The sequence below is a fragment of the Pinus tabuliformis genome, chromosome J (genome assembly GCF_031772625.1).
Source record: "Pinus tabuliformis cultivar Carrire ecotype Pingquan chromosome J, CPIR1, whole genome shotgun sequence".
Lineage (NCBI taxonomy): Eukaryota > Viridiplantae > Streptophyta > Pinopsida > Pinales > Pinaceae > Pinus > Pinus tabuliformis.
Genome location: NC_142295.1, coordinates 1,112,112,108 through 1,112,256,286, shown reverse-complemented (window position 1 = coordinate 1,112,256,286; position 144,179 = coordinate 1,112,112,108). Strand labels below are relative to the sequence as shown.

Genomic DNA, 144,179 nt, shown 5'->3' with positions numbered 1-144,179 from the left:
ACAAATTCTCAAAATCTTTCCTCAGCAACTGTAGTTTTGCTGTCTTCACTTTCTCCATGCCAAGCTTGATAGGCTGTCTTGAGAGTTTGCCATGCTTCTTTGGATGTCTTAGCTGCTGCTATCCTTGGAAACACACTCTGGTCCACTGCTTGATACAAAAATACAAGGGCTTTTGAATCCTTCTTCCTATTGCTCTTCAACAGATCCTTCTCTGCCTTAGTTAATCTATTAAACTGATTTTCATCTGTTGGTTCTTCAAAACCATCTTCAACTAGTTCCCATAAATCTTGTGAGGCAAACATGGCTCTCATGGTTATAGCCCAATAGTCATAGTTTTTCCCATTAAACTGTGGGAGCTGGGTATTAAAAATACCTATGCTAGTGCTGGAGCCAGCCATTCCTTGCATTCTCAGCTATGCTTCAAATATTTGACTCTGTTTTTTTTTTAAATAACTGACTGTTTCTTCAGCAGCAACACAAAAAAAACTTGAGAGATACCTTGGATTCTTTTGCTTGAGACTTCACTTTGCTGGAGAGGATTTACTGCTGCAACAAAAGGAACCTTCCTTCAGCTTCTTTACACCTTCAAAGAGCCTGGATCTGCTCCGATACCATGTTGGAAATTTCTGGTAATTTCAAACACAAAATTAACTAAACACAGAGACAATGCTTTGTTTTTCTCCTCAGGATCTTTTGCACAGGGAAGCAAATAAAATTTCTGAGCTAAGCAGAGTTTCTCAACCAAAATAAACTTATATTAATTCATAAACTACCTGATACAATTTTCTTCCTCTCTCTCAGAGGGATTCACCAAATTTTTTTTACCAAAAGAAAAATTACTCTGCCTCTTTTAAAAATAATTTTACACTGCTGTGTAAAATCTTCATTCACTGTTGTGTGAAAAACTTTTACTTTTGCTGCTGTAAAATGAGAAAATTTTACTTTGGTTTACTGCTCTAAAATAAATTCTTTCACATTCACTCCTATGTGAAATTCTTCATTACATTCGAAATGCTGGGATTTCACATTTCATATTCAAATAAAAAAAAAAATCATTGCAATCCTATTTGTTTCAACAAACAACCACAAGCACCTGTAAAGAAATCCCAAAAATTTTATTTGCTGCCGCAAATCTTTTTTTTTCTTCCACATTGATGTGCTCCTCTGGTTTGTTATTCACTGCAGCAAACCCCTTTCTTGCATCCCGTGTGCATAATAAAAGGTCAACACTACAAAACTATATCGCATACATTTTTATGTGTTAACAACAAAAAAAAATATAATATTACATGCCGTATGAAAAACTTAAATTCTTTACCTAAGACTATGACACACTCATTAATTGCATTAAAGTTAAAACCATTCGGTAAAACCAAAAAAGGTTCAGGCAAGTTGAAGAAGATCTTGGTCCTTTGACTTGATCGGACGAATTTCGCAAACTTAAGCCACACAACTCAAATGATGTTTAATGGCCGGGGGATTGGTGGTTTTAGGATCGTACACAGGACGTGTGTCACTTGGTCGAGGTGTTCGGAGGCCCTCTGACAAATACAGATCTTTGCGAATGGTGGTGCGGGGAAGATACCGGTGGTTTTGATGACGCGCAGGTGAAATTAAAACTTCAACAATATTCGCGGTGCCTTGATGGTACCATTTTCGACGGTTTGAAGATGGGATTTCTGTCACACAGCGTGGGGTTGCTGCAGTACAACAGTTAGGATGGACAGCTCAGGGGTGCTCGGGTACTATCTGTGCTTTTAAACAATAACCGGTTTTTGGAAGAAACTTTGAGGGTAATCAGAACCATGATGAGAGATGTGGTGGAGAGGTTGATCGAAATGTTGAATTTCAAGGGCGATCAGGAATGGGAGACTCGAAAAGCGGCTGAAGACATAATCTCCGAATTGATAAACAAAAACCAGCCGCCATCGCTGGTTCAATGGAATCTATACCATCTTTACTCTTCTCTACGGAGGACCCAAGTCGGGAAGACTTTAAGCCTGTTTCTATGGGGCTGACCATACTAAAAAAGTTGGCAGAAGATTGCTCCAACTGTGCTAAAATTGGAAGTAGCAGAGAGCTACTTCCTAAAATTATTGCACTGACAGACATAAAACACAACGCTTTGGAAATCGAGATGGCAGAGCTCACTCTGGAGCCCGTGGAAAAGCTAGCATGTACTACCGGACCTGAGGAAAAGGATCCGGGAGATAGTATTCACCATAAACAATCTCAGAGGTGTTCTTCAGTGTGAGTTCACCATAAGCAATCTCAAAGACGTTCTTCGGTACACACAATTGAACTCTTGTCTACAAATCCCGACGATAAACACTCTGACAAGTCTTGCTCGTGAACATGAGGGCCGTCAGAGCATCGGCGCTACTGGAAAAGTTCTGGATAATCTCTTCTCTCTCTTTTTCAGGGAGATACATAATAATAACAATGAAACAGAGGAACTTGTCAAGAAGGTAGAAGAAGCTTTGGATTTTCTTTCACTCGAGAATAAACACAACTGTGAAATAATGATGAGTATTAAGGTGGATGGTCACCCCAATTTAATCGCAGGTATGATCTCCGTTCTGTACGATACTATGTGGGGTATTCATGTACCAAGAATTCTTAGAAATCTACTCACACACGCAGAGGCAGGTGACGTTAAACCAAATGAAATCAGTGCACTTATAGAGCAGGTAGAAGATTGTATTCAATTCTTTGCCTTTAGTTTGAAAATTAAAGTGTCCCATTGCAGTTCGATCTGAAACAAATTCATCTGATCATTTAACTTCTTTGTGATGTGTTTTCACGTTCCAAAGTTTGTGAGGGAGAGATATTCCTGCCTTCCCCATGAATAGGAAGCAGCCAGAAGACAGGGGGAGGAACATTCATGGGAGCCTCTGGAAGTAGCGATAGGATTGGCTACTCAGTTCTTCAACTTTATGACCAAATCAAATCCCCATTTCGAGTTCGAAGAATCAAGTGGTGTCTCAACAACATGGTTGATTTATAAAACAGTGGAGGCTTTCCAGAGTCACCCATATCCGTTGAAGATAGTTCCAAATATCAGGCGATACAACATCGAGCTTTTGATCATTCTTATGGAGAAGGACAAAGCTGCATTAGAGCCGAGATCAGACTTGGTGAAAGCTTTGGAGGCAGCTTTGGAGAGAATCATGAAGACAACATCGGACTGGGAATGTTACAACACCTTCTCGGGTAGTGTGGGGTTGAGTAGGCGCAGCCAGTCTATTTGGTCCCTCGCAGTGTCAGCCTTGGTTTTGCTTCGTATAGAATTTATAAATGTTGAAGTCTGGCCAGTCAGATTCAGTAATAAAGGAGAGAAATATGTAAAATATGGATACTGTTGTGTTGTTAAGATATTTTTTCAATGACAATTTTTTAGTTTAAAAATTGTTGGATCTCATAAATTTTATATAGACCCGTGATGTAATTATGTGATCTAAAACATAGAAAAAAATATTTGTACATCTTTGTTTTAATTATAAAAATAGCTATGTCAATAAAATAAATTGGTTTATTAATGATATTGTCCTGGTTTAATCTATAAATTATAGATTTATACTATCGAGTAACGCGGTGCTTGCTCGCATTAGAAGAAGGTGGGGCACATTCATGTTTCAATGTCTAAGCACTTACTAAGCTGCTAGTAGAATGGGTACTAAATCCGTCTTTTTTGGTTACGCTTGGTGAGGCAGAAAGTTATTTGAGCAACTCTTGCTTTCGGAGGTGGGTAGAAAAAATCGGGGTGGCGGGAACATCCTTATCTTTAGTTATTGGTGAAAGACAGGATTTGTTAGTTGATTCACCAATTATTATGGCCCATGGAAAATAGCGATTATGCGGGTTAGGGGTAATGGAGCAGTTTAACAAGGCGGAGGAACTGCTCAGTTTCTGTCGCCACTTAGAAAAACATCTAGCTCTCCAGCCATCGGCAATTCCTCCGCCCTTCGCCACCTACCACGAGCTCTGCTATCTTTCCGCATTAAAGTCGTGATATGATATGGTCTGACAGAATAAAAACATTCAGCTCCTGCTGTCAGCAATTCCTTCGCCCTTTGCCACCCACCATGAGCTCCGCCACCTTTCTGCATTAAAGTCATGATATGATCTGGTCTGACAGAATTTCTTGATTTTTTCCAGATTCTTACTGGGGAGAGTTAATGAAAAAATGAATGTGGGGTGGTTGGCTTGACTTCCAAACTAGACAAAGAATTCAAACCAGATGCAAAATCGGCCGCGCCAGAACTCCTCGACTTCCCATTGTGCCAGAGCTCCTCGGCTTCCTACCTCTGCCTCGTTAGACTACTCCCTTATTTTACTGGAAGTGCTGGAGTCCTTAGAATAGGAGGATCACTAATGCCGTCCCTAAATCCATGGAGGGAGGCTTCAACTTCACTGGTGAAGGACTAGTGGGTTCATTGGGTTCTCACTCGATACGAGAGGCATCAGACCTAGAGATTTCAACAACTCTATTTCCAATTAGTCCTGGCGTTATTAGTAGCAACGATAGCCTCTATATGCAGGGGGTGCTAGGAGGGCCAAGGTTGTTGTTCACTATCAAAGAAGAGACTAAAGAAGATATGGAGAACAAAGAATCTATGGGTGAAGTTAAGATTGCGTCCTCTGTTTCAGAGCAAGGATGGAAAAATAACAATGCCCTGTTTGCTTTAAGCTTCCTTCTAAGAACAATACGCGGGAACGTTATTATCAACTACAGAAGCAATGGCGGGACCTATATTTAATTGGATTGTTGCCGCAGCAACACAGGGTGCAAGAATCTGGTTGCTATTGGAAGCCCGCTTCCTCATCTCCTCAACCAATGAACTTGTTAGAATTTCTTTCCTAATGATTTTCATGCGGTTGTTCCCCTAGTTCGACACCTGGTCGATTCGCTTCCCTCTCATCCCCTAGATCTTCCCCATGGCAAAGTAATCATACATTCTCAGCTTCCACAAAAAATGAATCTCTGAGGCAAAGCATCTATGTTGTTACTTCAAATCCCATCTATGATATTGATAAAATGCCTTCATTACCTACTACATTAGGCACTGTTGTTTCATCCCCCTATGGGCACGATACTCCCCCCTTAACGCCCATGAGGGCCCCTTTATCTGCGTATTCAATTCCACTCTCCATCTCTGCAATGAACAACATTTATTCCCTAGCAAGTCCTGTTGTGAATAGTGACTCCTGGTCTTCCAAACGCAGTTCTGCTTCCCTACAATCATCTTTTCCTTCGTCCCCAATGGTGCGAATTGTCAGCTCTCTGTATCTTATGATGTTGTTGGGTATTCCCTGCAATGCAGAGAGGGTTTTCCATTAGCTTCATCTGGTTCACCATGGCATCCCTATTATTGGCAGCTTCATGTTGCAAGATAGGGAAATGTAGCGTTTGGTGGCAATCAAATCCTTGAGAAATGTGCCATTAGATATTCCATGAGTTGAAATCAATGTGCAAGACATTCAGATGATGACAGAAAGTGATGAATGACTATTTCCTTTGTAATTAAACTAGTTCAGTGGTTGAAGTTCTCAAAATAATTGAGTGTATTGTTTTGTTTTTTCCTCTTGCAGATGAAGTTCAATTGGGTTAACTTCAACATTGGTGTTAAGCCCAAATGGTTCAAGCCTCAAGGCAACTAGATAACGATATGAGTTTTACTTTAATAATCATTGGATAATGGGTTTCAGAGATGAGCTGAAACTACTTCAGAGATGAAATGAGTATCCTGAAGTAACATGCTGAAACTGCTTACAGAGATAAATTGAAAGTGTCTTGAAGATAGATTTTAAACTGCTTTTATTTAATTAAAAGCTTGCTTTTCTTATACATAGAATAGTCCAAACTCCAAAAGGAATGGAAATCTATACCTTCACCCACATATATGTTATATGTTCCGAAAGGAATGGAAATCTATACCTCCACCCATATATATGTTATATATGTGGTAAGGCTATGTTTTTACAATATAATACATAAGTTGTAATTGTTTCAAGAGATAAGTTGAAATTGCTTTCAGAGATAAAACTGAAAGTGTCCTGAAATAAGATGCTGAAATTTCTTTTAGAGATTAATTGAAATTGTCTTGAAGTAAGATTTCAAACTGCTTTTATTTAATTAAAAGCTTGTTTTTCTAAATAGTCCAAACTCCAAAAACATATAAAAACATATAGTGGGAGTGGAAGTCTGTACCCATATATATATGTTATACATGTGGTGAGGCTTTGTTTTTACAATGTAATGCATCTTTATTTATGTCAAGGTAAAAAAAATGCTACTACAACACTAGCTCCACTAATATAGACTTTTGATCTAGTAAAAAAATGGTACATGTTATTTTGTTTTACAGAAGAAAGTGCTTCCTTCAACACTTATATAATTCATGTCCCAACATGAATGGGCAAGTATGAGAAAATGTTTGCCATCGACGCTGCATTCTTTCCTTTAATCACGAACTTGAAGCATTTTCTTTGGCTACAGGTTTCACTAGTATGACAAAAAAAAAATTATAGTAAGTTTCCTTGGTTTCACTGATGATTTGTGTCCAATATGTGGTGGAAGATTAAAGATATTGTAATGCAAAACTGTATTTGTTCTTTGAGAACTAATCATAAATTGTCTTTTTCCGTTGAGAATTAATCATCTCATTACTTCTAATGCGTGTAAGGTTACCCCTGCTTTTATTACAAGCAACTTTCAGTTCTGTCCAATATGAGCTGGAAGATTAAAGATATTGTAATGAAAAACTACCTTTTTAATTTTAGAACTAATCATAAACTGTCTTTGTCCTTTGAGAACTAGTAATCTCATTACTTCTAGTGCTTGAAAGGTTACCCTGCTTTTATTACAAGCAACTTTATTATTTAACTACCATTCCAAATGGTAACAGTTTTAAATTCATTTTGAGGAGTATTTTGTCAAAGGGTTTTGCAAACACATTTTTTAATGGTTTTTTAAAGAAATATGCCTCTTTAATCTGCACTACACTATAGAGGGAGGGTTCTTATACTTTTGAGTGCAGTAAAGAAGGAGGGTTCTTGTGCTTTTGAGTGAGTATATGTGTGTAATCTGTAGTACAGTAAAGAGGGAGGGTTCTTGTGCTTTTGAGAGAGAGTATCTCTGTAATCTGTAGTGCAGTAAAGAGGATTTTACATATCTTTATGATCTGCAGTGCATTAAAGAGGGTTTTGATTCACTGCAATACTTTGGAGTTTGTTTTGAAAGAACCCCTTTTAGTGAATTTTCTTGGGCTTATTTATCTATCAAGGTCAGGCATTCAAGATTAAGTTTGGTCTGATTTCTTTATTGTATACCGCAGACTAGCAAACTCTTCTATAAATAATCTCTCAATGCAAACAAAGGAAATAAAGTTTGGAAAATATCCAAATTTCCAACACAACCTCCGGCATAATCTCTCAAAGAAAACAAAGGAAATAAAGTTTGGACATTCCTCCTGCTAAGAGGAAGAGACCGTGTATTTCATGAAGCTTGGTCATTTCAGTCCAGGGATAATAACTCTCGGGTGTTTAGCCCAAATCAACAATACCTGTAACAAACCAACAATACCCGTAACAAACATATTTTTTTGATCTCAGATTTTTGTGATCCATAATGATGTTTGAGATTCTCTTTCAAATAAATCACATTGAATAATTTTATGGGAAACGTTTTGAACCTACCAATGAGGTTCATTTTCAGGAGCAAGGTGAAATGAACAGATCAATTAGTATGATTAAATAGTGACTAGATGCATCAAGTTCCAGAATTAGCCGTTATGAAAAATTATTATTTAATAAAACTAACCTTAATGGCTAGTTTTTAGTCAAGAGATTATATCAAAAATGTCCAGGTAAGTCCGGGTAAGAGATTAGTTTTTAGGCTATTAATGTCATTAATCAGATTACGGATGATGACACAACCAATTTGGTTGGACTTTTCCTAACATTTACCTTTTACAGTTTCCAAGGTGAATTCTATGAGCAAACATGTGGTGTCACCATGGGTTCTCTGCTCTCTCATGTGGTTGCCAACTTATTCATGGAGGATTTTGATACCACATTTGATCAATTTCAGTGCAAACTCTATAAAAGATTTCTTGATTACGCTTGTGTTGTCTGACCCCATGGTCATCAAAAATTGGATTGGTTTTTTTCTCATATTAATTCTCAATCTGACTCCATCAAATTAGAATAATTAAATAATTCTCAATAATTAAATAATTCTACTAGCCACTCTGCACTAGAAACAGAAACAGGGAAAAAATAAGGAAAAATAAGAAGCTGGTATTTCTCAAGTGAAGGTAATTAGAATTCCTTTGACGAAAACAAAATCTGCTTTAGGCGAAGGCGACTCAAAACTTGTTTGCAGGTAGATTCAACATGTATGGTAAACAAAAATTATAAATATGGCTATGTTCTATGCGAAGGTCTTGGAAAACTTTTATGAGATTCAAAAATAATGATATCTGGGCTTTGCAAATGAGATAACTGTTGAAGCTAATGAAACATGTTCTAGTTCTACATTGACAACTAATAAGGTTGTTGAATTTCTAGCATAAGCTATTTCATCATCATATGAACCTATGTCAAAGCTCTTGTTTTGAACCCCATCAAAGTGCTCTAATTCTTGGATAAATTGTAAACAAGACTGCATGGAAATGTTTGCATGAAACTCTTGATTTAGTTCCAATTGCAGTGTGGCATCGAAACATAAGGAGAGTTGGGTGTCATAAGTCCACCATAATTAGACTGATAGAGAGATTCTATTATCTGCTGAAAGGGGTTTTGCTCATTGATGGAAAAGATATCAAGAGCTTTAATTTGAGGTCTCTAAGACAACACATAGCTCTTGTAGGGTAGGAGCCAACTCCATTTGTAGATAGCATCAAAGATTCCAAAATTTCATAGTCTCCTAGCATTCTTGACATTCTACAGGATTCCAGTTTGATAGCAACAATAATTAGAGTGGTTGATGGACCCATGGACTTAATAGTGAGTAGTGAATTCAGAGGCCATGGAACTAGATTAGTTGTCAATGAATGGAGACGAGCCTCTCAAATATTTGATTCTAGCCATGAAGTGCAGGGCACAATAGACTATTAGTGGAAGTATTCTTCTTATAGCAATAATTCATAAAATAGATCAGTTGGCAAATTGATACTAGTGACATGTTGGATACTTTGGAGAAGGAATTGGGATTTTTTCCTAACAATGTTGCCTATTATCATGGATTGCACTTATAGACTTGTATGTTAAGCTTGAAGGAAGCTATGATGGTATCGGTCCATAGAGCCTATTAGCATCAATTGCCAATGTTATGAGACATCGGTTACCCAATTCCTCAAGCAAATAGCTTGAAACTAGTTTTTGGATAACCTTATAGAAGTTGCTCTCCTCCATCTACCAAGCCATGATGGAAGAGGGCCTAGACTATGCACTAAATGAAAAATGTGGTACCTAAAAAAGAAGATTAGCCTCAACAATAAAACTCAAAATTGACTCTAGAACTAAGAAATCATCATGGAGTAGCACAGAAACTAAATTGAATGACAAATATAGTAACTACAATTTACAACTGGCAATTGTAGCTGGAATCCACCCATTTAATCCATGACTTATATAGTCATTAGATACAAAAGGTGGTGCAAATGGTCCATGCTCTCTACAAATGATCCTTCAAGGTTCTTATTTAGAGGTCAAGTTTCATCGGAAAATTAAGGTTTCCAATTTTTACTAGTATTTCATCATTGAATAAGTTTGATCCTTTCCATTCCCAATTCTTTTTGGCAACAATTTTGATTGTGCGTTATCAGTCATATCCAAAGTGATTAAATTGGTAAGATGGACAAGTTCTGCCTGGAAAAATTCAGAGAAGAAAGTTTCACTGGCATAGATGTACTATCAATTTTATCAAATTCCCCAACTAGGGAGGGATTGTTTCCAGAAATTGTAGTGGAATTGATGTCAAGATACTTTAACATTTCAAGAGTTTTGAGGTTAAAATGAATCCCACTAGATAATGAGTTACCACTTAAAAATAATTTTGACGGGTTATCAAGATGGTCTACCTGCAATGGTAGACTTCCAGTGAAACAATCTTCATTCAACACTAAAGTTGTTAAACTTTTCGGAGTGTTAGGGGGCAGCACAATACAGAGATCACTACTTTTCAAGTCTAGATGTTCAAATTTTTGGATACCCCAGAGTTGTGAAGGAACGTCTCTTCATGCTTGACATCATGTGGACACAAAATATTATAATTCAACCTCTGTCTCATCGCCTACAAAACATGAAATTATTATCTAGGCTCAGTTCTAAAATTGATTTCACTATTCTAATGACATACGAAGATGACAACAAATAGCATGGGAACTCAAGACCAGTTGACTTTGCCAATGTGTTGGAGGTTTCCCAGCCTTTTGAAGAGACTGTAACTATTAATCTTCGCCCTCGTGATGATTATTCTAGCTTCTAAGTATGTATAACATTCCAATAAATCACATGGATGTATCTTGGTGAAGTTGGTAACTGCTTCAAACTGTTAGTTATATCAATATGTGAGGGTACTGGAGAGATGTCTTTGGGCTTGAACACCATTGAGGTACAAGAGAATCTTGAGGTTCATATGAACAAATTGATGAAAATCATCAATAGAGGATAATGTAGAACCTTTTCTTATAAGGGACGTTATAATTGTTGGAATACATTTTCCAAAGAAATGAAGAAAGTGGGAAGTGATTAACCATCATCTCCATGATGGAGATCTTGTTTTGATTAACCATCCTCCAAATTTTGATGGGGAGTGTGCATCCATGTTTTTCTCCCAAATCTTGAAATTCTAAAGTTGTGTGGATCTACAAAGGATTAGTCCTCAATGTGGAAAAACAATCATAACATTGAGTGTTGATATTTCACTTGCTGCCAAGCTTCTATTTGGAAAACCCCATTGAATCAGAAATCAATGTATATTTCTGGAACCCTTCCTGAACCAACAATCATTAAAATATAGAGTGGAGGATCATTTTGGATAGTTAAACAACTTCTTTATATGGCTTTACCTCCAAAATTTGACTGTGAAAAAAACAATTTTTTTTGTAAGCAATTGTAGAGTTATCTTATTGGAATTTTCAATGCAACTGTAAAATGCATAGGCCCAAAAGCAATAGTGAAGTTCTTGAATTCAATTGCACATTTTCTGATTGAATTTTTTATCCTTGGATTATTTTAGTGCAAACATGGATGCTTTGGTTCTTGCTCATTACGTTTCTTAGGAAACATATACATGGAATAACTAAGAAATGACTTAGCATATGAGAGGAGGAAGATATGATCCTATAGTAGATCAGTTGCATCCATTTGGGTGAAAGAAAGCATGTCATATTATCAAAATTTTCAAACAATAGAGAGAAATTGTGAAGAGAGGTATAATCCCTGTGGTATTTTTAATTGTAAATTGATCAATGGTATTTGTGAGTGAATAGAAGCTAGGAATTAGAGTTGTTCTCAAATGTAACACAAGGAAAAGGACTGCTACCATTAGGTGCCAATATCCGGACGTTGGGCAATAAAAGTTGGAAATTATCTATAAATCTTTACAGTTATATACCAAACGCAATCTCCAAAGGATCAACAGAGAATATAAGTTTGTTAAAGGGGAGGTGGCTTCCTTTGCAAGCAAGCGTGGACTGGTCTAGCATTATGCCTACAATTCCTAAAGGAGTATCACAACGAGGGATTTGATGAAGGCTTGGAAAGTTTGCTGAAATGGAGGTTTATGGAAATTTAGTGTGAAAGTGAAAGATTTGTTATTGAGCTTGAGTTATGACAAGTTAGTGTGAAAGTGAAAGATTTATCATTAAGCCTATAGGCTTATTCTACTGCCGAGTGTTGGAGGAGATGTGTAAGGAAACTCACTATAAAAAAAATTGTGTCATACTAGTAAAACCTATAGCCAGAGAAAATGCTTCAAGTTCTTGATTAAAGGAAAGAATGCAGCTTCAATGTTAAACATTTTCTTATAATTTCCCATTCATGTTGGGACATGAATAATATAAGTGTTGAAGGAAACACTTTCTTCTGTAAAACAAAATAATATGTACCAATTTTTTTCTAGAGCAAAAGTCTCTATTATTAGAGCTAGTGTTTGTTATAGACATATTTGGGCACTGCAACCCCAATCTCATATGTCCATAAACCAAGGGTTTCTAAGCCCCTAAAAGTGTTGTCTCATACCATAAAGGAACAAGGTTAGTTGATTACATCATCTCCCAAAAGTTCTCCCTGAAAAACTACTCAGAACTGGGCAAAGCTGTACCATACAGACTGCTCAGTGCTAAGGGTGCGATGCATCTCACCTGCTACATGCAAAAAGTGCGATGCATACTAAAAAGACATTTTGTAGGGTGCGATGAGCGAGAGCAAACAAATGGCAGAGGCAGTTGGCTAGGTGGAAACCCATAGAATCTTCTAGAAACTGCCCATTTGACACTTGCCTCTCTGAATTCACCCAAGGATGAGTAAGAGATCATGAAATCACCAAGTGGAACCAAGAACTATCAAAGAAATGACACTAATCAAAATCCCAGAAGCTGACTCACCCACCTGCAAATATCTATATATGCATCCCTCATCCTAGAGATCCAAAGGCTAGAATTTTGTATTTTGTAAGGAAGTGTTGTTGGTTTCTCTGTGCAACATTGTATTGTTGGGTGATCTAGATTTTCATGAGGTGAAGAGAGCTTTCATGCTGGGAGGATGGCGCTGGATCAGAAAGCTTGGTTGTAATTCTCTCTTCCACTACTTCTATCAATAAATCTATTTGATTTTTCCTCCATATTCTTGTATATTTCTGAATCTTGTATTGATATATGAATTTGTATGGTTAATATAAATCTAATCCTATTTTGTTTATGGTTATATATCTCTATGCTTTGATGGTACTATGCTGCTTTGACTTTACAGGTGTTCTTTGAAGCGGGACAAGTAAGGAAGGAGTGGCGAAGCCCTATCAAAGGAGGGAGGAAGCAAGCAAGGAGCCAAGCGAAAGATTGAGGTTGGTACTCTTTGCTTCTCTCTCATCTATCTCTCATAAAGGAAAACACAAGTAACTTTAGTTTGTTTGTTTCTAAGATAGCTACCCATCTTAGTGGGACTAACAGCTCTAAATGGACACTAGTTTTCTCGATAACAAAACGGCGACTCCACTAGGGAGCGAATAGATAGTTTTTTTGTTTGTTTCTATTTGTTTACTTTATAAACTACAGACGGACCCTGAAGTTAAGCCAGCTAGCCTTCGAACTGCATTTCCTATGCAAGTGCAAAGTAGATCAACACTGGTTCAGTCAATCTCCAAGTTTTTTATGAACTGAAAAATTGACGCAAACATCCTAAGTGCCCTGGTGGTAGCTGAGATAACCTCATTGGATCAGCCCCTGTACTTTGTGTTTACTGTCTATCATTAGCTCAACCTAAATCCCCGAACTTAGCTGCAAACTGTGAGTGAAAACCAAGATCAGTATCGTCCCTGGACCATCGCACTATCTCTCATTGGAATTCTGGATGAATCGCACCTCCGGTGTGCTGTAGGTGAGATGCATCCCTATTTCCCTGTGTTACAGGTGCGATGATTGAGTGAGACTATTTCTGCCTCCTGATTTTGGTTTTTTCTTCATTGTCTTCAGCTTTATTCAGTGGTTTTGCTGTCCATGATCAGTATATCAGTGTTGAAACTCTCTTCTTTTGCATTATTCAGCCTCCATTGATAAAGAATTGTGAATGTTTTTATGTATTTTTCATCATTTACAGTTCTCCTTTGCAAACAATAGCTTAATCGAACTGTTGTCTTTTGATTTGAAAGTGTCGCAAGTGTCGTTTTCAGTCAAAGAAAAGAGTGTCCTAAAGTCTTCCTCTTTTAGATAGTCGATTCCACTTTTGCCATTGTATTTGATTTGAATCATCAATCCTTTGAAGTGTCGAAAGCAGTTTTCAAATCAAAATTGAAAGCATCGTCTTAATCTTCCTTTCATTTTTGAAAAGAAATTGTTGAAGTGTCGCTTTGAGAAAAGATAGTTCAGATCTGTACTTAGTTTTCTTTTTGTCATTCTCACATTAAGGAAACTGAAAAACAAATACATGCACGTGCATTTGCATTTAGACTACATGTGGAAATTGATTTAGGACAGTGCATCTTAGTGTGTGCTCTCTGCTCTATGTTGAAAGAATTTTACTTCTCTTTCCTTGGTAGCTAGGATTTTCATTGCAAAAAGAAACTAAACGATTGTTTATCATCTTAGATTTCATATTTAGGAATTGTATATCTACATCACGTGGTGAACCTTAAAGGAAAAATTATTAAGAAAGATCAACTATAAAATAAACCTCAATGAACATAAAAATTCTTTGGAACCTAACGCACAACATCTAGAAGTCTAGGTTAGAGACGTATTTCGGTGTCGTAAAGCCTGGTAACTATCATTTTCATCGTAGGTTGGGTGATTCCTCCTCTTTGATACGACAAGTGCCAGTACAGACTTGTGCTCCCACGTACCGTCGAGTATATATTGGGATACCACAATAGGCTATATCCTTTATCCTTAGGAAGCCGTGTTTGCCGCCCTGTCGATCGCAATGCACTGAACACAGCATTCGGGAAGATTGACTGCCGTACCTTAAAAAGTATTATGCAGTTTTGCGATTGGTTTGGTAATCCCTCTGTCTAGATTTCCAGAGTAGTCACTTTCATTCCTTTTCATACTCCTTAAAAGAAAAGGTCCATCTGAGCACTTGTTACTTCAGGCTCATTAAATCGAAGGTGACTAGAGTCATCTTTAGCTTTTTCTCGACTCTTAAAAATTGAAAAGGCAAGTTGTGTCAAAGCATCATAAAATTCATTTAATTCGGAATCACATTTTCCCTTTTTTATTTTGAGTTGATCAAGTAATCCGCAATCGTGGAAGAAAGTCAATCAAAACCCTGTCGTTCACAGAGACTAACGAGTCAACCATCTTTGACTCTGGAAACGAAACCATTCCCGGGCCAAGCAATCTCATGTTTAACTGGGTCAAAGCCTCCTGGTTTATTTGAAACTTGTGTTTCAACATCCTCAGAGACTCCAATTACTCCAACTATTTCTGGTATCCCTGCCTCTATAGAAGAAGTTCCGCAGTTACAAGAGGACATTAGAACTTATCCTAGTGTAATGGTAAACACTTCCATTCCTGAACTAGCTCCATCTAGGGCTGATTCGGAAGGTGTCACCCCTCCAACATCTGTCGATGCAGAGTCTGTACCTTCTTCGGCACCAGAAATATTTTACGGACTTGATGGTCTACCTCTTCCACCTGGACTGATTGCTATAGAAGAGATTGTGGAGCATCTTCCATCCAGTACCCCGTTTCATTTTGGAATTGGGATCCACCTATATCCTTCTACTACAAAAGTTAATCATCCTTCATCGCAAGTGCCTGTAGAATCACTAAGAAGTCTTTTGGATAAACTTGATATGTCTGAAAAACCATCGACATCTAGGACTGTGTCCTCTGACACAACAGTAGCAAAACCTCCTGTTGCTACTCCGATAATGTTCGCTAGTATACCATCTGTCCCAACTAGTTCTCAACCACTAGATGGAGTCCACTTAGGGACTATTTCGATAGTATGGTGTATTCCTATTTGTTCATCCAGAACCTTATCTGGAATCTCTTATGTTGAGTCTCAGCAAATTGATCCTTCGCAACAATATCAATTTGGCCAGTCTAGTCTCCAAAGGCCAATTTTCCCTTTGAACACTAGATTGCTGCCAGATGGGGGTTAGTATGTTTTTTCAATGTTCCCTCTGGGAGAACAACCATATGAGAGTTCACAACAGAATTTGGGTCAGGCTGGAATCACATCCAATGGTTGGGTACCAATACTGCCTCAACAACGAAGAGTTGTCTATTATATACAACCAAATCAACCTGTGTCGAATATTCCCACTACATTGGCTATTGTGACGGTGTCGCAAGTACAAGCGCTGCCCATTTTATGTCAACCTCCAGTCTCTCAGGTCGTAATACAACAGCCACTCGTCTCCGCGACTCAATCACAACCGCCGCTTAATGGATCCTTAACTGAAGCAACTCAGGCTCAAACAGGTACTATAACGCCTCATCTTGGTCAAATATATAGTATTGGGCAAGAGCAAATGGTTTCATAGCCATGGCTGGAGCAATATCAACAACTGCAATTCCAGCAAGCTTACCAAGGACCTGAGCAACAAAGCTTTGTAGGTAATGGGCAGCCGTATATTCAAAATGGTTACCAACAATCATATTATAATGGTTATACCCACGGCTTAGGCGATCCCATCTTATCCTGGGTGTGCTTCACCAAACCTGAATCAATAGTTGCCTTTCGTACCAACTTTAGAATTACTAGATCTGTATCGCCTAACAAATGAACCAATTGCTTACGCCCCTTGGTGGCCAGCGATTCCTCATAAACTTCTATCAAATATTCCTAAATTCATTGGAAATCTGGGTGAAGATCCATCGAATCATGTGATGATCTTTCATCTATGGTGTTTGTCCAACACTCTCAATGATGATTCGATTAGGCTTCACCTTTTTCAGCGAACATTAACTGCTCTCACAACAAAATGGTACATTGAATTGCCTAGAGCTTCATTCGATAACTTTAGTGCCCTCACCACCACCGTTTTAACCCATTTTCAGTTACCCATAAGGTACAAAACAGGAACGAAGCTTCTTACCAATTTTAAGCAGACGACAGCCACTCACATTGTTATAGACATTTTTGTGCCTTTCAGCTCCAAGCATGAAATGTCCATAAACCAAGGGCTCCTAAGTCCCTAAAAGTGTTTTTCTGACCCCTAAAGGAACAAGGTCAACAAATTACAGCTTCTCCCAGAAGTTCTCCACCAGAAACTGCTCAGAATAAGTCAAAACAGGATCATTTCAGCTGCTCCACTAGCTAAGTGCGTTGCATAGCACCTAAATCCACTGGCTAGGTGCATTGCAACGCACCTAAATGCACTATGAGGGCACGTTGAGCGGGAAATGACAAATGGCAGTGTCATTCCGCGAGGTGGAGAGACAATGGAAGCTTCCAGAATCTTCTCCTATGACACTTGCCTCACTGAATTCGACCGAGGATGAGTAAGAGGCCTTCAGTCTCCAAGTGGAAGCAAGAACTGACAGAGAGAAGCCACTAATCAAATCACAAGCTGACTCATCCTCCTTGCATACATCTATATATGGATACCTCATCCCAGAGATCGAGAGGCTGGAATTTTGAACATTGTAAGGAATTGCTGTTGGTTTTGAGATAAACATCAGAGAATTGGGTGATCTATGCTTTGTTGGGGGTGAAGAGGGGCTTCTTTTCTAGGAGGTTGATGCTGGGTCAGGAATCATCGGTTGTAACTCCTCCTGGATCTTCTTGTATATCAATAAAAACTATTTTAGTTTCTCCTCCATGCTTTTGTATCATTGATGCTTGTTACATTTGTATGGTTAACTTAAATATGATCCTAAGTTATTTATGAATATAAATCCATGTCTTTGTATAGTTTTCTTCTTCTGTGATCTTATAGGTACTTGGTGAAGCTGGGCAAGTAAGGGAGTAGGTAGCTGGAAGCTGTCAAAGAGGAGAGAGATTGGATCAAAGGACTAGCGCAAGACACAGGTTGGTTCTTCTTATTCCTCTTTATTTATAGTTCATAAAGGAAATACAAAAGTAGTTTTCTCTGTTTGTTTCTAAGGCAGCTGTCACACCTTAGTGGGATAGAGCAGTTCTAAATAGACACTTTTCCCGGTAACAAAATGGCGACTCCACTAGGGAGAATGTCTAATTAGTTTGTTTATGTATCTCTTGTTGTTTGTTTCATAAACTTATAAGTAGCAATCGAACTGCATTTGCCATAACAAATGCAAAGTAGACATCTGCTGCTTCAATCCATTCACTGGATCTGTTTATGATTTGAACAGCTAATTCATAGACTATCTGATTGCCCTTGTGATAGCTCTTAGACCCTCCTTAGATCTACCCCTGATTGTGCATTACTGATTGCTTTTACTCAGCCAAAAACCAAAGAATAAACTGCAAACTGTGACCCAGAACCCGAATAGAATTCTCGTTTCTGCCCCAGCGCAGGCACTGTGAAGAGGTTCTGCATTTCAACGCACTTCCCGAAAGGGCAACCTGCGCTGCAATGCAGTTTCTCTGTGTTACAGGTGCGCTGATCAGCCTAGCCCTGTGCAGCTGAGGTTCTTGTGCTTCATTCTTTCCAGTTTTGTCTCTGAATTTTGCAGCCTGTGATCAGTATATGACTGTTTCAAACCCCTTTTTCTTACTGATATTCCGCCTCATTTGTACAAAAGAACTGTAGATGTTTTTGTGTGTTTGTTGAGTCGTTTACAGTTTTCCATTGCAAAAGTAAAATAATCGTGTTGTCGTCCTTTGATTTAGATCTGTCGCAAGTGTCGATTTTGATCATAGGAGAAAGTTTATTTGCTGTTGATGGTCGATTATGCTTTTACTATTTCCTTTGGTTTGAATTTGTGACTTTCTAGTGTCAAAACAAGTATTTATTTCAAAATCATAAAGTGTCGTAATCATCTCTACCTTTTGATTTCAAAAAGAAACTTGTTTGTGTTTGTCGCTTGAAAGCAAATTCAGATTTGTACATCAACTTTCTTTTTAGCATCAATACTAAGAAAGTGAAAAAAAATACATGCATGTGCATTTGCATATAGACAGTCTGTTTGGCTTGATTTAGGAAAGTGCATTTACAGTGTGCTTTTTGCTCTTTGCGAAAAGATTGTGTCTTTCTTTTCCCCTAGTAGCTAGGATTTTCATTGCTGAAAAGAGATAAAAGTTTGTTTATCATCTTTAGATTGCATTTTAGGAATTACATCTACATCTCGTGGTGAACCCAAAAGGAAAACTTCATAACAAAGATCAACTTAAAATAAATTCAATGAATCTAACAATGCTTTGGAACTTAACGCACAACATTTAGAGGTCTAGGCTAGAGACGTATTCCGGCATCGTAAAGCCTGGTAACTGTTGTCCTCACTGATGGTTGGGTGATTCCTCCACTTTGAGATGATAAGTTCCAGTATGGACTTGTGCTCCCACACACCGTCGAGTATATTTTGGGAGACCCCTATAGGCTTAAATCCTTTATCCATAGGAAGCCGTGTCGGCTGCCCTACTGATCGCAATGCACTGAACACAGCATTCGGGAAGATTGACTGCCGTACCATAAAAAGTATTCTGCAGTTTTGCGATTGGTTTGGTACTCCCTCTACCTAGACCTCCAGAGCAGTCCCTTTCGTTCCTTTTCAGACTCTTTAACGGAAAAGGTCCATTTGAGCACCTGTCACTTCAGGCTCATTAAAAATCGAAGGAGACTAGAGTCATCTTTTGTTTTTTCTCGAATCTTAAAAATAATTGAAAAAACAAGTTGTGTCAAAGCGTATAAAAATTTATTTTAAACGGAATATTCATACCCCTTTCCTACGTTGATCTTGGGTTGAGAAAATGGAGTCTGCCAACCAAGGAATTCCCCTTGGTGGAAATCCTAGTCCCTTCTCCTCTTGGGGAGATGTTGGTGCACCCCATATGGCCACATTGTCGCTTCCAGGGCTGACAATTGGTTTGCCAGTATGGCTCTTCTCAACCTCTGTCGTTCAGAACACCACTATTCCTGAACAATCGAATCAGCAATTAGACGAGTCCAGAGTTGCCCACCAGCCTTCTACTTCCTCTAATTGTTCCTCTCCTCCTTCCTCTTCGCTTGATGGGGCTGGTAAAGCCAAAGGTCAAGTTCCTAAGGAGAAGAAGGAAAAGAAGAAGAAAGAGAAAAGAAGAAGGAGCCAAAGGCGAATGGGGGAAAATGAGTGTCGTCTAACGAAAATCCACACACTGCACCGACCAGGCCTAAATCGCCATGTGTCATTTGCAAAGGAGACCACTTTCACAGATATTGTCCTTGCATCCCTCGGATATTAAGGGACTGGTCTCCTCGTTTGCACAACCCGGTGTCGTCAACCTCTAATGATCATGTTGAAAGCACACTGTCAACTAGTGAAAGTGAAGCCCCAGGACAAAAAGGGAAATGTAGATTTCCTTGTAAACTATGCGAAGGCAATCATGTCGTCCACCGTTGTCCCTTCTTAGACGAAGCTAAAAGAGTTTTGGATGATCATCCGGTTTCACCGTTACGACTTCCTCCTGGATATAAAAAACTCTTGCCGAGTCCGTCATTAGTTGAAAATTCGGCTGGCCCGCTCAGGTGGTCGGCTGAAGCACCTATCATTGAAGATAAACCATCTGGATCCATACCAGACGAAAGTCAAAAGGTCGAGGCGGCAGTTGACCCGGTCTTGCCTTCAGAGGTTTTATCTTCAGATGATACAGTCACTGAAGAGAACAAGGATGACACCGTCCAAATTCTCTTCATAAACATAGACTCCAACGAACATGGGGGCAATTTACCTGTTCCTTTACCGCAGGAAGGAAGTTCATCAGAGCCGCACCCGACCGTCTATTTGGTCCCACCTCCAAGCAACCTAGTTGTCTCCTTCGACTGGAATCAACTAGGCAGACCCCGTTTACCAGCAAGCATACCATTCCGAATTATCGTTCAAATATATAGAATGGTTATGGCTGGTACCATCATAGATGAGGGGGCTTCTGTGAGTATCCTTTCCTCAACTGCTTGGAAAGCACTTGGTTCGCCATCGCTTTTGCCTGAGATGAGAAATCTGATGGGCTTTGATAAAGGAACCAGTCGACCTTTAGGGATCCTTCCCGATGTGCCCATAACATTGAGAAGGAAGAGAATTTGCATGAATGTAATGGTAGTTCAAGCACCCCTGGATTACAATCTACTCCTTGGACGAGACTATATTTATTGCATGGGAGCGATTGTCTCCTCACTCTTTAGAGTAATGTGTTTTCCACACGAAGGAAGAGTGGTCAAGCTCGTGGACCAGCTTTCATTTCCCGGATCACGCATAGCAAATAGTCATATACCATCCCTAAATGGTCTTTTCACCCAAGAAATGTCTCAATCTCCAGTCCGTCCTCCCGATGAGCGCGAGTAATTCGGAGGGATATGACTGAAACCTAGGGGGCATGCATCTTGGTCTGCTTCAGCAGGAAAACTTCGGGTATAGGGTAGGTTTCTGCGGGAGAATATGACTAGTCTGTACCCCGTCTGTGATTGGAAGAGAGGGTTATTCTGGAACAAAATTCTCTTGTCAAAGTTATGTGAGTTGGCGGCAATCGTCGCTCACCTTTGTTTATCTCGGTAGACATCGCAAGAGGTGTGTTTTGTTTGCGCTGTGAATAGAACAATCTTTGGGTAACCTGAAAGAGGTATACCCTTCCTGATAAAACAAATGTTTTGTCAGCTCGAAAAGAGGGTGACCTTGAAACTCTGTTTTATACCTGGGGGCATGCAAACCTTTTGGAGTGCAAACAAAGAGCGATCATTTATCTGTTTTTTGGATTGGCCGTTTCCTAACTTGCATAAAGAAAGGATGTGGGGCAAAACTCTAAAAATTACCATTTTATATGGGACATTCTTATCATACGACTAGATTAATCGAGCAGTGTTACCGCGAGGTTCAAGCTCGTTAAAAAATAAACCCGGACCGAGAAAATGTTTCCACCCGCGTTTAAGCTCGTTAAAAAATGAACTATTCCCTGGTAAATAACCACCGTGAATGTAGTACTTCAACCATTAAAGCCTTGGTCGTGTTTGCACCGTCACCTCCACTTTTTCATTGGCCAATCATTCACCTCCATTTGATTGTTTATGATGAAAATGAAATTAACTCAAACAATATGTAAAGCACACATAAAAACCCAGACACAAAATATGGCGGAAAAAGGCTGAAGCCTCATGCTTCTCTCTCATTACACATTACAAAAATAATTGAATATAGTGTTACAAATAAATAGATGAGAGACAGTGTTCTCAAGATAGTGCGTGCTATCTTAGACACCTTTGGTTGAGATAATTTCTCCTTTGGTTGAGATAATTTCTCACCAGACACACACCAATATAGGAGTTACCTAAACTAACTCCTATCTTAGAGGAACAACCCAAGAGTTAGGCACAAATTCCTAACTTGGAATATCTAATTAATTAATTTATTTTTGGATTTATTATTGTTTTATGAGAGAGTCTAACAGTTTACCCATTTTGAGGAACAACTGCGAAGAGTGATTTCACTAGCCATCCTTGTGACACTGCCGTGATTGGAAAATTCCAAACCTTACCTGGAATCAGCTGCTACCCATTTTATCACTCGTTCCTCAAAAGACGAGTCTTCTTTAAGCTCTTTTCAACTGACTCGTAAAATATGAAAAGATTGCCGAGTCCTTGGCCTTCCAGCTCATTAAAGGGACAAGAAGTGCTATCCCTACTCTAGATTTTAATCTTTTTGGACCTGAGGGATTATTGCACAAAAAGATCGAGCTCTTGTTTTGTTCGGCTCGTTAAAGCTATCGAAAATTCATCCCTTCTGTATTGTTTTATACTTTTTCGGACTTAAGGGATTAGATGATGAAAAAGGAATTTTGGAGTTACCTTTACGTACCTTTTCAGACTCTCTAAAAATGAAAAGGACCGAGTTATCTTTGTCGTTAAACTCGTTAAAAAGGTTAATAGCGACAAACTTGTCTTTAGACGAGAACGAGTTTCACTATCGCTAGGCTCGTTAAAACATAGCGATGGGTTTGCCCGAAGGGCAAATTATAGAACAAGCATATGTTATCCTCCTCAAGCTTGACAAAAATAAAGAGGTACTGGTCAGCAATGACTGGGGAAAAATTGGGGAGAAAACTCAAAGAATCTTTATTGGTAGCAAGTCGCTCTTGAACATGACACTTCCGCTCCGTGTCCAAGTCGTGTTGGGTTGTTTCATTCACCGGTCACATCGCCATGGTCACACCATACCATCCACATTTGGGGTTAATGCTACCAATCCATCACATCAGTGTCGCCAACATGTTCAAGAGAAGTCATCCAGAAAGGCCACCTGTGTCCCACCCACTACCATACATTATATTCCATTCTTTTCATGACCGCCACCCTGAACCGTATATCATCAGATCGTTTTCACCTCCATCAAAATCATTTGCTCCGTTCCATGTCATTGATGTGGGATTCATTAAGGCCCTCCTATGACGGATCACTTCTTGTCGACATCAGCTCATTATCCAAGAAGTTGGTCTAGGAACACCCCATTCAGTACTTTGAAGCTTGCATGCCTCAATGGCAAGTTTCTCACTTTCGGCGACAGGTTTACATCAATGACCTTCGACCGAAAGATTTTGCGTGGTGTTCGACGCCAATTCCTTTATTCACACCACGTGAATTGTACTGCAGTACCTTGAGGATCATTATCATTATCGGTGATTCCTCTCGCGCTTGTTAACAATTTACATCATTGACTGGTAATCAAGCGATGTCTTTCCATGTTCGACTCCAAAACATTTCTCACATGGATCGAGTTGTACTTCGAGTGAAGATCGGAAAAGATTGAAGACCCCGGATCTAGTTTCATCCATCCGGGCTGCGATATATATTCAAGAAAATAAAGACATTGAAATGTACAGCATTGCAGCACAGATAATCATCCTACCAAAAGGATGATGGCTCTATCAGAATCATCAGTCTACCATCAGACAGTTGTCTGTCCTATGTACATGAAAATGAATTTATAAAGCTGAGCATGGGAATGCCCGCCTCAGCTAGATCATGAAAAAGGTATGAAGATAATGTATTGCATTGTATCTTATTACAGGTCTCCTCCTAGCATTGAAAGAACTTCGGATCCTCATAATAAAGCATTTCACCTGATTAACGGCCTCATACTTTAGGGGGCAACTGTTATAGACATTTTTGTGCCTTGCAGCTCCAAGCATGAAATGTCCATAAACCAAGGGCTCCTATGTCCCTAAAAGTGTTGTTCTGACCCCTAAAGGAACAAGGTCAACAAATTACAGCTTCTCCCAGAAGTTCTCCACCAGAAACTGCTCAGAATAAGTCAAAACAGGATCATTTCAGCTGCTCCACTAGCTAAGTGTGTTTCATAGCACCTAAATCCACTGGCTAGGTGCGTTGCAACGCACCTAAATGCACTATCAAGGTGTGTTGAGCGGGAAATGACAAATGGCAATGTCATTCCGCAAGGTGGAGAGATAATGGAAGCTTCCAGAATCTTCTCCTATGACACTTGCCTCACTGAATTCGACCAAGGATGAGTAAGAGACCTTCAGTCTCCAAGTGGAAGCAAGAACTGACAGAGAGAAGCCACTAATCAAATCACAAGCTGACTCATCCTCCTTGCATACATCTATATATGGATCCCTCATCCCAGAGACCCAGAGGCTGGAATTTTGAACATTGTAAGGAATTGTTGTTGGTTTTGAGATAAACATCAGAGAATTGGGTGATCTATGCTTTGTTGGGGGTGAAGAGGGGCTTCTTTGCTGGGAGGTTGATGCTGGGTCAGGAATCATCGGTTGTAACTCCTCCTGGATCTTCTTGTATATCAATAAAAACTATTTTAGTTTCTCCTCCATGCTTTTGTATCATTGATGCTTGTTACATTTTTATGGTTAACTTAAATCTGATCCTAAGTTATTTATGAATATAAATCCATGCCTTTGTATAGTTTTCTTCTCCTGTGATCTTACAGGTACTTGGTGAAGCTGGGCAAGTAAGGGAGCAGGTAGTTGGAAGCTGTCAAAGAGGAGAGAGATTGGATCAAAGGACTAGCGCAAGACACAGGTTGGTTCTTCCTATTCCTCTTTATTTATAGTTCATAAAGGAAATACAAAAGTAGTTTTCTCTATTTTTTTCTAAGGTAGCTGTCACACCTTAGTGGGATAGAGCAGTTCTAAATAGACACTTTTCCTAGTAACACACATATTTGATCATATTCATGAGTGGTGGCATCGTCGTCGAATGGTAAAGAAATATGTTCCTGATCAGTTGTTAGCTGAATGGCTTATTAAGTCATTATTACCTTCTATCACAGAATATGTGGCCAAGGGAGGAGTTGTCACTAAAGAGCAAGTCATTGCTCGTGCACAATATCTGGACTTGGCTTATACTCAGTATGGCACGCTCTATGACAAAATTCCTGATGCTCCTAGACTCGAGTTTTCCATTCCTCCTCCTCCTAAATCAAACAGGGACTCTCATGCCGGCGATGTTGTGATTGGCACCTCAAGTACGCAAACCGCTAAGGCCCCATCTGGTAAAACCCTTACAGTGTCTAGTAAAAAGGCAAATGACAAACTTCATGTCTCGGAGTTTAATGCCGTGTCAATCGACAAAGGCAAAGAACCGAAGCAACCAAGGGTCAAGAAGAAAGGGAAAAGAAAAAAGAAGAAACATGATTATTCGTCTCTTGAAAAATCTTCTTAAAACCCTTCTGGGCAAAAGAAACCTAGTCATCCATGTTTTATATGTAATGAGGACCATTAGACGAAAGATTGTCCGCATAAAGTTGAGATTAAGAAATTCTTCAAGAACTCAAAAACCTCAATGGTATTGACTGATCCGTTTCCAAACCCATAAACCAATCTGGTTGCTAGCGACAATGAATCCGAGTCCCAAGTGCTTATGTTGTCCATTTTGAAGCAACAAAATGATGCTTTGATATCAACAAGGAATAAAGATTATGGGAATCCACAGTTATCGAAAAACAAGGCTGCATATCAACCTAGTAGTTCGACAACAACTTCAACTGAAGTTGTGCCAGCCATCATTCCTGAGCTAAAGATAAAGCCACCAAAGGGAGTAGTACAAAAATCAACATTTAATCCTCATGCCAGAGTAGCACAGAATTATAATATAGTAGAGGATCTGGCCCAATTGCCATCTGCTATGTCGACACTTGAAGTACTACAAAATTTCCCCTCCCAAAAGCAGGCTCTATTGTCAACAATAGGTGGTATTGGCCCAGCGGATTCCAATCTTGTGGCCTTTAATCATAAAGGATATGAACCTCAGTTACCAACTCAACTCGCTTTCCTCATTCAAGTGAAAGCCCTCAACAAAACTGTTCATCAAACAATTATTGATGAGGGGGCATCCACTTGCATTATGTCAATGAGTTGCTAGAAAAATTTAGGCTCATCACCCTTGTTGCAATCATCAACGACATTAAAAGCATTCAATGGACGAACATACACCCTGTACAGGATTTTAAGTAACTTTCAAGTTGAATTGGGGGGGAAAACAATAGAAATTGATGTTGAAGTTATCAAAGGAAACCTCGATTACAAATCCTACTAGGAAGGCCCTGGATTTATGCTATGGCTGCAGTTGTGTCAACATACTTTAGAAAGATTGCATTTCCTTTTCAAGGACGAATTACAATTGTTGACCAACAAACCTTCCTCCCTAGCAGTTCACAAGTTATGGGAAGCATTCCAATGATCCATGGAAGCTCTCAATTGCTTCACAAAATCGAAGTAGGCCTCCTAAAAGACCCTACATTAATGGGTACCTTTTCCCTACCGCTTCCAAATAATCTGGCGGAAGTGGCAAATGTGGGAACCTGCAATATGATATCTTCCACATTTACAAAGATACATAAGATTTCCGAACATGATGTTAGCATGAATCATCGCCAGGTATTGCCTCCAAGCCCAATAGAAATATTGTAGCAATCAATTTTCTTGGCCTGGGCAATGAACCCAAATCAACGCTCATCAAGTTTTTGGATAGATAGGTCTAAAGAATATGGTACTTCTTCAGATCATTGGTCACATGTACATTCTACAGACGAAGGAATTGTTCAGTCAATGATGATAGGAGAGGCACCATGGGAAGATTACCACCATCGTTCCCATCTTCTAGATTACCATGCAGATTGTTCCAACGACCTTAATCATCCTTTAGTTTTTGATTTTCTATCAAGTACTGTAAATACGGTGGATTCTGAGAGAAATCTATCCAATATTGAAGAAACTATCGCCATAAATATCTCTACCAAACCAGACGTTGTAAATAATATTCATGTCGAAAAATCTTGTTCTTCTTCAGAACTAGAAATATATTGTGCTCTCTTTCGGGAGTTTAGAGATTTCTTTGCATGGTCATATGAAGAAATGCCAGGCATTGACTCGAGCACAGTTGAATATGAAATTAAGATGTATCCAGATGTCAAACCGCTACGACAACAGCTTCGGTAGGTGCACCTGAGGAAAGCTGTTGTGATCAAGGCGGAAGTTGAAAAAATTTTACATGCTGGTTTCATTTACCCGGTTCCTCTAATTTATTGGGTATGAACATTGTTCCTATGATGAAAAAGCAGAGAACAATTAGAGTTTGCGTCGATTACAAGGATGTAAATCAAGCTTCTCCAAAGGACAACTACCCTACACCTTTCATCGACCAGATAATTGATGAATGCGTCGAATGTGAAATCTTTTCATTTATGGATGGATTTTTCGGGTATAATCAAATAAATATTTGCCCACAGGATGAGTCAAAGACTGCATTTATTTATCCGTGGGGCACATTCGCATACCGCAAACTACATTTCGGTTTAAAGAACGCAGGGGCAACTTTTTAGAGGGTTATGAATTATGCCTTCCATGACATCAAGAACATCGTTCAACCATATATCGATGATCTTCTGGCTCATTTGCGAAAGCGGACTAATCATCCGCAACATTTGAGAGCTATATTTCTACGTTGTTGACACTACAAGATACGACTCAATCCGCACAAGTGTGTGTTTTGTGTCAGTTCTGGTTGTTTACTTGGCTTTGTAGTTTCAAAGGACGGGATTTGTCTCGACCCATGTAAGGTTCAGACGATCATCGATATGCCTCCACCTTCAAATTTGCTTCCGATTTAGAAACTCTAAGGGAAAGAAAACCTTCTAACGAGGTTCATTCCAAATTACGTCGAACTTGCTAAAGGTTATACATGTCTTTTGAAAAAAGAAGTGCCCTTCAACTGGGATTAGGTTGTGCAAGCTTCCTTTGATGCTCTAAAGGAATCCCTAATAAAAGCATCATTAATGTACACTCCTGACTATCAAAAAGACTTTAACCTGTATCTAGTTGTGGCAAATACGACCATCGCAATGGTTTTAGTTCAAGAAGACAATGGAATCGAACATCCTGTCTATTATTTAAGTCGAAACTTAAATGATGTAGAAAGCAAGTACTCCTATGTTGAAAATCTGGCTCTTGCATCTGTTCAAGTAGTACAAATATTTCTACACTATATCCTCTTTCGCAAAACTACCATTTTGTCAGATTGCAACCCTATGACTTACATCTTGTCACGTCAGTTACTTGGGGGGCAAATATTCGAAATGGATAGCTATTTTGCAAGATTTTGATCTGAAATTCGTAAAATCCAAATCAAAGAAATCTATAGTTTTCACGGAGTTACTATGCGACTTCCCATCGTCATCCAACGATTCAACATCCAAAGTATTGACCGTGGATGAATCTTTGTTTTTGATATCATCAAGTGATCCGTGGTATGGAGATATAATCATCTATCTCCAAACCCAAACATATAGGCCTAATACCTCTCACTTAGAACAACGACGTACTCGGGACCAAGTAAAAGACTTTATGATCGTAGGTGATACACTTTACTGTCATGGTATCAATACAATTCTGCGAAGGTGCCTCACCCATGAGGAGGCCAAAAAAGTCCTAAATGATTGTTATTCAGGCGCATAGATTTCATGACATGTAACCCCACCTCGACTAGGGGGCATGGGTATATCATAGTCGCAATTGACTATTTTATGAAATGGACTGAGACGATGCCTACATTAAACAACAGCGGTGAAACGACTGCTCTTTTTTTTAATCATGTAGTCTCCAAATTCGATATTCCACAAGCTATAGTCGCAGATCATGGATCACATTTCCACAGTCACATGATGGTTGAATTGGCTACCAAATTAGGACTATCCCATGACAGTTCCATTCCATATTATCCCCAAGCTAATGGATAAGTTGAAGTGATCAACAAAGTCCTAAAGCGTATGCTGCAAAGGATGATTGGAGTCCATAAATGGAGTTGGCACCTAATCCTGTACTCGGCCTTGTGGGCATACCGGACATCAGTCAGAAATGTAACCGAATTTACACCCTTTCAGTTGGTGTATGGCCTGGAAGCAGTCTTACCGACTCAGTGTGAGCTTTCATCTCTCAAGCTCGCAATCGACCTTCTCCCTGGAACTTCAGAGGAAGAGGCTCGTTTCTTGGAACTAATCCAATTAGATTAAACCCATCATGACGCCGCCTTGGCTAACGAAACTCAAAAGAAATGAGTCAAGGCACAGTTTGACAAGAATGTCAAACCCCATGTCTTCTCAGAAGGCGACCTGGTCTTACTTTACGATCAGGAATCCGATAAATTGGGAGCAGGCAAGTTCCAATCATTGTGGATGGGTCCCTACATTATTAAGCGAGTATTTGCAAAAGAATCCTACGAGCTAGTAGATTACAATGGGATCCCACTGTCGCAACCATAAAACGGGTTGTACCTTAAACATTATTAATCTTGACTAAGTGTAGTAATCTCTTCATATGCTTTTGTTACATTTTTGTTTTTGCCAACAGTGAACATTTTGGTTAGGTAATCCACATTTTCATTTTTTGCAGATGTCAAACCTATTGGAATCATTTGTTGGATACACCAACGAAGCTAGTCGTAGTACGCGAAACCTATATTCTGCAGCCTGGGCCATCTTTGATCCAAGCAGCGAGTTAGTGAGTTTCAAAGGGGTATGTATTGGTCAGTCAATGAACAACATCACTGAATATAGTGCATTGATAGAACTCCTCTATGATGCCATCGCACATGGAATACAATGACTTGACGTCAAGCTAGACTCACAACTCATCATCCTATAGCTTAGTGGCATCTATTATGTTTGGAATCCAACTATCTATCGTATGTTCCTAAGGGTCAGGATTTTTTAAAGGCAATTTGATTCCATTCAATATCAACATATTTCCAGAAGTTTAAACACATTAACTAATTCATTAGCAAATTATGTGTTAGATAGACATTTTGTGACATTTATAAAGAAAAGCATTTCATCAACATTTACATCAGGATCAAATAGCTTAACCAAAATAAAAATTGAAAAAATCAAAAATATATATAATTGTTTATAATTTTTAAAAAATGTTCTATGTCTAGGAAAAAATCGGTCACACGACCCAAAAACTCAAAAATGCAGGAAGACACCCTAGATTAATGGTGTTGGTGATAACAAGTCACCGCTTGTGAAATCATACGTAGGAGCCTAGTCCATCAACTCGGCACGCTAGTAGTATGGCGTTGTAATCTTAGAGGTAGCTCGTTGGTCCTCACATCTGGAATACCAAGGGTGAGGCCCTCGATCTGATCCTGCAATACTGCAAGGGTCTCGGCTACATCCAGATGGCGAAGGACAAACCTCCCTACAACCTCTCCTACTGGAACAGTAGCTGCTACCCTCGGGCGCACTGCTGGTCGCACTGGTCCAATATCTACATGAATACATGAGCTTTGATTAGTATTGATAACATTTAAAAAACACAAGAACATTATAAAAGCAATAAGCAGAGATTTTTACCTATGACACCTCACTGCTCGCCAGCCGGTAGCACCAAATCTAGGTCACCTCGGAAATCCATCCCGACATATGGATACTTGGGATAAACCATCTATTGATGGTTGAACCACTCGAAGAAGGCATCAGAGAATGAAATCTGCGACTGACCAGCATGTTTGGCCATAAGATCGACCCATCTCTGCATTCGTGGTTCTATCAGCACTGGCACTCCGAGTGAAATGTACTGTGGCTGCATCAGTGGGATCTTCTCCAAGGCAAAAGCAGTCAGAATAGAACCATAACCAAAGTTCTTGGATCTTCCGTTCTTCACCTTGGTAAGCTGTTCTTTTATCACTGGAAGTATTGCATCACACCAGTTGAATACCTTTGGTTCAAGGCATTCCAAGGCATACTACATATAGGACCTGTTGGCCAAGTGAAGAGCCGCGCTGCTAGCCAATCTAGCAAAGATGAATAAGATAGTCCTCAAGGACCAGTCAGTAACGTCTCTAATACTGATCTTGCGATCCCTGCTTGGCTAAGATCCATCTGTACAATATCGGAGAATGTAATCCCTCACGTATTCGCCCCCACGGGCAGAACCTGATAGTGAGAGAGGGGCACCATGCCTCAACAAACCGGTCAAAAAGTAGACATCCTCAACAGTCAAAGGGATGGATTTACCTCTAATCTGAAACACTTGGTTGGTAGGATCCTAGCCATCGAGAAGATATTGCAACAAGTTGATTTGTTGCCTCATGCTAGATATGCCGAAGAACTTGAGCAAGCCACAGTTCCGCAATGCAGTTATCGTACCTGGGTCATGTAAGGCAATCATATCCTCCTCTTCATGCTTGCATTCATGCCATGTAATGACCATCTTGCTCCGATGAATCTCTGAAAAACAAACAAGAGAAGAATTAGGATCCTGATTTGGGCAAAAATAGGAAAAAATTCCATCAAAAATCAGTGCATAAACATTCCTCCTTGCACCCATCGCACCCCAGCTGTGTACTAGGTGGGATCCATACTAACTAGCCAATGGCCAGCTCAGTATGCATTGCACCTTTCGATGTGTACTAGGTGCGATGGGGAGAGAATGAAATGTTCAAAGCCCAGAGGCTCAGAAAAGCAAGAAAACATGCTTAGAATCATAAAAGGAAAGAATGCAATTGAAGAGCTCAGGTTTAGCTCCTATCTAGTCTAGACGTCGCCGAAAATCGTCCACAGAATCTCCCAGAATCAGCTCATGAGAATCGAGGGGGAAAAACACCTCCAGAGCTCCAACAGTCCCAAATTTGAATGAAATGGTAAAATGAGAGGTAAAAACTACTTTTATGTTATTGCTCACGTAATTCAAGTGAGGTATTGTTTTTTTACTCATTTTCAAGAATGTATGTACATTTATAATTAGTTTGATGGAGCAATTGAACAGGTAGTACGAACGTCAAGAGAACATAGTGTTAATGGTGAATCGAACATCTTTGACTATTATCATGAGCGATGTTTCCCCAAAGTTCAAGCTCATTAAAAAATAAACCTAGTAATGAACATATGTTCCCCCAGAGTTTAAGCTCATTAAAAAATGAACCCACTTCCGGTAAATAACCTTTGTGATCGCATTACTATCAGCTTTTGAGCCTTGGTCGTGTTCTTACCATCACCTCCACTTTTTAGCCGATCATCTCCCTCCACTTGATTGTTTACCCTTTTGAGGAACAACTGCGACGAGTGATTCTGTTAGCCATCTTCTTTACATTGCTGTGATTGAAATGTTCCAAGCCTCACCTGGAACCAGCTGCTACCTGAAAATATCACTCGTTCCTCAAAGACGAGTCTCTTTTAAGCTCTTTTTAGACTCGTAAAATATAAAAAGATTGCCGAGAAATTGGCCTCTCCAACTCGTTAAAGTGATTGGAAGTTCCATCCCTCTTGTATTTTAATCTTTTTGGACCTGAGGGATCATTACACGAAAAGATCGAGCGCTTGTCTTTTTCGGCTCGTTAAAGTGATTGGAAAAGTCATCCATTTTGTATTATTTTATACTTTTTTGGACTTAAGGGATTATACTATGAAAAAGGATTACTGGAGTTTCCTTTCTGTCCCCTTTTAGACTCTCTAAAATTGAAAAGGACCGAGTTATCTTTGTCGTTAAACTCGTTAAAACGATAGCGACAAACTTGTCCATTACAGACAACAGTGAGTTTCATTGTCGCTAGGCTCACTAAAATATAGCGACATGTTTGCCCGAAGGGAAAATTATATAAAATGCATATGTTATCCTCCTCAATCTTGACAAAAATAAAGAGGTACTGGTCAGCAATGACTGGGGAAAAATTGAGAAGAAAACTTGAAGAACTTCATTGGTAGTAGGTCGCTCTTGAACATGACACTTTCACTCCACCACCATGATTGAGTCAGGTTGGGTTATTCTGTTCACTGGGAACATCACCATTGGTCTTTTGTACCATCCATTGTTGTGGTTTACACTACCAATCCATTTCAGTGTCATCGATATGCTCAAGAGAAGTCGCTCAGAGAATTCACTGACCCAGCTAACATCTCATCCGCTACAATACCTTCACGCTTCATTATTTCATGACCACCAACCTGAACCTTATATCATCTGATCTTTTTCACCTCCACAAAATCATTTGCTCCATTTTGTGTCACAGATGTTGGATTCATTAAGGCCCTCCTATGACGGGTCACTTCTTGTCGACATCAGCTCATGATCCAAGAAGTTGACTTAGGAACAACCCTTTCAGTACTTTGAAGCCTGGATGCCTCAATGGCAAGTTTCTCACTTCTGGCAATAGGTTTACATCAATGGCCTTCGAATGGAAGATTTTGCATGGTGTTCAACATCGACACATGTATTCGCACCACGTGAATTGTACTACAACACCTTGAGGGTCATTATCATTATTGGTGATTCCTCTCACACCTGTTAATAGCTTACATCATTGGCTGGTAATCACGCGATGTCTTTCCATGTTCAACATCAGAACATATTTTCACATGGATCAACTTGTACATCAGGCAAAGATTGAACGAGTTTGAAGACCTCGGATCTAGTTTCATCTGTCCGGGCTACGATATATTCAGGAAAATAAAGACATCAAATGTACGTCATAGCTGCATAGATAATCATCCAAGCCAAAGGACAATGGCTCTACCAGAATCATCAGTCTGTCACACAGACGGTTGTCTGTCATATGTACATGAAAATGAATTTATAAAGCTAAGCATGGGAATGCCTGCCTCAACTAGATCATGAAAATATTATGAAGATAATGTATTGTATTGTATCTTATTACAGGTCACCTTCCAGTTCGAAAAACCTCGGATCCTCATGATAAAGCATTTCACCCGACATCAGAAGATTTACGACCTCATGCTTTAGGGGGCAACTGTTATAGACATATTTGGGCACTGCAACCCCAATCTCATATGTCCATAAACCAAGGGCTTCTAAACCCCTAAAAGTGTTTTTTCATACCCTAAAGGAACAAGGTCAGCTGATTACATCATCTCCCAGAAGTTCTCCCTGAAAAACTACTCAGAACTGGTCAAAACTGGACCATACAGACTACTCAGTGCTAAGGGTGCAATGCATCTCACCTGCTACATGCAAAAAGTGTGATGCATACTGAAAAGCCCTTCTGTAGGGTACGATGAGCGAGAGCAGACAAATGGCAGAGGTAGTTGGCTAGGTGGAAACCCAGAGAATCTTCTAGAAACTGCCCATTTGACACTTGCCTCTCTGAATTCACCGAGGGATGAGTAAGAGATCATGAAATCTCCAAGTGGAACCAATAACTATCAGATAAATGATACTAATCAAAATCCCAGAAGCTGACTCACCCACCTGCAAATATCTATATATGCATCCCTCATACTAAAGATCCAGAGGCTGGAATTTTGTGTTTTGTAAGGAAGTGTTGTTGGTTTCTCTGTGCAATGTTGTATTGTTGGGTGATCTAGCTTTTCATGAGGTGAAGAGGGCTTTCCTGCTGGGAGGATGGCACTGGATCAAACAGCTTGGTTGTAATCCTCTCTTCTACTACTTCTCTCAATAAAGCTATTTGAGTTTTCCTCCATATACTTGTATATTTCTGAATCTTGTATTGATATATGCATTTGTATGGTTAATATACATTTGATCCTATATTGTTTATGGTTATATATCTCTATGCTTTGATGGTATTATGATGCTTTGACTCTACAGGTGTTATTTGAAGCGGGACAAGTAAGGAAGGAGTGGCGAAGCTCTCTCAAAGGAGGGAGGAAACAAGCAAGGAGCCAATCGAAAGACTGAGGTTGGTACTCTCTACTTCTCTCTCATCTATCTCTCATAAAGGAAAACACAAGTAACTTTAGTTTTTTTGTTTCTAATATAGCTACCCGTCTTAGTGGGACTAACAGCTCTGAATGGACACTAGTTTTCCCGATAACAATGTTGTAGTAGCATTTTTTTACCTTGACATAAATAAAGATGCATTACATTGTAAAAAAAAGCCTCACCACATGTATAACATATATCTATATATATATATATATATATATATATATATATATATATATATATGGGTACAGACTTCCACTTCCACTATATATATATATATGGGTACAGACTTCCACTTCCACTATATGTTTTTGGAGTTTGGACTATTTAGAAAAACAAGCTTTTAATTAAATAAAATCAGTTTGAAATCTTACTTCAAGACAATTTCAATTAATCTCTGAAAGCAGTTTCAACATCTTATTTCAAGACACTTTCAATTTTATCTCTGAAAGCAGTTTCATCTCATCTTTGAAAACAATTACGACTTGTGTATTACACTGTAAAAACAAAGCCTTACCACATATATAACATATATATGGGTCACGGTACAGATTTCCATTCCTTTCGGAACATATAACATATATGTGGGTGGAGGTATAGATTTCCATTCCTTTTGGAGTTTGGACTATTCTATGTATAAGAAAAGCAATCTTTTCATTAAATAAAAGCAGTTTAAAATCTTACTTCAAGACACTTTCAATTTATCTCTGTAAGAAGTTTCAACATCTTACTTCTTCACGATACTCAGTTCATCTCTGAAAGCAGTTTCAACTCATCTCTAAAACTCATTATCCAATGATTATTAAAGTAAAACTCATACAATTATCTAGTTTCCTTGAGGCTTGAACCACTTGGGCTTAACACCAATGTTGAAGTTAACCCAATTGAACTTCATGTGCAAGAGGAAAAAAACAAAACAATACACTCAATTATTTTAAGAAGTTCAACCACTGAACTAGTTTAATTACAAAGGAAATAGCCATTCATCACTTTCTGTCATCATCTGAATCTCTTGCACATTGGTTTCAACTTATGTAATATCCAACGCCACATTTATCAAGGATTTGATTGCCACCAAACGCTACATTTCCCTATCTTGCAACATGAAGCTGCCAATAATAGGGATGCCAAGGTGAACCAGATGAAGCTGATGAAAAACCATCTCTTCATTGCAGGGAATACCCAGTGACATGATAAGATATAGAGAGCTGACAGTTCACACCATTGGGGACCAAGGAAAAGATGATTATAGGGAAGCAGAACTGTGTTTGGAAGACTAGAAGGAGTCACTATTCACAGTAGGACTTGCTAGGGAAGAAACATTGGTCATTGTAGAGATGGAGAGTGGAATTGAATAAGAAAATAAAGGGGCCCTCATTGGAGTTAAGGGGGGAGTATCGTGCCCACAGGAGGATGAAACAATAGTGCCTAATGTGGTAGGTAATGAAGGCATTTTATCAATATCATAGATGGGATTCGAAGTAACAACATAGACACTTTGCCTCTGAGATTCATTTTTTGCAGAGGCCAAGAGTGTATGACTACTTCACCATGGGGAAGACCTGGGAGATGAGAGGGAAGTGAACTGATCTGGTGTTGAACGAGGGGAACAACCCCATGAAAACAGTTGGGAAAGAAAGTCTGACAAGTTCATTGGTTGAGGAGACGAGGACACAGGCTTTGTTACAGGGAAAAGTGTCTACTCTGAACTGCTTATCCCACTAAGGTGTGATAGCTACCTTAGAAACAAACAAAGTAAAGCTACTTTTGTTTTTCCTTTATGAAGTATAGATAGAGAAGAACAAAGAAGACCAACCTCTGTCTTGCGCTAATCTCCTGGTTCGATTCCTCTCTTTCTTTATAGTCTTTCGCTACTTGTTCCCTTGCACGCCCAGCTTCACAGAGTACCTGTAAGATCAGAGTAGCATAGCACTATACAAGAACATGGATCTATAATCATAAACAATCTAGGATCAGATGTAAATTGACCATACAAATGCAGCAAACATAAATGACACAAGCGTATGGAGGAAAACTTGAATAGCTTTTATTGATAAACAAGAAAGAGCCAAGAGGAGTTACAACCAGTTGTTCTGACCCAGCATCATCCTCTCAGCAAGGAAGCCCCTCTTCACCTCATACAAAGCTTAGATCACCCAACAATATGATGTTTTATCTCAAGAAACCAATAGCAATTCCTTACAATATGCAAAATTCCAGCCTCTGGATCTCTGGGATGAGGGATCCATATATAGATATCTGTAAGGGAGATGAGTCAGCTTGTGATTTGATTAGTTTCTTCCCTCTGATAGTTCTTGCTTCCACTTGGAGATTGATGATCTCTTACTCATCCTTGGTTGAATTCAGAGAGGCAAGTGTCACAGGAGAAGTTTCTAGAAGCTTCCATTGCCTCTCCACCTCGCGGAATGACACTGCCATTTGTCATTTCTCGCCCATCGCACCCCATAGAAGGATTTTTGAAATGCAACGCACCCACACAGTGTGTTTAGGTGAGATGCAACGCACTTTGCCTATGGAGCAACTGAAATGATCTTGTTTTGAACAATTCTGAACAGCTTTTCATGGAGAACTTCTGGGAGAAGCTATAATCAGTTGACCTTGTTCCTTTAGGGGTTAGAACAACACTTTTAGGGCCCTAGGAGCCCTTGGTTTATGGAATTTCATGATTGGGGTTGTAGTGCCCAAAAATGTCTATAACAGTTGCCCCCTAAAGCATGAGGTCGTTAATCTTCTGATGTCAGGTGAAATGCTTTATTATGAGGATCCGAAGTTCTTTCAAGCTGGGAAGAGACCTGTAATAAGATACAATACAATACATTATCTTCATAATATTTTCATGATCTAGCTGAGGCGGGCATTCCCATGCTCAACTTTATAAATTCATTTTTATGCACATAGGACAAACAATCGTCTGAGTGTAGACTGATGATTCTGGTAGAGACATCATCCCTTTGATTGGATGATTATCTGTGCAGCAATGATGTACATTTGATGTCTTTATTTCCCTGAATATATATCGCAGCCCGGATGGATGAAACTAGATACGGGTTTTTCAATCTCATTCGATCTTCACTCGAAGTACAAGTCTATCCATGTGAGAGATGTTCTGGAGTCAAACATGGAAATACATCGCTTGATTACCAGCCAATGATGTAAGTTGTTAACAAGCGCGAGAGGAATCATCGATAATGATAATGACCCTCAAGGTACTGTAGTACAATTCATGTGGTGTGAATAAAGGACTTGGCATCGAACACCACACAAAATCTTTTGGTCGAAGGTCATTGATGTAAACCTATCGCCGGAAGTGAGAAACTTGCCATTGAGGCATGGAAACTTCAAAGTACTGAATGGGGTGTTCCTAGATCGACTTCTTGGATAATGAGCTGATGTTGACAAGAAGCGATCCGTCACAGGAGGGCCTTAATGAATCCCACATCAATGACACGGAATGGAGCAAATGATTTTAATGGAGGTGAAAACGATCTGGTGATATAAGGTTCAGGGTGGCGGTCATGAAAGAATGGAGTGTAAATGTATTGTAGCAGGTGAGACACAGGTGAATTCTCTGAATGACTTCTCTTGAACATATCGGCGGCACTAACATGATGGATTGGTAGCATTAACCCCAAATGTGGATGGTGTGATGGGACCATGGTGATGTGACCGGTGAATGAAACAACCCAACCCGACTTGGATGTAGAGTGAAAGTGTCATGTTCAAGAGCGACTTGCTACCAAAAAAGTTTCTTCAAGTTTTCTTCCCAATTTTTCCCCAGTCATTGCTGACCAGTACCTCTTTATTTTTGTCAAGCTTGAGGAGGATAACATATGCTTGTTATATAATTTTCTCTTCGGGCAAACCCATTTCTATGTTTTAACGAGCCTAGCGATAGTGAAACTCGTTCTCGTCTATAGACAAGTTTGTCGCTATTAAAATTTTAACGAGTTTAACGACAAAGATAACTCGGTCCTTTTCAATTTTGGAGAGTCTGAAAAGGAACGTAAAGGAAACTCCAAAATTCCTTTTTCATCATCTAATCCCTTAAATCCAAAAAAGTATAAAACAATACAGAAGGGATGAATTTTCGATACTTTTAACGAGCCGAACAAAACAAGCGCTCGATCTTTTTGTGTAATAATCCCTCAGGTCCAAAAAGATTAAAATTTAGAGGAGGAACAAGTGATAAAATTGGGTAGCAGCTGATTCCAGGTAAGGTTTGGAATTTTCCAGTCACGGCAGTGTTACAAGGACGGCTAGTGAGATCACTCTTCGCAGCTTTTCCTCAAAAGGGGTAAACAATCAAATGGAGGTGAATGATCGGCCAATACAGAGTGGAGGTGATGATGAGAACACAACCATGGCTTTTAAAGGCTGAAGTACTACATTCACGATGGTTATTTACCAGGAAATCGGTTCATTTTTTTATTGAGCTTAAACACTGGGGGGAAACATTTGCTCATGACTTATGTTTATTTTTTAACGAGCTTGAACTATGTCCTAAAACTGCTTGATTAATCTAGTCGTATAATAAGAATGTCTCATATATAAAAACGACAACTTTTAGAGTTTTGCCCCACATCCTTTCTTTATGCAAGTTAGGAAACGACCAACCCTACGAGTTTAAAGGGTTAGAGGACCTACAAATTTAAAAAATAAATAGTCGCTCTTCGCTTGCACGCCAAAAGGTTTGCATGCCCCCAGGTATAAAACGAAATTTCAAGATTACCCCTTCTTCCTTCCGTTAAAACATTTCTTTTACCGAGAGACGTCTACCTCTTACAGGTTACCAAAGATTGTTCTATTCACGGCGTAAGAAAAACACTTCTTCGGCGATGTTTATCGAAAATAAACAAAGTTGAGTGGCAATGCCTACCAACCCACATAACTTTGACAAGAGAATCTTATTCCAGAATAACCCTCTCTTCCAATCACGGACGGGATACGGACTAGTCATATTCTCTCGCAGAAACCTACCCTATACCCGAAGTTTTCCTGCCGAAGCAAACCAGGGTGCATGCCCCCTGGGTTTCAGTCATGTCCCCTGAATCACTCGTGCTCATCAGGCAGACGGACTGGAGATTGATGAGACATTCCTTGTGTGAAAATACCATTCAGGGATGGCATATGACTATTTGCTCTATGTGATCCGGGAAATGAAGGCTGGTCTACGAGCTTGACCACTCTTCCTTCGTGCGGCAAACACATTACTCTAAAGAGTGAGGAGACAATCACTCCCATGCAATAAATATAGTCTCGTCCAAGGAGTAGATTATAATCCAGGGGTCCTTGAACTCCCATTACATTCATTTGAACGGTTTTCCCCCTCAATGTTATGGGAACATTGGGAAGGATCCCTAACGGTCAACTGGTTCCTTTGTCAAAGCCTGTTAGATTTCTCATCTCAGGCAAAAGCGACGGCGAACCAAGCGATTTCTAAGCAGTCGAGGAAAGGATACTCACAGAAGCCCCTTCATCTATGATGGTACCGGCCATAACCATTCTATATACTTGAACAATGATTTAGAATGGTACACTAGCCGGTAAGCGGGGTCTGCCTAGTTGGTTCCAGTCGAAGGAGACAACCAGGTTGCTTGGAGGTGGGACCGAATAGACGGCTGGGTATGACTCTGATGAACTTCCTTCCTGCGGTAAAGGAATGGGTAAATTTCCCCCATGTTCATCGGAGTCTGTGCTTACGAAAAGAATTTGGACGGTGTCATCCTTGTTCTCTTCGGTGACTGTATCATCTGAAGATGGAACCTCTAAAGGCAAGACCGGGTCAACTGCCACCTTGACCTTTTGAATTTTGTCTGGTATGGGTTCAGATGGTTTGTCTTCAATGATAGACGCTTCGACCGACCACCTGAGCGAGTCAGCCGACTTTTCAACTAGTGATGGACTCGGCAATAGTTTTTTATATCTAGGAGGAAGTCGTAACGGTGAGATCGGATGATCGTCCAAAACTCTTTTAGCCTCATCTAAGAAGGGACAACGGTGGATGGCATGGTCGCCTTTGCACAGTTTACAAGGAAATCTATATTTTCCTTTTTGTCCTGGGGCTTCACTTTCACTAGTCGACGGTGTGTTTTCAACATGATCATCAGAGGTTGACGACACTGGGTTGTGCAAACGAGGAGGCCAGTCCCTTAAGATCCGAGGGATGCAAGGACAATCTCTATGATAGTGGTCTCCTTTGCAAATGACACATGGCGATTTAGGCCTGGTCGATGCAGTGTGTGGATTTTCGCTAGACGACGCTTGGTTGCCCCATTTTGCTTTTGGCTCCTTCTTCTTCTTCTCTTTCTTCTTCTTTTCCTTCTTCTTCTCAGGTACTTGATTTTTGGTTTTACCAACCCCATCAAGCGAAGAAGAAGGAGGAGAGGAAGAATTGGAGGAAGTAGAAGGTTGGTGGGTAACTCTGGATTCGTCTAGTTGCTAACTTGACTGTTCAGGAATTGCGGTGTTTTTAACAACAGAGGTTGAGAAGAGCCATACGGGCAAGCCGATTGTCAGTCCTAGAAGCGACAATGTGGCCATATGGGGTGCACCAACATCTCCCCAAGAGGAGAAGGGACTAGGATTTCCTCCAAGGGGAACTCCTTGATTGATGGACTCCATTTTCTTCAACCTAAGATCAACGTAGGAAAGGGTGATGATTATTCCATTTAAAATAAATTTTATACACTTTGACACAACTTGTTTTTTCAATTTTTAAGAGTCGAGAAAAAACAAAAGATAACTCTAGTCGCCTTCGATTTTTAATGAGCCTGAAGTGACAAGTGATTAGATGGACCTCTTCCGTTAAGGAGTCTGAAAAGGAATGAAAGAGACTGCTCTGGAAATCTAGGTAGAGGGATTACCAAACCAATCGCAAAACTGCAGAATACTTTTTACAGTACGGCAGTCAATCTTCCCGAATGCTGTGTTCAGTGCATTGCGATCGATAGGGCGGCAGACGGCTTCCTATGGATAAAGGATTAAGCCTATTGTGGTCTCCTAAAATATACTCGACGATACGTGGGAGCACAAGTCCGTACTGGCACTTATCGTCTCAAAGTGGAGGAATCACCCAACCATTAGTGAGAACAACAGTTACCAGGCTTTACGATGCCGAAATATGTCTCTAGCCTAGACTTCTAAATGTTGTGCGTTAGGTTCCAAAGCGTTGTTAGATTCATTGAATTTATTTTGTAGTTGATCTTGTTTATGAAGTTTGCCTTTCAGGTTCACTGCGAGATGTAGTATAATTCCTAAAATGCAATCTAAGATGATAAACAATCTTTTTATCTTCTTTGTGCAATGAAAATCCTAGCTACTAAGGAAAGAAAGACAGAATTATTTCACAAAGAGCAAAGAGCACACTCTAAATTCACTTTCCTAAATCAAACCAATCAGACTGTCTAAATGCAAATGCACATGCATGTATTTGTTTTCGACTTTCTTAGTATGTAAATGATAAAAACAAAGTTGATGCACAAATCTGAATTACTTTTCAAGCGACAGTTATCAACAAGTTTCTTTTCGAAATAAAAAATGGAGGCAATCACAACACCTTAGGATTTGGAAATGAATACTTGTTTTCGACACTAGAAAAATTACAAATTCAGACCAAAAACAATAGTAACAGGATAAACGGCTATCTATAGCAATCAAACTCTTTCCTATGATTGAAAACGACACTTGCGACACTTTTAAATCAAATGACGACAGTGCGATTATGTTACTTTTTGCAAAGGAGAACTGAAAATGACTCAACAAACACACAAAAACATTTACATTTATTTTGTACAAAGGAGGCAGAATAACAACAAGGAAAAGGGGTTTCAAATAGAGATATACTGATCACAGGCAACAAAATTCATGAATAGAACTGGAAAGAATGAATCCCAGAAACCAAAACTGCACAATGCCTAGTTTGATCAGCGCACCTGTAACACAAGGAATTTGAAATGCAATGCACCTACTACACTCGGTAAGTGCGCTGAATTTCAGATTCTCAGAACAGTACCTGCGCTGGTCCAGAGACAAGACTTTGCTTGGGTTCCGGGTCACAGTTTGCAGTTCAGTTTATGGGTTTTGGCCGAGCAAATGGTGATCAGTAACGCAACAGTCAGGGGTAGATCTAAGGAGGATCTAAGAGCTACCACAAGGGGCAATCAAAGAGTTCGTAAATTAGTTGTTTAATTTATAAACAAATCTCGAAGATTGATTGAAGAGGCATTTATCTACTTTGCATTTGCATAGCAAATGCAGTTCGAAAGCTACCTGGCTCGACTTCAGGCTCCGTCTGTAAGTTTATGAAATAGACAACAAGGAAGATAAACAAACAAACTAATTCGTCCCCAGCGGAGTCGCCATTTTGTTACAGGGAAAAGTGTCTACTCAGAACTGCTTATCCCACTAAGGTGTGATAGCTGCCTTAGAAACAAACAAAGTAAAGCTACTTTCATTTTTCCTTTATGAAGTATAGATAGAGAAGAACAAAGAAGACCAACCTCTGTCTTGCGCTAATCTCCTGGTTCGATTCCTCTCTTTCTTTATAGTCTTTCGCTACTTGTTCCCTTGCACGCCCAGCTTCACAGAGTACATGTAAGATCACAGTAGCATAGCACTATACAAGAACATGGATCTATAATCATAAACAATCTAGGATCAGATGTAAATTGACCATACAAATGCAGCAAACATAAATGACACAAGAGTATGGAGGAAAACTTGAATAGCTTTTATTGATAAACAAGAAAGAGCCAAGAGGAGTTACAACTAGTTGTTTTGACCCAGCATCATCCTCTCAGCAAGGAAGCCCCTCTTCACCTCATACAAAGCTTAGATCACCCAACAATCTGATGTTTTATCTCAAGAAACCAACAACAATTCCTTACAATATGAAAAATTCCAGCCTCTGGATCTCTTGGATGAGGGATCCATATATAGATATGTGTAAGGGAGATGAGTCAACTTGTGATTTGATTAGTGTCTTCCCTCTGATAGTTCTTGCTTCCACTTGGAGATTGATGATCTCTTACTCATCCTTGGTCGAATTCAGAGAGGCAAGTGTCACAGGAGAAGTTTCTGGAAGCTTCCATTGCCTCTCCACCTCGCGGAATGACACTGCCATTTGTCATTTCTCGCCCATCACACCCCATAGAAGGGATTTTTGAAATGTAACACACCCACACAGTGTGTTTAGGTGAGATGCAACGCACTTTGCCTATGGAGCAGCTGAAATGATCCCGTTTTGACCAATTCTGAGCAGTTTTTCATGGAGAACTTCTCGGAGAAGTTGTAATCAGTTGACCTTGTTCCTTTAGGGGTTAGAACAACACTTTTAGGGACTTAGGAGCCCTTGGTTTATGGACATTTCATGCTTGGGGTTGTAGTGCCCAAAAATGTCTATAACAGGCTTCTAATAGCAACTGGATTCTTGCGCCCTATGTTGTTGTGGCATCAATCCAATTCAATACAGGTCCCACCATTGCTTCTGTAGTTGATAACAACATTCCCGCATATTGTTCTTAGAAGGCAACTTAGAGCGAACAGGGCATTGATATTTTTCCATCCTTGCTCTGAAACAGAGGACGCAATCTTAACTTCACCCACAGATTCTTTGTCCTCCATATCCTCTTTAGTCTCTTCTTTGATAGTGAACAACAACCTTGGCCCTCCCAGCACCCCTTGCATATAGAGGCTATTGTTGCTACTAATAACAGTGGGACTAACTAGAAATAGAGTTGTTGAAATCTCTAGGTCTGATGCCTCCCGTATTGAGTGAGAACCCAATGAAACCACCAGTCCTTCACCAGTGCAGTTGAAACCTCCCTCCATGGATTTAGGGATGACATTAGTGATCCTCCTATTCTAATGACTCCAACACTTCTAGTAAAATAAGGGAGTAGTCTAACAAGGCGAAGGTAGGAAGCTGAGGAACTCTGGCATAGTGGGAGGTCGAGGAGTTCTGGCGCGGCCAGTTTTGCATCTGGTTTGAATTCTTGTCTGGTTTGGAAGTCAAGCTGACCACCCGATATTCATTTTTTCATTAACTCTCCACGTTAAGAATCTGGCAGAAATCGGGAAATTCTGTCACACCAGATCATATCACGAATTTAATGCGGAAAGGTGGCGGAGGGTGGTGGAGGGTGGTGGAATTGCTGACGGCCGGAGCTAGAAATTTTTCCAGGCGGCAACGGAAACTTGGTAATTCCTCCACCTTGTTAGACTACTCCTTAAGGGTAACTAGCCCTAGTCTACATCAATTATCAGTTGATCCAAGTGCTGGTCCAATAGATAGTTCATTGATTTAGCTCAAGTAGGAGCAAATTCTATTCTAGTGATTTTATTGGATGTCAGGACTGCTTTAACTACAAATTGATAGGTATGACATTGATTAGTACAACCCCACCATGTTGGTTGGTCTGATGAGTGGGGACGGATAAGAGGAACAAGCACCGTTGATTGGCAAGATTGAACCCTGATCTTTTAGTTGGGCCCGAAGTTGGGGTGCACAAATAATGAGGGATTGCGTCACTGGTTCAGTTATTGAGGAAGTTTCATTTCTTGGTTTGCATCACTAGTTCAATTATTGAGAATGTTTCATTTCTTGGTTTGCATTACTGTTTCCCAGCCCCATAAAAGTCTAAAAATGTGCTTACAATGTTATTGGTTTAGTGTTGCAGTGCGGGGTGTAGTTGCCCATGAAATAGTTGGTTAACCAGAGATGAGTTACTCTAATGGATTAGTGGGGATCGCATTTAGCTTATCATTCATGGTAACCATGGTTGGAATTTGGTTCTTTTTACCTGTCAATTTTTTTTCTTTATTATTATTTTTTTTTGGTCTTTAGGTTTCTCTTCAAAAGACTTTTTAAAATTTTGGCAATTAACCATTCGCCAATAAAAGTTTAATTAAAAAATTTCTTTTCAATAAAGTAGTTATGTTAAAAAATTTCACATATTTATCATAATAAAAAACATTACCATAACACACAAATGACTTGTTGAACCCTAAAGTGAGTTTTAATCACTTTTTTATGGGATCCACAACTACCAAACCATCCAGATTTCACTCCTGAGTTATTCTCCGAAACATAAGATATAAAAATTATTAGTAACTCTAGAAATCTATTCCACTCACACCGGGTCTGCTTTTATTACAATCAATCTACTCCTATTTCAATATTCTCAAATTTAGTTTTTATTAGACCATTTAAATGTTGTAATTTCAATGAAAAAAATGGATTCTTTTGAATTTCCATCTCAAGGACTCTGGAGTTGAGTGGAGGCTATCCTCTAGGCTCCTTGTCCTCTCCACATTCAGAATCACATGAAATCGAGTAAAACCAACACAATGTATTAAAATTATTTTAATATTTCATAAATTTTTCATCTATGTGTGTTGGTGAGTAACATATCCTAAGTAGAGGAAATCTTTAAGGGAAACACAGAAACAATATAGTAAAAACAAATACTACATAAGACATGCATAATCAACTCAGTTATAATCCACCCTATTTATTTTCCTTCTCATTAGTGAGAAACAACAAGACAATATATGACTAGTGCACATGTTTCACATGGAAAATTGTAATTTCCAGAGTCGTAGTAGGTAATTAGTCATAAATAAACAAATACCATTTTTAAGCATGTTCTCCTACTATTGGTGCATGACAATTGTCAAAATTTTAAAATATGTTTGATAGGCATCATATGTTAGATATGTTTACTTTATTGATGATGGTAAGCTTAGAGGAATTTTGAAGGCGTTTTCAATTGCAGGAATTTTGACTTTGTTTCCAAGTGAACAATTACCAAGGTGAACTTGTGTATCCTTGCATTGAGATAGATGAATAGAGGTTCCTAGTGCAGGATTCAGAATTGCAAATGCCACATAAAGTAGTAGAAAACTTTAAATATATGTTGAATTTGTAGAAATGAAAAAATAAATGAAAATTTGACCATTGATAATATCTCCCCTGTAAATTTCTTACTCTTCAAGTTAAAATGTTAAACTAATGGCAACTAACTCACTCCTTTGCAATGATTTAGAATTTCCTCACAAAGCTTTAGGCTTAATAACCCTCTAAACCAAAGTTTAATAACTCTCTAAAATTAACTTATTAGTGAGATCGGGTGAATTTTAACTAGATGATTGCTCCTACTACTGAAATTATAAATTACTATAAATGTTTATTAAAATTTGTTCGTTTTATCATTATAAAAAAGTTACGTTGGTTAATAATGATGAGAAATTTGTAGCACAAAGGCTTATTGAAAAAAACAAAGAATTAAAACCAACTTATAAAAATAATTTGCACCAGTTTGGGTAAGAGTTGCACCTGTTTGGGTAAGAAGAAAATGGTTTTGCAAAGCTCACAAAAGAGAGTTCCTTGAAATACTAAATTACTAATAACAAATAACAAACACACTTTTATATTAATAAACATATTCTTATTAGTAAGATACTTAAACATATTCTTAATGGTAAGATACTTTCGTGGCAACAACGCATTCTTAACTTAATAGTTGTTGAAGGCATAGGAAGCATGGACAGGGTGAAAATACACTCCACCCTATTGTATTGTAGTGCAATCTATGCCTATGAAGCCATAAGCGTAGTCCAATGCCACATGCAACATGTTTTTATTGACATTGTTCTTAGTCATGCACCAAGTGGTGCCTACTTGTGGCCGTCAAAGGAATAGTGTAGATGAATAGTTTCTCAAGAAAAAACTTGCTTACTTCCCCAAAAACTATTAAACTAACATAAAAATATTAGGAAAATATCAAATAAACCAAACAAAGAAACCCAACATAAAAATGTATATAAATCATGTAGATAATTTATGTAAATAGCTATAAAATAAGATAATCATATACCACCCCATTTTTGTCCAACGAGAAAACAAGGTGAAGAATATACACATATCTGAGGAGGATGACAAACCACAAAGTAGTAAAACGATGAGGCCATTGAAAGCAACCACCATTATGCTCTTTTCCATGCTCTAATGGCTACCTAGCACTCAACTCTTCTTTTACAACAAGGGGGCGTTTCCAATTTAATGCATTAAAATATATAAAACAGAAAAATGTGAGACACCCTTCCTTATAATAAAAATCTCAAGAGGTCTTTCAGAGGATTTATTTGCTATGTACAAGTCTTGGAGACTCTTTGGTAATAGAATACAACTCTAGGTTTGGCCACCATTTTTATTAGAGAATCGCACACATTCCTCATTAAAGAAAGACAATAAAAGTGATTCAACCTTTGGAGGTGAATCTAGAGACGTAGCCCATTGGGGGAGCTGAACTCTATTGTCATCCTAGTTTTGATGATGCTCTTTGTTTATGCTTGACTATGTTGTTTTATATGTGTTTTAAGTTACAATATTGTGATGAAATTTTCATTATTATGGAAAAAATTATAACTTAAATTAATAATCCCTTACAACCAAGTGAGAGTATATTATTGCAACTTTTATGTGCTCTAAAGTTTTTACATCAATAACTTAATTAATCCTTACATTCATGTAGTTACCTCCTAAATTCAACAAATATTATTTTCATGGAGTCAATAAATGGGTGGAGAGGGGGCTCTTCATTAGACATAATTTAGTCATTAAGAAGAAAATTTGAATTGAAGAAAATGAGCTTTAAAAGAGTGGATTTATTCAAGAGAAAATAAATATCCATTCATGCAAAGAGAAAAATTAAAATTTAAGAGGAACTTGAAAAGAGTGCACTTCTTTAAGAAAATAAGCATTCTCATGAAGGATACTTACATTGAACAAATAGGCTTCATCTTCATCAATTCAAATTTTACCATGAACGAATATCACATTGAATAATTTTCCTATTGGGTGGAAGAAGAACCAATTCCCATGTGTTTTTCTCAATAAGGGAATCATAATTCTATTTCATTTCTACCTCTCAAAAGGGGTTACCTTCATTCTTTACATATGTATGGGGTTTGATCCAAGAACCATATAAAAATGATTAAGAAATAGAAGATTTGTGGTAGTAAGAGCTTGTGGAAGGTCCAAAAACTATAATTTTGTGCTACATCGATTGGTAGGATCACTCACCAAATCAACAACTACATAAAATGTTTTTTATACCCATTGAGTGTTAGTTTTCAAAAATATGCATGGACATATGATAAAGATACAACCAATCTAATATCTTATGAAATAATTAGAAAAACAATAAATAGAAATGCAAGATAAAGAAGGGAGAGACATGGATTACATGGAAAAACCCTAATAAGGGGAAACATCCATGGAAGTAGTTCATTTATTCTCCAGATAAACTCCCAATGATACAAGGCTACACCTCGACACAAGTATTATAGATGATACATTTTCACCCTTGAACACTCAATAAAGTCTTGTTTACCTCTATTATATATTAAAGAGTGAAAGGAAAACAAATCTCGTGATACACTTCAGATAATTTTTTTTTACAATATGGTGATCTACAAAGGAAAAACATATATTTATTTTTATATATTTATATATTTATTTAATAAATAAATAAATAATTTATTATTATTTTATTTATATATTTATATATTTATTTTGTTATCTCACACCTAATATAACTAATTTTTATATTTATATATGTATTTATATTTATTTACCTCACTAATAATACCATTGATATAAATTAAATAAATAATTTACTTTTTTATTTAATAAATAAATAAATATATATATATATATATATATATTTTTTTATATGATTTTTATATATTTATATATTTAGTTAATAAATGAATAATTTATTATTATTTTATTTATATATTTATATATTTATTTGGTTATCTCACCCTAATATAACTAAATTTATATATATGAATTTATATTTATTTACCTTACTAATAATACCATTTATATCAATTAAATAAATAATTTATCTTTCCTATTATATTTATTAATTTATGTTTTTATATTTATTTATTTATTTAATAAATAAATAAATAGAATTTATTATTATTTTTATATATTTATATATTTATTCATTAAATAAATAATTTATTATTAATTTAGTTATATATTTAGTTTGTTATCTCACCCCTAATATAACTAAATTTATATATTTATATATGAATTTATATTCATTTACCTCACTAATAATACCATTTATATAAATTAAATAATTGATTTATTTTTGTTTTATATTTTGATTTAATAAATAAATAAATATAATTTATTATGATTTATATAGTTATATATTTAGTTAATAAATAAATAATTTATTATTGTTTTATTTATATATTTATTTGGTTATCTCACACCTAATATAACTAAAATTTATATAGATTTATATATATTTATTAAATTTGGATTTATTTATTAGTATATTATAATTTATCATTGATATATTTAGATATTTATTTATTTATTTCTTACCTAATATAACTAAATTTGACCTTGCTCCTTAAGTCAACCTTTGGCCAGGTAACCGTTGGGGTCTCTGCTCTAGCTATTTAAACAGGCGAAGCTGGATCTGTTCTTCAACTTGTCCTGACGATGAACCACACTGGTTGGTTCGAAACGCGTCGACAAAAGATTGATTATGTGATTTTGCCGAAGATTTTCTAAACAGGAAAAACATATTCAAAAGACCACTAGGAAATCATTAATACATTCAGGTGAAAATGTGAAGTTGGGTTACACTTTTGTGAGAAATGCCTCCGAAAAATTCCCAACCTCATTTTTTCAATCGAAAAAAAAATCGGCCGAATTCCCTATATTTATTCAGATGAACTTTTGGCTGTTTAGACTAATGCCCATCGTTAAACGAAATTTTTGCTGAATTTGAAAAATTCAGCAAAAAAATAGTTCTCCCAAATAAATAATTTGGCCGAAAATATTGTTCAGTCAAACTAGTTGTTCGTCCAAACTAGGTTTTTCAGCCGAATTATTTATTCGGCCGAAAAAATATTTATATATGTCGGGCCATACACTATTGCGAAGTTTTCTTCTTTGTTGATTTTTCTATTGTGTGAAAGTCGAGCTCTATTGTGTTGTGTTTTATGGTCTGTTGTCAAGATCTGTTGTGTTGTGTGGTCTGTTACTAAGCATTGTTGTGTGGGCTATTGTCAAGCGTTTTTGTGTGGTTCGTTGCTGAGTGCTGGAACCAACGAGGTGATTGACACATTTTGTTTTTTATGAATTTTTTAATTTAGCGAAATATTTTTTATGATATTTGCGTGATGTTTTTTGTTTTTTTTTGCAGTGTGAAAGATTTCTCGACCTACTTATCCACCCTCACCACTGGAAGATTTATCTCCTCTTCCACCCTCGTCATTGGAAGATTTCTCTCCTTGTCTACCCTTGTCACTGGAATCTCCTCGTTCGGACCAAGTAAGTCGTTGTCGCCAGTAAATTATTTTAGTAGAGAATAAGCTTCATGTATCCAGTAGGAAATGAAGCCAAGTAGTATAGGTTGTTGCTATGAATGTCATCATTGGCTCTGTTCATATCTCCTATTTTTATTTTCTTTTATATCAATTTTCTAATGGCAATGGAATCTTGTATTTTTCCTTTTCTTTTTAATGATAATGGACGTCCCATGTTCCTCCCATTTATACCACTGAAAAAATAAAAAATATCAAACAAACTTACCAATGTTCTCCAAAAGCACTGCGAACGTAATCAATCTCAAATTCTTATCCTCTGTGAACTATATGAACCCATCCTTTTTCCAACATCATAGGAATATCATTCATTGTTAAGATGGGCCTTATGATTATAACATCTCCACTTCTCATGACTCTGACCCAAAATACATTAATAGAGAATTCATGCAAGCAGATAACATTTGCATTCTCCGTATAACGGTAAGAAACATGCCTTGTTCTTTCGTCGTGTTGAAGATAAAGATGTAACATAATGTAATCTTAATCTAATCTAAGTGAGTAAGGAAACACATGGAGGCTTCACTCACTGAACCTCTAACATAGCACATGCGTTCGTGGTATACTAAAAAATACCCTTAATTTGACTACATATTGGAAAATATCTCTAAAAATCACATTATTTAACCCCCTAACAATATAAATCCAATACACATTCCCAATTTATAAAACCCCTATTTTCACTAAATACTGTATGTATCCATTTTTTATTCACATTTTTTATACCCTTTTATTTTTATATCCCTGATATAGTGACACGATACCTCTCTTATGACCCCACATGCATTCTACAATGCACCTTTCTTCTTTTCATTTACATTGTAAATGCATATTAGTTGCACATTTCTTCTTTTTATAGACATTGTAAATTCATATTAGTTCTCCCACAATGCAATTACTTAACCCACACTCAAGCACATCTCACTATGATTTGTGGCATTTAATGGTATAAGGCACACAAAATTCGTTTTGATACCAATTTGAGAGAAAAAATCCTTATTGGCCATGAAATTTTAACACCTATAGGAAAATTCCTTCACTAATCCACCATATCATAAATCAACTCAGGCAATTCTAGGATTGAGCATAGCAAGTTCTAGTCATTGGATAAGGTGGTAGTCAAGGAAAAGTCTTTAACGACATTAGATTTTCAAGAACTGAATTAACCTATCAACAACTAAAATTTACTACAGATACAATCACCTAGAGCTACAAAGGATCATAAGCAGGACTATAGAGAGATTACTCTCAATTGCATTCTAAACTTGTTTATTTTCTTCCCCAAGAGCTACAAAGGATAATGAGTAGAGTTAAAGAGAACTTAATCTCAATTGCATACTAAGCTTGTTTATTTGCTTTAGATCTAGGGGCATAAGAGCATTGGAAGTAGACTCCCACAATGCAAATTCATTTCCAAGTCTGGGTGATGCCCAATTTTGACCAAAAGAAAAGCCTCCAAAACCATCACATAATAGTCTCTATTAGATACTCTGACGAGAAGAAAGAGGTCTAGTGTCACTCTTATTCCTTTTTGAGTGAGAAGTTCCATAATATGATGGGCTATTTAGCTATGTGAGTACATACATAGCCAACCTGTAGCAAGACCAACGAAATACTTACAAGCCCTCAAGCTTGTGTACAAATTTGTCATTTCATCCATGAAGTTCTTGGTGCTAACACCCATTACATTATCGTTGTAATGGGATGCTCTCCCTTGTTGTAATGGGATTCTCTCCCTTAGCTTAAGGATACATACAGAATTATGCTTGCAAGTCTTGGATGAGGACACATCCAATCTTCCATGACCAACCTGCACTTCAACTCATGGCCCATCAACTATAGTTTTCTAGGCTGCATGTGTGTGTATTTTGTCAGAGAAAAAAACCTATATATACATGAGAGGTGAACATACATGTTGTCCCAAAAAGGATTGGACTTGGATTTTCATCCCAATTTGAATACATACATAAATACACACACATATATATACTACCAATCTTAATTAGGCATGATGATTTCATATTTTCAAGCTAACCCAAATATGGCCTATAGATGTCAATTTCAGATTTCCAAGGTCTATTTTACCGAAGATAATTCATAATAATAATTCCTCATCCAATCAAGTATAAACATTGAGTTGGCCCATAAGCATATAAATGGTCATATCTAAATTCTACACTCCAAGACTACAGAGTAGAACAAAACACTTCGAGATTCTAGTTAGAGAGGGTATGAGGATTCCATAAGGTAGACATCAAAGATTTCAATATTTCAGCCAATCCACATACATTTCCATAGCTCTTTTGCCTAGATCTATGCTTAACTCAAGAATGAAGTCTAAGGAAGATTGATAGAATTATTGGGTGAGCTTAAGGAGTAATGTAACACTCTCGCAATGCTCAAGAGTCAGGGTTGACCCCTAGACCAAAATTACAGGAACATGAGTGCATTGGTCAACATTTTAGATTTCATTTCCATATGTTCTATGAAGACTAATTATTTATCCTTCTTATAAAACTCAGGATTCCACCTATGAAGCTTGTCATAAAGGTTGGGTCTCTAAACTCAAAGTGGAATCATCAACAACATATCCCATAAACCAATACACTCAACCATGACACTAAAATCAATACTATAGAGTCATACCCAAGAGGTAGCATTCATTCAGTGAACAAATATCAAGCAATTACAACTAATGTTCCACCTAGTTTCCAAGATAGGGGGACGTGGGAATGGGGAGACACGCAAGGGGAACATGTGGGAGCACCCCCAAATTTTAGGAAAATTCAAGGGGATAGGGGGATGTCAGGATATGTGTGCGTGTTTCTGTTATAAACATGATTCAAACTTAAATTCAATAACAAAATATATTGATTCACACATCATAAATGATTCAATAGTAGATACTAAAGTCTAAATAGTAGACTAGTAAATTGAAATTACTCAAGCTCAGAAATAGTAAAAGGTGATGAGTCAAAGACTTGGTCTAAGATCATTAGTATCAAAAATCAAGACTCAAAAGTTAAAACTGAAAATGATCAATGGACAATGAACCAATGTTATCATAATTGGACCAGTCATCGAACCAGTTGACCCCAAAACTAATAATAGGAGAAAAACCAAAACAAAAGACAAGTGAACCAAAAATTACATAAATATTTATTTTTTTTCAAAAAAGAATGTAGATATTCATGTGCATCAATATTAATCTAAACTTTTATACACAAATATGAAAAGTTTCTCATATATATAACAAGTAAAATATGCATATAAACAAATTAACACTGACTGCAATCCATCTTTGAACTAGAAATGCATCAACAAATAGGTTGTAGATGACCTCTATAGTCCAAAAGAAACCATGCTACAACAAACACTTGCATATCATCATGCTAGAATAAATTGAATCTATGAAACAACTCCATAGACCTAGAGCCAAGTCAACTTGTTAAGCACTGGTCAGAAAAAGCTTTGTAAAAGCACTATAGAAAACCTATGACTATTGTGAAAAACCTAATACCACTGTTAAGACACATTACAAAGCCTGGTGTTACAATATTAATCTGCTATAGTTGAATAGTACATATCATACAATTTAGAATCTACCATGCCCTCCTAAATTGAATCCAGCTTCTTCTTATCAATGTGCACTCTGGTAGAAGCTAGATCCTTCTTCCTGTGAAATGTTGATGCACCAACTCCTATAGCTTCTATTGAAGAGACATTTATGCTTGGATCTTGAATATTATTCTCATATTTGTTTGGAATGGTAGAAGTGGGGTAGGAGAGGTCACGAGGGTATTTATTGGGTCATCATTTAAAGTAATAGACTCTGAAATTGCCACTTTACTCTTCAATTTGGGTTTCAAAGCATGAATGCTTGTATAGAGCCTGAAAAATAAACCCATATAAATATATTTTGTTTATAACATAAGCACACTATATCTCTTGTAACATAATCACATCGTACCCATAAATAAGATAAATTGATAAGTGGTTGAACACATACAAGAAGAATTTGTTACAGTCCAAGGGTTAGATTCCAATCCTTCTTCAGAGCATTGACACATATCTCTCTATTGCTTACAATATTAGGGTGGAAGATTTTTGTGATAAAATACCCTGCAGTCACACATCCAATACAAGTTAAAACAATGTAACATTTAGTATTCTTTACATCATAAACAATGTTTTGATATCAAGAAAAGTCAAAGAAACTAATAATTCACTCATGATATGATGGCAAGAATGAATTGCCTTGTGGAATTGAATATGGACAACCATGACTAGCCATTGACATTTTCCTCACTCAACTATACTTAAAAGGAAGCCTGAAAATAGTAACTCGGCTATTGCTAATAGCAAAAATTTTCATCTTATACCAAACGGTATATTACGTGACTCCATGAGGTATTATTGTGTGACAATATTACAACGGATTGTAAGAAAAATTACATGACTACTATAGGGATTAAATCTCTTTGGTGGAAGACACACCAATATACTTATAGATGGTAAGAAAGAAAATTTGTGTGATTCTGCTACACCTAGCAGGAATCTTAAGCATAGTAACTCGGCTATAATTGAAAAAAAATAAAAATCTCTCTATACCAAACAGTGTGATAATATATTTCATGACTCCATACCAAACAATGTGATAATATATTTCAGGACTCCGTTGAGCAATTATTGCAGGACTTAATTGTTCACAATTCAAATAAATTTTTGCCATAAATTGGAACGCCCAGTACAGTTTTGCTACTTGTTTCGCATTCCACATCACACATCCAATACAAGTTAAAAAATGTAGGGTACAAGAGAAATGTGAAGGGTTAGCATGAATACTCATCATGGATGGATATGACTGACACGTAAGGAAAGGAGATAAGTAGAAGAATATACGCCACTGAGAAAAAAAATCAATTTATATGTCGGAATAAAATATTAACAATTGCATTCTATAGTTCATGTCACATATAAGTGATGGTGGAAGCACAAAAACATCAGGTAAAAAGTATTGCAATAAGCACAAAAAATATCACGTGTTGAAAATCACCTAAAAAAGGAGGTCTAATATCTGACTCAAGGTGGGCATTACACTGTCTTCTCCAGTGCACTCTTCGACTAATGCTAAAACATCTGATTGCATTTCCTTTTTCACCAAAAAGATTTGATACACCACTTCCTCCATCTATTTTGAAATGATAAATGTGCATAATTATTTGTGGAGTCAATAGTGATAAACTCACCTCCAAGTAGATACTTATCTAAAGAACCCTGCCAAGAACATATGTCTATCAATACAAAGTTCAAACCAAAAATAAACCTTGCAAAATAAACCCATATAAATATATTTTGTTTATAACATAAGCATACCATACCTCTTGTAACATAATCACATCATACCCATAAATAAGCTAAATTGATAAGTGGCTGAACACATACAAGAAGAATGAATATTATTCTCATATTTGTTTGGCATGGTAGAAGTGGGGTAGGAGAGGTCACAAGGGTATTTCTTGGGCCTTCATTTAAAGCAATAGACTCTGAAATTTCCACTTTACTCTTCAATTTTGGATTCAAAGCGTGAATTCTTGTATAGAGCCTACAAAATAAACCCATATAAATATATTTTGTTTATAACATAAGCACACCATACCTCTTGTAACATAATCACATCATACCCATAAATAAGCTAAATTGATAAGTGGTTGAACACATACAAGTAGAATGTGTCACAGTCCAAGGGTTGGATTCCAATCCTTCTTCAGAGTATTGACACATATCTCTCCATTGCGTGCAATATTAGGGTGGAAGATTTTTGTGAAAAAATACCCTGCAGTCACACATCCAATACAAGTTAAAAAATGGAAGATTTAGTATTCTTTACATCATAAACAATGTTTTGATATCAAGAAAATTCAAAGAAACTAATAATTCACTCATTATATGATGGAAATAATGAATTGCCTTGTGGAATCAAATATGGAAAACCATGACTGGCCATTGAGATTTTCCTGACTCAGCTATACTTAACAGGAAGCTTGAACACAATAAATCAGCTATTTCTAATAACAAATTTTTCATCTTATACCAAACGGTATATTGCATGACTCCGTGAGGTATTATTGTGTGACAATATTACAATGGATTGTAAGAAAATTTACATGACTGCTATAGGGATTAAATCTCTCTGGTGGAAGACACACCAATATACTTATAGATGTTAAGCAAGAAAATTTGTGTGATTCTGCTACACCTAGTAGGAAGCTTGAGCATGGTAACTCAACTATACTTGAAACAAACAAAAAATTTCTCTCTATACCAAACAGTGTGATATTATATTTCATGACTCCATAACAAACAACGTGATAATATATTTTAGGACTCCATTGAGCAATTATTACATGACTTAGGTGTTCACAATTCAAATAAATTTTGGCCATAAATTGGAAAGCCCAGCACAATTTTTCCACTTGTCTTACATTCCACATCACACATCCAATACAAGTTAAAAAATGCAGGGTATAAGAGAAATGTACAAGGTTAGCAGGAATGCTCATCATGAATGGATATGAATGACATGCAAGAAAGGAGATAGGTAGAAGAATATACGCCAATGAGAAAAAAATTAGTTTATATGGCGGAATAAACTATTAACAATTGCATTCTATAGTTTTCTTGGGAGAAAGAGCCACAGGTTTGTGGTTCCATGCGTGGAGGATAAGAGGTCTGTCTAGGCAGTGTATCACTTAATTTTGGGTACAGATTTCCTGTTGAATTTAGCCGCTGTCAGAGGAATACATGTTGGCTATTTTTCTATGCTATTTGGTGAGGTTTATCTTTGTTATATGCTACAGTAATAGAGCTGCTATAGTAGCTTGCTGCTAAGACTATTTGGTGGGTATGAAGGCATGTATAAGTCCTCTCTAGGATGCATATGCCTAGGCTTGAGTGTAGACAAGTCAGAATTATTCCATGTAGTTTGGGACTGTTTCAAGATTCGTTGAGGAGGAGCTACCAAGCTCTAAATCAGTGCTTGGGTGTCTTCTATGGATAATCATAGTAATTGAGGGAGAGGAGAATGAGGACTGAAGCTGACAGCCTAACCAGTGACCAAGATTACCATCAACACTTGAAGCTAACTTTATTTGTGCCCTAACCAGTATTCATAATTGCAGTATAGAAATCTCCAGCATATAGGAGGATATACTTAAAGGTTGAAATCTTTTATGATCCCAGGATATGGGCCAAACCTCTGTAGATGCTTGATTGAAGTATTACAAGCCTCATTTTAGAGGACTGTATCATTCTTAAAAGAATAATTTCTCCTTAAGATTCTCAGATCCGTGGAACGTTTCAGATGACAGCTATGGTTTCACATCCATCTCATCCATTTTTGCTTCATTGCATATCATTGAGCATTTAAAGTCAAGTTTTTAAAAGGTATATTGAAGACAACCCAGTTTGAGCATGAATACTGGATATTTGCTGAGTGTTTGTTAACAATTCTGAGTATAAGGATCAACCTTGATTATCCTATGTGGCATACTTTTTGGGAAATTTTTTTAGACCAAGGAGAAATATTAGATAATCAATGATTGTATTGCTCTAACTTTTGCAGCAATTTGTTTGTGGATATATGTATATATATGTTATCGACATAATCCATCAGGTCTACGAAGTCATTATGGGAGATGTATTGATCACTTGATATCTCAAGGAAATATGCCCTTTATTCTTAATACCAACTCTAAGGTTATGAGTCACCTTGCTCTAAACTTTATTTAAGAATATTGATCTCTAATGATGATGTAATCCTAGCAATGTTTGATTGATGCTCTTCATGAAGGTATCTCGGCTCATTGAAATCAACAATTAACTTCCCCACAAGAATTCTAGGCTATGCTTAAAAGCCTAACCTATTAAGTTTTCTTGTTGGTAAGTAAGGCATCCATATTTTGTGCTAAGAGGTTCAAATTTGAAGATTGAAGTCGAAGCAAACATAAATGTAAGGAATTCTATTACATCTCATATTCAATTCCTTGACAACCTTATCCTATCTATAACCTTGATATCAAATTATAGTATCATTTTCTTCAAATTCAAATGCCTTATCATATTTTGAAATGTGGCTTTAGTTGTAAAGTATACTTGACCTTCTCTCTCATGAATTATTGAAATCATTCAAAGCTAAGAATGGAACATCTCCAAGAGCAAAGGTATCAGCTTGATGGAAAGTCATTTTAAAATCATATAAGTGACAACTTAATTAGGATAGTTTTATGAAGATATGTCTAAGATTCAGGTTGAAAATTAACTGAGTGTAGAAGCTGTCATGGAATCATTAATAAGTAGAAAAGGGATCCAATCTTGTTGTTAAGTTGTATCACTAATACACATCATCGGCTGGATGTTATGGTGAACCTGCTAGAGGCTCAAACATTCAGATCAAGAACACAGCTTGTTTTCGCTGATGAATATGTATAAGAAAATGTTGAGATTAGTTACTGTTGGACATGTATTACTATTATCTCTGGAATAAAACTAAGAAGCCTTGTTAACAGAACAATGGTTGTATGGACCATATTGGTATATCGAGTAATGATGGGGTCGACCTGGAAGTATGAAGATCTGTAGCTATCAAGGATAGCATCTTGTGCAGTAAAGATACAATATCAGTGGCACTGTCTATGAATGACATCCCTGTACATGCAACAAAACATCATTTATGCTATATTTTTAGCCCACCATCTTATATGATATCGCTACAAGTCTAATAGTGGTGGTGATATGTTGTAGGCCTTATATGTTGATTCCTGTGTTACAAGATTGTTCACAATCAAGCTATAAGCTAGTCAAATGCAGCTTTTGAAGCTTTTATTCTTGAAGATTGGCTAGGAAAAGAATGGCCTTTATTGAAATCATCTCAAGAAACATGTCTTCTCCTGATTAAAGAGGAACCTTGTCGATTCTTCAAAAAGTTCCTCTTTGGTTTGGAGCTTCCTTGAACACCATACGAGAAGCTCAGGAAATTAAACATAGCAAGGCTCTACTATCTTTGGATTAATAGTAGGTTGAGGACAGACCTATGAATACAATTTGAGTATGAGGGAGCTATGATTAAGCTATTGATGACATTTTTCCTATAGATGATAACCCTCTCATTTATCAAAGTAAGAGAGAGATTTTTCTTGAGGGGTCAAGATGAAGGGCTCTAAGATTAAAAGGTTTGATAAGATGGAGATGCTGTTAATTTGGACATAATCATATTATGAGGTCTGATTAAATTGTTTAAATGAATTGTATTCTTCCAAGACAAGATGTTGTTATTTTGAATAGAACAAAAATAGTTTGCAAGGCTCCCATGACAAAAGGGGTGTACCTCTGTATACCAATAGAAATGGTAAATCTCTTAAACATATTCAACTACAACAAGTTGATTTTCATTATCTGCTTTGTCAATGCCGGGAAAGTAAAACAAAACCAACGAAAGTAAAATAAATAGATGTAAACAATCCCAACTAAACAGGCAAGCAAAGAGCCCTGTTATTGACCTCAATATATCCACATGCAGTTACCAGTTTGAAATATAGGCCAACGTATAAAACGCAAAAGTAGTGAACTCATATCATCAACCTCATGCTGCATACTAACATTTGGGGATTGAAATATGATAAATAAATAAGACAATTGTTTAATCACACACAATTTATACAACCATGGATGATGACTTTATTGTAGCACTCATATTCTTGACGTTGACACCAAACCACCTACACACCCAATTCTAATTGTTAACTCTAATTGGTAAAAACCCCAAAATATCTACAAAAGACCAGAGCATCATATTGGAAAGCTGAATCTACCTTAGAATTTGCTTATCAAAAAGCTGATTATGCTTCCTAGATTTCCTGTGGACATAGAATTACACACCCAAAGCATCACATACACATTTTTCTTCATCAGTCCCTGCCAGAAGAGGGTTTAAAATGCTTGAATAAGCATATGGCTAGAGAAAAATGCTTGACCAGAGAGGCTAATCTCACAATCAAAACTTCTTTATAAAACTGAAGTTTCCACTATGTGTTGATAAAACATGAGTACTACGTAAGGGTTTTGCAAATTTTAAAAAAAATATACATATGTTCTAGGAATGAAAAATCCTGCTTACTCTAGCTTGATCTCATCACCCCCACTGGGTTTTGAAGCATGGCACCCTAGGTTCCCAATGTCTGATAAAACCCTTCTAGGCCTCGTTTCATCTCGCGTCATCACTATATCACAAAGCATTCATATAAACCCTATCAAATCGATATTTGTTTTACACTAGTCATATAGAGCCATTGGTATTTATATAAACACTAATAAAGATATACTACATATTTGTTGATGTTAGGTTTTGTTATGGGGTTTGGACAACAAAACACTATAAAATACATTTGCTAGCCATGGGCCTATTGGGCTTCGCTACCCTATTTTTTATTCAAATTTAGTTTGCTGAAAATACAAACGCAAAGCATTCAGTAACTATTGAACAATCAAACCCCTCCAAAGCTGATAAGGAAGCCATAACTGAGCGTGATCCTAACCTTAAACATAAATTCAAGAATTCTAAAATCTTACCTACCATCTTGGAGATTCTAGGATAATGGAGAGACCAATAAGAAAAAGAAAACTGGGAACTAGTTCTACATCACCTCCCATTAACAACCTGCCTCGCTCAACAACGCATATTTTTTTTCTTCTAGTTGTGTTCCCAGGAGAGATCATAGGTATATTATGTATGAAAGCTTGTGAAAATTGGCCACCAAGTGGCCTTATTTTCCTTTTTGGACTTGATATGTCATGCTATAAGCACTTTTCTATGTATTTTCCTTTTCCAAACCATGAAATAGAAATGTATGCATTCTTTCTTTGGAAAAATAAAATCAATTAAAATTTGCATACCATTCACCCTATCAAATTCTTGTCAATCCAAAATTTGCAAAAAATTAGATACCATTCACCTTAAAATAGCCCTTGGGTCATACACACACATTGAAAGGCCCATCAAACACATGTATATCAATGTCGTCAAAAATTAGAAAGCAAAGTGCCATCACCCAAAAAATCTACCAGAAGCACATATCTCAATAAAGTTGCAAATAATTTAAAAACAAACTACCATCACATGTCCAAAAACCTTTACAGATAGTAATTGATGTTAATGTCATTTAGTGAAGGCACTGAAAGGAAATGCCCAAAATATGACTGAGGACTCAATTGACAATAATAACCAAATGCAATTTAACTGTTGTAGACCCCATGCCTATGGCCAAAACATAAATACTTCTAAAAAGACTCTGATAGCACATTTGAACTACAGACTCTGATTTAGATGTCCAATTTAAAAAATAGGAAAGCCAACTACCACATAAACATTCAAAATAAAATGCACTTCATGTACTAGACATTGCTCTGTTGTAAATTTGTTGACTTGACTGAGTAGAAACCATCATGACTAAAGCTCGTGCCATCAGATCCTTGATATCCTTTCTAGCAAGCAAACCATTAATCTAAAAATTCAAGGACAATGTTAATATTAGTGAGAAGAACCACATACTTATCCACAAAATATATTCATGAAAAAGGAACCACCTCTTCTTGTTTTTCATGATTAAATGGACCAACTTTAGAGGGACCAAATTAACATTTGAATGAAACACAACTACAAAAGGATGAATGACTAGTGAAAGAAACTTACACCAACAAAAAGGTAGCAAAAAAAAGGTTGAGTTATCCTGAACATTCACCATTTGAACTATTCACTAGACCTAAAACCAAAAAGTACAAAATTAACTTCAGATTCATATGAACAAATCAACAAAAATACAACCAATAATTATTTATAAATGATCCAACATATGGAAATACATAAGGTAAGAGAAAGTATAATGTTTTAAAAATATACCTTGTTCAATTTTTTCACAAAATCTAAAAAAACTTTGTAATCACATTCTTCTAATTTGTATGTATCATTCCTAGCATTGTATGATAAGTTTGCGATTGCGAAAACAGATTCAAGTTGTACAAAGCCATGATCTCTCAAATCATACTTATACATGCATTGCCCCTTTATTCTACTATACCAACATAATTGAAGCTCGATGCCTTCTAATCTATCCAAAAGGTCAATGTCATTATGGTAATCAAAGACCCTATTACGATCCTTCTTCCTTATTCTTTGAACCCTTCCAATGTACCACGTTCCACAAGAAACACCTTGTTTTGTACTTCAAGGAACACCTTTTCTTGTAGTACGTTTAGTGGGGGGAATTGAGTTGCTTTCAAACAACAACCCACAATCTGATCCAATTCCAAAGCCAAATGAAACACCCTTTTGTGGAGCCTTCCCATCTCGCCTAAAGTAGACCCCATTTCTCACTTTTGTCAACCTATCTTTCAATAATGTTAGATTTCCATTCAACTCACTAAACGAACATGCTTTAAACATATCCTTACCATCAAGATCCACCACTGGATTTATCGTTTTTCTTCCATTTTCATTAATGGAATCTAAAATTTCGTCCAACTCGTGTCTCCACTCACTTTCCATTATTTGCAATTCACTTTCATTGTGTACCAATGATGGGTGGAGAAGCATCAACTACTTCATCCACAATTTGGAATGTTGGATAATTTTGATCCTCTGTCCATGGCTTAACTCGCCAAGAAGATTGAGTGTAATTTTTTGGTTGCATTCCAAGAGTTGATAAAATGTCTTGTGCATCCTTCAATCCAATCTTAAGGGCTTCTACAATTTTAGCGTCTGTGGATATTGAATCATATTGCAACAATATATCAATGTTTTGTATTGTTTCTTGGTGCATTCTATTCCAAATGCTTTCTTTCTTCTTATGAGATTTATTAAAATGAAGCCCTTGGGGATTTGATTCTTCTTCAGCAACTCTATTAAGGGTTCCAAAAACATGAAGCATGTCAGTGAAATCATAGGCCCTGTCCACTCCAACCATCCCACCAACTTTACTAAAGAAGTTCTCACATACATCTGATCCAATCAAGTGCAAAACACATGGAAAGTTAGAGTAATGATCTCGAAACAATCTCATCAACAAAACTTCAAAATGGAAAGAAATGATGAACTCGTGAAGCATTTCGTACCCTTTCCCAAAGGCTCAAATTATGAAACATAAAGATTTTAATGTAGTCAGCAACAATCATTAGATAAGTCTATGTAGCTCGTGTCCTCTCTAACTTTCCACTTGGTGTACTTCTCAACTCTTTCAAATGCCTATGAACATGCCTTGAAGCAATGCATTGTGTGGATCCCAAATTTTTTCAATCCATCCTCTCTATATATTCACCCTTAAGCTTGTGATCATCCACTTTAAAAGTGTGATAAATCATTCTGACATGACCAAAACTTATGTAATCATTTCCTAAAACCTATTCTCGTCGACTGCTAAACAAAGGATTCACTAGCTTTTTGCCGTTGTGGATGTAATCTTAGTCATGCAATCCTGTTACATTGCAACCATTGTACAACCCGCTTAGCCTCCACCCTTCCCAAGGAATTTGATATCGAAGACCTGATGTTGAAGAACAATCCTTCAACATAATTTTTCTTCTTCTACTATCCCCATCCGAGGAATGACCAACAATAGGTTGCAAATTATTTTCCATGTGTTTCTTCCACATAGATTCTACCTTTTCCCATTGTTGATAAACAAATTTTGCATTGAACCTATTGCATGTTGGATGAACAACCACAACCAAACGAGGAAGCCTTTCATGTAAAGGGTTTGCAATAATAACACGTGCGTAATGGCCAATAACATCATTCTTAAAATAATCTATTATAATCTCATAGCCTACAACTCCGTCACCAACTCTCACCAAGAAATGTGATTGGCATTGGTGTTCTTCTTTCGTACCACAAAACCCCACTAGTGTATCACTTTTTGCTACCCACCTAACATATTTTTTCACAACTGTTTCATCTTCACCGAGCAATACAGAAATTGAGCCATCTATACCATGCTTGGCTTTATAAGAAGCATAAAAAATTTTGACCGCCTGAAAAATATGCTCGTGCTCCCCTGGGATATATACTAATGACTTTCTAACTTGCCTTAAAGTCATACATATTGAAGGACCATCTAGATTCAAGCTAATAAAGCTATGTAATATAGGGCCTCCCCATAACTTGATCATGCCATAAAGGGATTTTGTGAATGTACTATATCTTCTCCCTACTTTTGCATGCATCAAGTTATGAAAAAGATCCTTGAAAAATTCCCAAACCGCATCTTTACCTTGTAATTTTCCTTGCTTATGTGCCTCACACATCCTTGCAAAACCTAAAGGCATCCTTCCTTTCTGTCGATTCAAACAAATTTTCCTTTAGGGATCTCATTCTAATAGAGAGCGTAGAAACCTTTTTCCTCTCCCACCAAAGAGATCACATTATTGATCTATGGTTAGCATTTGGAACCCTTGCAACATTCTTCAATTCATTGTGAGTCAAATAGTCGAGTCTTCTACCTTTTCATGTATCTCGTTCACTTCTTTTATTGGTGCACATTGATTCATGATATAATTGCATCCTGAAGTCATCACATTCTAGAACCAACTTACAAAAGTTGCATGTTAATGAATCAAATGGGATCCCTGTTTCAAAACCCCTCTAACAATGAATATGCCTATATGTAGCATCAATACGACATTCAATACCCTCATAACATAACATGATCTTGGCATGCTTCTCTATGGACCATAATTTTCCACCCCTTTGATCATCCATTAGGACCTTTGTTTCCAATCTCTTCCCATTTCTATCAATATAAGGATACCAATACCCCCAACATTGTAGTAACAAGGGAGATAATTGAGCTGTAATAAGATGACAACAAATAAATAAATTTGAAGTAAGATAAATAAAATAATATACAAATTCATATTCAAGTTTAGTCTAAGTTGTTAATTAACATACCTGAAGTAGAAGGATCTTCACCTGTAGAACCCCTTTGTAATACTGATGGTGATAATGGGACCAAGAACCTAGTCAAACTTTGTTGGGACTTATCATTGGTATACTTTTTGGGTCTCCCAACCATGCCACTCCTCAACCCAATCTCCTCATGTGAACCCTCATTTGTAGTAGTAGCAGCATGCTTCTTTGATATCATGTGTTCATTTAGAGAACTGACAATATTACCACTTAACAACACTAAACAAAATATTTATTGCATTGTGTACATTCCACTCTCACTTTTTTCATGTCCTTGTAGTCTGCAAGTGTTGATTCCACCACCTTGAACAAATTAGGCTCTTGTGTCTTGTTGAAATCATCTAGAAGTTTGATTGCTTGATCAATACGAAATTTATCTCCAACCATCATTGTTTGTTGTACTTCGTTACATGAAGGAATTTCACTTACCACTTGGAATTGAAAGGCATTGTCGATGGGCCCCTGTTTTCATATGATGGATTTTGAAGTTACGTGTTTTTCATGCTGCCAAGGATACATCACCTGTTCCATTATCGATGCCATAAATTTCACAATGACCTTTATTTTATATTGTCCCTTTTCTGAATATAAGTTGAGAGTAATTTCCTCATTGACAAACTCTTCCATTAAACTTTTAACTTTTTTGCCCAAGATGCCAATACACTAGGATCAACAACTATGGTTTGTTCCACTGACAAATACATATTTTCAACTCTTGATTGTTTATTCATAGGTCCCTCCACATTCACTTCAATGTTTCAAAGATTGTTATTGTTTTCACTACATTTGAATACTCTTCTTCCACATCAAATGTGCCTAGTTTCCTCTTGATACCTACAAGTGTTGTACAAACTTTCCATTTTTTCTCTTGCTTTGGATTTAAACTTGTTCCATCTTGGATAAAATCAAAAGGGTATCCAACGGTTTCATCATCCACAATTTCATCATGAATTTCAGCAAATGCACAACCTTCTTGACACTTGACCATGCCAATGATAGAATTTTCTTCACTGGTAGAAATTTTATAAGACAACTCCATCTGTTTTTGCACATAAATAAATGAAAAAGTAAGTAAAATTCCACAAGCATATTGGTTATTATAAAAAAAAGAGCAAGGAAGCAAAGTATGAAATTTCAATTCAAAGCTCCAAAAAACATGAAGAAATATTACTATTTGGATGAAAAACCTTGATTCAAAATGTACTATCGATGGATTCCTCAAATGGAACTGAAACAAGAAATAAAACATATTACTAAAACAAATTTGAGAGTTGATTTATTGTTGCACCAAAACTCTTTTCAGCCTCTTGGGTGGGTGTTAGAATACATGTTCTCCACCATTTAAAGCATCTAGATTGAGCAAGGCCAATGATGGTTGTAATTCTTTAACTATGATAATTTCTTCTTTTGAAGCGCATTATGTAGTGTGTGGCAAAGAGACTTCAAAGGACTATTTACTCCCATATCATAGACTACCCACCCACAACAATATACCTACCTCCGTCACAAGAGAAATATAACTTTGACAACAGCCACTTCTAAACCAATTACAAGTCCATTTTATACAATGAAATAAATTGTTAAACATTTAATTATAGTAAGAAAATTTCTTACAACATCAACAATAGATCAATCACAGTTCATGCCTACCAAGCCACTAGAATGCAATCTTAATAGACTACCCACCAGCAAAAATATAATTGTCTCCTCGACAAAAAATAGACACTTATAGACTTCCCACCAGCAAAAATATACTTGTCCCCTTGACAAAAAATAGACACTTATAGACAATTACCAGTTAATTGACCGAGATATGTTTACCCTCTCCTGTTGTGGCAATCTAGTTCCATTAATACATTAATCATAGTGAAATTGTGACATTAGCATGAACCGTTTCTTCACAAGACTGAAAATTCAAGATTGTACTACAATACCAAATTCTTCATGTGCGATAGAAAATTCTTCTCTTTCAGATAGCTCTTCCGGCATTTGAGAAGAGCCTCTCCTGCCTCAACATTTATATCTATCAACTATCTTCTGTAAACAACTGACTCGCATCAACAATTTCCTTCAATTTGAGACGCAATTACAGTTTCTATAGGACAACCCAAAGATAGGATTTATGTTATCCGCCAACCCCCTAGTAATTTATTGTTCACCCATTTCCTTCCAGAATTTAATTGTGCATGCATTTTATGAAGTTACCCCACTGCTTAGGAACAAAATTGTAATATGGTGGATCAGTAGAGCTTCATTGTCTTGATGGGTGGATGCCTCTAATGCTTGGAACATGCTATCTAGGAGTTGGGCCACAAATTTTGGGGGTACATTACAAATGGATCTATCTTATGCTACGATCGCTATATTTGATGGAACTATTGTCACTCTTTAAGAGGTGCCTCCTCATAAATACCATGTAGAAGATTTTGAAGACCATGTGAATGAGACTTACTATGAATAAGAAATTGGGAACCAAGTGATATTAGTAAAATCGATTCCAGCTCATGAGGAGATCCATGAACATAAGCAATCTGACAAAGTATGGAACATGAATTTTGATGGAGCTCAATCCCAGTTGGGTGTTGGAGTGCGGATTGTGTTCATATATGCTAAAGAGGATGAAAAGTCATTTTCATATCGCCCAAAGTTCAAATGTACAAGTAACATAGTTGAATATGAAGCATAGTTCATTGGTCTTGAATTGGCCCTACACATGGGAATCATTTCTGCAAGTGATCGATGACTAATATATTATAGTCTTATAGGTTAAAAGATAGTTCACCACAAAAAATGAAAGATTCAAAATGTATAGAAATGCAATATGGGATAGCATTAAGAATTTATAGGCATTTGAAAGTAGGGCAATGCGTAGAGAATATAATACCAAGGTTGATTTGTTAGTAGTGTAAGGACTATTTACTCCCATGTCATAGACTTACCACCCATAACAATATACCTACCTCCATCACAAGAGCAATATAACTTTGACAACAACCACTTCTAAACCAATTACAATTCCATTTTATACAATGAACTAAAATGTTAAACAATTAATTATAGTTAGCAAACTACTTACAACATCAACAATAGATCAATCACAGTCCATGCCTACCAAACCACTAGAATGCAATCTTAATAGACTGCCCACCAGCAAAAATATACCTGTCTCCTTGACAAAAAATAGACACTTATAGACTGCCCACCAGCAAAAATATACCTGTCCCCTTGACAAAAAATAGACACTTATAAACAATTACCAATAAACTAACCGAGATATGTTTACCCTCTCCTGTTGTGGCAATCTAGTTCCATTAATACATTAATCATAGTGAAATTGTGACATTAGCATGAACCGTTTCTTCACAAGACTGAAAATTCAAGATTGTACTGCAATACCAAATTCATCATGTGCAATAGAAAATTCTTATCTTTTAGATAGCTCTTCTAGCATTTGAGAAGAGCCACTCCTACCTCAACATTTATATCTATCAGCTATCTTCTATAAATAGCTAACTCACAACAATAATTTCCTTCAATTTGAGACGCAATTGCAGTTTCTATAGGGCAGCACAAAGTTAACATTTATGTTATCCACCAACCCTATAGTAATTTATTGTTCACCCATTTCTTTCCAGAATTGAATTTCACATGCATTTTATGAAGTTACCTCCTGCTTAGGAACAAAATTTTAATATGGTGGATCAATAGAGCTTCATTGTCTTGATGGGTGGATGCCTCTAATGCTTGGAACATGTTATCTAGGAGTTGGGCCACCAATTTTGGGGGTTACAATACAAATGGATCTATCTTTTGCTACGATCGCTATATGTGATGAAACTGTTGTCACTCTTTAGGAGGTGCCTCCTCATAAATACCATGTAGAAGATTTTGAAGACCATGTGAATGAGATTTACTATGAATAAGAAATTGGGAACCAAGCGATCTTAGTAAAATCGATTGCACCTCGTGAGGAGTACAAGAAGATAAGGAATGTGACAAAGTATGGAAGATGAATTTTGATGGAGCTCAATCCCAGTTGGGTGTTGGAGTGGGGATTGTGTTCACATCTACTGAAGAGGATGAAAAGTCATTTTCATATCGCCCAAATTTCAAATGTACAAGTAACATAGTTGAGTATGAAGCATAGTTCATTGCTCTTGAACTAGCCCTTGATCCAAAATGGATCCAAAAAACCCTCTAATATTCAAAATAAAAAACTATTGCATAAGGATGAACCTTTAAAAATGGTGGAAAACACTATCGGGAGAGAAAAACATGAAGAAACAATGGAAAACAGGCCTATCGAAGGTCAAAATAATGACGCACAGGAGCCGTCGTATCTGGCCAATCAACAGTCTAGATCCGATCATCATATCACAATTGGAAGTGGCAGACAGAGGCTATCAAAGGCTACCATATGAAATATGCGATAGCGATCAGCGTGGGTCAACAAGGTGTTGGCATTATGATTCAGGTGTTGTCCTTGATGGCAAACCCATTCAGGTGATAAATCAAGAAGGACGCAGGAAATATGTTCAGCAAGTGCGTCCCCACAGGTATACCATACAGAACCCGCGTCCAGGGACGCAGGCCAGCCGTTCAGGAGGTGCGTCCGCCCAGTGCACACATTTCAAGGCAGAGAAAAGCATGTGGGGGTTTCTTGTGTGGTATCTAGCCGACGGTTTTGTGTTTCTATGGTGTCGGCTCGTGGTTTTGTTCCATGTTTTGGGGAGAAGCTTGCCTATATAAAGCAAAGGAGTTCATTTGGATTAAGCATCATCTTGGTTGAATATCTTTTGGTGAGATCTAGTCCAGATCTATGAAGGCGAATCTTCTAATGGACTGTGATCTCTATGGCGCATGATCAGATCTGTGGATCTGAGTGTTTGGGTTGGTTCTGAAGTCCTCATATCTTTTATATCTGAAGGGACGCAGGTTCAGTGAAGGGAAAGTGCGCCGGGACGCTGTACAGTAAAGGCTCAGGTGCGTCTCTGAGGCAAAGGACGCGGCGCGACTGTGTTATTGGGTGCGTCTCTGAAGCAAAAGACGCGGCGCGATAGTGTTTCTGAGTGCGCCGGTCGCAGCAAAGCATAGAGGAACAGTGCGTCGGCACGCAGAACAGTGGAAGGTAGACTGCGTCCAGTCGCAGGTCACAGAAAGAAAATATGCGTCCCTGTCTTAAGATGATCTGTTGACTGTATATTTCTGTTCATAAGGTGTTCTGGGTTATTTCTGTAATTACTGATCTGATATCTGTAGTGGACTGTATCTGTTATATACTTGTTGATCATTTGATTCTTCATGAAGAGAAGTAGGGGGTTGTAGCTCCCTTCCAGGAGAAATTGGAAAACGAGAGAGAGTTGTAGCTCTCTGCAGGTTGCAGCCTGCGTGCTGGTAAAGGACTGCACCAGTACAAAATCATTGTAAAAAGAATTTCTTGAAAGAAGATAGAGACATATTGCAGCAGGTGGTTTTCTCCCGCATTGGGTTTCCACCTTACATCTTGTGTTCTTTGGTGTGACTGTCTATTTTTTTTTTATTCATGCTCATTGTTTTATGGTACTGATATGCAAGAATAATTCAAAAGATCAAATAAGGAAGATTTGGTAAATTGCTTGATAATACTGATTCACCCCCCCCTCTCAGTATTATTTCCAACAATTGGTATCAGAGCAGGTCCTTCAGAAAAGCTTGATCGCTTGAAGGTAGATCGTTCATCATGAGCAACTACGAGAGAGAAGCATCAATCAGGCCACCAGTTTTTGATGGGAAAAACTTCAATTATTGGAAGGTAAGAGTTACTGCATATCTTCAATCTCTTGGTACTGAAGTTTGGGACATTGTAGAAACAGGCTATGCTTTTCCTTCAGCTACTCCTACAGATCCAGCTGAGAAAAAGAAGTATGAAACAAATGCAAAAGCAGTCAGTACTCTATTAGGAAGTATATCCCAAACAGAATTCATGAAGGTAATGCACTTCAAATCAGCAAAAGAAATATGGGACAAAATGATCACAAGCTATGAAGGAGATGAACAGGTAAAACAAGCCAAACTTCAAACTCTCAGAATTCAATATGAGACTCTCAAGATGTATAATGATGAAAGTGTGGCTAATTATTTTCTTCGGGTAGATGAGATTGTAAATTGTATGAAAAATTTGGGTGAAGAAGTAAAGGAGTCTCTAGTAGTTCAAAAGACTCTAAGATCATTATCCCCCAAGTTTGAATCCAAAGTATCTGCAATAGAAGAAAAAGAAAATCTCCGTGTTCTTACTATGTCTCAGCTACATGGAATTCTAACTGCTTATGAAATGAGAAAGGGAGGACCATCAGATAGAAGGGAGGCTGCTTTTAAAGCATCATGCAAAGAAGATTACTATGAAGCAAGCCATGATCCAGAAGAAGAGGAAGAAGAATCAAATTTTGTCAGAAATCTTCAAAGAGGTTCTGGAAGGTTCAGAGGTAAGCTACCTTTCAAATGCTTTGCTTGTGGAAGAGTAGGTCATTATGCTGCAAAATGCTCTTATAAGGATAAAGGAAAGGAACCAGTTAGATGGAACAAAAAACAAAGCAAGAAAAGCTACTACACCCATGAAGATAGTGATGGCTTATCAAACAGTGATGAAGATGAACAAGGTAATAAATATAGGTTGTTAATGGCATTTGAAGATGATGATTATGAGGATGCTGTAGATGTGGATAACCTTTATGATGAAATTACTAGACTCAAGAGATGCATAGAAGAAAAGAACATGATTATTGATACTCTACAATTCCAAATTGATGAGAAGGAAAAACATCTTGAAAAATTAGAAGGTGAAATTGTTGGTCTTAGAAAAGAAATTGAGAAAACAAAAACTATTAATCTCAAGTTTGTCAAAGGATCTGAAACTTTGGATGAGATTATCAGTGTGCAGCGGTCTCCACTAAATAAGACAGGTTTGGGCTATAATGGAGAAACTTCTCAAGCATCCACTTCAAAAAGTTATCTTGATGCAGCAAGAAGAAATGAGCAAGAGCATAAGGAAGATCATCAGGTAAAGCAGGGACAAATGTCAAGCAGAAACTATCAGGGGCAATCCAGCTTAAGGGTGAACAAAAGCCACAACCAGCCACAGGTAAAATCTTCTCAATTTGGTTCAAGAATAGATGAAAATAGAAATTACAATCAGTTGGCTGGTAGATCCAATAATCGCAGAAGCTTCTTCAATGGACAATGCTTTTCTTGCCATAACTTTGGTCACAAAGCAGCTCAATGTGTTGCGTATAAAACAATCATGACTAGGGAAACTCAAAAACAAAGAAGTATGACAGGGATTACAAAAAGGACCTATAACAACTTTTCAGCTCTTGAAAATGAAGTTGAATGTTCTATTTGCAATAATTTTGGACATAAAGACTTTGAATGCAGAAGCAGGTTTCCGGAAAGAAAGGTACAAGAGCAGAAAAAGGAACAAGCCTCAGGCGCCAAAACATGGAGAATAAAGGAACCTCAAACAGAAAGATGTGGGATAGCATTTTATGCAGAAGGACAAGAAAATCTATGGTACATTGACAGTGGATGTTCGAAGCATATGACAGGTGATAAAGAAAAACTTGAGTCTTATTCTAATTTAGAAAAGGGAAAGAAAGTCTCTTTTGGAAATGATACTCCTGCAACTATAAAAGGAAAAGGTATTGCTCCTTTAAAAGAAGATGTTAAGGCTGGAAATGTTTTGTTTGTTGATGGATTGAAGCATAATCTACTAAGTGTCAGCCAGATGTGTGATCAAAGAACCGAGGTTATATTCAGATCAAATGGATGCCTTGTTCGTGATCTTGATACAGGTAAAACAGTTCTCAAAGGAAAGAGAACTCCAAATAATCTATACATATTTGATGAAGGACAACAATAATGCTATCTAAGCAAGAATGAAGAGCACTGGTTATGGCATCGAAGGTTGGGACATCTAAGCTTCTCACAAATAAGGAAAGCTTGCAAATATCAGGCAGTTCGCGATCTTCCAGATATCAAAATTCCTAACAACACCATATGCAGATCATGTCAGTTTGGAAAACAAACCAGAACTAACTTTCCAGAGAAAGAAGGATCAGCCAGCATGCCTCTTGAGCTAGTACATACAGATGTATGTGGACCTTTCAGAAAAAGAACACCTAGAGGAGAGGAATACTTGATATTATTTATTGACGATTTCTCCAGGTTTGTTTGGTTAGGTCTTATGAAGCACAAAGATGAAGCATTCGAAAAATTCAAAACCTTCAAAGCCTTGGCTGAAAATGAATCAGGTCACAAAATTAAGTGCCTCAGATCTGATAGAGGTGGGGAATTTACTTCAAATGAATTTTTCGATTTCTGTGATGAACATGGGATAAGGAGAGAATTCTCTACAGCTAGAACGCCTCAGCAAAATGGAGTTGTTGAAAGAATGAACAGAACAATCCAACAAATGGCTCGTGCTATGCTTGATGAATCAGGAACCCTCGCAACCTTCTGGGGTGAGGCTGCACATACTGCGGTTATTATTCTCAACAAGACAAATGTCCGGGTGAACAGCACTCAAACCCCTCATGAGCTCTGGAGTGGTAAAACTCCTTCGGTAAAGCACTTCAAAATATTTGGGAGCAAATGCTATATCAAGAATACTGAGGAGCAGCTTGGCAAACTTGATCCTAGAGCAGATGAAGGCATTCTTCTTGGCTATTCTCCACATAGCAAAGCATACAAATGCTACAATAAAAGACTTGGCAGAATTGTTGACAGCATTGATGTAGTGGTTGATGAAAAGGGATATATTCCTAGGCAAATACATCGTGAAGACATCGAAGAAGATGAGAGCTACCCTCAAAGACAGAATGATGAAGAAGAAGAACCTCAAGAAGAATCTCAAGAAGAACCTCACGAAGAAGCAGAAGAACGGACAAGAATAGAAGAAAAGACTCCATCCAGATATGTTCAGAAGAACCATCCAGAATCTTAGATCATGGGACAAAAAGAAGCAGGTATACAAACTAGAAGAACAGTTGCAGAAGCTTCAAGCTATTTGGCATTACTTTCCTCCACCGAACCACAAAATGTGAAAGAGGCATGCAAAGATGAATGTTGGGTGAAAGCAATGGATGAAGAACTTGAGCAAATCGAAAAGAACAACACTTGGGAGCTGGTTCCTAGACCAAAAGATAAGAATGTTATTGGAACAAAATGGGTCTTCAAAAATAAATTGAATGAAAATGGAGAAGTAATTAGAAACAAAGCCAGACTCGTCTGTAAAGGGTATGCGCAGCAAGAAGGAATAGACTTTGAAGAAACTTTTGCTCCTGTTGCAAGACTTGAGGCCATTCGAATGTTCCTTGCTCTCTCAAGTTTTCAGAACTTCAAAGTATTTCAAATGGATGTGAAATCAGCCTTTTTGAATGGAGACCTGGAAGAAGAAGTATACATTGAACAGCCAGATGGGTTCATTCTTGGAAATGATCCAAATCTTGTATGTCGATTGAAAAAGGCTCTCTATGGTCTCAAACAAGCTCCAAGGGCTTGGTACTACCGGTTGGACAAATATCTTCATCAACAAGGTTTCTTAAAAGGTTCAGCAGATAGCAATCTGTATATAAAAGTTGAAAATGACAAATTGCTAATACTTGTTGTGTATGTAGATGACATTATTTTTGGCAGCAATGAAGAAGCTATGAGTCAAAGCTTTGCCTCAGTCATGCAGAAAGAATTTGAAATGTCCTTGCTAGGAGAACTGACATATTTCCTTGGTTTGCAAATCCAACAGAAGGAAGGAGGAATCTTTTTATCTCAAACCAAGTATCTCAAGCAGATTTTGAAGAAATATGGCATGGAAGATGCAAAACCAGTATGTACACCCATGGTCACAGGATGTAGTCTCAGTGCAAATGATGAATCTGCAGCAGTACATCAACCAACCTACAGATCTATGATTGGAAGTTTACTATATTTGACAGGTACCCGACCAGACATCATGCATGCAGTTGGAATAGTTGGAAGATTTCAGGCAAATCCGAAGGAGACTCATCTTCAAGCAGTGAAGAGAATTTTCAAATATCTTCAAGGGACTCAAAATTATGGCTTATGGTATCCTAGAGATACAGATCTTACTCTTCATGCCTATACAGATGCAGATTGGGCCGGAAGCGTGGATGACAGGAAAAGCACAAGTGGTGGTACGTTCTTTATGGGTCCCAGACTGGTCTCTTGGTTCAGCAAGAAACAGAGTTCAATTGCCTTGTCTACAGCTGAAGCAGAATATGTTGCTGCTGCATCTTGTTGCACCCAACTCCTTTGGATGATGCAGAATTTGCAGGATTATCAAATCACTTGTACTCCTCCAATCCCTATCTTATGTGACAACACAAGTGCAATCAGCATCTCAAAGAATCCGGTTATGCATTCAAAAACCAAGCACATACCAATCAAGTACCATTTTCTCCGGGAACAAGTACTTGAACAGAAGGTCAAGTTGGAGTATGTTCCTTCTAAGGAACAAGTTGCTGATATTTTCACCAAACCGTTGCCCAGGGACACTTTTGAATACCTCAGGCAAAAGCTGGGGGTTGTTGATGCATCATCTTACTGTTGATCATCTTCCTATTGGTGGTATAGGCTCAGGGGGAGCACATAATGCATTGTTGGCATTATGGAGAAGGAGATCTTGGAAATAGCTGCAATATGTCTCTATCTCCTTCATGATGGATTTCTGGTTACAGATCTGGAGATGCATGAGCATAGGGGGAGCATACCCTTTGCCCTTGATGTCAAAGGGGGAGAATGAAGCTGAAGATTATGTGGTTGCCATCAAGTCCAAAGGGGGAGATTGTTGGCATTATGATTCAGGTGTTGTCCTTGATGGCAAACCCATTCAGGTGATAAATCAAGAAGGACGCAGGAAATATGTTCAGCAAGTGCGTCCCCGCAGGTATACCATACAGAACCCGCGTCCAGGGACGCAGGCCAGCCGTTCAGGAGGTGCGTCCGCCCAGTGTACACATTTCAAGGCAGAGAAAAGCATGTGGGGGTTTCTTGTGTGGTATCTAGCCGACGGTTTTGTGTTTCTATGGTGTCGGCTCGTGGTTTTGTTCCATGTTTTGGGGAGAAGCTTGCCTATATAAAGCAAAGGAGTTCATTTGGATTAAGCATCATCTTGGTTGAATATCTTTTGGTGAGATCTAGTCCAGATCTATGAAGGCGAATCTTCTAATGGACTGTGATCTCTATGGCGCATGATCAGATCTGTGGATCTGAGTGTTTGGGTTGGTTCTGAAGTCCTCATATCTTTTATATCTGAAGGGACGCAGGTTCAGTGAAGGGAAAGTGCGCCGGGACGCTGTACAGTAAAGGCTCAGGTGCGTCTCTGAGGCAAAGGACGCGACGCGACTGTGTTATTGGGTGCGTCTCTGAAGCAAAAGACGCGGCGCGATAGTGTTTCTGAGTGCGCCGGTCGCAGCAAAGCATAGAGGAACAGTGCGTCGGCACGCAGAACAGTGGAAGGTAGACTGCGTCCAGTCGCAGGTCACAGAAAGAAAATATGCGTCCCTGTCTTAAGATGATCTGTTGACTGTATATTTCTGTTCATAAGGTGTTCTGGGTTATTTCTGTAATTACTGATCTGATATCTGTAGTGGACTGTATCTGTTATATACTTGTTGATCATTTGATTCTTCATGAAGAGAAGTAGGGGGTTGTAGCTCCCTTCCAGGAGAAACTGGAAAACGAGAGAGAGTTGTAGCTCTCTGCAGGTTGCAGCCTGCGTGCTGGTAAAGGACTGCACCAGTACAAAATCATTGTAAAAAGAATTTCTTGAAAGAAGATAGAGACATATTGCAGCAGGTGGTTTTCTCCCGCATTGGGTTTCCACCTTACATCTTGTGTTCTTTGGTGTGACTGTCTATTTTTTTTTATTCATGCTCATTGTTTTATGGTACTGATATGCAAGAATAATTCAAAAGATCAAATAAGGAAGATTTGGTAAATTGCTTGATAATACTGATTCACCCCCCCCTCTCAGTATTATTTCCAACACAAGGACCGTCAATCAAGCGCGCAGATCGATAGCCCAGGTTAACTCGCAATATCACAATCATTAGATTACAAAGGAGCACTTACAAACAGCCCTAGGTCTATGCAATATGCGATTGCAATCAATTGCATCGCAATATCATGCTGGAGTAATACAACAGAGCGCAGCCGATATAAATATGACTTGCGCTGGTCGGACCTGTTGGAGTTATAGATGATATTTAACATATTTTGAGATCCGAAAAATGACATTTTTCTGTGTATTTCACATTTTCACCAAATAAATGAAATACAAAGGAAATGTGCCCGATGCGATAAAACCGGACCCAATGGAACTTATAGATACAAATATATAACATTTCAAGTCTGCCATAAATCCATTTTGCGAGATGTTCAATGTTTTAATGTATTTTTCAAATACAAAGGAAACCTTGGCACAGGGGCACTTGCGACTTGCGATAGCGGTTATAGGCAGACCCAATAGTAGTATAGGGCAGATTTAAGGATATTTGAGTCCGATAAATGACAGCTTGGTGAATTTTCCCATGTTTTTAGTGTATTTTTCTGTGTAAATAGAGAACGCTATTTTTGGGGATTTCAAAGTCCCGATGGTCCCTACCATTGTAGAATAGGTGGCCACCTTCCATGAAGACATTATGCCATGATTTCTTAACACTCAAAGCAGATTTGAGCGGATAGAGGCTGGGAGCTAAAGAGCCCGAGAAAGGGAAATGAATAGACAATGTCGATTGGCTTAAAAGCCATAGAAGATAGAAGACAGAGACAAGCAGTGTTGAGATAGAGAGAAGACAAAGACAGAGAGTAAGGGAAAGAGTTTTTCTACTTAGAAAGGCTTGAGGGAATCAAGCAAAACTCCTGTTGTTTTGTATCTATTGTGTTGAGACTCAATTTGATCTCACATTTTGTAAAACTCTGCTCTTGAAGACATAATAGAGAGGTCACCACTGAAGGCTGGACCAGGAGACGTAGCCCAAGAGTTTTGGGTGAACTCCATATTAAACTTGTTGTGTTTATGTGTGTTTGTCTATTATGTTTCTCTAACTACTCAATTGTCTATATTATTCACAATCTTATCGATCCGTTGCACTAAGTAATATAGGCAAATCCATGCACATGAGTCTGTAATACCTTAAAAGTAATCTAAGATCTTCATTTTCAGATCAAGTGGTATCAGAGCTTTAGGTTTGCTAAGGTTAGAAAAGCTTGTGCTAGATTGTTGAATGCTAACTAGGTCAAAGCTCAAACTAGGAGAAGGAGAGATTGTTGCGACTAATCCAGAGATTGGAAGAGTCTACTCTTAGAGGAGAATGGACAGAGAAGTCCCATTGGAATTAAAATCTCATTTCATGGAAATATTTATGGCCATGCGAGCCATGGTGGAAGAAATGTATCGGGAATTTAAGAAGGATTGAGGTGAAAGCACCTCAACACCCAAATAAGGAAAAGGAGAGGAGGAACCTCTTCTAGGTGCCAATTTAGAAGGAAAAGGGAAAGGGGAAGAGCCTCCTACATCAACTCCTCCTTCTAGCCCTGAAAAGAAAAAGAAGAAAACATCTTTGATTAAATTAGATGTAAAGTTTGATTTTCCAATCTATGATGGAGAATTAAATGCAGAAAATCTAGATAACTAGATTAGACATATTGATGTGTATTGCAAGGTGTAGAACATTTTATTCATAAAGGAGAAAAATTCAGCTGGCTAGCCTTTGCCTTGGAGGAACTAAACTAGTGTGGTGGGAAGGTAGGACACACGGTGATTTGAAGAAGCATGGTAAAATTCTTTCTACCTGGAATGAATTTGTTTCTTCCATTAAAAAACAGTTCTATCCTCTAGCTTATATGTAACAAGCAATGATGAGTTTGCAAACTCTTCACCAATTAAAGGGCCAAAGTGTACAAAGCTATACCCAGGAATTTAGAAAAAGAGCTTTAACTTTAGGCATATCTCTAGACTCACCTGAAACATTGTTGAAGTATATAGGTGGTCTACATAGCTATTTGAAGCACACCATTCTCATGTTTAATCCTAGTAGCCTAGATGATGTATTAGTTCAGGCTATGCATCTAGAGGCTAGAGGCAAGAATGTGAACCCAGAGATTGGGGGATCATCAAAGCCCTCTACAAGCTAAGATGGAAAGAGAGGAAGGAAAACACTGTACAGAAAGATAAACCTTCATGCACTCACTGCAAGAAGGATGGACATGATGATGAACACTGCTGGTCTTTGCATTTAGAGTTGAAACCCAAAAAGTTTGGTGGTAAGAAGAAGAAGACTGCAGTTGCTATTCAGAAATACTTGGGGTCAGACTCAGGTGTTGAAACAACAGTCACAGCCATAGGTATAAAAGGTAAAAATTCTAAAGCATCTACAAGTCATTCTGCACAATCTATTGATAATGAAGATAATGAGAGGAAAAGACATGAGCTTTTTCATATTAGAGTTATTTCCAAGCATCAAAAGATTGATACTTTATTTGATAGTGGATCACAAGTAAACTTGATTTCTGAAGCAATTGTAAAGAAGTTGGGATTACTCACCACACCTCACAAGAAGCCATATCCATTAGGTTGGGCATGTGATAAAGCAAAGCTACAAGTGACTAGACAATGTAAACTTAGGTTTTCTATTGGGACAACATTTGTATATGAGGTTGAGTTAGATATAGTTCCCTTGGATATATGCGGTATTGCTTTAGGGATTCCTTACTTGTATGATAGAAAAGCCACATTCTATACAGCTAAAAATAAGTATCAACTCACTAAAGATGGAATAGAATATATTGTAAGAGCTCATAACTCAAAAATAATTACTCTCTCATAAACTCAGGGTAGATGAAAAGAATTGTAAATTCGTGCAAACAATTTTTACTGATGGTTGTAAAGGAAAAGAATCCTGATAAAACCAATTTATTTGTATGCTGTGACGCTAAACAGAAAGATGATTTAGTTAAAGTTGTTTTAATATAGGATATCCTATTTCAAGAACCTAAAGGTTTGCCACGAAAAAGGGAAATAGCACATGATATACATTTGCAGCAAGATGCTCCATTGTCTAACATTGGAATGTACAGGTTATCCACTTTAGGGAACACAGAGATCAAGAAGCAGGTATAGTAGCTGCTCAATAAAGGGTTCATAAGACCAAGCACATCACCATGCGGATCTCCAATTGTGTTGGTGAGAAAGAGAGATGGTTCATGGAGGATGTGCATTGATTACAGAGCACTAAATAAAATAACAATCAAGAATCGTTATCCTCTTCCTCACATTGATGATCTATTAGATCAGCTGAAAGAAGCAGTTTACTTTTCCAAGTTGGACTTGCGTAGTGGCTATCATCAGGTCAGAGTAGCAGAACAAGATGCATGGAAGACTGCTTTCAAAACAAAGCAAGGGTTGTATGAATGGCTGGTTATGCCTTTTGGCTTAACTAATGCTCCTGCCACTTTCATGAGAGTTATGAATGATGTACTCGTACCTTTTATTGATGATTTTGTAATTGTATATTTATATGACATTCTTGTTTTTAGTAAAACATGGGAAGAACATTTGAATCATGTAAAGCAAACTTTAGATGTTTTGAAAAGAGAAAATCTCTACGTCAAATTGTCAAAATGTGAATTCGACAAATCATATTTAAATTATTTGGGTCATATAGTAGGGGGTGGTGAATTGAAGATAGATTCCTCTAAGGTTGAAGTCATTGTGAACTAGCCTAAACCAAAATCTGCTACAGAAGTTAGGAGTTTCCTAGGAGCAGCACAATATTGGAGAAAGTTTATTGCTAACTTTTCCTTGATTGAAGCTCCTTGACATGCTTTAATAGGATTGAATAAGGGGTGTTTCTGTGGGGAGGAAAACACCAGAAAGCCTTCGACACCTTAAAAGAAAAAATTAGTACAACACCAGTACTAGCATTGCCACATCTTCAACGACTATTTGAGATTGAAACAAATGCCAGTGACTATGCTATGAGAGCAGTGTTGATGCAACACGGTAAACCCATATGCTATCAGTCTGAGACATTTAATTTTGCAGTACTTAATTATCCCACATATGATAAAGAATTGTATGCATTAGTACAGAGTGTGAAAAAGTGGCAACATTACTTAATGGGCAAAGAAACAATCATCCATACAGATCATTGACCACTTCAATATTTGCACTTACAAACCGAAATGCAGCAATCAAGACACTATAGGTGGATGGGTTTTCTACAACAGTTTCATCTTGTCATCAGATATAAGAAGGGCATACACAATAAGGTTGCAGATATGTTATCCAGACCAATCATAAATGCATCTACTATACTTAAGCATAACTCACTAATGCACGAAATCTACATTGAAAAATATGCTCAAGATATATATTTTAAAGATGTATATGCAACTTTAAGTCATGGCAAACAAGTAGAAGAATTGGATTATTATGTTAAGGACCAACTCTTGTATCATTTGGGAAAGCTATGCGTTCCACAAACTGAAAGAGTTAACATAATCTGAGAAGCACATACTTCTCTTATATCAGGTCATTTTGGTGTAGGTAAAACAGTTGCACACCTGTAAAGGTTCTGTCATTGGCCAAGAATGCATGAACAGTTTCTAGATATATCAAAGGGTGTACCATGTGTGCTAAAAGTAAGCCCAACAATATAAAATTAGGCTTGTACACTCCACTACCAGTTTCTTCTCGTCCTTGGGAAAGTGTTTCCATGGACTTTGTTGGGGGATTGCCAAAATCTAGAAAAGGTCATGACAATTTATATGTTATTGTGGACAAGTTTAGAAAAATGTGTATTTTAATACCTTGTAACAAGAAGATTACAGCTGAACAAATAGCAAAGTTGTTCTTTCAGCATGTATGGGTTCATTTTGGGTTACCCACTTCCATTGTATTTGATCGAGATTCCTGATTTCTTGGGAAGTTTTGGTCAAGTCTGTGGGAATTGATGGACACCAAACTGAAGAAGAGCACAGCCTTTCATCCACAAACAGATGGCTAAACAGAGGTGGTCAATAGGACAGTGATCCAGTTGCTTAGGGGCTATTGCAGCAAGCATCCCAAGATTTAGGATGAACATTTTTGTTATGTGAAACATGCTTACAACCATGCCAAGCACTCTTCTAAACAGAGATCTCCTTTTGAGACTTGTTTTTGTTTTACACCAAAGTCTCTCTTGGATTTTGTCTTTAGTAAAGACATAGCAGTGATGTGGACAAAGAAACCAAGTTCATTGAACAGATCCAAGAAATTCACTAGGTGGTGCAGGAACAACTGGAAAGAAGCCAGGCCAAGTACAAGGCAAGGAATGATAAGCATCGAATTGAGCATAGCTTCTAATTTGGTGATCAAGTCTAGCTGTACATCAGAAAAGACAGAATGCGAGGTGAAGGTAAGAAGCTGAAGCCAAAAAGGTATGGGCCTTTCAAGATACTTGAGAAAATTGGTGAAAATGATTTTTGCCTTGATTTGTCAGTTTATATGCAACTATATTTAGTCATTAATGCAGAGAACTTGAGACTATTTGAACCTTCATTGATTGAAGATATCGAAGAGAAAAGTCAATTGCTTTTTATTGATGATTTGTTGCCTGAATATCTCAATGAGTTGCAGGAAGATACAGTTCTGGACAGGAAGGTGAGAATTACGCATAAAGGGGATTTTGAGTACCTCAGAATCGGACTCAAAGGTTCAAAACCAAGCAGTGCAAGATGGATAGAAATTGGACAAGTGAGGAAGTTTTATCCTCACTTGATCAATGCTTAAAAACCAAATTTTGGTGGTCCAAAATATTTTTCAGTGGGAAAGCGTGATCCAAAATGGATCCAAAACACCCTCTAAGTCTTCAAAATAAAAAATTGTCGCATAAGGATGAACCTTTAAAAATTTCAGAAAACACTATCAGGAGTGAAAAACATGAAGAAATAGTGGAAAACAGGCCTGTCAAAGGTCAAAAGAATGATGCATAGGATCCGTTGGATCTGGCTGATCAACAGTTTAGATCCGATCGGCATATCACAATCGGTGGTGGCAGGCAGAGGCTATTGGAGGCTACCATATGAAATATGCTATAGCGATCGGCACGGGTCAACAAGGACCGTTAATCAAGCGCACAGATCGACGACTCAGGTGCAATATCGCCATCAGCAAACAACAAAGGAGTGCTTACAAACAGCCCGAGGTCTATGCAATATGTGATTGTGATCAATCGCATCGTAATATCGCGCCGGAATAATACAATAGAGCAGGGCCAATATAAATATGACTTGCGATAGCCGGACCTGATGGGGTTATAGAAGATATTTAACATATTTTGAGATCCGGAAAACGACATTTTTCTGTGTATTTCGCATTTTCACCAACTAAATGAAATACAAAGGAAATGTGCCCAATGTGATAAAACTGGACCCAATGGAACTTATATATGCAAATATATAACATTTCAAGTCCTCCATAAAGCCATTTTGCGGGATTTTCAATGTTTTAATGTATTTTTCAAATACAAAGGAAACCTCAGCACATGGGCACTTGTGACTTGCAATAGCAATTATAGGCTGACTCGATAGAAGTATAGCATAGATTTAAGGATATTTGAAGTCTGATAAACGACAGTTAAGCAAATTTTCCCATCTTTTTAGTGTATTTCTCTGTGTAAACAGAGAACACTATTTTTGGGGATTTCAAAGGCCCGATGGTCCCTCCCATTGCAGAACAGGTGGCCACCTTTCCTAAATACATTATGCCATGATTAGTTAATGCTCAAAGGGGATTTGAGCGAACAGAGGCTGGGAGCCAGAGAGCCCGAGAAGGGGAAACGAACAGACAACGCCGATTGGCTTAAAATCCACAGAAGACAAAAGACAGAGACAAGTAGTACTAACACAGAGAGAAGACAAAGACAGAGACTAAGGGAAAGAGTCTGTGTACTCAGAGAGGCTTGATGGAATCAAGAAAAACTCCTATTTTTTTGTATCTGTTGTGTTGAGACTCAATTTGAGCTCATCACATTTTTTAAAACTATGCTCTTGAAGACATAATAGAGAGGTCACCATTGAAGGCTGGACCAGGAGATGTAGCCCAAGAGTTTTGGGTGAACTCCATATTAAAATTGTTGTGTTTATGTGTGTTTGTCTATTATGTTTCTCTAACTACTCAATTGTCTATATTATTCGCAAACTTATTAGTCCGTTGCACTAAGTAATATAGGCAAATCCATGCACATGAGTCTGTAATACCTTAAAAGTAATCTAAGATCTTCATTTTCAGATCAGCCCTACACATGGGAATAATGTCTGCAAGTGATCAATGACTAATATATTATAGTCTTATAGGTTAAAAAACAGTTCACCACCAAAAATGAAAGATTCAAAATGTATAGAAATGCAATATGGGATAGCATTAAGATTTTATAGGCATTTGAAATTGGGGCAATGCATAGAGAATATAATACCAAGGTTGATTTGTTGGCAGTGTAAGATCCCACTTTAGGACTATATGAGAAATTTATCTCTTGGGATTGCAAGATGTAGATTATCTTTAAGGCGTTGGTTCCTAATAACCAATAACATTGAAAATTTTTCCATGATGATTATTAGATTATGATGTTCCTAAAAAATATCATGGAATTTGAAGGGAGTTACATCAATTGGTAAGGTGAGAATGACATTAGCCATTATGATATAGAAGAACTTCCCAAAAACAAGATTCCTTAGAGTTTTGTTCCTTTAGAAGGCATGTTCACTAGACATGATATGTATAAGAAACCACTAAGTGAGGATTGACTTGATAACATTTCTGAGATAAATATTGGATCTAAAAGGAATCCATAGATTGTTAAATTTTGCAAGGGTACTTACCTTGAATAAAGGAAGAAAACTAAAAATTTGATTAAGGAATAATGGGATATATTTTCCTAGTCATGATATAAGGGAATACAAAGGAGATATTATTCAACATGGAATTTTGCTTAAAGGAAGCCAAATAGTTTAAACAGAAGCTGAGAAATACCAATCCCAAACTTTCCCCCCTAATTCATGAGAAGCTATAGAAGATGCTTTCTATAAAGATCATTGCGCCCTCTAGGCACTCTTCATGGGTGTCAAACTTGGTGGTTGTGAGAAAGAAACATGGAATGCCTGGATTTTAGGAATTTTAACCAGCTTTCACTTAAAGATAATTATCCCCTATTGAATATGAAGCAATTGCTATGCAAAGTTTTGGGAGCAAAGATGTTTCCTATGTTGAATGGTTTTGCTAGATACAACCAATGTTTGGTCAAGAGAGAAGATTGGCATAACAGAACCTTCATGACACCATGGGTTACATTTTAATACCTTAAGATGCCCTTTGGATTACTTAATGTTGGATACATCTCCCATAGGGAAATGGATTTGCATTTAGAGGCCTAATTGGTAAATCAATTGAGAACTATTAAGATGATCTTTGAATGTTTTCGAAGGATTGAAATTCCTATGCAGGTCACCTGAGGCAAGTTTTTGAGAGGTGTCATAGATACCAAATTTCATTAAGTCCTAAGAAGCCCCTTTTTGGGTAGATCATGGAAAGTTGTTGAGCCATATCATCTCAAAGGAAGGAATTCATGTCAACCCAGTAGAGTGGATGCAATAAAGAAGATCCCTCTCCTAGAAAACAAAAAATCCATACAATTTTTTTTAGTAAGATAAACTTCATCTAGAGGTTTATCTCAGATTTTGTTGAAATTGTGAAATCTTTATCCAAATTGCTAAAGAATGTTTGCAAATTTGAATGGGATGAGGATAGCATAAAATGTTTTACAAAGATAAAAGAAGCAATCACATCCTCTCCTGTCTTTGTGAGTCCTGATTACTCAAGTGACTTTATTTTATTCTCATTTACTTGTGAGGATACGATTATTAGAGTGTTCCTACAAAAGAATAATAATAATAATAATATGGTGCAACCTATAGCCTTTATGAGCAAGAACCTTAGGGACTATAAACTTAAGTATTCTACCATGGAGAACCACTCATACACTTTAGGTTAGTCCCTCAAGCATTTTAGGTCGCATGTAGGTTATTCTGGGATCATAACCTATATCCCTCACACTCTTGTAAAAGATATCTTGATCACTTGATGGACAGGGACTCCCACTCATCAACTACTAATTTGCTATTAGATTCAATTTACAAAATTTTTGCTATTTGAACATGACAGTTCAAATATATGTTGATTTCAAGTTGGCTTCTATTCTAGTATAAATTATCAATTAGAATTGTGAGATTGATTCTTATAGTAGCTATGGCAAATAATGTCTATCTAAAACTAGAAAATATTCACAGTAAGTATAAAATGTCAAGAAAATTGAAACAAAACACCTAGTATTAACGATGCTCATGATGCATAATTTTGAACGATATGATTTAAAGCACCTAGTATTAAAAAATCTTGTCCTTCCTCCTCCAATTAAACTCATATATGCAATTTCTTCTGGTTACAGATCCAAAGAAATCTCCTCTCACCTCCAATCCTTTCCCCAAATCGAGCTGCCAGACCCTCTCAGAACCATCAAATATTCAATGGTGATTATATGGGTCTGCTTTGAACTTGCATGTAAGACCATAGAACTTATCCCTGTGACCATAGAACTTATCCTTGTGACCAACAGGTTGGCATATCTTTGCAGGAAGACCAACAACGATATTCAAAGAATCATTCACAATTACATACATTTTGGGCAAACAATTCTTCCAATCTACAACAAAAAGTCATGAATTTGCTGAGGCAATCTAACCTCGAGCAAGTCATCAACGAAGACTAAGATTCATTCTAATCCATGAGATTTTACAGGATCATACAAAACCCCTTGAATTGGACTTCTAGGGCCTAAATTTGCACCCTTTAGAAAAACCAAGCCTCTATGTTCCACACCAATGTGACTTTTCATGGAAGAATGCATCCTTGAGACAAACTCCAATAGTTTGTGGTGGAATCGTGACTTCCTCAGAAGCACATTCTTCCATTTGCCTATTACCTCAAGCTACAAGAATCCTCTTTTTCAAGGTTACAGTTGTCTAATTCCACTAAGGAACTTGGACTAGGGAAGCTCTAATCCAATGATTCTTTCAATATTCATATTTATGCACAGTATTTGCAGGTTCAATTGGTCAAATGTAATTGTAAATTGTGAATTGAGAGTGTGTGATGCAAGATTGATGGTTTTTGAATGCTTGAGATATCCACTAGTTCACTAGCAATAGGTACTCAAATGGTTCTTTGTCCTCTTTGGGTCTCCTCTTCTACATGACTAAGCAATAAGAACAGGGGCTGAATCTAATGAGAAGTGTAACCTATGAAGGAGATTCAAAATTTTGGCTAGGGAGGTTGCATTAAACACAAGTAGGTGAAAATCTAATACGCCGCCTACATGAACTCCCTTGTCCTCCACGTCCATTGATCTTCTGAACAATCAATTGAACTTTTGTGGGACCTTGCTAATGGACTAACAGAACAAACTGTAGCCATCATTGGTGAAATATGATGGACCTCAAGAGAACACTTCCCCTATATCCAGTTCATCATGGTGAGAGAGTCCCAGATGATGAGAATGGAGTCTGTAGGGACTTACTCATAAAACATCCCTAGAGAGGCTGTCTGAGGAATTGCCAAGACTTACTCATAAAACATCCCCAAAGAGGCTGTCTGATGAATTGCCAATATTGCCTAGTGGTATTTAGGTTTAGAATGTCCACCAGGATGTCATCCACCCTTTGCAGCTTCTGGATTATTGTGGGGGAGCTTCCTGCAAATTTGTTGGACCTCCTAGCCAGACCCCAGTAATTTTCACTGAGTGGAGTGTCATGAATGGCGACATAGTTGGCCTCACATACTTTCCAAGCCTCTTAAGTCATAGTTCCTATCAGATAGTTCCAGAGTAGAGAAGACAAAGTTAGAGGCTACTTTACAAGAATCTTACCAGGAAAACTATGTTGGTTCAGTTGACATAGCTTGCTTAGTGGATGCTTGACCTCAGGATGGTGCGAGCTTGACTTTTTTCCAACCTGCTTACGTTTCACTCAGTCACAGGTGCCTGCATAAAGAGGAAGAATATAAAATAGGGAAAGTCATAATTCCTGCCTATACAGACAACCTCTTTCTCCATAAAATAGAAAACATTACGTGGCATACCTTTCTATGTTGGTTAAGTGAGGAGGTGGAAGCGTGCTCACTCAAATGGTTGGATGGCGTTTGAAGAGCAGAGGCGCAAAGGATCTGCTCAGGTAAGGTCTTGTGTTGGGCGACTGAATCAAGTGATGAGAAACTCGATAGTCCTGCTAGGGTTCAAACGAGCATAAAGGCTTAGGGTTGCAGGTGGGTTGTAGACGCTTGAATCCAAAATGAAACTCTTTCCCTCTACCTATGATGTGTAGCCCTGTTAAAAATAATACTGAGAGGGGGAGTGAATCAGTGTTTACAAACAATTACTTTTTCATTTCCATAATCAGATTTTTATACGCTACTTCAGTGAAGGTAATTCGTGTGTGCACGCAACTGTTTCTTAAGGCAACCAGTGTATATCCATTGAACTTATGATTAAGTTAATTCATCATATACTGATCTTTAATCAGTGCATCAGTACTTTATTAAACATTAAACAATAACCATGTGCAGTAATAATAGAATAAACCATCACACATAAGCAACACGCATGAACACCAGGATTTAAGCTGGAAACCCAATGTGGGTGAAAACCACCTGCTGTTGTACTCTCTGTCTTCTTTTAATAATAAGAAAATCTATTTAGAATCTTGTATTGGTGCAAACTCATACTAGTATGTAGGCACCCACTTGCAGATGGCTACAACCTTCTCTCGTTCTCCAGCTTCTACTGGAAGGGAGCTACAACCCCCTAGCTCTTGTACTAGCCGATCTGTTTACTAGTATGTAGGCACCGACCAACATAAGGTTCCAACCTTCACTCATTTTCCAACTGCTATGGGAAGGGAGCTCCAACCCCCTGGCCCTTGTACTGGCCGATATGTTTACCAGTACGTAGGTGTCAGCCTACAGAAGGCTATGACCTTCTCTCTTCCTCCAGGGACCACGTTTCATAAATTTTCAAACTGGATACTCTTGGAACACATCACCACAATCTGAAGGTCACGTTTCATCAAATTTTCATACTGGACCCATCAACAACATTAAATCTCAAAATCAATCACAACTGCAATAAAACAATCAAATACACCTACATCAACCAACATTCAATTAATCTGAACAATCAGATCACTGACACCAGAACACTATGTTGAACCTAGAAACATGCATCATCATTCAAAACCAGCTGAAACCTCAAAAGGCATGTGTCAGAATGTATACACTCCTTTAATGAAGCAAACCTATATGTATATGCTACTTCCTTTAGTCATACCTGTGTATACCTTCAAAACTACTACAAACATAAACTTTTGAATCAAGTTTGTACCAACCAGTAATATATTGAATATCTACTGTCAACTTACAAAGCTTTACACAGGCAAAAAAAGAGATCACTTCTTCTCACTTATACAATCAATCAATCAAATACCAGCCTCCTTATGCATTAAGTTTTACATTTGATCAATCAAATACCCAATCAATCTCTGATATAACTGAAACAATCAATCACTTAAACCTTTTAACCTTTGACACAACTGAATCAAACAATCACTAAACCTTTGACACAACTAAATCAACCATTCATTCAAACTTAATCAAATTCAACCAAATAGCTGGAAAAAACAGATCACTGTAACCAGTACACGGATCTAAACCCAGATTACTGCATCAACAACCAAAACTAACTGTAACTTCAAAAGGCATTTGTCAGAATGTATACACTCCTTCAATGAATCCAACCTGCATTTGTATGCTACATCCTTTAGCCCAAATTGTGTATATCTCTAAATATATTGAATCATAAAACCTCTGACCCACAAACTATACCAATCAATGATATTCTGAAGATCTACTGTCATATTACAGAGTTCTAAATAGATAGAAACAAGGATCACCCTTCCTTCTCAATCAATCAATCAATCAAACTCAATTTCCTTATACATTCAGTTCTACTTTCAGATCTAAGAAGACATCATTGACAAACAACAACAAAACAGCAACACTGATCTGATAGATCAGTCATCCTTGAACATCAAGATTTTCTTTTGCATATGCTACTTGGAAGAGCTGAACCAGCATGTATATGCTTCTTCACCAAAGCAAACTAGTGTATAAATATGAAAATACTTACTTAAAACTTTACTGCAATTCCCGATTTCAGACATACCTAGATCATCACATATAAAGGACAAAACGTGTGTTAGAAATCAGATCTAGCCCGTCCATTATCAGATCACATAATGATAAGTCATTATGATCCTGATCCATCATTATATCCCATCCATCATCAAATGCTCAGGTGCATACTTGGTTTAGATCAAGCAAAGCATCAGAAACCCATAACATGCATATTTTCTTTTAACTAACACTTCATAAGATATTCATTACTTGTTCTCTTAGCTTAATGATCTTCTCCTCCTTATATAGTTTTAGGCCTTTCTCAATACCTTGGACCAAATATCTCAGACCAATACCTCAGACCAAATACCTTTGGCCAAATACCTCGAACCAATACCTTGGACCAAAACCTTGATTTTCCATCCCATATGCACTTTTCCTTCTGTGAAAGTGTGTGTATATGTATACAGTATTTTTGTTCTGTGGACTAGCGTGTATAAGTTGTTTTGACTAAGTGGACCTGCGTATACTTCTTAAAGTGCTTTACATCAACCTATTCCTTTACGTTCTTTATTCTTATCAGTAGACCTTAGTTCCATCTTCCTATTCTTCTATACCAGTGCCCTGTTACCTCTAAATAGACCTGTTACACTATAATTTTCCATATTACTTCTGAAATGATTCCTTTGAACTACCCTGAATTTTGTCACATCTGTAAACAAATCTGCCATGAATTTTGTCACATCTAATATCTCTCATGTAGATTCATCTAGTTACGTATATTCATCTCGTTACCATATACAAGAGATTTGTTTTGCTACAAGTGGGTTGCCATCAAGTACAACACATGTATCATAATTCCAACAATCCCCCCCTTTGGAATTGGTGGCAACCATGTTGGTGTTGATTACTGCAAGCTGTAGAAACTATTAGAGATAACAACAAACACCAAAATACTCTCCCCCTTTGACATCAAGGGCAAAGGGCGGACCAAGATACTCTCCCCCTTTCATATCAAGGGTAAAGGGCTGACCAAAATGAAGATTTTCATATCTGAACAATTGAATATGAACATTGATCATGCTCCCCCTAGGCACATGTTGAATTCACTGATGAAACTCTCCCTTTGTACATGCTGAGATGCACTATACCATCCATGCTCCCTCTCAGCACATGCAGAGTTTGCAAACATATTTACTAAAAGAATAACATGACTCTATAACTCAACTATGTGAGTATGACCTTCTTATCACCAATGACTCATCGATATATCAATCTCCCAACCAAGTGTGGATATACCAAATTTGACTCATCTACCCAACCAAGTGAGGATATACCAAATGTTTATACATGACTGAAATATAGCAATTATTACATCATTCTTCCCATGCATAGTGGTGGTACAAATTACATCATATGAGCAAAAAGGACTCATTAAAATACCATGATCGACAGAGAAATATTATCACTTCATGGGCCTTTATATGACATTTACATTAAATGATATACATGACATTTATAACAAATACCAAAGATCCAAACAAAACCATGATAGTCATCATCAACTCATACACCATATGTGATCTACACCATAAGCATCTGTCAGCAACATCAAGACCAACAACCTATATATGTCCATCATCAGTTCCCAAGATATGACAATGTAAATATAATCAACCTATGACAAAGTACGCCACATATAGATATCAACTCATCCTCTTGATCTCATCAAGATCAACTTGCTCCATTTCCTTAGTAGAAAGAGCGTTATCATAACCTTCCATGAATAAACTAAGTATATGTCATATCTCCAAGGAGTAACACAAAATCATATCATATGTATGTGAAAACACCATAGTCATCATCTATGAATCATCACATCATCATCAAAAACTACATGATCTTTCCACAATAGCCCTCAATATATCAACCATGCATCATCACTAGGGAACATCCCACATCTGATAAGCATTAACCATGATAATCAACATATGTGAGTATCAAACCTATCATCATAAAGTAAGAAGGCATCATCATTATGTGACTAAGTAAGCCATGTCTCTTAATATCCATGTCTTCAAATAGCTATGTCTTCATGAGACCTGTAATAGCAACATTCTCTTGGCCAACAAATAATATTTATCAATATGCAACTTAAGTAATCATCCATGTATCCAACATAATTAGTATCCATCAAAGAGATAGCAATATGTATCTAGCAAAACATGAGCTCATAGTCATTTGTCAAGCTTTCTTGATACCATCAACAGTAGCAATCCTTAACCATGTGAGAGCCAAGAACTATAGGAATCCTGCATCATAACTACACCATATGAACTTTATGCATATTTGAATGCCTGATGAGATCAGCATAAAAGAAATGAGTGACTCGTCATCAAATAATGAAGTTGTGTACTCAAGCTTTGTACTTCTCCTTGTCCTATAAGAAACTTATCATATGTACTGTATGCATCATCAAAAAGGTTATCCACAATCAACCATAAATCTGATTTGAATAACAACTAGGTGGCTCAAGTAATATAAGTATCATCTGAGATTTCTTCATATGCAACTCATGACCGTAGCATAGCATGATGTATCATTTAAACACTTCAGCAACATAAGTACCAAATACTTCTAAATATAATGCCAACAATGCATTATTAGAAGCATAGCATATTCTCCCCATGAACCTGTGCCAACTATTCATTGTGATATCTGATCATTGCATATATCAGTAAGGATCATCAAGGCATCATCATCAACTAGTTATACATCAAGTCATCAACAACTTATGAGGGTCAAAATCACTTCTACATATCATCAACAAACTATAATCATCATCAATAAAAACAAAAAAGATAATTGATAATTGACTGAACCATATCAGACCCATTTTCCTGAGTTTGTCCCACTGCTTCTTCATCAAACCAACATATACGCGACTATGAAACTTCTAAGTAGCGTATATACGCAACTTGTCTTCATTATAACTGCGTATGAGAATTAGAGCACTGGAATTTCATACTTTCAGTTCTTCCTGATTTTGTTATGTTTGTATACTGAGCTATGCCACATATTTATGACTGTACTTCCTTCTTCTTCCATACCTTGGAGTGTGATGAAGTTTTCTCCTTTTGATATGTTGGCTGAAATTTTCTACTGCATTCGTTTTCTATATGCCCAATCTTGTTACAAGCATAGCATCTTATATGTTACATATTCCCTCTATAGCAGTCAATGGCTTTGTGACCAAACATATTGCAAGAAAAACAATATCCCTTGAAGTACCTGGAAGCTGATGATGTTTCTGTGTGATGGTTATTAGCTTGAACCATTCTACTTCTGCATCTTGCTGCAACATGTCCAAAATTATGACATATAAAACATTCAACATTATTCATCAGAGGAAAGAACCAATTATCACTTCCATAGTTAGGAGTAAATGATTTTCTTTGAAGACTTTCTTTCCTTGGTTGTTGATGGGGTTGACCTCTTATCTCCTTGTTGAGCATTTCAGATTTTGCACTAGAGTTCTTTGCTTCAGTTTGTGAGCTAGATTCTCCTTTAATAGTTTCATGAAAACCAAGACCATTTTTTATGGTAGGAGGCCTTTGACTACTAATAATATCATACAAAATCTTAGTACTATCTTGAAATCGTAAAAGTTTATCCTTTTCTTCTAATTTACCTTTTAGGATATTTACCTCAACCTGATATTTTTCTTCCTTTTCAAGATACTACTTCTTCATGATTTCTTTAGCTTTTCTTCCTTCTTCCACTTGTTGCCTTAATTCGAGAACTTCATTTTCTTGTTCTTCAAATGCTTGGAGTAGTTCTTCATTCTTCTTATTTTAATTTTTGAGATCTTCTTTTAGAGAAATGACCACAGCTTCAAGACCTTCACAGTAGCTAGTTCTTTCTATAAGTTCCTTGGTTGTTGTGTTCTTTTCATTCACTTCATTTCTCAATGATGTCACTTCATCTTGTAGCCTTTGACTTTGATCTTCATTTTCTTTGAACTGCTTCTTCATTTTGTTTCCTTCCTCCAACTGGGATTTTAACCTAGTAACTTCTTCTTTGTAGGCACATTCCCTTTTATCAATTAGATCTTTTTGATCTCTAATTATGTTTGTGAGCCTTTTAAATTATGCCTCTATTTGATTTCTTTCTCTTTCACCCATAAGAGAAAATTCAGTTGTTTCGCTGTCACTTTCATTGTCTTCAAATGAACAGAGAAATGTATCACCAGAGGAAAAAAATTCATACCTGATAATTATTTTGCTTGTTCATCTTCATTCTGAGGTGATTCTGAATCTGAAAAGTTTCTTCCACATAATACCCAATTGTCTCTCCCACTGTCACAGTTCCTTTGAGATGCCTTATTCTTTTGAGGTGCTTTCTTCTTTAGCTTCTTTCCCATTATTTCTATGGATCTCCTTCAAGCGATCAAGCTTCTGCCAAAGGATCTGCTCTGATACCAATTGTTGAAAATAATACTGAGAGGGGGGGTGAATCAGTATTTACAAACAATTAATTTTTCATTTCCATAATCATATTTATATACACTACTTCAGTGAAGGGAACTCATGTGTGCATGCAACTGTTTCTTAAGGCAACCAATGTATATCCAATGAACTTATGATTCAATTAATTCATCATATGTTGATATTTAATCAGTGCATCACTATTTTATTAAACACTAAACAGTAGGCATGTGCAATAATAACAAAATAAACCATCACACATAAGAAACACACATGAACACCAATATTTAAGGTGGAAACCCAATGTGGGTGAAAACCACCTTTTGTTGTCATCTCTGTCTTCTTTTAATAATAAGAAAAGATGTTGACAATCTTGTACTAGTGCTGACTCATACCAGTACACAGACACCCATCTGCAGAAGGCTACAACCTTCTCTTGTTCTCCAGCTTCTACTGGAAGGGAGCTACAACCCCCTAGCACTTGTACTAGCCGATCTGTTTATTAGTACGTAGGCACTGATCTACAGAAAGCTCCAACTTTCACTCATTTTCCAACTTCTACTGGAAGGGAGTTCCAACCCCCTGGCTCTTGTACTGGACGATATGTTTACCAGTACATAGGCATCGACCTACAAAAGGCTACGACCTTATCTCTTCCTTCAGGGACCACGTTTCATCAAATTTTCATATTGGACCCATCAACAACATTGAAGCTCAAAATCAATCACAAGTGCAATACAACCATCAAATACACTTGCATCAAACAACATTCAGTTAATCTGAACAATCAGATCACTGACACCAGAACATTGTGCTAAACCTAGAAACCTGCATCATCATTCAGAACTAGTTGTAACCTCAAAAGGCATGTGTCAGAATGTATACACTCCCTTAATGAAGCAAACCTGCGTGTATACACTAGTTCCTTTAGTCATACCTGCGTATACCTTCAAAACTACTAAAAACATAAACTTTTCAATCAAGTCTGTACCAACTAGCAATATACTGACTATCTACTATCAACTTACAAAGCTTTACACAGGCAACGATAGAGATCACTTATTCTCACTTATACAATCAATCAATCAAATACCAACCTCCTTAGGCATTCAGTTTTACATTTGATCAATCAAATACCCAATCAATCTTTGATATAACTGGAACCCGATCATAAATCTCTGATATAACTGAAACAATCAATCACTGAAACCTTTGAACCTCTGACACAACTGAATCAAACAACCATTGAACCTCTAATGCAACTAAATCAACCATTCATTCAAACTTAATCAAATTCAACCAACCAACTAGAACAGACAGATCACTGTAACCAGTACATGGATCTAAACCCAGGTCAGTGCATCAACAACCAGAACTAATTATAACTTCAAAAGGCATGTGATAGAATGTATACACTCCTTTATTGAATCCAACTTACATTTATACACTACTTCCTTTAGCCCAACCTGTGTATATCTTTAAAGATACTGAATCATAAAACCTCTGAACCACAAGCTATACCAATCAGTGACATTCTAAAGATCTATTGTCATATTACAAAGTTCTAAACAGATAGCAACAAGGATCACCCTTCCTTCTTAATCAATCAATAAGTCAGACTCAATTTCCTTATACATTTAGTTCTACTTTCAGATCTAAGAAGACATCATTGACAAATAATAATAAAACAATAGCACTAATCTGATAGATCAGTCATCCTTGAACATCAAGCATTTCTTTTGCATACGCTACTTGGAAGAGCCAAACCAGCGTCTATACACATCTTCACCAAAGTGACCCAGCGTATAGATCTGCAAATACTTACGTAAAACTTTATTGCAATTCCCGACTTCAGACATACCCAGATCATCACATATAAAGGATAAAACATGTGCTAGAAATCAGATCTAGCCCATCCATTATCATATCACATAATGATAAGTCATTATGATCCTGATCCATCATTAGATCTCATCCATTATCAAACACTCAGGTGCATACTTAGTCTAGATCAAGCAAAGCATCAGAAACCCATAACATGCATATTTTCTTTTAATCTAACACTTCATAAGATATTCGTTACTTGTGCTCTTAGCCTAATGATCTTCTCCTCCTTATATAGTTTTAGGCCTTTCTCAATACCTTGGACCAAAACCACTTAGGACCAATACCTTGGACCAAATACCTCGGATCAATACCTCGGACCAAATACCTTGGGCCGAATACCTCAGACAAATACCTTGGACCAAAACCTTGATTTTCCAAACCATACACACTTTTCCTTCTGTGAAAGTGTGTGTATATGTATACGCTCTTTTTGTTCTGTGGACCAACATGTATACGTCGTTTTGACTAAGTGGATCTGCGTATACTTCTTAAACTGCTTTAAATCAACCTTTTCCTTTACTTTCTTTATTCTGATTAGTAGACCTTAGTTCCATCTTCCTATTCTTCTATACCAGTGCCTTGTTACCTCTGAATAGACTTGTTACATTGTAATTTTCCATATTACTTTTGAAATGATTCCTTTGAATTGCCTGGCATTTTTTCACATCTGTAAACACAACTGCCATGCATTCTATCACATCTGATATCTGTCCTGTAGATTCATCTAGTTACGTAGATTCATCGCGTTACCATATACAACTGAGTTGTTTTGCGACAAGTGGGTTGCCATCAAGTACATCATATGTATCATAATTCCAACAAGCCCCTTTTTTTCCCTACGCTTGGTGTATTTTTCCCTCCACATGGCCAAAACAATGTATCAAAAATACCTTAGGTTATATAAATTATTGTATGGTATATTAAAACCCTTTAGGCCCACTTTATAACCCCAATATATTATATTTTGATTTTTCCATTTTTAATGCCCCAATATGAATGCACATGATATAATATGGGTTTGTCAGTGATGCCCTCGTGTGGAAACATGAAACCCTTGTTCATTGCTATACAGGTAATGTTCAATCTTATGTAGAAGTGTGAAGAGTAAATGTAATTGATTATGGAAACAATGTATACAACTAGTATTACAACAGAACTAGTAATCTTAATCATATAGGAATATCTCATATTAGACAAAGGTATAAGCTTAGTTATGATATATGTCCCATGTATTGAATATGGGAACACTGGTGATTAATGTCCATAATAGATATGGGTTAGTAAGTTGCAAGTATGTCGTGTTTGATTAGACTTACAAGCTTAGATAGTCATAATAGGAACAAGACATTCATGTACAAGCTCGTAATACACTCTCTGTGTCTGTTGGGATTTTAAATTCTAATCCATGTCCATCTTTTTCATTTTCCATTTGGTGAAAAGTCTTCAGTAGTTGGCTCAGTCCTTCATTTGGATATGGGAAAATTGAATCTGCACTTATTTTGGGTTCTCCTAGAGAGGGAAATCTTTGTTTCCAAAAAATAGATAAGAAATCTCAATATGTCGTTCAAACATATAAGGATTGAACTTATAATAAAAATCCAAACAACAATAAAATTTACCTGTAACCATTTGCATTGCCTTTGAAGGGCTTCATGGTATGCACCCATCCTTTTTCCAACATCTTAAGAACATCATTCATTGTTAGGTTGGGCCTTATGATTATAACATCTCCACTTCTCATGACTCTGACACAAAATACATCAACAGATAATATATGCAAGTGGATAATGTTTTCATTCTCTGTATAACAGTAAGAAACAAGCCTTGTTCTTTCATCGTGTTGAAGATAAAGCTCTAACATAATGTAAGCTTAATCTGATCTAAGTGATTAAGGAAACCTGAATCCCATGTTCGTTGCTATATAGGTAATGTTCAATCTTATGTAGAAGTGTGATGAGTACATGTAATTGATTATGGAAACAACGTATACAACTAGCGTTACAGAACAATCAATAATCTTAATCATATAGGAAACATATAACCATTACAATTGTCACTTAGATTAGGTGAATAACTCATATTACACAAAGTTATAAGATTAGTTATGATATATGTCCCATGTATTGAATATGGGAACACTGGTGATTAATGTACACAATAGATATGGGTTAGTAAGATGTAAGTAAGTCATTTTTTATTAGACTTACAAGCTTAGATCATCATAATAGGAACAAGACATTCATGTACAAGCTCGTCATACACTCTTTATGTCCGCTGGGATTTTAAATTCTAATCCATTTCCATCTTTTTCCTTTTCCATTCAGTGAAAAGGCTTCATTAGTTGGCTCAGTCCTTCACTCAGATCTGGGAAAATTGAATCTGCACTTACTTTGAGTTCTCCTGGAAAGGGCAATATCTATCTACAAAAAATAGAAAAGAAATCTCAATATGTCGTTCAAACTTATAAGCATTGAACTTATAATATAAATCTAGACAAAAATCAAATTTACTTGTAACCATTTTCATTTCCTTTGAAGGGCTTCATGGGTGATAGAAATATCTAGCACCTCAAGCCTACCTTCACATTTTCAAGTGCGTTATATAGGGCCTTCTTATTTCTCCTGGAGAGCCACTACAATACAATCACATAGAGATTATTATTACAGATAGACCTTAAACTCAATTGATCATTTGGCATGTGGAATATGCACCTATATAAAAGAAATTATGATCATAATAAAAATGATGGTCGTTGATTATTGGTATTTGCCCACTGATTTTTCCTTATGCGTGGATGCCATGCTACTGTTTTTCACATTCTGCCTTACTGAATGAACAATTCGTCCATCTGGGTAAACTACTATGTATGCCTCAGGGCTGCTCCAAGCACGATTTATTTAGTTGAAAAATCATAAATAAACCATAAAATACTCTCTCAATTTTACCAAAAAATCCTTCCCAATATTACCTTAGAAAATTCTAATTGCAGGTTTATTTCTCTTTTTGAAACTACTAAAATTTTGTGTTCATTTAATAAAAAATTAATAGATTAATGAATTGAAAGGATTCAAATAGGAATGAAAAATACTAAATGGATGGCTTAAGAAACCACCCTGCCAAGGCTAAACTAAATGTCTCTCAGTTTCTGATGCCCGAGTTAAAACATCACACAAAATAATTTCCACGTTCTGATAGGAAGAATAGAGTCTCATCTACATCCTCCTAAGAAATAAAATCACCATATTATTAATGCATCTGCATACTTTTGGAAGAATATTCAACTACCACATTAAATCCTGCACAATTAAGAAATATCTAAATTAAAAAAAAGATTATCTGTAGCAACAATACAATATAGATATCATATATACTAAAAAATTAAATGTAGGATTCCACATTACATACTTTAATGAATCAAAGATTGTACAAATTCTCTACTAGAATTAATTGAAATAAAATTATCCAAATGAAAAAATGGACAAAGATTTTAAAAAATCTTTCCAAAAATGGATATTTTCACTTGAGTTGAAATGGTGGCCCGGTCACCATCATTGAATTACATCTTGCAATTAAATCTAATATCTTCGATGAATTAATTTGATTACATGTTTGAATGGTGAAGGAAAACATTAATGAGTAATTATAGTGTTGGAATTTCTTTGCCATATTTTTTTGGCGTTTTAATTTTAATGTTATTGGATTGCTAATTAGAGATCTCTAGTTGTCCTCTTCTTGTAATTATCAAACCATCCAACCAATTAGAAACAACCTTTCTTGCTACCTAGCCTTTCGACAGATTTGTCTAAAAATAATATTTTGCACAACCTAACAATACCTGTTATTGGTGGCTAGATTTGCATACTTTTACTCACCCTTTTTACCCTGTTCTTTTTACCCATTTCATGCCAATAATTGTTAATCGATATCTTAAAATTCACAAGTATACCTCTTGTCATGTCTTTATGGATTATTGTTTAGTGAAGCATAGTCGTAGGGGATTATTACCTAAGTGGCTTGCTCATTCAATTATTTCTGCAGATTTGAAGGAAGAATGACTAGGATTGTGATTCACTGAATGATACCATCAAAGCTGGCAGCGTTATCCTTGAAAATTGGCTGCAATAGTGAATCAATGTCTCGATTGACATGCTGCTATCTTTTACATTCTGTTCCGTTCTGAAAAACACCATGTAATTAAAGGCAGATAATTTCGTAATTCTAGGAACTGTATTATTGACAAAATGTATAAAGTAGAGTTGCAGGCTGTGAAATCTATCATTGTTAAGAGTCTTTAAGGTTACAGGAGAAATATTCTAACTCTGAGTCTGTAATGGCATACTTGTAATATTTCTTTAATTTATGACCGTTTGATCTTCTAAGCATATTGTGATTCATTGATCTCGCCATAGCCCTGATCACGAAGTTGGGTCCACTCTCCTGACCAGGTGCTGTTGGATTAGATGTGTGTTTCAATTTATTTCAGTGGGTTTATTGTTGCTGTGAATTTTTATTAGCCTATGTTGTGAGTCCTAAGTGTTGTTACTCTTATTGTTGTTACAGTTATTAGTTGTTGTTACTCTTATTTGTTGTTACAGTTATTTCTTGTTGTTACACATTGATGAATTTATAATTAATGTTCAATACTGGGTAGGAAAAACTGTGGTTTACACATACAATGCACGATAGCCTTAAAATAACTGGTATAACCCCGGGTTGACAATTAAATGTGGATTGGGTGAATTGCATGATTCATACTTGAACACCAACATTTTCACGTTGGTGCTGGGGAGGCTATCAAAGGCGCAAAAGTACAACTAGTGTTGACTATAGGACTGATCTCTCATCCTGGGGAAGGAAGCTTACACCTTGCACCAGGTCTTGAGTATTAGATCGTTTGGTTGTTTGGTCTCTTGTTTTTTTTTTTTTTTTAGGATTATTCTCTTGTCCCGAGGAATGAAGTTTTAATCACCTTGCTCGAGGTTTGGAGCTTTAGATTGTTTTTTTCTGCTTTCATAAGTATTTCTCTCTTGTCTTGGGAAGGGAAGTTTTATTTTTCACCCTGTTTCAGGTCTTGAGCTTGATTTTTGTGATTTGTTTATTTTCTTTCTCTTGTTTTCTTTAGGGGCCACTCTCTCATCCTAGGGAGGGAAGTTCTTATCCTGCTCTAGGTCTTGAGCTTTTAATTTTTTTGAATGTTTCCCTTTTATTTCTTAATTGTATGAATAGAGACACCAATAAAAGGGGTAGAGTGAGACCCCCGAAAAGAAAAGGGCTTGATCTAAGTAGAAAAAATTACATCCAAGAGATCATTTCAAAGGGTCGAGTCTGGAGCATCATCACAAGCTATTGTTAGTGTAAGATCTCATACAAGATCTAGAGGACAATCCATTTCACAACTAGAACCTCCCCCAATAGCAAAAGTGAAATTCAGGGAAGAAGAAGTAGCAAGTAGAGGATCTGAGGAACTGCATATTGCAAGTTCAGAGGAAGAATATTTGAGGGAATTATTTGCACCATTTGATCAAGGGAGTGTTGTTAAACAACTTCAATCATATGTTATAGAACATCCAAAGCCAGAACCTATTGAGATTCCAAGTGGGTATTGGTAGATATTCATGGCTCCTACAACTTCTTTGATCGAATTTCTAATTGGAGATATCAAAGGTGATGTGCCTATGAAGCCTATTCCTTTGACAACATTGCCTAATTTTGATGGTCTTTCTTCCAAGGATCTGGACACATTCCTTTTTGAATTCGACGTTGTTTTTCGGGGGTATGATTATATTTCTGATGCTTAGAAATTGAAGATATTCCCTGCTACTTTGAAGGGCACAACTTTGAGATGGTTTATGGGTTTAGGGGGAAATATACTACTACACGGGATGATATGAACATGATTTTCTTCGAGAAATATTAGGACTATTGCACATCCCGAAATGTGAAGGAAGAAATCTTTACGATTATGCAGAAAGAGGATGAGAATATGGAAGATTTGGTGGAATTTTTTCAATATAGTTTGTAGAGATCAGGCCGCAGTGACCTGGATAAGAATATATTGAAGATTGTCTTCCTCAAAGCATTGAGGGAGGAATGTCTGGAGCTATTGAACCTAGTAGGGAAAGGAGATATATCAAAGGAAGAATTTGATACCATCTACAAATTATGCATCAAGTGTTCACGAGGGGCTGCGAGATAGAGGCAGGGAATCCAAACTCTCAAAACATCCAATGGTGGAGTTACAAACGCTGAAATGGGGAACTGCTGGACAACCTGAGAATCGATATCCTAAGCACATTATCATCATAGCTAGATGTGCTACACGAAAAACAAAAGCAGATGGAAGTAGAGAAGGTTATGTCTATTTTATGCCCTCAATGAAGGAAGAAGCAATCGTTGAAAGAATTTCCATTAAATTTCATGGAGACTTGTGCGATATGTGAACAAAGTCATTCCACTAGCACTTGTCTATCTCTTCCTCAATTGAAGGTAGCCTTTCAGGGAACAAATGAAGAAGTATATCAACTTTATTTTATGGGATCAATGAAACCATGGCAACCACAAGCGCCGAACATGAATCAAGGTATGCCTCAAGATTCATCTCATTATTTTAATAATATGAATTTTGGTCAGAATTTTGTACCTTTTTCACCTTCTTGACCGTAGTCTTACCAATATCCAATCTAGCAACCATGGCACCCTCAATCTAGTCCAAATTCTTCATGGTCCCATAATTGGCATGGACCTCATCCTCCTCCTTCAGGACAATTCTCCCAACCTATGCCACAGCAGAAGCTACAGCTCCCTGCTAATGTGCCCACTAGTAATCCTCCTCTTCGTACTCAACTGCATTTCTTTTGGGCCTAAGAATTATCCTTAAAATACATCCACTTTCACTTAGATTCATTTCAATATGACTGCCTCGTAGATTTTAGCTTCGAATGAGAAGGTTCCCAAGAAAATCTATCCTACAGGCAAACTAAACGGAACAACTTTCTTAGATATTGGCCTCAAAGGGTGTTCCGCAGCAAAATCCGTGCCTAATAGAGTGGATTTCGAATCCAAGAAGTCACTCGATGCACTCTCTCCATTATGCCATCCCAGCTTTCCATCCGAACCATTGTACGCATGATTCCATTTTTCAATCTCACGATGAGCAACCTTCACATCTTGCTCACCAATCACTCTTACACTTATAACGTCTAAAATAGTGGCATGAATCCATCTAACCTACAACCATAATTTGAGTGATTTGAGCGATTTGAGCATGCAGATTTTGTGAAAGGATTTGAGCGATTTGATGATTACATGCAGATTTTGTGAAGCTATTAATTACTTTGTGATTGCATGCAGATTTTTGGCACCAAGATTCGATTTGCAATTATTTGTAGTCAATATCTTGATCTTAAGAAAAAGGAAGGGAGCCACCATCTAAGCGTTTCCTACATAATCGGTCAATCTAATATTGAAAGGAGTGTTTTATCAAATCAACATGACTTTAATGTACATTTGTTGATGCGTTTGCTCTTGGGATTTTGTTCTTTGACAGGTTTACTCAACAGAGATTTGTTGTTGCCCTTCCCATGCTCTAGTTAAGTGATGGGCCTCTGCGGAGACTACTAAAAAAAAACAAGCATAACTCCACCGGTTTTCTTTGAATCTAGTACCATTCTAGAAATGTCCTCCACCTACTCAGCCTTATTCGTAATCACTTCAGCCCACAAGACAATCACAAAAAGAACAAACCAATCCTCCTTTCCTTCACTTGACCTGCTTCATGTCTGCGTCCAGGTTCAAATGTCTTATCTATGAATTGATGCACCTTGGATAATTCCATTTAAGCCTTAACAATTACCTTTATTTATATGCTTCTCCTTGGGCTTCAACGAACTGTCCTTTAGAGCACACTCTAAGCTTAGCCGACTTGTTCTTTGTGCCACAAGCCCACTTGAAACACATAAAAATTAATATCTTACTAGAAATACAATGGAGTGTTTGCAGAATGGCATTTCTGGAGAAAACTAAATGGCCGCAACTGTCTATCTGCATTAATTAAAAACTGTTTTTTTTCACATGTAGTTTGCCAAATAAGGCTCTAGAGAACCCTACATATCTCCCAATCAGTTACGAATTGGAGCAAATAATTTTTGGGTTTTATAACTGACCCTGTTTTGAGAAAAACCCACATTTTATTTTTTAGAAATTCGTTTTTATTTGGCCAGAAATCGAGTTTTAAAATGATGTGTCAAAATTGCTACGCGTTTCTGGAAAACTGCTATGATGAAAAACGTTTTCCATCTTGAACTAGCAGCCAAATAATCTTTTCCAATCACCCGAGGTGAGTGGGCTCGATGCGTCCTTTTCTCAACTGCAACATACCTGCAATCAAACAAATTCAAATGTACCCATGCTGAATAAAATTTGCACACAGAAAAATGAGCTTATGTGGCCATCGTTATGGAGCAGCATTTTCTGCAGCTAAAAAAATCAGCAAAATCGTAATTCTTTGATCATGCGTGATTTCTTTCTATGGCTAAGGGCTGTTAAGACTTCCTTCCTTCCTTTTAGCCTTCCTCCACTCCGGGTCTTAAGAGTCCTCTATGGGGGTATTGACCCACCATACATTTGCTAATCGAGATATGCAATTACAAAGAGCAGGCATCCATTAAAATGAATTCAGGTTGATTTTATTTCCAAGATTGAAAAATAAAGTTATGCATTGGCCTTTGTAAGATTTTATTAATTAAAAAATGCACCAGGCACCTTTTAAAAATTATAGTACACTTGAAAGCAAATTAGGAGGATTCATTTATCAAACATTTGGTGGATTATCTTATTTTGGAAATAAAATTAAAACTTCTTCATGTTGCATGCTTTTATGTAACGTACACAACAAATCTATAATGCCAAGCTTTTACATGCACATTCCATGAGTCATCAGACACAAACAAGGAGTTGATTTACTTTCCATGGTTATTTTTATTAAAAATAGATTGTTATTAACATCATGAACTAGACTAAAATTATGTTTTTGATATTCCTTAATCTGTTTCATTTTGGCATACAATTTTTGTGTAAGAATCAGGAAGGGAATGGCCATCTCTTCTTGAACAAACTTATGTTCTTTATGCCAAGTTTTTTTAGTAGGTTTCGGATGATCAACTGATCATTAAGGAGATTAAATTATGACAACAATTGGTCTTCAAAAGACTATTTCCATGAAAAATTATAAAGAACAAGACCATGCTCATAAGAACAACATTTCCAGAAAATTAAAAGTTCTTCTAACTTCCTATAAGGGTTTAATGGTTTGATATGTTGCACGACATATTAGCAAATTCAAAGACTTTGGGATTGTTCCTAAATGTATTAAGGATGGTGAAATACCTATCCACACTTGAGTTCGACGTCTACAGGTGGCTAGTCAACGATAGTCAAACTCAACTATTTTAGTAGAAAGTCCAGAATTAAGGAGCAGATTTGCTATTTTTGAGATTTTGCATGCCATAATTCACTTTTTCCCAACAAGAGTCATTATCCATTTCTCATTATCCACATAGACTTCATTACATTTTCTTCAATCCTAACCCACCAATAAAAGCAACGAATCTCATTTACAAGATTTGTGTTCCACTTTAAATATTCATTGTCAGTTTCCCTTTTCCTACCCTTACAAATAAAACCTTGCTTCCATACACCATTGAGTCCATAATCCTTGAGTCTAGATATTTTTCTAGAAACACATTGAAGCTTGCATGCCTTAAGGGCAAGCTATCATGTGGATAAACAAAGGGAATACATCAATGTCCCTTGTTCATCAGATCTTCTAAGTATTCGGCAAAAAAAAATCATTCATACTTAGAATGATGTGTTAGGGGCATCTTGACTCTCATCCACACCAAAGATGGGAGCTCTCATATTGACTAGTGGCATCTATTAATGGCCACTAAGTTAACAATTTCATGTTATGTTCGACACCGAAACATTTATTAACATGACAATAATTGTGCCAAAGAGGGTTAAAGACTTGAAGATCCATCATTTTGTAATAGAGGAAGCAGATTTACTTTCATTACTTTCCAATTTTTGATGTAAATGGCTTGAGGACAAGTCAATAAATAAGGCTGGGGGGGAAGTGTAAATTCTAAATTTTGTATACCTTCCAAGCCTTATACATTTTCAGCCACATTCAGTGGCAGATTCCGAACATTCAATAGAGGATCCAACAGTAGATGCAACAACAATAAAAGATTCACTTTTTCAACTTCATCCACCATTTTCACAGCCAAGTGAAGAAGACTATGATCAGAATTTTGCAACCACACAGCACAACTCTCATCCATTTTTGAAAGAGTAAGTTGAGGTATGATATTTTCTAACTTTTAACCATTTAATTCCTTGAAAGCTAGCATGATAATTTTTGGAAAAGCTTCCTTTCCTAATTTCATAAAATTGCCAAAACCATCAGTTGGTGGGGGGGATACATTTACATTCATACTTTGTCACATTCCTATTTTTCCATATTCATATATCACATTATAAAACCCACATACCTTCAAAATATATTCACTATTACATGAGCATAGAAATGGCTTTGTAAAACTTAATTAAAAGCTAATTGGATGCAACACAATCATGGTTGTTACATAAGAATCAACCATGATGCATTCGAATAAAAATACTTTGTAATAAAAGTCAAATTATCATTATGCAATGTTCATACATTAAAATTGAAGGCAACAAACAAAATATGGTTGAAACACAAGAACCAACCAAGTTGCAATTCATCAAAAGCACTTTGAAAAAGTTAAGTAGATGATATCATGCAAAGTTTAAGCCAAAGCTCAAGTATCAAAAAGTAATGTAATATATTGCATCAGGACATGCAATACCTTCTGTTCGGGGGTATGTTGGGCCTAATAATTATCCTTAAAATACATCCACTTTCACTCCATTCACACATTTCTCACCTCTATTCCACTACCATGTCACCACATCAGCTTCACTTTCATCATTAAATGGGTTACCATTGTGTTTTTCAAAACATTATTAATTTTTAGTATTTTTAAGTGATTTGTGGTTAAACTTTAGAAAATAATATCCATATACTTATACCTAACAATTAGAATGAGTTTGTTGACATGTGTAGGTACAAAGGAAGCTTCCAAGGAATATTTCTATGGCACTCTATGTTCAAATTCGAATTTGAGGAGATCATGGACCTCATGGAGGAGATCATGGAGGACAGGGTTATGTGTCACCATTGGTTGAGAAATATGTGGATCAAAGGAGGAAATAGTGGATCTACATTTATGAGTTTGTTATCATAGCTTTTGTATAAATAGGAGTGTTATCCCCTTCATTTGTAATCTCAATCTTAATCTTCATTTGTAATCTTAATATTTTTAGAATCTTAGAACCTAGTCCTCCATTGTAACCTAGTAATCTTAATCTAGATAGAATTTAGAATAGTTTTGGTTGGGATCATATGAGCTTTTAGCCATTGTACTTTGAAGATTATGATGAATAAAATGGAGCCTCTTTGATCCTCTACATTTGACTTCTCTTTTGGTGTGCTTGTGAATTCTTGGAAGCATCCCATTGCCTAGTAGGTACACTTTTGTTTTGGTAAGCTTTTATTTTATGTTTGTGAATTTCATTAGATTAAATTATCATGTTCATATGATTGAAATATTAATGAATGACCTTTCGTAAGAAAGTATTAATGTTTCCTTCAATGAATTTGATTTATTATTTAATGTTTGATTTCATTAGTTTAAGTTTCTGATTTATATGCTTGAGATATAAATGAATAGTCTCTTCTAAGAAAGCTTTAATATTTCATGCAATCAATTAGAATTATGTTTAAGAGCTTTAATTTCATTAGTTTAAATAATTGATTAGAAATATTAACGAACAATCTCCTGTAAGGGAGCTTTAATATTTCTTCACCTAGCTTAGTTTAATTTGTCTCTAAGTCCATATATATTGGATGATCCTCGGAGTTTTACTTACTCGGGTTGACATTAAATGAAACTCTAATTTGCATTCACATTTTAGACACAAAAATGTCCAATCCAATCCAAATCCAAATAATAGAGGGGCTCAACAAGTTGAGACACTTAACCTCCCTGCATATAGTATTGCCACTATGGAATGTAACAAATTAAATCTTCGATCTGGTCAGGTGGTCAATAATCAGAATTCACCAATAATTGTTGAACATACTGATGATGAAGTCTCAAAACCAGAACATAGAACAATAGGGGATGAGACTGCACATATTCCTATAAAGCAACAAATGCCTTCACAAACTATTGTTACTAGAGGATGTCAGACTATTCAACCTGTTGCACAAAAATTGTCACCTTGACATTCTGCAATTTGTGTGAGTCTATCACCACTCATGCTTTCCTCCTTTGCAAGTCTTAAGCCTCATTTCTTCATATCAAGCCTTAAAAATAAGAGAAAACCCTTAAAAGTCTCTAAAACTCTGGTTCCACACTTTCTCTTAGCATTACTTGTAGTCCCGAACCTAATGGTCATGTCCCCTGTGCACCTGACTACTCTATCTCTGTGTTATGGGTGCAGACCCCTATAAAAGTTAAAAAGGTGCAAGTATATTTTTAAAAAAATCACTTTGAGTCATTTCTGGAAGCTTCTGCAAGGAATCTTGAGGTGGCAAGTTCGCTCCTTTAAGGTTCATGCATCCCATACCTTAAGGATCTAACCCCTTGATGTAAGGAGCTTATCCCTTTGAAGGAGGACTCTATCCCTTCATAGATGGACCTGTAACCTCCTTCCTTTGCACTATAAAATGAAGCATTGGGCTGGTTACTGGGGAGGTTAAAAGCTGAATATTTTTGAGGTGAAATGTTGTTGGAACTTAGTCTTCCTAATTGAGATTTTGTGAGGAGAGATTACATACCTCTTTGATCTCATTTGGAAGAGTGTGAGGCTTGTCAAAGTAGAGGAGATTCTTGTTATGGACCCTGGGTAGAGCTTGTACAACATCAAGGCACCAAAGGTTGTAAAGTTCTTCTATTTCAAAGTTAATACAATCAAGTTTATTTTTCTCAATAAGCTTTGTTTTATGGTTTATTTTATGGATTCCTTGATCACCATAATAAACATGATTTATTATATTAGCTATCCAGGTGTTATTTGATGTGTGCTTGTTTATGATTGCAGGTTCTCAAAAGGAAACTCTTTCGGACGATTGAAGGATGGCTGCTACAAATTAGCGTTGGACTTAAGGTAGGGTCTAAACACCTCTATAGTTTTTATTAATGAATCGCAATGTGTTTAGAGAAAGGTAGATTTTCTTGTCCTACCTATTTCTAGATATATTTTGATACTAGGGAGATTGGCCTTGTCCACAAGATCAATTTATCCGGCCAACACCACCTTACCTGGAAAGATTATCTTTGAGCAAACAAAGTCCTCATCCTGAATTTAACTTTTTAGGGGAATTTGTAGAATTTATTTGTTAAAATAATGTTACTTTAGGCTATGAAGGATGTATCGATTTATGCTAAGACAATTAAAGAATATTTTTCTAAGAAACCTGGCAAAAAACCAAATCACCCACTGTTATAGAACCAGCTCAAGAAAAGATAGAAAAGATAGATCAATGCCTTAGAATTCAGCCTCTTAGAGGGGGCAACCTCATTTACATTACATAAATGAACAATTCTTGGATGATTCAAATGACAAAACCTCCTTTCTATATATAGGAGTCTAAGGAGTAACAATATAATCCAGCCGACCTAACAATAATAACATAAATCCACAAAAATAACAGTAGAGGTATTCTATGGGGCACATAAATAACAATATGGGGGTAATAGGGGCACAACAATATAAATAAGGGGTATAACTACAATAGTAATGGGGTAATCACTAGTATTATAGGGACCCAACATGCCCCTCTCCTTCAAAAAAGTGTTGTCCTCAACGCTTGAGTAGTTCTAGATACTTCTGCATAAAATTCTCATCCTCCCATGTGGAATCTTCAGCAGATAAGTTCTTCCACTTGATAAGATACTCTGAAATTGATTGATTTCGTAGCTATCGAGTTCTTGTTTCTGTGACTGCTTCTGGTTCCAATATAATTTTTCCTTCCTCATCAAGTTTTGGCAATATTGTTTGAATTGGGAGCTTGTCGCCTATAAACTTCTTTAAACATGAAACATGGAAAACTGGGTGCAATAGAGAAGCTGCAGGAAGCTCCAATTTGTATGCCACAGTACCAATATTTTGCAACACCTTGTACGGACCATAATACTCTGGTGATAATTTATTATCCTTCTTAGCTTGCTTTAGGGACATTTGCTTATATGGTTGTAGCCGTAGGAATACCCAATCACCTACATCAAAACTTCTTTCACTGCGATGTTGATATGCCTGTTGTTTCATTCTATTTTGTGCCAACATGAGGTTATCCTTTAAGAGTTGGAGGACTTGTTGTTGATGTTCGATGTGATGTTCCACTACCTGAACCTTAGAATTTTCTCTTAAATATGATGTGATGGATGGTGGTTGATACCCATAAAGTGCCATAAATGGGGTCATTTTTGTTGTTGTATGGAAGGAAGTGTTATACCACCATTCAGCCAGAGGCAACCATTTGACCCATTGTGTCCATTTATCAGATACAAAGCAACAAAGATATCCTTCCAAACATTTGTTTACTATCTCAGTTTTCCCATCAGATTGAGGATGATAAGATGAGTTATGAGCTAACTGAGTACCAAGACAAGCAAATAATTCTGTCCAAAAATTTCCAGTGAAAATGGGATCTCTATCACTTACAATAATCTTTGGGTTTCCATGTATTTTTTGAACTGTTTCCATAAATGCAATAGAAACTGTAATGGCTTTAAATGGATGTGATAATGCACAAAAGTGTGCATACTTGGTAAGTCTGTCAACTACCACCATGATGACACTCTTTCCCCCAGACTTGGGTAAACCTGTGATAAAATCCATTGAAACCTCCTCCCAGCGTTGGCTTGGAATGGATAAAGGTTGTAATAGACCCAGTGTCTTAATTGTTTCAACTTTATTTTGTTGGCAAACCAAACATTCCGCCACAAAATTTTGAATATCTGATTTAAGGCCATCCCAAAAAAATTCCTTCTTAACCCTGTGGTAAGTTTTTAAAAATCCTGAGTGCCCTCCTAAGGGAGAAGTGTGCAATTCCATAAGAATCTTTTGTTTTAGCTGGGAATTGTTACAGAGGTATAAGTGATCTTTGTACCATAACGAATCATTTTGCCAGCTAAATGTATCAGAAGTACTGGAATCTTGTTGTAGCTTTTGAATAAGTGCCCACACTTCTTCGTCATTCTTCCATTCCTCCCTTGCTTCGTTTATCCAATCTGGTTGGATAATAGAAATGGCACACAACAAAGCTTCCACATCCTCATCCTTTCTTGAGAGTGCATCTGCCACCACATTTTGCTTCCCTTTTTTGTAGATGATTTCAAGTCATAACCCAACATCTTTGTGACCCACTTTTGTTGCTCTTCAGAGGATAATCTTTGTTCTAAAAAGTATTTAAGGCTATCATGATCCGTTTTTACCTTGAAGTGCCTTCCCATTAGGTAGGGTCGCCATTTCTTAAGTGCATGGAGTATTGCCAACATTTCCTTCTCATAAATAGCTTTGCTTAAAAACTTTCCCTTGATTGGACGACTTTCAAAAGCAATGGGTCTTTCATCTTGCATTAGAACAGCACCAATTCCATTTCCTGAAGCATCACATTCCACAATAAAGGTTTTTGTGAAGTTCGGTGTAGCTAAGACCGGTGCTTGGCACATTGCCTCTTTAAGATGTTCAAAGGCCTTTGTTGCTTCCGGAGTCCATGAAAATGAATCTTTCTTCAATAATGTTGTTAGAGGTGCTGTTATTCTCCCATAATTCTTAACAAACTTGCGATAATACCCTGTCAACCTAAGAAATCCTCGCAGATGCTTTATGGATGTGGGGATTTTCCATTCCTTAATGGCTTTAATTTTGCTAGGGTCTACCTTAACTCCTTCATGAGATACAATATGACCCAAATATTCCACCTCCTGGACTCCAAAGAAACATTTGGATATTTTTGCATATAATTGTTTCTCCTCCAATATTTGTAGCACCCTGTCAACATGTTCAACATGATCCTTCCAAGACTTTTTGTAGATTAGTATATCATCAAAAAATACTAACACAAATTTTCTAAGGAATGGTTTGAAAATTGAATTCATCAAACCTTGAAATGTTGAAGGTGCATTGGTAAGGCCAAAAGGCATGACCAAAAATTCATAATGACCCTCATGAGTTCTAAATGACATTTTCGGAATGTCTTCAATCTTCATTCTGATTTGATGATATCCCGAACGAAGATCCAACTTGGTGAAGTAAATTGATCCATGCAATTCATCCAGTAATTCATCAATGACAAGAATGGGGAACTTATCTTTAATAGTGAGCTTGTTGAGCTCCCTATAATCCGAACACATGCGCCATGATCCATCCTTCTTATGCACCAATACTATTGGAGCTGAGAAAGAACTTTGACTCGGTTGAATTATACCAGCCTCTAGCATTTCTGCAACCATACGTTCAATTTCACTTTTTTGGACATAGGGATATCTGTACGGCCTGATGTTTGGAGGAACACTTCCTGGAATCAGATGAATAGCATGATCATGATCACGCATAGGTGGGAGACCTTTGGGAGTATCAAATACCTTGGAATGATTGTCCAAAAATTTTTGGAGATCTGGAGAAATAGATGATTCCAATGTGGAAACATCTAGCAAACATAATTGTGCAATTACACCTCTTTTCTCCTTTTTTAGAAGCTTAGTCATGCCATTAGAGCTGATTATCTTTCCTGGTTTCCCTACAATACCCCTTAATTCAACTTCCTTTCCTTCCGTAGAAAATTTGATGAAAAGTTCTTGAAAATTAAAAGCTATTGTACCGAAGGATTGTAGCCATTGGACTCCTAGTACAACATCAACACCTCCCATTGGAATGGAATGCGTTGGGCTAGTCAATACATATTCTCCCATGGATAGCTTGATATTATGGCACTTTCCAGAGCAATTTATTGTTCCTCCATTTGCAATCATCACTTGACACTCTAGTGCTGGATATAGGAAGCAATTCAGTTCTTTTGCTACCCTACAATGAATAATATTGTGGGTGCTTCCTGAATCAATCAACACTATTACCTTTTTCTTCTTGATTTGTCCTTCTATCTTGATGGTTTGAGGGGTGATAATTCCCGCCAATGCATTACAAGATATGATCGGATTTATTTGTTCTTCATCTAGGCTTTTTTCCTGGAGTATATCCTCTTCTTTTGACCTTTCTTGCTCCTTTTCTTCTTCCTCTTCACAATCTATGTAGAATAATTTCTTCTCAGCACACTTATGACCTTTTGTGTATTTGCTATCACAACTGTAACAAAGCCCTTTTGCTATTTTTTCTTCCAATTGTTGTGGTGTCAACCTTGTAGGTTGTGGAAGACTAGGGGCAACAACACTTCCGTCTTTATAGTTGTGAGTGGTATGCTTCCTAGTTGCCATAATTTTGCTTTCCATTTTTCTTGCTAACCTAAATGCCTTCTCTAATGAATCAGGTTCCCAAAGGCGAACATCATGTTGGATATTATCCTTTAAAGACCCTATGGACACATCAATCCTATGCTCCTCTGGAATATCTTTTACCCTTATGTTCAATTTTTGGAACTCCTCAATGTGCTCCATTATTGAACCCTTTTGTTTGAGACTTATCAATTGGCTAAAAAAAGTGTTGCTTTTTTTATCCTCATAATGTGCTATCAATTCTTCCGTAAAAATTGCCCAAGTGATAAATTGTTTACGAGAACAAAGCCATTAATACCATACAAACTGATTTGGTTCCAAATATACAGTTGCCATATGTACCTTTTGTGCGTTTTGCACATTATTGAGATCGAAGAATTGCTCCATCTGTAATATCCATGTGGCGGGATCCTTGCCATCAAACTTCCGCATATCGATTTTTGGAACATGGTGAGTCTTTGATCCAACATTAGAGTCTATGGAATCATGATTAACATTTCTTTTGTTCTCATCATGAGTTTCCTTTAGTACCCTTTCACCCTTAGTGACCATTTCTTGTAGCCACTTATTCATATTTATCTTCAATTCTTCCATCTTATCATCCATGCCATCAATTTTAGCGTCCATGCCATTCACCTTAGCTTCCATGCCATCCATATTAGCTTCTACACCTTTCTTTAAACCATCCATCTTAGCTTCTACATCTTTCCTTAAACCATCCATTTTAGATTCTATTGCTTTTTGTGCAAGTGACACTCATTGCACTTGTTCTTGTAATTTTGATATATCATATAGCATTTCTTCTTCTTCTTCATGAGTCATGCTAGAGCTTTCAGGTTCCTTACTAGGTGTTTGCATTTTCTTTCCTCTAGGCATCAGTTACCAATAATAATGCTCTATTATGCCCTTTGAATTCCTTCAAATAAATTTTCAAACAAGCTTAAGCAAAAATTTAAGAAAATCTACACACCTTTTTTCACTTTGTAGGAGCTCGATATTGCCTCTGATGTATCTCTGTACTTTTCAATCATCTAGTTCTGAATTTGTGACCTGCAGTAGCCCTTTGTGTCCTCTTTCCAATGCCACAAGTCTGACCCAAATTGGATTCTCCAAGGAAAAGTTATGCGAAATCTCCCACAGTGACTTGATTATAGACTAGTTCAGTAGAGCGAACTTGTACGACGTGCCACGAGTCACTGTTTCGATCTTTGGATCTGAAAAATGCATACAAGAAACTAAAGTCCGTCCTCTTTCTGTAGCTTCTTACGAAATTTCAATCCGATCCTCAAAGAGAAAGTTATGACGATTTTCCCCAGGTCACCTGTTTTGAATGTAATTCAGGAGTCTGCAAAAAGACCAACTTCCTCAGATCATATCTCCGCAAATATCGTGCAAAAATCTTTGAAATTCGGACCCAAGGTTCAATGCGATTTCTTCTTAAATGGGTTTCTTTTGTGACTTCTGAAACGTCACAGAAAAAAGTTATAGCGAAAATTCCACGATGACCTGTTTGGAGCAGCGAAACCCTAGAATCCAAAGCTCTGATACCAAATGTTATGAAACCAGCTCAAAAAAAGATAGAAAAGATAGATCAACGCCTTATAATTCAGCCTCTTCTAGGGGGAAACCTCCTTTACATTACATAAATGAACAATTCTTGGATGATTCAAATGACAAAACCTCCTTTCTATATATAGGAGTCTAAGGAGTCACAATATAATCCAGCCGACCTAACAATAATAATATAAAGCCACAAAAATAACAATAGAGGGATTCTATGGGGCACAGAAATAACAATATGGGGGTAATAGGGGCACAACAATATAAATAAGGGGTATAAATACAATAGTAATGGGGTAATCACTAGTATTATAGGGACCCAACACCCACTTACTATTCATGTCATGAGTAATTTATGAAATATAATGCTGGGGAAATCTATATCTGTCAAATACGAGGATCCTGGGAATCCGATTTTGACAGTACAGATTAATGGGGAGGATATCCCAAATGTATTGGTACATTTGGGGGCAATAATAAATGTTATAACCTCTACAATTGTGATTACCTTGGGTCTGTGAAACCTTAAACCAACTTCCACCATCCTAGAATTGGAAGATCGGTCTACTATAAGACCGGTAGGGAAGGTAGAAGGTATCACTATTTTGGTAGACTCATGGCAGTACCTCGTTGACCTTTTGGTTTTACATACCCAATCCCTAACTGGTGGACATCCTTTTAATCTAGGAAGACCTTGGCTTGCAACCACAGATTCTTACATTGGGTGTCGGTCTACAAACATGGTAATATCCAATGGGGTAGTTACAAAGAATGTTATCCTTTACCCACCTGCAGAACCAAGTTCATAAAATAAACCTACATTTACCTTGATACAAAAGTCTCTACATACCAAAGTGCCTGAATCTGAGAATGAAGAAGTTAGACCCATCCTTACAATCAGCAAGGCTCTCTGTTTTAAGGATGAAATGAAGGACGATGCCATTAGCAACTTTCTCAGCAATCTTAGCTCCATTTATGATTAAACCCATTAGCTGTTAGAAACTGTCCTGAGTTTCAATGTTCAGGAAGATATTGAACCAGAAACAGGAGTAGAAAACATTCCTGGAATTGTACCTCGTAATAGTGTTCCTATAGAAATTGAACGAGGGTACACATTGAATATTAATCCTGACCTTTCACACTCCCGATCCAAGCAATTGTTGAAAGTCCTTTGGGAGCATAAATACGCCTTTGCTTGGGAGTATACAAATATGAAAGCAATCCCTGCTGATTTATGTACTCATCATATATACATTGAAGAGGAATGTCAACCTATTAGGAAGCCCCAGAGAATAATGAATCCTTCCTTAAAAAACATTGTCAAAGATGAATTACAGAAGCTATTAGATGTGGTTTTTATTTATCCGATATCGGATAGTCAATGGGATTCCCTGCTGGTCATTGTTCCTAAGAAGAATGGAAAGTGGAGGATTTGCGTTGATTACATGGAACTAAACAAAACAACTCATAAAGATTGTTTTCCCTTACCCTTTATTGACCAAGTTCTTGATACATTAGCTGGGAAGGAGTTTTTCTCCTTTCTGGATGGATTTAGTGGATACAATTAGATACAAATAGCTCCTGAGGATTAGGACAAAACTACCTTCATATGCCGTTGGGGAACCCTTGCCTACAGAGTCCTTCCATTTGGCCTTTGTAATGCACCTGCTACCTTTCAAAGGGAAATATTAGGAATTTTATTTGATTTAGTTAATGATAGGGTTGATATTTACATGGACGAATTCACCCCATATGGGGATTCCTTTACTCAAGCTTTGAAAAACTTAGAGAAAGTACTTGAAAGATGCAAGCAAACACATGTTTCTCTTATTACAGTAAAATGTCATATGATGATGAAAGAAGGAATAGTGCTGGCATACTTTCTTTCAGTTGCAGGAATTCAGGTTGATCCTGCGAAGGTAAAGGTAGTATTTAAATTTCCTACACCTAAGACACCGACACATGTACGCATATTTATTGGTTATGCTAGTTGTTATAGGAATTTCATATAATTTTTTTATAAAATAGCATTCCCACTTTTTCAATTGCTACCTAAGGATGCATAATTTGTGTGGATGGGTGAATGTGAAGCAGCTTTTGTAGAAATAAAAGAACTAGTCTGCAAGGCTCTGATATTACATGGTCTTGACTAGAATATCTCATTTCACATCTCTACTGATGCTTCTCAAATAGAAGTAGGGGCAGTTTTCGGGCAACAAGAGGACAATAAACCATACACAATTTACTATGTTAACAAAAAATTTGACCCCTGCTGAATTAAACTATACGGTAACTGAAAAGGATTTCTTGGCTGTCATTTATCCTATTAATAAATTTTGGCATTATATCACAAGGTATCCTACTTTCGTACACACTGATCATATAGATATCAGGAATCTGATGAACAAACCAATAACCCCTGGTTGCGTTACAATATGGTTACTATTAATTCAAGAATTTGATATTACCATTGTAGATAAACTAGGGAAAGATAATGTAGTTGTAGATTTCCTACCTTGGATCGATACTAGTGATGTAGGTACACTTGTAGAGGATAATTTTCTAGATGAACATCTTTTTTCCTTTTCTACTCACACTTCATGTTATGCAAATATTGCTAACTATCTTTCTACATGAAAGGTGCCTCAACACTTTCCTTATAGAGAACGGTGAAGGATTATCCATCATAGTGCTCGTTATTCATGGATAGAGGGATATCTCCTTTAAACAGGATTTGACATTCAACTCTAACACTGCATAAGTGGTGATGACATGTATGATGTCCTGAAAGCTACTCATGATGGTACCTGTGGGGGACATTTTGTAGATAAGAAGATATGTCATAAGGTGTTACAAATGGGATACTATTGGCCTTCTATTTTTTCATGATGCAAGGAAATATGTTAGACAACGTGATAGTTGCCAGTGAATGGGTTAGCCTAGTTGAGTATATGAAATTTCGTTACATCCCCAACTAGCTCTTGAGCCCTTTGAAAAATGGGTTATGAATTTCGTTGGGCCATTTAATCCCCCTTCACAGCAGAAAGCTCACATTCTGGTTTATACAGATTACGTGATAAAGTGGGTAGAGGCCAAGGCTATTGTGAAAGAAATAGAACAAGTTGTCTCAGACCTTTTATTTGAGGAAATTCTTGCATGGTACGAGGCTCCTAGAGTGATAGTTTCAGATGGAGGGGCACAGTTTACATCGCATCTGATAGCAGGACTTGTGAAGAAGTATGGAATCAACCATAGGGTAACATCTCTATATCACCCTCAGGTGAATGGTCAATTCCAGAGCAAAAACAAGGTACTAGAGAATATTCTTTCAAAGACTGTAGCGAACCATCCCCAGAATTGGGCTGAGAAGCTTCCTGAGGCACTGTGCGCATATAGAACAACATGGTGGAACACAACAGGGTTTTCACCATATGAGCTTGTCTATGGGAAATCCCATTTGTTTCTAGTGGAATTCGAAATTAAGATGCTCAGGATAGCCCTTGAAGTAGGTTTAGATCTTTCAAAAGCCCAGAAACATCGACTAGAACAGTTGAATGAGTTGGATGAAATTCATTTGGTAGCTGTCTATAATACTACTATAATCCAATCCTAGCAAACTAAATAGCACGACAAATTCATTAAGAAAAAGGTCAAAGAGGAGACTGGGCATTGCTCTATGATTCTCAGTTCAAGTATTTTAAGGGAAAAATATGCTCTAGTTGGATGGGACCATATGAAGTTGACATGGTGTTCGATAATGGGACTGTTAGAATTATAACAATTGATGAGGCACATACCCCTTTGATCGTGAATGGAAATGGCCTCAGAATATATCACCGTCTAGCTTCAAGGGACTCCTTTATTAAACATCTCTCTGATAACTCTGGTTTTGAAGTTATTAGTGTAGGGAATTCCTCGTCTGCACCCCTGATTTAAAGAAAAAGGAAATAATATATATGTGTATATATATATATATATATATATATATATATATATATATATATATATAATGTTGTTACTACTCTCAATATTTTTCTTGTGGGTACCTCACTGGCGTTGTTACTTCTTCATTGTTGTTACTCTCCCCATGTTGTTACTCCTCTGGCGCTGTTACTCCATTCATGGTGACTCTAAGTACTTCATTGGTGTTGTTACTCTACCGGTGTTGTTACTCCATGGCGATTCTGACTAAGTACCCCAGTTTTGTTACTCCTCCGGTGCTGTTACTCCATGGAAATTCCGTCTAAGTACCTCGGTGTTGTTACTCCGTTGCAATTTCATCTAAGTACTCTAGTGTTGTTACTCCGTCACAATTTCATCTATGTAATACGGTTCTATTACTCCTCTAGTGTTGTTACTCTGTCGCAATTTCGTTTTAGTACTCTGGTGTTGTTACTCCGTCGTGATTTCGACTAAGTTTTCAAGGAGTCTGTTACTCCTCGGGTGTTGTTACTCCCCGATGATGTTACTCCTCGGTTGTTGTTACTCCCTCCGATGTTGTTACTCCTCCATTGTTGTTACTCCGTCAAGGTAAGTCGCCAGGTACCTCCCCGATCGACTTTATGGATTTGATTGATAATTCATTTGACATGACTCGATATGACCGAGGATGGTCATCCCTTAGTTGGGGTGAGGTACTATAATAAATGAGAAAAATTCCATAATTAAATTACAATAATGACTTTTTATTATCATTATTGAACCTTATGCTAAGTGCATACACTGCATGATTTCCACCATACTTCGCATGGTTACCCTTATGCATTGGGACTTGAAGTTAGTACTATTGTATTAACGAATGTCCCTTTCCAATGTTATGAAGTAATTCCCACAATTACTACTCATTATTACCATTATCCGCCATGAATTTTTCCATATTTCACCGTTACCCTCATGGATTTCACTCTCACTACACCCCATCGCTATCACAACTCTCTCACTGTAAATCTATCTACCGACACTCCTCCTCGACGGTCTGTTTTCACTCTGAAATGTTGTTACAGAGCCATTGCAGAATGGGTGGGCAGGCTGTGAGACAATAACCAACATCACCTATCCAAGCAATTAAAGAATATTTGGTTGAAAATGTAGGTGGTGCTGACACACAAGAACCAGCATAACCTATCCAAGCAATTGAAGAACCTTTGGTTGAAAATGTAGGTGGTCCTAACACACAAGAACCAACATCAACTGTCCAAGCAATTGAAAAACCTTTGTTTGAAAATGCAGGTGGTGGTGACACACACGAACTAGCACCACCTGTCCAAGTAGTTGAAGAACCTTTGGATGGAAATGTAGGTGGTGATTCCACACAAGAACTAGCACCACCTGCTCAAATGAATGTGGAACCTTTGGAAGAAACATGGGTTGTAGTCGACACTACTCCACAAGAACCAATGTCAATTGTTGGGCAAAAGGACAATTTGGAACAAGCACAGGTAGAAGGAGTAAAAGGGAGCATACAACAACCGGTGAACATAGAAGAAGAGGAAGGAGGGCCTGCATCAGTAGGCATTGAGACAATGGAAATTGATGAAATTATTCCTCGCTCTCCCTTTCTTGCATCTTTTCCAAAAGGGGCAAGGAAATTTCGTTCCCCTAGACACATGGAGAAAGAAAAGACTTCTCCCCCGATCTTAACATTTGTTAGGACGGTTAGAGGAAATAATATCAACATCGTTACTCGAAAACCAGTGTTGACTGGTGAAAGAATTGAGAAAATTGAAGGGTTGGTGGTCGACACTGCCACACAGGAACTAGTGCCAACTAAAAGACAAAATGGAGAATCGATGGCCAGTACTACTTCTACAGAACCATTAGAGGAGGATGTTGTGGATAAGACTAACTTGCAAGGGCTAGAGACAATTCCTAGGCAGATGGAAGAGGATGGTCGGGCGATAGAGAAACCGCGAGAGAAGGGTGTCAAAGAAACTACCCCATAAGACCCTGTAGTGAATCCAGAGCCATAGAGGGCAGACGAAGAGATCCTGAGACCTAAAGAATGAGATGGTGGGGTTGTTACCCAAGTCGAGGAACAAACGGGAGAAATCATAATAAAAAATAACTAGTTACTGACTTTGTCAACGTCAACCCGCCAAACCTTGGACTAGCTGTGAGACCTGTGGAGGAAGTTGTTGTAAAATAGGAATTCATCAAGCAATGCGCAAAAAGGAGACCCCTCTTAAGGAAAGATATCAGTCACAATTTAGAGAAAACATGCAAATGAAACTGGAAATCATTAAATTGAGAAAACAACTATGGCACTTACGAAGAAGAGTGAGGAATCACAATAAAAACACTGCGAAGCCCCAACCTAAAATTGTTTCAGTGGTAGAACAGACTGAAGCTAGGCCCACGAATTTAGTGGCTACACAGATTGAGACATTCTTGCATTATTTGAGTCTCGAGAATTCGTGATGGTTGCAGAGACCCAGAAATGGCATGTTGCTACAACTCGCCTCAAACAAGGGTCCATTTCTTTGGAAACCCATAGGACAGGAATAAGGGAAATTCGTGAGAAAGTTGTGAAAATAGTCTTCGACTACATATAACAAATAGAGAAAGAAAAGTGAAAGTAGGAGAGACAACAGAAGTGAATTGAGGGACTGGAAGACCAGGTGAACCTATTAGAGGTTGATAAGGAAGAAATTTTTTCTTTAGCACAACAGCTAATAGCTTGCCAACCCCCTACTCATAGCTATGCTCTATTTCTACATGAGTGGTAGCTATTATTTTGATTAGAAAGTGTCCGCCAGGAGCTCAGCCATGAGATAGAAGATTCAATGCAGTTTATGTGCATCTTGAGATGCCACAATATTTTGGATCAGCACTTGATGTGCGAGTTATACATGCATGATTAATTTTTGGGTGATGATCAATCATTTAACCCAGTGCCATACATGGGGGACATTCAACTGAGAGCCTTTACCTCCTACATGGTTAATCAGGTTAAAGGGAAGAATGCCTTCGACGCGTTTAAAGAGAATCAAGCAAATAGGCCACTTGTCCTTCAGATGGAGAATTTTTAGTCTGTGAATGTTTATACTAGACACAAAACCCTCATAGGAATTGAGGGATGGAAAGAACAAGTGCTAGAAACCCAAAAATGGTGCGTTGACATATCCATGAAACAAATTTTTACTTTTCAAGATGAGACCTGAGACAGCTGCCAAAAACAATGGACGTTATCATTATCAACCGTCAAGATATGTGAGCCTTTTGGGGCCCCCAATTTTTCTCGGGCTCTAAATAGGGTACCTTGGTATATTGCATGCATGTGGCTTTGTGGGGTCTGATGGATGGGTTTGTGGTTCTGATTCCCTATTATCTGGCTGCTAGCTAATTAGTATACTTCAACTTATGAGGTAGGCGAGGATTGGTGGAAGGAAGTTATCTAGATAGATGGATATAAGCCTTCGGGGACAGAAATGGCTACAAAATAAGATCTCATACAACTTCATGTTGATCATTGCAACTCCAACCCTGATCTGCATAGATGACGAACTGCATGAGGACATGTAGTAAGTCTAGTTGGGGGAGATGTTTGTGGCTAGATTTGCATGCTTTTACTCACCTTTTTTACCCTGTTCTTTTTACCCATTTCACACCAATAATGGTTAATTGATATCTTAAAACACCTTGGTATACCTCTTGTCATGTATTTATGGATTATTGGTCAATGAAGCATAGTTGTATGGGATTATTACCTAAGCGGCTTGCTAATTCAGTTGTTTCTACATATTTGAAGGAAGAATGAACACGACTGTGATTCATTGAATGATATCATCAAAGCTGGCAACATTATCCCTGAACATTGACTGCAATAGTGAATCAATCTCTCAATTGACACACTTCTTTCTTTTACATTGTGTTTCATTCTGAAAACCACCATGCAATTAAAGGCAAACAACCTCATAATTCTAGGAATTGTATTATTGACAAAATGTATAAAGTAGAGTTGGTTGTGAAAGCTATCGTTGTTAAGAGTCATTAGGATTATAGGAGAAATACTCTAACTCTGAGTCTATAACAACATACTTGTAATATTTCTTTAATTAATGATAGTTTGATCTTCTGAGCATATTGTGATTTATTGATCTCACCACAACCCTAACCAGGGAGTTGGGCCCACTCTCCTGACCAGGTGATGTTGGATTAGATGTGTGTTTAATTTTATTGCCATGAGTTTGTTGTTGCTGTGAGTGTTTATTAGTGTGTGCTATGATTCCTAAGTGTTGTTACTCTTATTTTTTTACAGTTACTACTTGTTGTTACTCTTATTTGTTGTTACAACTATTTCATGTTTTTACACATTGATGAATTTATAATTAATATTCAATACTGAATAGGGAAACTGTGGCTTGCACATACATTGCACGATAGCCTTGCAATAACTGGTAGAACCCCAGGTTGAAAATTAAATGTGGATTGGATGAATTGTATGATTCGTACTTGAACACCAACACCTATATAAATATATTAGATTCATTTTATTGAATTTATTTTTTTGCAGGGATCAAAAGACCCATTAAACATGGTTGAAAAATGGAAATTATGCAGAAGTTTCTTGTTATCCCAATCTAGGGCAAGAAATGATTACTTGTGTTCTATGTAATATTGTGATGAGAAAATTCCTCCAAAGGAAAGGGAATTTACCTGGAAGAACAACAACAATGAAGCATATTATGTTTCATTGATAGAAGGCTTAGGAAATGCTAGGGGGTATGGATCCAATGGAATTGTAGTCTTCACAAATTCTAAACTTGTGTGCAACTAGATGAAAGGTGTGTACCAAGTTAAAAAGGAGAAATTAAAACAACTGCATGGAGAAGCAAAAAATATTGTCAGTCAATTTCAAACATTTAGCATAATACATTGTGAAAATGTTAATAGGATGTCTAGTGATCTATTGTATGGAGCAATGCCAATTCAAGATTTGTGTGTGAAAGATGAATTACTGTTAAGAAGTTCTCCATCAATATTTATTGATAGACATTGTAAGATATCTTTGATATGTGTGTGTCTTTTAGTTATCAATGTGTCATTTTTAATGACCATGTGTTTTTTTCAATTCTATACCAAGTGCGCCCCCACTATGTAAACACAACTTCATGAACTTGACATGTTTTAGAAAATTTTGTATTCAATTTTAAAAATGTGCATGCTTCAACACTTGTGTTTTTAGTCTTTCAATGTTTTTAAATATCAATTTTAAGATCTTAAAATGCATGATGTAATTTCAAGGTTTAAATCAATTAAATGCACAAGGTAACTTCAAGGGTTATCTCAATTTTTTGAATTTTAAATCTTTTTAAATAGAAATTTCAATATTTTTAAATGCATGTTGTAACTTGAAGAGTTACAACAATGTTTTGAATTCATGATCTTTTTAAATAGCATTTAAAAAAAAAATTGTAAATCCACAAGGTATCTTTTTAAATATCATGCATGTTTATATATCTAAGGACATTAATATCGTGGGTGCGCATTTGCCACATGATTCTTCGAGGCGAACATCAATAGAGTATCATGCATCTACTAGAGTGGGAGGTCGAGGTCGTGGATCAAAGAGAATATCAAATGAATTGGGGGAGGTCCATCGTTCACATCGTGGTGTGTGTGTGTGTGTGTGTGTATCTATATATATATATATATATATATATATATATATATATATATATATATATATATATATATATATATATGAATTTACATAAATGATAAATAAGTAGAATCATATGTATGTACATATAAATATTGAAAAATGATTTTATATTTTTCTAAATGATTCGCTCACAATGTTGTCGCGTGATGGTGGTCAACATACTCCGAGTGGTCATCAATCTCAGGGTGGTCAATATTCTCTAAGTGGTCATCAATCTCAGGGTGGTCAACATCATTTTGGTAAATTATACATGTCTATATTACATACATGTTTGAATACATTTGTTCATATGCTTTTATATTTATGAAACTATATGTATATTGATCTAGAGGGTGAAAATGTTGGTCGAAGTAGATGTAAGCAAAGTCGGACGGTTCAAGAAGAAGGCTAGAGAAAAACTAGTTTTTATCCATCTCATATTCTGAATGAGATTCCTTGGGAGAAAAACCTCTTACAATGAACATTACAAAAGTGAAAAACACATTATTATAAATTGAGGAAATATCTTGGGACTTTGGAGCTCCCTGCACAAAGTAGATAAAGCTTAGAAATAGTTACACACTCTTTAAGCTCATTTCTTGAAGTTTACAAAAAGCTTGGGCCAACCACAAATTTATTTATAAATATGATGACGCATAGAAAGGAAGCAGTGATGGGTCTCGATAAATGGGTTGAGGTTAATAAAAGGGTTATAAAAGAAGATTCAAAATCTATGTTTAATTTCAAAGAAGGGCTAAAAACAAAAATGTTGAAGGTGCAATATTTTAAGCACCTTGATATCACTTGCCATATGTATTATAAGTTCCTTGCAGCATATGGAAAGCTACCATGGAATGATGAGGTTCCAGTTTATTTTGCGAAATAATTTATGCATAATTTTTTTTTGGGTATGAAACCTAATTACAATGGCCTTCCATGCAAATATTACGATACTGGGAAAGGCCGGTTATATAATCGTAAGGGCGCATTACGTGATATTGAATTACCTCACCCTAAGCCACCTTTGGTACACAAAACTCCTCGTCTAGTAACCTTGTGATCAGAGATGGATTCCACTTCTCAAATTAGTCACGAAGGAAGGAATGCCATTATAGATAACATACAAAGTGCATTGACCAGAATTGATATCAGTCCAAATCAGCAAAGAGAATGAGCTAATGCACCTGAAATTTTTGTATATAAAATAGATGAGGAGATAGATAATATAAATACTCAAGAACTTAAAGAATTTTCAAAGGCTTGTCGTAATGGTTGGGAAGGCCTAATTGTTCATGAAAAAGAGGGTGTGGGATCGGTATGTGTCAGTGTTCAAGGTTGATATTATAATGTAATTTGTAATGTATGTGTTAATGTTGATTCACATACAATTTGTTATTTTTTAAGATATAATCTAAGAAAAATGTATCATATGTTCACCATTTGCAGTTAACTCGTTTGTTGAACGAAAATTTTGATAATGTCACCATCCTAGGTCCAGGTTCCAATGAAGATATTTTGAGAGATGCTAGTGTTTTTCAAGAGTTCATGTTGATACAGTTATTATTCTACTTTTATTATATCGATTTATTGTGACCTGGCATATTTTTAAAACAAATAATTAGATGCATATATAATTAAATGTTAACATATTTTGATTATGACGAATCTTTTGGACATAGTGCCACCCTATTCCTCCCTATTAGGAGATGTTCCACAAGTATTGAATATTTCACTTATGTTTTGTTATAAATTGAAGTGAAAGTTTCATTAAAAATTGATTTATAGATTTATCTTATAATTTTAAAAATTTGGAACTTTAGGTCTGGAGAGATCTCCATTGTCTAGGGACTTAGGCGATGGAGTCGACAATGGGGATAGCATCATCTAAACAATTTGAAAAATTCGTGTAATGAAATTTTTTAATACTGTGACTTTATTCATTTTCATACATGTAATTTAAAATTTCTAATAAATACATGTACATGTATTGTACAAAACATCTAGGAGGTTGCAATGCAAGATGAACACCAAAAGGGAACAATGGAGGGCAGGCAACATGAGGTATTGTATGGAATTTGATTTTTTTTATAATTTTGTTTTGATGATATTACATTCTCATTTAATTTTAAAGTACATAATATTATGTATATATGCAATTACACATGTTGTGCAGGGAACCCATGATTCATAGGAGAGCACCAGGAGGTTGATAGATCATATATTAGAGCGATATTGTCTAAATTGATGCAACTTTTTATTTAACCAATTTTTAATGTTATATTTACTTTTATCATCATATAAATTTTGGAGATATTTAAATTAAACCTGTTTATTATGAATTGATGCAACTTATTACTTGACAACTTTTTATTATATATTTTGAAATTTTGGACATATTTTGAATGTTTAACTCTTTATTATGATTTAATACATACTAATTTTGAAGTTTATGTATGGTTTGATGCTTAAAACTTGGTTTTATATATTTAAGTTCATGAATATGTAGTGCAATGAAAGTAAATTTGCATTTAATACATGCTAAGTTTGGGGTTTATGTACATTTTGCATGGTATAATTGATGTATGATTTGATGCTTAACACTTAGTTTTACATATTTAAGTTCATGAATATGTAGTGCAATGAAAGTAAATTTGCATTTAATACATGCTAATTTTGGAGCTTATGTACATTTTGCATGGTACAATTGATGTATGGTTTGATGCTTAGAACTTGGTTTTACACATTTAAGTTCATGAATATGTAGTGCAATGAAAGTAAATTTTCATTTAATACATGCTGATTTTGGAGTTTATCTACATTTTGCATGGTACAATTGATGTATGGTTTAATGCTTAAAACTTCGTTTTACATATTTAAGTTCATGAATATGTAGTGCAATGAAAGTAAATTTGCATTTAGTTGGTACATTTTTCGTTCAATCATTCCTATAATGTTAGTAGATGATTCTTAGGTTTTGTTTAAAGTTGTTTGGTTTTGACTTATTTAAAATGAATCTATTAAAATTGCAAATTACAAAATGTGGTCTACATTTTGCATTTGAATGAATCAAGTATAATTTGATGTAGATGTCTAAAACAATGATAACTTAAAATTGAATTGTAAAATATGGTACATGTACATTTTGCATTCATGTATAGAAAGGCTACTATGGATGTTGGTTGATAGTTAATTTTTAATATAAAGTTCTTTGAATGCATATTTACATAAGTTAAATAAAATTGATTTATAAAACATGGTCCACAATTTGCATGATGCATACATGGCTTGATGCTTTTAAATTTTTTACATATTTGTGATGAGCGTCAGTATTGCAACAAGAATGTTGCAACTCCTGGGGCTACCAACTTTACTTCATCAACCTGGGGTTCATACAAACTTGGAGGTGACAGTGATGTATATGAAAATAGATTTAATGGTCCACTCTTGTCACTGTTCAACTGGGGCAATAGACCACTAAGTGTTATAGACATTTTTGTGCCTTACAGCTATAAGCATGAAATTTCCATAAACCAAGGGATCCTAAGTCCCTAAAAGTGTTGTTCCAGCTCCTAAAGAAACAAGGTCAACAAATTATAGCTTCTCCCAGAAGTTCTCCACCAGAAACTGCTCAGAACTAGTCAAATTAGGATCATTTCAGATGCTCCACTAGCTAGCTGCGTTGCAAAGCACCCAAATACACTGGCTAGGTGCGTTGCAACGCACTTGAATGCACTACCAGGGTGAGTTGAGCGGGAAATGACAAGTGGCAGAGTCATTCCACGAGGTGGAGAGACAATGGAAGCTTCCAGAATCTTCTCCAATGACACTTGCCTCACTGAATTCGACCAGTGATGAGTAAGAGGCTCTCAGTCTCCAAGTGGAAGCAAGAACTGATAGAGAGAAGCCACTAATCAATTCATGAGCTGACTCATCCTCTTTGCATACATCTATATATGGATCCCTCACCAAGAGATCCAGAGGCTGGAATTTTGTACATTGCAGAGAATTGCTATTGGTTTTGTGATAGATATCAGAGTATTGGGTGATTTATGCTTTGTTAGAGGTGAAGAAGGGATTCTATGCTGGGAGGTTGATGCTGGATCAGGAATCATCGGTTGTAACTCCTCCTGGATCTTCTTGTTTTATCAATAAAACTATTTGAGTTTCTCCTACATGGTTGTATATCATTGATGTGTGTTATATTTGTATGTTTAGCTTAAATCTGATCCTAAGCTTTTTATGAACATAAATCCATGTCTTTGTGTAGTTTCTTTCTTCTGTGAACTTGCAGGAACTTGGTGACGCTGGGCAAGTGAGGGAGCGGATAGCTGGGAGCTGTCAAAGAGAAGAGAGATTGGATCAAAGGACTAGCGCAAGACACAGGTTGGTTCATCCTGTTCATCTTCGTTTATAGTTCATAAAGGAGAATACAAGAATAGTTTTCCCTGTTTGTTTCTAAGGTCTCTGTCACAACCCAATGGGATAGGGTCGTTCTGAATAGACACTTTTCCCGAAAACAAAATGGCGACTCCGCTGGGGATCGTGTCTAGTTAGTTTGTTTGTGTTTCTACTGTTGTTCATCTCATAAACTTAGGAGTAGCGAATCGAACTGCATTTTCCATTTACAAATGCAAAGTAGACATCTGCTACTCTAGTCCATTCACTGGATCTGTTTATGATCTGAACAGCTGATTCACAAATGATCTGATTACCCTTTGTGATAGCTCTTAAACCTCTTTTAAATCAACCCTCTGATTGTACATTACTGATTGCTTTTACCCGGCCAAAAACCATAGATTAAATTGCAAACCGTGACCCAGAACCCGGAGAGAATTCTCGTTTCTGCTCCAGCGCAGACTCTGTGAAGAGACTCTGCATTTCAGTGCAGTTCCCGAGAGGGCTACCTGCGTTGCAATTCAGTTTCTCTGTGTAGCAGGTGCATTGATCAGCTTAGCCCTTTCTAGCTGAGGTTCTTTGCTCACTTTTTCCAGTTTTGCCTCTGATTTTTGTAGCCTGTGATCAGTGTGTGTGTCTGCCTTAAAAGCCCCTTTTCTTTGCCTTAATTCCGCCTCAGTTGTATAAAAGAAACTGTATTTGTTTTTGTGTGTTTGTTACGTCATTTACAGTTTCCCATTGCAAAAGTAAACTAGTCATACTGTCGTCCTTGGATTTAGATCTGTCGTAAGCACCGATTTTGATCTTAGGAGAAAGTTTATTTGTTGTTGACAGTCGATTACGCTTTTACTTTTTCCTTTGGCTTGAATTTGTGAATTTCTAGTGTCGAAACAAGTGTTTACTTCAAAATCATAAAGTGTCGTAATCGTCTCTACCTTTTGATTTCGAAAAGAAGCTTGTTTGTGTTTTTCACTTGAAAGCGAATTCAAGTTTGTACAACAACTTTATTTTTAGGCATCAATATTAAGAAAGTGAAAAAAAAATACATGCACATGTGCATTTGCATATTGATAGTCTGTTTGGCTTGATTTAGGAAAAGTGCATTTACAGTGTGCTCTTTGCTCTTTGAGAAAAGATTGTGTCTTTCTTTTCCCCTTGTAGCTAGGATTTTCATTGCTGAAAAGAGATAAAAGCTTGCTTATCATCTTTAGATTGAATTTTAGGAATTACATCTACATCTCGTGGTGAACCCAAAAGGAAAACTTCATAAGAAAGATCAACCTAAAATAAATTCAATGAACTTAACAACGCTTTGTAACTTAACGCACAACATCTAGAGGTCTAGGCTAGAGACGTATTCTGGCGTCGTAAAGCCTGGTAACTGTTGTCCTCACTGATGGTTGGGTGATTCCTCCACTTTGAGACGATAAGTGCCAGTACGGACTTGTGCTCCCACGTACCATCGAGTATATATTGGGAGACCCCTATAGGCATAAAACCTTTATCCATAGGAAGCCGTGTCGGCCGCCCTATTGATCGCAATGCACCGAACATAGCATTCGGGAAGATTGACTGCCGTACCCTAAAAAGTATTCTGCAGTTTTGTGATTGGTTTGGTACTCCCTCTACCTAGACCTCCAGAGCAGTCCCTTTCGTTCCTTTTCAGACTCCTTAACGGAAAAGGTCCATCTGAGCACTTGTCACTTCAGGCTCATTAAAAATCGAAGGAGACTAGAGTCATCTTTTGTTTTTTCTCGACTCTTTAAAACTGAAAAAACAAGTTGTGTCAAAGCGTGTTAAAATTTATTTTAAACGGAATATTCATACCCTTTTCCTGCGTTGATCTTTAGGTTGAGAAAATGGAGCCTACCAGCCAAGGAATTCCCCTTGGTGGAAATCCTAGTCCCTTCTCCTCTTGGGGAGATGTTGGTGCGCCCCATATGGCCACATTGTCACTTCCAGGACTGACAATTGGCTTGCCAGTATGGCTCTTCTCAACCAATGTCGTTCAGAACACCACTATTCCTGAACAATCGAATCAGCATTTAGACAAGTCCAGAGTTACCCACCAGCCTTCTACTTCCTCTAATTCTTCCTCTCCTCCTTCCTCTTCGCTTGACGGGACTGGTAAAGCCAAAAGCCAAGTTCCTAAGGAGAAGAAGGAAAAGAAGAAGAAAGAGAAAAAGAAGAAGGAGCCAAAGGCGAATGGGGGAAAACCAGTGTCGTCTAACGAAAATCCACACATAGCACCGACCAGGCCTAAATCGCCATGTGTCATTTGCAGAGGAGACCACTTTCACAGAGATTGTCCTTGCATCCCCCGGATACTAAGGGACTGGTCTCCTCGTTTTCACAAACCGGTGTCATCAACCTCTGGAGATCATGTTGAAAGCACACCGTCAACTAGTGAAAGTGAAGCCCCGGGACAAAGAAGGAAAGCTAGATTTCCTTGTAAACTATGCGAAGGCGACCATGCCCTCCATCATTGTCCCTTCTTAGACGAGGCTAAAAGAGTTTTGGATGATCGTCCGGTTTCACCATTACCACTTCCTCCTGGATACAAAAAACTCTTGTCGAGTCCGTCACTAGTTGAGAACCCAGCTGGCCCGCTCAAGTGGTCGGCTGAAGCGTCTATCATTGAAGATAAACCAACTGAATCCATACCAGACGAAAGTCAAAAGGTCGAGGAGGTAGTTGACCCGGTCTTGCCTTCAGAGGTTTTATCTTCGGATGATACAGTCACTGAAGAGAACAAGGATGACACCGTCCAAATTCTCTTCATTAACACAGACTCCGACGAACATGGGGGCAATCCACCCATTCCTTTACCGCAGGAAGGAAGTTCGTCAGAGCCATACCCGGCCGTCTACTCGGTCCCACCTCCAAGCAACCTAGTTGTATCCTTCGACTGGAATCAACTAGGCAGACCCCGTTTGCCAGCAAGCATACCATTCCGAATTATCGTTCAAATATATAGAATGGTCATGGCTGGCACCATCATAGATGAGGGGGATTCTGTGAGTATCCTTTCCTCTATTGCTTGGAAAGCGCTTGGTTCGCCATCGTTGTTGCCTGAAATGAGAAATCTGACAGGCTTTGATAAAGGAACCAGTCGACCTTTAGGGATCCTTCCCGATGTGCCCATAACATTGAGAGGGAAGACAGTTCGCATGAATGTCATGGTCATTCAAGGACACTTGGATTATAACCTACTCCTTGGACGACACTATATTTATTGCATGGGAGCCATCGTCTCCTCACTCTTTAGAGTAATGTGTTTTCCGCACGAAGGAAGAGTGGTCAAGCTCGTGGACCAGCTTTCATTTCCTTGATCACGCATAGCAAATAGTCATATACCATCCCTAAATGGTCTCTTCACGCAAGAAATGTCTCAATTCCCAGTCCGTCCTCCCGATGAGCGCGAGTAATTTGGAGGGATATGACTGAAACCCAGGGGGCATGCGTCCTGGTCTGCTTCGGCAGGAAAACTTCGGGTATAGGGTAGGTTTCCGCGGGAGAATATGACTAGTTTGTACCTCGTCCGTCCGTGGAAGAGGGGTTATTCTAGAATAAGATTCTCTTGTCAAAGTTATGTGAGTTGACAGATGGAGTCACTCGCCTTTGTTTATCTCGATAGACATCGCCGAAGAAGTGTTTTGTTTGCACAGCGAATGGAACAATCTTTGGGTAACCTGTAGGAGGTAGGCCTCTCCTGATAGAAAAAATGTTTTGTCTGCAAATTGAGGGGTAACTTTGAAACTCTGTTTTATACCTGGGGGCATGCAAACCTTTTGGCATGCAAGCGAGGGACGGCTATTTATTTTTTAAATTTTTAGGACCTCTAACCCTTTAAACTCGTAGGATTAGTCGTTTCCTAACTTGCATAAAGAAAGGATGTGGGGCAAAAATCTAAAAGTTGCCATTTTTATGAGACATTCTTATCATATGACTGGATTAATTGAGCAGTGTTTACCGCAAGGTTCAAGCTCGTTAAAAAATAAATCCGGACTGAGCAAATGTTTCCACCCGCGTTTAAGCTCGTTCAAAAATGAACTATTCACCCGGTAAATAACCACCGTGAATGAAACATTTTCAGTCATTAAAGCCTTGGTTGTGTTTGCACCGTCACCTCCACTTTTCCATTGGCCGATCATTCACCTCCATTTGATTGTTTACCCATTTTGAGGAACAGCTGCGGAGAGTGATTTCACTAGCCATCCTTGTGACACTGCTGTGATTGGAAAATTCCAAACCTTACCTGGAAGCAGCTGCTACCCATTTTATCACTCGTTCCTCAAAAGACGAGTCTCCTTTAAGCTCTTTTCATCTGACTCGTAAAATATGAAAAGATTGCCGAGTTTTGGCCTTCCAGCTCGTTAAAGCGATAGGAAGTGCTATCCTTCCTCTAGATTTTAATCTTTTTGGACCTGATGGATTATTGCACAAAAATATCGAGTGATTGTTTTGTTCGGCTCGTTAAAACTATCGAAAACTCATCCCTTCTGTATTTTTTTATACTTTTTCGGACTTAAGGGATTAGATGACGAAAAAGGAATTCCGGAGTTACCTTTACGTACCTTTTCAGACTCTCTAAAAATGAAAAGGACCGAGTTTTCTTTGTCGTTAGACTCGTTAAAAAGAATTAATAGAGACAAACTTGTCTTTAGACGAGAACGAGTTTCACTATCGCTAGGCTCGTTAAAACATAGCGATGGGTTTGCCCGAAGGGAAAATTATAGAACAAGCATATGTTATCCTCCTCAAGCTTGACAAAAATAAAGAGGTACTGGTCAGCAATGACTGGGGAAAAATTGGGAAGAAAACTCAAAGAAACTTTATTGGTAGCAAGTCGCTCTTGAACATGACACTTCCACTCCGTGCCTGAGTCAGGTTGGGTTATTTCATTCACCGGTCACATCACCATGGTCACGCCATACCATCCACATTTGGGGTAAATGCTACCGATCCATCACATAAGTGTCGCCGACATGTTCAAGAGAAGTCATCCAGAGAAGTCACCCGTGTCCCATCCACTACCATACATTATACTTCATTCTGTCATGACCGCCACCCTGAACCGTATATCACCAGATCGTTTTCACCTCCATCAAAATCATTTGCTCCATTCCGTGTCATTGATGTGGGATTCATTAAGGCCCTCCTTTGACGGATCGCTTCGTGTCGACATCAGCTCATTATCCAAGAAGTTGATCTAGGAACACCCCTTCAGTACTTTGAAGCTTGCATGTCTCAATGGCAAGTTTCTCACTTCCGGCGACAGGTATACATCAATGACCTTCGACCGAAAGATTTTGCGTGGTGTTCGACGCCAAGTCCTTTATTCACACCACGTGAATTGTACTGCAGTACCTTGAGGGTCATTATCATTATCGGTGATTCCTCTCGCACTTGTTAACAATTTACATCATTGACTGGTAATCAAGCGATGTCTTTCCATGTTCGACTTCAAAACATTTCTCACATGGATCGACTTGTACTTAGAGTGAAGATCGGACGAGATTGAAGACCCCAGATCTAGTTTCATCCATCCGGGCTGCGATATATATTCAGGAAAAATAAAGACATTGAAAGGTACAGCATTGCAGCACAGATAATCATCCTACCAAAAGGATGATGACTTCGTCAGAATCATCAGTCTACCATCAGACGATTGTCTGTCCTATGTACATGAAAATGAATTTATAAAGCTGAGCATGGGAATGCCCGCCTCAGCTAGATCATGAAAACAGTATGAAGATAATGTATTATATTGTATCTTATTACAGGTCTCCTCCCCAGCATTAGAAGAACTTCGGATCCTCCTAATAAAGCATTTCACCCGATAAATGGCCTCATACTTTAGGGGGCAACTGTTATAGACATTTTTGTGTTTTACAGCTATAAGCATGAAATGTCCATAAAACAAGGGATCCTAAGTCCCTAAAAGTGTTGTTCCAGCTCCTAAAGAAACAAGGTCAACAAATTATAGCTTCTCCCAGAAGTTCTCCACCAGAAACTACTCAGAACTAGTCAAATCAGGATCATTTCAGATGCTCCACTAGCTAGTTGCGTTACAAAGCACCCAAATACACTAGCTAGGTGCGTTGCAACGCACTTGAATGCACTACCAGGGTGCGTTGAGCGGGAAATGACAAGTGGCAGAGTCATTCCACGAGGTGGAGAGACAATGGAAGCTTCCAGAATCTTCTCCAATGACACTTGCCTCACTGAATTCGACCAGTGATGAGTAAGAGGCTCTCAATCTTCAAGTGGAAGCAAGAACTGACAGAGAGAAGCCACTAATCAATTCATGAGCTGACTCATCCTCTTTGCATACATCTATATATGGATCCCTCACCAAGAGATCCAGAGGCTGGAATTTTGTACATTGCAGAGAATTGCTGTTGGTTTTGTGATAGATATCAAAGTATTGGGTGATTTATGCTTTGTTAGAGGTGAAGAAGGGATTCTATGCTGGGAGGTTGATGCTGGATCAGGAATCATCGGTTGTAACTCCTCCTGGATCTTCTTGTTTTATCAATAAAACTATTTGAGTTTCTCCTACATGGTTGTATATCATTGATGTGTGTTATATTTGTATGTTTAGCTTAAATCTGATCCTAAGCTTTTTATGAACATAAATCCATGTCTTTGTGTAGTTTCTTTCTTCTGTGAACTTGCAGGAACTTGGTGACGTTGGGCAAGTGAGGGAGCGGATAGCTAGGAGCTGTCAAAGAGAAGAGAGATTGGATCAAAGGACTAGCGCAAGACACAGGTTGGTTCATCCTGTTCATCTTCATTTATAGTTCATAAAGGAGAATACAAGAATAGTTTTCCCTGTTTATTTCTAAGGTCTCTGTCACAACCCAGTGGGATAGGGTCGTTCTGAATAGACACTTTTCCCGAAAACACTAAGGTTTCTCAAGCCAGTCTTCTATTGACTAAAAGAATTCTGACTACCAATTGAAGAAGGGAAAATATCCTAAATGAAAGAAAAGAAATGTTGCATATTTTAAAGAATGAAAGACTAAATTGGAAGATGCTTGTATAGTAACATGCAATCCTCTATCTACTCATTGACACATTTTTCTTGCAAAAGAAACCTAGTTTAACCCCATTAATCACATGTGATGATTTAAACTAACTGAGCATGGAATCTGATCTAGGGAGTATTAACTATTGCATGCATGTGCTAATAAGGAAATAAAAAGAATTCTTTTTATTTATCTTTTCATTTTATGAATGAAAATTCTAATCTTTCCTTGTTCTTTGCCAGGGGAGATAGGTATGAAGGGAGAGGGTTAGAATAGTCTTCATGGCATGGAGGTCAGCTAGAGGCCTAATCCGAGCATCCGTGATGATTTTTCTCAATTCAGGCTCAAAACAGGTTGCTACAAGAAAACTACAGGATGTCCTAGTTCTCGTATAGGATCCCCTGTTTTACTACAGGAACAGGTCGAAAGATTAGGAAGTGGTTTAGAAGGTGGAATGAAGCTTGGGAAAGGTATATAATGTGGGAATAAGGCATGAAGGGGGTGAACACTACCCAGAGCTCAAGAAAGTATTTCAAGATGGTTGGATTTTCTCAATGGAAATGTCGATTTTTGCTTATAAAACAAGAAATCGGATTGAGATTTTAATGGATTTTGGAGACATGGGTGGATAAGGTTTGGATGAGGCAAATGAGATGAGGTCTCCCTGAAATGTAGAAGCTCCTCCACAAACACACATTCTTGTCTACATCTATACACAAATGCAACTATACATGGCAAAGATTTATTAAATGGAAGAAAACAGAGCTATTATCATCTGATCGCTAAGTGCATGAGTGGAAGTTCTTTGAAACCAATACATACTTAAGAGATTAAAAATGACAATTGCAACTCATCCTAATAGACTTAAAGACAAAGGCCTACTAAACAAGAAAACCTAGTTTATGCAGCAAAGCAAGAACTCTGTTTTTGGACTGTATGAAAGTGTCCCTCAAGTCATGAACACAAAAGAGAGAGATGAGGTGAAAACCACTATCACCAGCTTTTCTGAAATGCCTTCTGTCACTATGATACCATTGTTCTAACTATCCACAAATGGAAGCAAACTAATTAATCATACCAATACTTGCAAACTAACAACACCAAAATCAATTCATCAGTTGACTATGAATGTAATCTAAGCATACTTCTACAAAAAGTGGAACCTCTACTGCTAGAGTTGGGCCCTAACCCAAGAGCTTCAGCCCTCTGATTCAACTTAGTGCTAGATCAAGGGAATGCTTCTCATTTTCATTAAAATATCAAAACCACACAAGTGATCAATCACAATGTTCTAACTTGAAAATGCTTATTGGCTACAATGAACAAAAATACGAATCCTAATGAGGCTCTAAGCCTTATTATTTATACAACTGAAGTTACCCACAACTTCCTTAAATTTAGGGAGGCTTGGCTCCCAATATTTAGATCAACTGTTCTTCAACTGTCACTGGCTTGGCTGCCAATGATCTTAATGGCTCGGCTACCTACAACTTCAAGCTGATGAGATTTAAAGGATGAATCGTTAAATGAGTGATGAGTTAAGGAGGGAGATCATCTCCTAAAATCCCTCTTGCTTGTCTCCTTCAATTTCCTGCACTTTAATTAGCCAAAATTTGCTCCAAAACCTGCAATCAATGCACATTAGACCACTAGACATGACATCTCATATTTACCCTTCTAATTAAGCAAAATATAACAAAACATGTAAATAATTATGAGAAAAGTTGATTTTAGTAAGTTGGATAGTTGTATTAAGGTCCATATAATTTACCCATTTACGAGCTTCATTATCACCCCCTATTGAAAGTGTTGCTCATCCTCTGAGAAACTCAATCTATGTCCATTTCTTTCATTGCTTTGGTGGTCTCACTAACATTACAGGCTTTTGCTGTAGTCTCCTCCTATTGTGGATAAAACCCTGCATGCTTCTCTATCTCCTCCCACTACTTTATTTCTTCTTCCTCCTTTCTCCCTTCTAACATACCCAAAAGCAATGGTGGACTGAGTTTCAAGCCAATCCAAATGACTTTGAGTCTTTGCAATGCTTGCTTATACATTGGGGTCCTTTCTAGTGCATCCCTCATTCTGTCAGGAGAATGGTAATCCCTCATCTTTAGGTTGCATGGAAAAATCTTCCACCTCCTTTATCAGACTTGCTAGCTTTCATCCCCTATCAATCTCAACATGTCCTAAAAATGAGTGACTACTCGCTCTTGTGCAGCTATGTATCTTGGTGCAAGCTGGGGATCATTGGCAATGAGGTTGTGGTTTCTAAGTACATCCATGGAATTGGGTTGTTCTAATCTGATGAAAATGGGTTTTGTTTATTCTCTTGCCAATACCCTTTTTACTTCTATAGCCCTGGCTTCCTCATGATTCATCCATGATGCCAAGGCCATTAGTTGTAAATCCCCTATCTCTTATTCTGCTCAACTCTCTGCCCATTTCTACCAACATCTATTCCATATGGCCTACATCCTCTACACTTTTTGATTTAGCAATTTTCATCTAATGATGTGTCCTAGCTCTCTCCTTTTCAATTTCAAAGAATAGAGGGATGGAAATTTTTTGTGGTATCACTTTGCCCCCATCAATGAATTTTTAATAGGAGCTGAGGTTTGGCTATGGGATAGGTTCCTTCAGTTCTTGGGAATCTCCCTTTATTGTTCCTTGAGTACTTGCTGCCTCTTTTCCTTCCCCTTTCCCTTGAATTCCTTCCTTATCTTATTTCTGTGTTTCCTGTAGTTTTGACAAGGTTTCTTGTAGGACTTTTTTGCTTCCTGTAGGACTGTCTATGTTTCATGTAGGAGACCTTTCCCTTTTTTAAAAGGGGTCTGTCAGCTCTGCTACATACTTCAGCATTTGGAAGACCAAATATCAGCTTGGCCGTGTGTTTATGCTCAGAAGGTAAATCGCAGTAGTCTTTTCCTCCCTTCTCCTTCATTTCCCTTATACTCCCCTAGCCCCGCTATCTCTGTTTTCTTCCATAGAACTTCTCCATTCCCCGAATAAACCCTCTAAAATCTGACAAAGCCCTTACTAGCCCCTTTTCCTTAAGCCCCAAGTGCTTAACCCACAAAACCGCGCCCATATAACCCTCCACCGCAATCGCAGCCTTCGATCGCACATCACCCGATCCAATGGTCCCTACCGTGAGTAACCTGCACAACTGCTTCTGCACCGTCCAATCTACTTTGCCGCGATCGGATGGTGTTCACACCTCCCGATCTCGCGAGCTACCCACTCGTTAACTTGTGGGGAAAGCGGTTTCTGCCCCATCACATCGGCCATGTTTCGAATGCTAATTGTGATCATGTGCCCGCGTACGATTACCACTCGACCCCCGTAAGCGGTGCGGGCGATACCGCTTATCGCCTACTCGCTTTTCCCCGTGTGTTAACCCCCCGTGCATGTCTTTCACCCGATCATCGTTGGATCTGTCCACCCGATATCCAACGGCTCACGACTGTCCACCTCCTGTTTCTATCCATTACTCCCGGCCGTTAAGTCTCCACGCAACTTCCGCCCCCTATCATCATTAGGTCTTCCCGTGTTTAATCCAATGGCCCTCATCCATCTCGGTCCCATATCTCCCCATACCTTCTGCAAAACGATCCCCGCCATCGATCACTGCGATCCAACGGTTGATGTTTATCCTCCGCCCACTCGTACATCCTCCATGAACTCAACACACCTCGGTCATGCCGTGCACTTGAAGGACAATAGTGATCATCTACCAAGTACCTGGTGCATTTCCTCTCCAACAACCGCATTCAAGAAACAGAGTGACCGAAGAACGAGAAGGACGAGCCCTGAGCAGTTAAATACATTTATTAGTTATGGAATGTCTTCCATATTGCACTCCACCTGCTCAAGAAGGACAACGGAATATCAGAGAAGATCAAGTCTGTTCACCAAAGCAAGCAGATTGTAGCAGAGACCCATATTGGATAGTTAAAGTGGTTGGTGGTCAATTATGACCCCTCCATGCATAGAACAACAAGATATTTTTGTAATCAAACTCTATGTATACCCTGAAAACAGATGTAATCAGGTTTGATGGTTGTTGTTTTGATGTAAGGTTCAACTTCTGGAGGCTATAACTACTTTGATACTTGCAGTGTCTGGTCTTCATTTTTAGCTAATACGAGCTTCTTTTTCTATTAATTGCTCACTTTCCATTTCTACTCTGTTCTAGGTTGTGCCTGTTATGCATTATTTCATGTGCTCTTGATATTTAGCATTTGAGGGGCTGTCATCCCACCTCTGTGTTGAAGTCTAGTGTGTATCATTGAATGTGTTATGCAGGTTTATGTTTACTTAGTGCTAGAGAGCTGTCATCCTGTCCGTGCATTAGGAAATAGATTTGCAGAGCTCTTTACTGGTTGATAGTATTCTCCATGTTCACCTAATCCTCAAACTGTGAGTAATTGGTGGTCTAAAACCTTGTAGCCTGGGGGTGTTCACCCATGTCTAGAGTTAAGCATAGTAGAAGTGGTTATTTGGCTTGAATATGCATCATTCCTTCCATTCATCCATTTCCAACATTTTTTTGAGTTTGTAATGTTCCCGAGCATCTCTGAGATACAACCTAAGAGAGTTTCTTGGGGTGATAACAGGGTCAAAGGTTCTTTAACCTTTTTTGTGAGGTTGACCTAGTGACATGCCTCCTAACATAGGTGATTGGTGACCTTGGGAAGCTTGTTGTGATGTGCCTTCTTCACCTCTCTTTCCTAGAGGGAGTAACTTCTCTTATTATTTTAGCAAGTCCTCTATGATAATGGGAATATTGGTAAGGGCTTGAGGTATCCCTTGTTTTATCCTGGTACTGTTCCTTTTTTTGAAGTATAGGGGAGTCTGACTCTGCCTCTTTCCTTTGATTTGATAGGTGCACTTAGAGAAGTTAAGGCAGAAACTGCCTCCTTCTCTGTGGGATCCGATGACACCCTTGGAGATTCCTCTTCTTCCTTTCTTTGTACTTCAAGACTTGGCTCATCCTTTTGTGCTTATTACCTGTTGTATTTTCCATCCTTTGTGCCATCTAATCTTTCCTCCTCTTTTTCAGGCTCTTCTTCCTCTTCTTCATGTTCGTCTTATTCAGGCTCTTCTCCCTCTTCTTTATCACTAGAAGTAGAGTCGTTTTCATACTCAATGGCTTGAATTTCATCTTCTTCATTCATGTCTGCAAATGTTGACCACATAATAGGGATTCTCAAGTTGTTTAGGGCATCTTACTATATGATTTTGATCAATCCATGATATGACAACTATTGATGCTTCCCTTCTTGTACTTTGATGCTCATGTCTATGATTTATTGTAACAAAAAGTAAGGCATGCTAAGTCTTCTATGAGGAAGTATCTCTTCTCCAAATCTCAGCTCATGGAGGAGTCTAAACTAGTACCCATAGACTATACTGAGTCTACCCTTGTAGGAAATATACTTGATTATGTGATAACTTACTTGATTCCACAGATATGGAATGCTTGTCGTTCTAACCCCATTTTTGTCTTCAATCAGTTCTTCTCCTTCCAAGAAAAATCCCTTCTCAGCAATAGTGTTGCTAGTTTTTTCCTTTATTCTCCACTACAACCCTAGAGGAAGTGTAGTGATCCTACTAATGCTCTCAAGGGTAATTGTTACTGACAAACCCCTCACTACAGCAGTGGCACTGGCTCTAGCTAGAGGTATGAGTGACATTGCAAATTCCCTAGTTACATCATCATCATATCCCCTAAGTATCTAGAAGAACCCCAACCATTGATACCTTGTAAAGATTTCTACCACAGGAGGATGTTGGTGTATTCTGGTTGCTCTTGTGGG

The 144,179-nt window shown here is 37.4% G+C and overlaps 1 pseudogene; it reads right to left on the bottom strand.

Annotated features, from left to right (window-relative positions):
• Positions 1-36,262: 36,262 nt before the first annotated feature.
• Positions 36,263-118,258, bottom strand: LOC149230958 (uncharacterized; annotated as a pseudogene).
• Between the last annotated feature and the right edge of the window lie 25,921 nt (positions 118,259-144,179).